The sequence below is a fragment of the Eulemur rufifrons genome, chromosome 18 (assembly GCF_041146395.1).
Source record: "Eulemur rufifrons isolate Redbay chromosome 18, OSU_ERuf_1, whole genome shotgun sequence".
In the NCBI taxonomy this organism is placed as follows: Eukaryota; Metazoa; Chordata; class Mammalia; order Primates; family Lemuridae; genus Eulemur; species Eulemur rufifrons.
The window spans coordinates 12,973,161-13,117,339 of record NC_091000.1 but is presented as its reverse complement, the minus strand read 5'-3'; the positions used below and the strand labels follow the sequence as shown (position 1 = coordinate 13,117,339).

The 144,179-nt window shown below is 43.6% G+C and overlaps 1 protein-coding gene across 10 annotated transcripts; it reads left to right on the top strand.

The window, feature by feature from the left end:
* Positions 1–81,681: 81,681 nt before the first annotated feature.
* Positions 81,682–143,409, top strand: ACSL1 (acyl-CoA synthetase long chain family member 1). Of its 10 annotated transcripts, none has more exons than XM_069493016.1 (22): positions 81,682–81,807; positions 102,169–102,395; positions 114,187–114,301; positions 118,006–118,070; positions 120,960–121,061; positions 123,750–123,849; positions 124,073–124,251; positions 127,209–127,241; positions 127,412–127,463; positions 127,996–128,069; positions 130,828–130,905; positions 130,980–131,057; positions 132,931–133,065; positions 134,411–134,545; positions 135,079–135,174; positions 136,145–136,217; positions 137,800–137,888; positions 138,474–138,590; positions 140,279–140,422; positions 141,863–141,964; positions 142,081–142,152; positions 142,821–143,184. In XM_069493016.1, the coding sequence occupies exons 2-22, from the start codon at positions 102,201–102,203 to the stop codon at positions 142,959–142,961; spliced, it is 2,175 nt and encodes a 724-aa protein (XP_069349117.1). In that variant the 5' UTR covers positions 81,682–81,807; positions 102,169–102,200; the 3' UTR covers positions 142,962–143,184. The 10 variants fall into 10 exon arrangements, with proteins under 10 accessions (XP_069349117.1, XP_069349119.1, XP_069349118.1 ...); XM_069493025.1 differs by lacking the exons at positions 81,682–81,807; positions 130,980–131,057 and adding exons at positions 97,467–97,703; positions 114,405–114,540 and having other exon boundaries at positions 142,821–143,409; XM_069493018.1 differs by lacking the exon at positions 130,980–131,057 and having other exon boundaries at positions 142,821–143,409.
* Positions 143,410–144,179: the final 770 nt, after the last annotated feature.

Here is a 144,179-nt window from a genome sequence, read left to right as displayed (position 1 = left end):
TTAATGTTAAATTAAAATCTGACTCTCAACTATTTAGATACTCTCCAGGTCCTTCTACTGAGTTAAATCCATACACGCAACACGTTTAAAGTACAAGAAACCTTAGAGAGTTCAGTTAATCTAAGAGTTACCAGAATTTTGGATCTCACAAATTGATAAAATTTCAAAACAGGATTTGGAAAGCCTATATTGAGTTGCCAACTTTTTATTCACTCAAATAAAATAATTATTAATAAAAACACCTATTACCTACCATCATTACCATGATATAATCCACACCTAAAGTGAATTACTAAAAAATGGAACTTCTCAGTATTTTAATAGAAATACCTTTATGAAGAAATCATTACTTTTCTGTTGTGGTGATTTTCTTGTTTCTACATCAACTTGTAAAAAATGAAAACTTTTTCACAGTCCAGCACCAGTTCTTGCATGAGGATTTGAGAACTCCTGATTTAAATCATTCTCCTCCCCTTATTTTACAAGGGAGGAAACTGAGGACCCGAGTGACCACATGCATTGTTCATCAGAGGTCCCAGCTCACAGCTGGAGAACAGCCCTATTTAGGGCCAGGGCTTTGAACCCATGTTCAACGCACCTGTTTTCTGCCTTGCTTCCCCGAGTCCCTGCAGGGGCCTCCTTGTGTGTGATGGGCGACACTCTGTCCTTGAACAACGGAGGAGGATGGATGGGGGAGACAGAAAGAAAACAAGGACTGTTCCCTCTGCAGCCCCATATTCCCTGGGCTGGATTCTGAGATGGGCTCTTCCTCGTGTCTGGCCCTCCCTGATTTTCCGATTTGCTTTGGTTGGCCACATTGATTCTTTCAGACCATTGGGAAACATTTTGTGCATAACTATATAAGGTCATTCCTCTCCTTCCCTGCTCTCCATAAAGACTGGGCTCCAGGAGTTGTGAACTGCGTATGTTTTTAGAGAATTGAATATTACTTCAAAAGTATCCTAATATTTTCAATGCTTTGTTGCAAAATTAGGGTTTTATCTAAAATAAAATACAGGTTCTGTTGTATGCAGCGCTAATAGAATACATCATTTGAAAACGTTGATGTTGAGCAACAGAAAGAGACTCTGGTTTCTTTGAATGGGAAGCTTACTCTCTCCAGGAAGGCTGGGGAAATAGGCCTGGAGACTGTGCCACTAGAACAACCTCCAAGACCCACTGCTGCCTCTGTTGGACAAGTGGCTGCCAACAGCGCTGGCTGGCTGGAACTTCCAGAACCTCTGCTCAGCCGCCCATCATCAGCCTGGTGGCTGCTTCCTCACATCAGCCACTTTCAGTCTGAAACCTGGGCTGGGACCACCGGACTGGCAGGGCCTGGGCTGTCACCTGGGTGGCAAGGGGGCCTGGGAAGATGAGCCTCTGTGTTTTCGTTATCTACTGTGCAAGGCAAGCTTGGCCTCACCAAGCTGGGGGGTTCCTGAAACGGAGAAGTCGAGGTGCTGTGCAGACAACAAAATAACAGATATACAGCTTCCTTTCCAACTTCTCGAAAAGTTGGGGAGGCAGAAAATCTCGTTTACAGTAGTAAACAAACTCTGTGGACTTCGGCCTGGATTTGACAGTTGTTCAGATAGTTTTTCTTGCTTTAGAGAATCCTCTCTTAATAGATGCGCAGTACCGTAGGTGGCCACAGTGGGTAGTTCGCAGTGACTTGCTGGCATTCCCCTTTCCTTGGGTGAGTGTGTTGGACCCCAGAGCCCCCCAGGCCTGCTGAGATCTGACGGGGTGGTGTTTGTGATCTGGCGCTCACAGACCACACAGGGGTGTGCCGAGTAGACTCTTCCAGGGCAGGGTCTGTTCAGGGCTTGCGGACCATAATTGAGGAATTCTCGTGGGATTTCCTTGCGGCACATGAATTTGTTCTTTTTCCTTTCTCTGTTTTAAAGGCTGTGGTCAAAATCTTTACAAGTGGAGAATATTAAGCTGTTCAATGGTGTGTATTTCTCGGATTTCTGGGTGGGCCCTCCAGCTAGGAGAAGTTCAGCCTGGGCCTTTCCCACGTTAGACAACTCCAGCAGAAGTTGCCACTGGACCAGACAGACTCCCAGACTTTTCCTGAAGGCTGAGGGGGAGTGGGGAGCATGGCCCATTTCTTTGAACTCAAGTTTCACCTTTCAAATCCATGCCAACTCTGATATTGCCCCAAAGTCTATCTGTGTGTCACAAGCTGCTTGCAGAGCCTTGGGTATTTTATTTGCAGCTGGAATACCGCCATGTAAAAGTTGCCAGCAATTTCTTCACCAGGTAGAGGCTCTAAATGCCTTGAAAATATTCCTTTTGTTTTGAGAAATAGACCAGGAGGAGTCTTTTGATGACACAAGTGTGACGCTAGCACGTGCTCATCGTTCGCAGAGACCCTGCGGCCCAGCGCAGTTGTCAGTACCGGCCGAACTGCACCCCTGCAGAGTCAGAAGAAACATTTTGTTTTTCTCCCCAAATGTGGACTGAGCCCGAGCAGGAAGTTTCTGTTGTTCTTGGGGAACGTCTGTGTGTCTTCTAGTGCAGGCTCGCCCACAGGAGGCCTGCAGCCCGTGGGACCCGGGACCGGCCTCCCTCACCTCCCGCCCAGGCAGGCGGCCACGAGAGCCAGCCCGGACGCAGCACGGCGCAGCCTGGATTCATTCTTTATTTTTCTTTTTTTCTTTTTTTTTTTTTTTTGAGACAGAGTCTCACTCTGTTGCCCAGGCTAGAGTGAGTGCCGTGGCGTCAGCCTAGCTCACAGCAACCTCAAACTCCTGAGCTCAAGCAATCCTACTGCCTCAGCCTCCCGAGTAGCTGGGACTACAGGCATGCACCACCATGCCCGGCTAATTTTTTCTATATATATTTTTAGCTGTCCATATAATTTCTTTCTATTTTTAGTAGAGACGGGGTCTCGCTCTTGCTCAGGCTGGTCTCGAACTCCTGAGCTCAAACGATCCGCCCACCTCGGCCTCCCAGAGTGCTAGGATTACAGGCGTGAGCCACCGCGCCCGGCCATTCTTTATTTTTCAATTGTGATAAAATATACGTACCATAAAAGTCACCGTTTTAATCCATTTTTAAGTGTATGGTTCTGGGACATTAAGTACATTCACACTGTTGTACAACCAGCACCACAGTCCATCTCCGGAACTTTCCATCCTCCCTGCTAGAACTTTCTCTGCACCCGCTAAACACGGACTTCCCGTTCTCCGTCCCCCAATGCCCTGACAACCACCATCCTGCTTTCTGTCTCTAAGCGTCTGACTACTCTCGGGACCTCACAGAGGCGGAATCAGGCAGCGTCTGTCCTCCAGGACTGATTCTAGATGGCACCCGGGACGGGTGGGCTGGACTTGGTGAAACGCATCATCCATTACTCCACTGACTGGTGAGGCCGGCAGCGACCTGGCCCTGAGGGCAGAGCGCATGTTTCCCTCCAGCAAAGGGTGTTTCCGCTGTGGAAAAGAGTTTACTCCCAGAGTAGGAAAAGAAGGCGACCGAGACTGGGGGAAGCAGGACTGTCTTCCCTGGGGTTTATGTGGCCTTCGTTCCAAGGTACGGAGCCACCGGGGGATGCTCCCTGGGGGGAGTGGATGGTGCTGGTACCCGCACCCTTGGAAGGAAGCCACCGTGGGCAGTCGGCGATGGCGAGGGCACCTAAGCTGTCCTGGTCCGCACCCTCTGTGTGGCCTTTCTTGTCCCCAGTCCTAGCGACACCTGGTTTACAGTCAGCACTGCGTCTCAGTTGAGCTGCGGGACAGAGAGAAGAATGTCCTTCCCAGGAGGCTGGGCGTGGGAGGCGGTGGCAGTGAGCAGCCAGGTCTGCACCCTAAGGTGCAGAGCTCAGTGGGCCATCGTGGCGGTGACACAGAGGACAGCAAAACCAAGGCACGATGTCCCAGAGCACTGCAGGTCATGCTCACAGAGATTCTTAGAAATTCCAGCAAACAGCCTGGTGTGAGCCCATGACATCCTAATTTCGATCTTAACAGAGAATTATAATGTACTTTTCTCTCTTTTTAAAAAATTTTAATAGATTTAGGGGGTACAAGTTGAATTCTGTTATGTGCATATATTGCTTGGTGGTATAATTTAGTTTTTAGACACAGGCTTGTGTCTAAAGAGACCAGAGACACTGAATTAAACATGTTTGACTTATGCTAACCTTTGAAGAGCTAAGGTGGTGCTCAAGGAAGACGTGCCACACGGGGCACCTCCGCTCACCCGCCCCTGGTGCCCTGCTGCAGACTCAGAGCCCTGGGCTAATTACAAAATTAAAATAAAATTGTGCTCAAAATTAGAAAGTTACATTTTAAAGTGTGCAATATTTTCGGTCTAAATTTATGTAGCTTACATCAGAGCAGATGTCTTGGGGGCCCTATTCAACTTTGTGCCTAAGCAACGCCCAGTAGTAAGTCAGGAGCCTCATGGAAGGAGATACAGGGGTTTGAGCATGTATGAATGTTAAAATCAGGCAGTAGAAAATAAAACCATGAAAACTGGGTTTTAGTGTCTACAAAATCTGGTGGGTTTGAAGGTAAAGTGCTCACAGAGAATTCATAGCTTTAAGGCTCTTCACGGTATACTTATACAGAGATTTCTAATCGTGAGCTGCAAAATCATAAAGTTAATACTTAATAATAGCCTTATTCCTGTTAGCCATTATTATCCCAGCCACCTTCCCAGGTTTTATCCCCTTTCTCCCCTTATACTATCTTGTAGGAGACGTTGATATAAATTATTATCCCTCCTTTATAGGTGAAGACATTAAAGCACAGAGAGATTAATTGACGTACCCAAGCCTCTCAAATTAATATCTGGCAGAGGCAAGGTGAGAGCCTGTGTCTCCTGTTTTCCCCCATGGTTATGCTTCTTCTATCGGTAGCTCTAGGCACCAAAGCTCTGCAGGTTTGAACGTCCTTGCCAACCTCATAAACAGCCACAAGTCTTGATAAAAGCCCGCTGGTCTGCACATAAGCCTGTTCCTATCTCAAATGAATACATCTTCAGAGCGCTGTCCCAGGCCACTTCTTCGCAGAAGCTTCCTTAACCACATCAGCCCGAGCTGATCTCTACCTGCGGTAAACTTCCCCACACTTGGGGTCAGCACCACACCACGGAGCCCTTAACTGTACACTTTCTTGAATTATTTGCTCATTTCTTGCCAATTGTAGGGCGAGCTTTCTGGGAAGCAGGCATCCAGCTGCATCCCATAATTCTTCTTTGGTGTTTTTTATAGCTTCCTAAAGCAAGTTGGGCCAGCACAGGTGCCTAATAGAACTCGATGCGTGACGTGTTGGACGCAGTAGTTGGTGAGAGCCGGGCGAGAGCGACTGTCCTTGAAGGCTGCGCTGCATGTTCCAGTCCCCTCTGTCCTCACGCTTCGTTTTACTTTTCACACAGTAGTTACTGCTACCACTGTGCTATTTATTTGTCTGTTTACATGTTTATGGCTGTCTCTCCCACTAGGGTGTTGTCAACTGTAGGAAAGCAGATCCTAGGACGCATAGTAGGTGCTCAGTAAGTGTTTGTTGAGTGAATGAATGAAGGTCTAAATCAGGAATCCACTTGGTGAGGTCACCAGCCCATGTGCATCAGAATCACATAAGATGCTTGTTTAAAACACAGCTTCTTGGGCCTCATTTCAAAACCAGCAATTAGAATCTCTGCAGGTGGGACCCAGGACATGGCCATGGTGACTTTGAGGCACGTTAATATAGAGAAGTGGTGCTAAGTTTATAGATAAGAAGAATGAGCCTTGGAGATATAAAGGGGACTTGCTCAAGGTCGCCAGATGGGTTAGAGCCAAATTGTTATCAGAACCCAGATTTCAAATTATCTGTCCAGAGCTCTATTACACCAAGCTGCCTAATCTATGTAATCTATAACATTTTCAGAAGGATGCAGCCTATAGTTTATATGAGGTCATTTGATTTTCAGAACAACTCAGTGCTGTAGATACTATTATTATCTACAGCTTAAAGATCAGAACTGAGGACAGCGAATGGCAATGCGATGTGACCACCCAGTCTCCTGATGGGGTGCCGCTCCCGCCCAGCTCTTGCAAATACAAACCCCTTGCTCCGGCCATAGCACTGCCCTTTCTTTCAGTGGTGGAGTTTTCTTTTTAAGATTAAAAACAACTGAAAAATAGCTTGGGTATATAAGCTATATATAATGTTCAAATTCCGTATATACAAAGGAATAGATGTTTTCAGTTGGGTGCATCTTAAGTGTACATAACTATACAAGAAAAGATATTTAATTAAAAAGATTTAGACTCCACGACATTATTCTCCAGTTACCTATCAGTTATTCCAAGGGAATCCCTCCCTTCCTTTGGAAAAAGGATCAGAATACAAAAGACAGGGCAGGGCGTCTTTGCAGCAGGAAGTGCATGTGACTCAAGCTCAGAGGAGAGGGGAGTGGGTGCATGCCCAGGGCAAGGTTGGGCTCCCTGGAAATGGCGGCAGGTGGCTGGAACCAGTTATTGGTGAACCCACCCAATGGCTCCTCTTCTTGCCCTCCTCCTTCCACACACACGTTGTCCATTTGTGGTTTGAGCATTTGTGGAAAGGTTTTTCTGGGTGTATTCAAAGAGGAAGCCAGAGAGCATGCTCCAAACCCACGTCCTGGGGTGGCCTTTCCATCTCAGGGCTGTTTCTAGGCAGGGCAGCTCACTGGTCTTCCTGTCTGAGGGCCATGGAAAGAAGGATTTTCCATGCAACCCGCCAATCTGTTGACACGAGCCACTCCTGTGCCTCTGGAAACAAGAACCAGGAGAAAGGAGTCCATTGGTGTGGGTGACTCGATTCCTGGGCACATAGGTGGCTTCTCAGCCTCCTCTAGAAGGATGTTTCCCCTGGGGACCAGTCCTGGTGTAGAGGGGAGAGATGCTTTCCCCAAGTGCCTACTTGGGCTTCCAGAAAATAGCCTTTTTTCCAGAAGAGAAAGATCTCCCCAACCTGGGACATTGTTTTGGGCTGAACTGTGTTGTCCCCAAATTTATATGTTGAAGTTCTCACCCCAGTACCTCATATTGTGGTTATATTTGGAGACAGGGCCTCTTAAGAGGTGATTAAGTTGAAATGAGGCCATTAGAGTCGTCCTTAATCCAATGTGACTGGTGTCCTTCTAAGAAGAGGAAATTTGGACTCACAGAGACACTAGAAACCTGCCGACACCTCGATTTTGAACTTTGAGCCTCCAGAACAGGGAGAAAACAAATTTCTGTCATTTAAGCTACCCAGTCTGTGGCAGCATGAGCAGATTAGTAAAAACACCTATCCAGGAGTCCTGATGTTTGTAAGTCTGTTTTATCTTTTCACAAGTGTGGGACCTTCACGCTGCAGGCATATTTCTCCAGGGATCTTTCCTGGGTCTTCTCTCTTGAGACAATCCCAATCTCAATCCTCCCTCCATGCTGAGGATGCTTTGACTTACCTGGGCCTGTATCTCAAGCCTTCCTCAGACGACCATCGGCACCCAGTACGTTCAAATAGGGACCCATCAAACTTCCAAACCCACCGCTCCTCCCTAGGAATGGCGCCCCCGGTTGTCTCCTGCGGGCTTGAGAAGGTGGGTGTCTCAGGCTGCTTCCTTCTCCCCTTCCCCTCCTCATCTCCCACTGAACACCACACAGTTGTACAGCTTCAGGTCCCCAAAAGTGATTCTTGGTCCTTTAGAAGCTGAAAGAGAAACTGCTTGTTGACTGCCTCTGCTCAAGCCCCTCTGGCAGGGAACAGCGAAGGCCAAAGAGCTCATGTTTTTTTATATCACAGATTAAATGTGCAGCAGATCTAGCAGCTGGGGTTTTCCCTAGCCATATGGCTCTCTTGTCGCTAAGGGCTTCAATGACCACAGCTCTCCAAAATGTCTGGGAGTTGGAATCCTGCCTTAGTTCTAGGATGTCTGCAAGTTCAGGGGAAACTGAGGCTGCAGATGTGCTATCAGAGGAGCTGTGGGTTAGCTCTACCTTCTGCACAAGAGGTGGGAAGGTGACTCAGCAGAAACAGAGCCTCTGCCCCAGAGCCACTGCCTTTCTGGAAATCATGGAATGACGTCCAAACTGTCAGTTGAAGATTTTTTTTTTAGAGACAAGATCTTACTCTGTTGCCCAGGCTGGACTACAGTGGTGCGATCATAGCTCACTATACCCTTGAGCTCCTGGGCTCAAGGAATCCTCCTGCCTCAGCCTCCTGAACAGCTGGGACTCACCACCACCCTGCCTGGCTAATTTTTTTTTATATTTTATAGAGACAGGGTCTTGCTGTGTTACCCAGGCTGGTCTCGAACTCCTTCCCTCAAGCAATCCTCCTGCCTCAGTCTCCCAAAGTGCTCAGATACTTGAATCCCTCCACCCCAGGCCAGGTTCCTCATTCCAGCCTTTGAGCCACCACTCTGCGTCACAGTAACACTTAGCATTTTATGTTACAGTTTTTTTGTCTTCCCGTCTGCCTCCTTGCAAGAATGCAAATTCTTCAAGGGCAGAGATTATCTCTTGATCATATTTGTACACTAGAATACAGCACAGAAATTGAAACTCAGTAAGCACCTAATAAATGTGTTTTGAAGAAAGGACAGAAGGAAAAATATTTTCTGATTGGCTCGTTAGTTGTATTTTCCTAGCTTGACTATAAGCCCATCGTGGTCAACAACAGTGTCTTCTTGTCTTGCAATGCCTGCCACATGTGTAGTTTCTTCCTCTGCCAACCTTCTGAGGAAAGGAGCCTAGACTTGCTCCAAAAGCTGTCATGGCCAATGTCACACGTGTGCTGTGAGACAAAGCTGCCTGGTTGGACCAGGGATTGGTGCCTAACCCAGAGGTACCCATGCAATGAGGTGGACCCAGGAAAGCGTGGCTGCCTCCAGATGACGCAAGCCATTCTGTGCTTCACATGGAAAGGTGGAGACTTTACCCAAAAAAAGTTCACTTCTGAGTAATACAAATGACACAAAGATCAAGCAAACCACTGGGGCTGAAATTTCAATCCCAAATGATGCTAAACTAAGAAAATATTATTAGCAGCCAACATCTGCTGTGCACTTACTATGTGCTGCTTTGCTAAGCACTTTGTATTTGTGATGATAAAGTCTCACACTTCCCATTTTAACAATAAAGGCGTTGATGTTCAGAGAGGTTAAAAGTCTGGCCCATACCTAGGAAAGGGCCAGGGTCCTCAGCTCTTTGCTACACTGGAGCTCTGCACAGCTTGGTGCCTGGCCCGTGCTTGGAAACCCTGCCACCTACAGTAACTGTGAACTTACCCCACAGTCTTGAAGATCCTGGCCACACACCTTCATCCCCCAAAGGGGATCATGATCCATAAACCCGCCCAACCCAATGCTCTTCCCAGGAACAGCCTTACATGCAGATGGACCAGGTAGCTACCCACCTGGTCTTTTTTGAGGGCCCCTGGAAAGGCCCACAAGCAAAATATTTCTTCATCAGCCTTCCACAAGTGCCTGCTTTGCCGCTGGGATTTTGTTTCTTTGAGTTAAGGATGGAGGAGCAAGGATCACAGCATTTGGAGATGATCTTAATGAGTGTTTCAGCCTCATACTCACTACCTTTCTTCTCTGCCCCCTCCTCTACACAGGGATTTCCCATCAAATTCTCTCTTCCTCATTCTGTGACCTATTTCCTCACTCCTGGAACTTTGAATAGTAAAAATAGATAGTTTGCTGCTCTGTAGTATTATCTGATCACAGGCTAATCCAGGGTCCCACGAAATGTGTTAAGCTGCCTCCAATAGCAGAGATCCTTCGATTTCTGTTCTAACATCACAAATGATGAAAAGGGCACCCATTTCAGGGATCTCTAGTAACTGCAAATAGCCCCAGGAGGAGTGACCCATTCAAATGCTAGCATTCAAGTGTAAATGTGTTCATTGGGCCCTTTCCGGAAGACCCTGATGCAGAAGCATGAGTTCAGAATAAGTTAGGATGAGAGACCCAAGAGGAAAGCTAATGTTTGAGGAAAGCCTAACCTTATGCACGACGCAGCATCATTTTGATACAGTAATTGAATCTGCGTCTGACCCCGTGGGGATCATGGAGGAAGGAAGGGAGTTTGACAGAGAGTGGGTGGGAAGTTGGGAGGGGAGGGGGATGAAAGGAGAGGTGGGGGCAGCAGAGTCAGGGGTAGAACCCGGGCTGGGTGCAAGGGCTTTGAGACATCTGGGATGACATAAAGAGACTGAACTTACTAATTTTTGGTATTTCTCAGGGGAAGAGAGACCAACGACTTTAGAAAACCTATTTTAAGAAATTATCAATGAAAACTTCCCAGGACTAGCAAGAAAATTGGACATTCAGATATAGGAGGCCCAACGACCCCCAGGCAAATACATTGCAAAAACCACTTCATGGCTTATTATAATCAGAATGACTACAGTGGAAGTGAAAGAAAGAATTTTAAAATTAGCAAGAGAAAAGCATCTAGTCATCTATAAAGGAAACCCCATCAGACTAACAGTGGATTTCTCAGCAGAAACCTTACAGGCCAGAAGAGACTGGGGTGGCATTTTCAAAGTGCTGAAAGAAAAAACTATCAGACAAGACTTTTATATCCTGCCAGAGTAAGCTTCATAAATGAAGGAGAAATAAAGTCTTTTGCAGACAAGCAAATGCAGAGAGAAATCATCACCACTAGACCAGTTCTACAGGAAATACACAAAAGTATCTTAAACATGGAAATGAAAGGTCAATATTCATCATCACAGAAACACATGAAAATATAAAACTTAAAGGTCTAATAAAACAATCACACAATGGAGGAAGAGAAAGGGGTTAATTGGCAACATGACGAAAGTGCAGCAAACCACAAAGACAAAAGACCTTAAGTGCACATCAACTGCTGAGTGGAGGATCACTTGAAGCCAGGAGCTCAGGACCAGCCTAATCAACATGGCAAGACCCTGTTTCTACCAAAAGTAGAAAAATTAGCAAGGTGTGGTGGCATGTGCCTGTAGTCCCAGCCACTCGGGAGGCTGAGGCAGAAGGATCGCTTGAGCCAGGAGTTTGAGGTTGCAGTGAGCTGTGATTGCACCTGTGAATAGCCATTGCACTCCAGCCTGAGTGACAGAGTAAGATCCTGTCTCTTAAATAAATAAATGCATAAAATTTAAAAAAATAAAAGAAAACTTTATATGTAGTGCTAGAAAGTAGATCAATGGTCGCCTGAGGATGAGAGAGATGGGTAGGAGAAAGGATCAACTTTTGGGAATGATAGATATGTTTATTATCTTGATTTTAGTTATGGTTATACCAGTATAAACATATATTCCAAACTTATAAATTATACACTTTAAATATGTACAGTTGATGGTGTGTCAATTATATCCCCAAGGCACTGTTTTAAAAAATGCACTTACGAGCCATGTGACAATCGTACGTATGCCACGACAGCGGGTCAGTTTTGCATTACTGTGAGCCATGCTGTTCTAAAGAGACAACTGGTAGCAGAGGGAGGCCGTTACTTCACTCTCCTTGATGTGACCTTCTCCACTCTGCCTCCTCCAAAACCTGCTCTCAATCCTACTAACCCCATTAAACCAGCACCTTAATTTTATTCTCGCCTATACCTCCAACTTCTTGAAAGAACATTTTCTATCTCTTGTTAATCTGCTCAGCTCGCTAACCCCTGACGAAATCAGTTTACAGAGTTCCAGTGACTTCCTCACTGTCAAATGCAAAGCCTTTCCCTCTACTCTGATGCTCCTCAGCTGTCCTGAGACGTAAGGAATTTCTGGAAGGATTCCTATCTTCAGGTTTTTCCCAAGGCCTTGTCTTGGATCTGCATAGTGCCCTCTGCCATCTACCATTCTGTGTCAGTGCAGGAGAATGTGGACAAAGTACCCTCGTTTTCCGTCAGAGGGGAGGTTGGTGATTGTTTAAGGACAGATCTTTGTTACAGCAGACCCTGGACCTTTGAGTTTTTAACATTTGTGTTTCTCACTGTTTAAGAAGAATGCCAACGTTTTATAAATGTAGTGACTTAGCTGACAAATTTGAACGGGGGGCATTATGAGATCCATGTATGGGAATGAGTCATGTAACCCATGGGTGAGGTTAAACTACCACCCAGGTCCCACCTCTCGACATGACTCTGTCTGGGTCCCTCTGCATCTGTCTTAAGGGAAAACACACTTTACCAACAGATAATTTTCTTCCAAATATCAACATTCTAGTCTTAGGCAAAGAATTCATATTCTTTCTATTAATACAGCTTTGACTCTACTCCTTGCAAAATAAAACTGCTGGCATTATGGTGCCAAGGAAGCAGTTGCCTCCTGCCTTGGACTAATTTCATGACAAATGGTTCCAGCATTGGCCAAGAACGCCTGTGCCCGAGCCACGCAGTCTGGGTGGGCGCTGAGAAGAGGTGCAGCTCATTCCAGCAGACCCATAAGACTTACTATTTCTTATATTTGGGAGGCCCTTGGCTGCCAAATGTAACTGGCCCCAGAGCAAAGGGAACTAAGGAGGTGAGGTGGAAGTTAAGGGCCCTGGTCTAAGTTTAAGGGAAGGTACCCTTGAGCATTCTGCATTGCCCAGGTCAGATTACCAAGATGGAAAAGCCCAAGTGGTGTGGAGGGAGCAGCGAGTGAACAGAGGAAAGGAGTAACTTAACATTGGGGAGAACTGTAAGGAAAAACCTCAACAGCTCTAACAAATACGGTAAAGGTAATAAGCTACATAGTGTTAGGTAGCGATGAGGGTGTGCAGGTGGCAGGGCAGGCAATAAGCGGATGTGGTCAAGGGCCGAGGGTCGGGACCAATCACAACAGGGGAAAGAAACCACAACAGCAGGGACTTGAGGTTAGGGACTTTTCCTGACTGGGAACATGCACAGAAGTTAGAGCCTTTGGCCACAGATAACCTTTCCTTCATTAACATACATTAACATGGTAAAAATCACACACGCCCACTCCCAGCGCCGTAACAGTTCTGGAGCCAGCCATGCAAGGACGGAAAGTGGGAGGGTATCGATTCTAAGAATTCTCCACCCCTTTCTCAGAAAATCATGAATATTCCACCCCCAGCTTAACGTAGAATTAGGGAACCAACATAAAAAGGGGAAATCTTGTTAAACTCAGCAGCTTCTATACTCACAGAGACAGACCCATTCCTCTTTCCAGAACATACTCTCACTTTACTTTCACTTTGTAAAGCTTTCTGTTTCCTGTGATAGACCTGCTTGTGTGGAACTGCTCTGTGTCTGTCATCACTCTGTCGCACCTGCCCGGCTTGTGATTCTTCCAAGCAGGAGCCAAAGAACCAGGACAGCTCTCCCCAAAGCCAAACCTACAGTACCAAGATGCTTCATTCTCTATTTTAATTGCTGTCTTGGATTTGGTCCTCAGCTGCAAAGAAAGTTTCACTGATTCAAGTTCAGAAGATTTTTCTTTACAGCTTTTAAAGTTTTTAATAGGATTCAGTTTACATTCCAACATAAGCAGAACTTTTTTTTTTTTTTTTTTTTTTTTTTTTGCATCAGGGCTCTGTATTACTTTATTTCCGTGTTATTTCTTTTCTTAAGCAACTAACGTTAGTTGCATGGCTGCAGGCAAACCCTATAACCTGAAAGGATATCCGCTGTCTCATCTATGCAATGCAGGCAACAGGAAAGGGTGTAATGGGAAGGCCAAGGATGAGAAGTTCTCATGTTAGCTCTGCCATTAGTTTAGCTGCGTGATTTTGGGTTGTGAATGCTTTTAGGGCAAAGCAAATTGTCTTTGAGTTCCTCCTAGGAATAGACTTCCAGCATGTCATGACCATACTCTGGGTCTTCATTTCTTCTTTGTACTATCAGAGGGCAGAAGTAGACAATTTTGAAATTTTCCTCAGCTGTTTAATCAGCTCGTGCACAATTTTCCTATACACTTGCCCTAGGTAAGCACGGCTTCCATGAACACACACGCACAGGCAAGAACACAGGCACGCATTCACACCCTCACTGCCCACAGCACCAGGGAAAGCAGGCAGGTACCTGGAGAAGCAGGGTCCCATGTCCCACTTGGTGAGCTTTCAGACCCTACCTGCTGGCATCATTATAGTGTTAGGTGGTGCATTCGAGAAACAGCTCTGACCTTGACTGGTAGCACCATGCCTGGGGGAGGCCGGGGCTGGGGGAAGGGGCTTCACGTGGTCGCTGGGTCACGTACTGTTGAAAATACATGGTGACTTCCAGGTAAGGACAGCAGGTTGCACATACCCCTAATAGCCCTCTCTCCTGAAATCTTTCTAAAACTACAGTAAGGGAGATTTTTAGTGGCATGGGGGAATGGGAGGAATGGAAGAGGAGAAAATGGCAACAAACTTTTGGAACCTAGAAAGCAAATAAATGAGTGCCAACTGACTTAGCAGACATAAGGAAGCTGAATCCTACATCAGCAGCGAGGAGAGCTGGTTTGTAGCACAGATGCCCTAAAGGGCCGTGAATGGGTGGCACCAAGTACCTCTGGAAATGGAGGTCCAGGTTGCTGGGGTTGTTGAAAGCTTTTAAGAAGCAATTTGATCCTCAGATCACCTTGCCCGATTTGTGCAGTCAGGAAGTTGCGCCTCTCCCACACTCACAGAATATTAGAAGATTATTCTCTGTAGAGGGGAAAATAGAAGGTCTCTGGATTGGAGGACAGGAGGCATATATGGAGGGGGTGCTAGCCCAGAAATAGGGAGAGTAAATAAGTCCACTCTTACTGGATTCTGAGACCGCCCCCCGACAGTCCTCTCCACCCGCCTCAGCTCCCGGAACACTGGCAGCCCAGCCGGGCCATTGTCCTCCAGGTAGGAGACCAGAAAGGTCCTCTGGGAATCTGATCAGCCCAAGAAGATTCTTTTTTTTTTTTTTTAATTTCAGAATATTATGGGGGTACAAACATTTTGGTTACACAGTAGTAATATTCTTTGGGGGTTGGGGGGTTGGGGATGGGCAAACTCACAACCAAGAAGATTCTTAAAGATACGGATTATGAGTTTTCTCATGAAACAGCTCCTCCAGATCACCCTTAGTGAAGTTTACTGTTGACAAACCCCAGCCACATATTCAGAGTTTCCTTTCATTCTTGTGAGCACACGATCAAGGTTATCAGACATGTGAGGAAAACCCTAAGGGGACAGAGCCAGACCAAGACAAACCAATACTAATAAAAGCAACATGGAGCAGGGCATGGTGGTATGCACCTGTAGTCCCAGTTGCTTAGGAGGCTGAGGTGGGAGGACTGCTTGTGGCCAGGAGTTCAGGACTGTAGTGTACTATGGCTGTGCCTGTGAATAGCCACTGCCTGCCAGCCTGGGCTACATAGCCAGACCCCATCTCTAAAAAGAAAGAAGAAAGGAAGAAAGGAAGAGAGAGAGAGAGAAAGAAAGAAAAGAAAGGAACGAAAGGAAAGAAAGAAAGAGAGGGAGGGAGGGAGGGAAAGGAAAGAAGGAAGAAAGAAAGAAGAAGCAACATGCATAAAGCAGATATTCAAAGAAAAATAGCTCTTTAAAAAGCCTATCAGTTGTGTTCTCAGAGATATATGAAAAGAAACAGAAAAATATAGAAGTGGCACTTTTGAACAAAAAGGAGCTTTAAACCTTTAGAAACATGATAGAAAAATTTTAAAGCTTAGCAAATTGGAAGATAAAATCAAAGAACTCTTCCCCCAAAGTAGAGCAAAAAACCAAAAAAACATGTAAAAGAGAACAAATAAAAAATTAGAAGACTAGTCCAGGAAGTCCAATATGTAAATAACACAGGAGATTCAGAAAGAAAGAAGAGAAAAAGCCTGGGAGGGAAGAAATCATTAACAAAATAATGTGAACAATGTCCAGGCAAGAGTGATGTAAGTTTTCAGTCTGACACATATTGGAAAAAAACAGACACAAATCAACACATGTCATTGTGAAAGTTCACAACTGCTGAAAAGGATCTGAGAAGATTAAAGGACACGAAGTATCAAATTAGATAGAATTAGATAGAGAAATTAGACAGAGAAGCTTGTCACCAGGCTTCTCTCAGCAGTAATAGGGAGGCTGGAAGACAATACACAACACCTTCAAAACCGTGAAGGAAAGTGATTCCTATCTTAGAATTTTATATGTAGTCAAAATACCACTTGAGTGTGAGGATTGAATAAAGACATTTAGAAAGGCAATGTTTCAAAAATTGCATTTCCCATGTGCTTTCATCAGGAAGCTACTAAAAGATATGTTTCCCCAAGACAAGGGCGTAAACCAAGAGAGAAGGCAGAAGATGCAGGAGACAGGAGCTCAGCACATGAGCGAAGCGCAAGGAGCCCCAGCAAGATGGCGAAGGGGAGTCCCCAGGTGACCGTTCTGCCCCAGTCCTCGAGAACACAGTCCAGGCTGAAGCAGGTGAGACTCTGGGAGAGATTTCTTCAAGAAGATCAAATTGACAAAATATGTGATGCTCTGAATGTCTTGAGAGGATGTTTATCTAATTAAATGAGTTTGTGTTTGAATTAGTGATAAGCATCAATAATAATAATAATAAATTATTATCCAGGGAAACAAAATGCTGTTCAGGACAGGGAAAGTCACTGTAGTTTGCTACACGGTTTAGTTCAGAGTAGCATTTTACATGGTCATAATAATATAAATACTGAATGGAGATCTAACAAAAATTATGATGGAACCTCATTGGAAAGGTAATCGGAAGGGAAGGGTGAGTGTGTTTCATGAGGGTAAGGGGAAGTGAAAGCCGAATTCTGATCTTGCAGAGTGGTTAAGTCAATAGAGAATGCCTAAATATGAAAAATCAAGGAAAGCAATAGAAGCATTTTATTTAGGGACGCAGAGGTCAATCCCAAAAGCATTAGCATAGATGCTTGAAAGTGGTTTTCCTGGAGAAGAGGCAGGGATCGGGGAACTACTGTTTGTCTTAACAAGCATTGCAGAATGGTTTGACTCTTTAAAATTTGTGCGTGCATTGTTTCAATAAAAGTTAAAGTTAAAAAGTATAAATAAAGAGCAAAAAGCCCACATGGCATGCCTCTCTGAACTAGTAAATAAAACTAAATAATATCTGTTTTACTTCATGTGATTCTAATTAGCATCATTTGAAGTACTTTGAGTGCAGAGTTAGAAAGTGCAGTTTTTGCCCTGGAAGCAAAGCCTCGCACTAGTGCTGTGATAGGAACAGAAAGGAAGTGGGAGAAGGAACAAACCGGATGGATATAAGGGTCTGTCTGTATTCATGATTAGATGCCAGATGTAACCTGAAATTTCACTTTTTTTTTTTTTTTTTTTTTTTTTTTTTTGAGACAGAGTCTCGCTCTGTTGCCCGGGCTAGAGTGAGTGCCGTGGCGTCAGGCTAGCTCACAGCAACCTCAAACTCCTGAGCTCAAGCGATCCTCCTGTCTCAGCCTCCAGAGTAGCTGGGACTACAGGCATGTGCCACCATGCCCGGCTAATTTTTTCTATATATATTTTTAGTTGGCCAGATAATTTCTTTCTATTTTTAGTAGAGACAGGGTCTCGCTCTTGCTCAGGCTGGTCTCGAACTCCTGAGCTCCAGCGATCCGCCTGCCTCGGCCTCCCAGAGTGCTAGGATTACAGGCGTGAGCCACCGCGCCCGGCCTGAAATTTCACTTTTAAATGTTTATATGTAATGATGCTGAGGATAAAATTTTGCCTTATAAAGTTGCTTATCTTGAGAACAAAGAGTACTATAAAAAGATGATCAAACGATTAAATGGATGTCTAAAGATGAACTGATTTTTCTTGAAAACAGTATATTTACAACTTCAGAGTTTAAACTTTCTGATGTGGAACCAAGCCAAAAATAACATAAAGAAAATATTGAGCATGAGAGTGGTGAGTTGGCACATTCAGAGTTGTCCACCTGTTAGTCACCTGTCCCCATCGATTCCAGCCTATGATTGGGCAGATTCTAGTCTTATCCTATTTTTGGTAAACTCTGGTGAGAAAGCATTCAGTAGAGGTAAGGACTGAATAAATAAACCTGCTGGAAGGGACTCATGGGAGTGCGGTCGGGTGGAGAACAAACATCTTATTAATATATTCCAAAACTCCAAATGCGTCCAAAGAATCAACTGCTAAATAAGGCGAGTACACCTGAGCCCTGGGAGAGCAAACTCAAAACATTTCCAAGGAAACGAGGAATGAATCCAAGGAATGCAATTAATTCTGAAGCTTTTGTTTTTCCCCCCCAAACCCTATTTTGGTTTCAAGCTAGCTTTCCCATACTCTGTTCAGACTTTAGTTCCATGGTATAATCGGTCCAGCTTTGGTAACCACCCAGCTGTAATTTGGTCAATAAACCAAACACCATCAAAGCTTCTCATTTGTATTGCTAAAATCTAAAACACTGAGGGGATTTAAATGTAAATATAATCCTTCACTTGATCACATAATCTCAGGGAACTTTTTTTTTTTTCCTTTTGGATAGTGTCGTGCTGGGCGTTCAAATTGTAAAGACAAAAGTAATCACAGCAGTTTCTTGCAATAGAAGTGAGCTGTTTTGTGTGTTACTGACAATCTACTTTTTAAAGTTTATTTTTAAATTTATGTATAGCAAATTTCACTCTTTTTGGTATACAGTTCCATGAGTTTTAGCACACGTGTGGATTCACGTCACTACCACCACAATCAGGATACAGGCGGTCCATCATCCCAATTCCCTGATGCTGCCCACCTAGAATCCCTGGAGACCCCTGATTTGTCCTCCATCCCTAGTCTCGCCTTTTCCAGAATGCTATAAAAATGAAATAATTCAGAATGTAGCCTCACGTGTCACGCTTCTTTTAGTTAGCATAATATTAAATTATTTGAGATTCACTCATGTTATGTATATCATTTATGTGTGTTCATGCATGTGTGTATATAATGTTATTATGTATGTGATGTCATATATTATACATAAACCTCTAATTTTGAAATAATTACAGAGTCACATAAAGTTGCAAACATAGTACCAAGTGGTCCCCTGTACCTTTCAGCCAGTTTCCTCCAATGGTTACATCCTACATAATTATAGCATGATATTGGAAGCAGGAAATGGACATTAGTATAGTAGGAACAAAGGGAAATCTTCCCCTTCCACCTCTGAACGCATTCGCTGAAAGTTAACTGACAAGGCAGATTGATAGTAGAAAAAGGATACAATTTATTTGATTATAGTTTTCTGTTACCTGGGAGCCCTCAGAATGAAGACCCAAAGATACAGGGGTCCATTGTTATGCCTAGGTTCAATAAAGTATGAACCGCCATGTAGAAATGTGATGGGACAAAAAGGGTATGATCTGATGCTAATAGACTGAGTGGGGAAACCCAGCAAGGCCTGTCCGTCTGGACTCTTCTTGGCCTCTCTGAGCAGCATCCTTCCTTCTGGGCATGGGGCAAGCCCTCTCTGGAATGGGGGTCTTATGACCCACGGTCAAACAAGGTAGGCCAGAGAATTTCTTTACGGCAGTTCCTACATAGAAAGGTCCTCTGGGGAAGAGGAGGTCTAGTTTCGCTGGCTAGTCTCAGGGAAGAATGAGGAGCCAGAGACAGGAGGGCAGGAGGAGGTCAGAGGGAGCTGCTTCCAGGGCCTTCATTTTGGGGTATTGTTTTCCGAGCCCCAACAGTATCACGTCTGTCATTCTATCACATGAGCAGATTCCTGTAACCCCCACCTCAACCAGTACGCAGAGCCACGCCACCACCACCGGATCCGCCTGTGCGGTCACCCGACTCCTTCCCTCCCAGCACTCCTAGCCCATGTCAACGGCTAATTTGTTCTCCGGGTCTATAATTTTATCATTTCAAAACTGTGATGTAAGTGGAATCACACAGTATGTGACCTTTGAAATTCATTTTTTTTTCCGGTCAACATAATGCTCTTGAGAGGTTGTTATGTGTACACATAGTCCGTCCCTCCTTATCACTGCACAGCGTTCTATTGTGTGTATTCTCCAGTTTGTTTATACATTCACCTGTTGATAGACAGCTGGATTGTTTCCAGTGTTTGGCAATTATGAATGCAGCTCCCATAAATATTTGCATACACATTATTATGTGAACATAACTTTTCATTTCTCTTGGGTAACACCTGGGAGAGGAATGGCTTAGATATGTGCATGTGTATCTTTAAAAGAAACTGCTAAACCGTTTTCCAAAGTGGCTGTGCTCTCTGTATTCACATCAGCAATGTATGCGGGCTTGACTTAGTTGCTCCTCATCCTTGTCAGCACTTAGTAATGTCAGTTATTTTATTTATTTGTTTTAAGCATTCTAATAGGTATGAAGTGGTATCTCATTGTTTTAATTTGCATTTATCAGGATACATTTGAAATAAGAAAAAAGAAAACTCAGTTTGAAGAACTATGACTTTGATGTCCCTACTTATTGTATTATCACTTATCAATGAATCTAGAAAAGGTCACAGAGAGTCCCCAGTCCCAACTCCCTGCCTCAGGAGCCCGAGTGTGCGATCACCCAGACAAAGCCGTCTGCTGCTTTAAATGACTCATAATCACTGTTATCAACTGGTCTGTAGGCTGAGTGAAAATAAAAGCCAATCTAGTCCATAATAATGACTTTCAATAAAAAAGCAAGTTTTCTTCTTACTTCATGCAAAAAGTATATTCCAGAAGCATTGTGTGAGCACAATCTGTATTCCTTGAATTTGATTTCAAGAGCACTGGGAAGGCTCAATGCTTTGAGGCATTTCCAGAGGAATCCATTTGTTAAGAAGGAATCGACAGGGTTAAGTGGCAAGAGTGCTGGGTCGGGGATCTGGAATCCAGCTCTGGACACAGCTCTGTCTGGCACTAGCTGTGTGACCTTGAGCAAGCCTCTTCTGCCTCATTAGGCCTGTGTCTCCTCCTCTGCAAAATTAAAGCTTGGACTTGCTTCGGCCACATTTCCTGGAGTCTATTCCACAGAACACCTGCTCTATAGGATTAGCAGGTGTCAAAGAGAAGGGGTCTGTGTTTGAATTAGCTCGGGAAACATGGAGTTAAAGTTTAAGAGGCTTCTTTGAGGGTGGATTTTCCAGAACCTTTAATTTGTTGACATATATTGTTAATCCCCGTAAGAGGACCATCGTATGTGGTATTTTCCAGATTTATTTGGCCACAGAGTCTTTTTCATTGAATAATACAGGAGACGTGTGTTCCCTCATTGGAACTCACTTTGGAAAATGCTAAACAGAAGTATTTTTAATGTCCCTTCCAAATCCAACTTTTGAGGGTTTCTAGTCTTTTTGTAATGAACTCAAACACTTCCTAGTATAATTGTTTGGAAACTTTGCATTCCCCATGGCAAGTTTTGTGCCAAGTGGCTCCGTGGTACCAAAAGTGATATGACTGTGGCCAAAAAAGCAACAAGCCTACTTCTCAGGCTTATGGATTTGAAGTCGGGCTGTTTTAAACCTGTGTAGGGATCAACCAGGTCTCAGGAACTTGGCAGGGCAGGGTGAGCTGAGGCAGACAGGGACGCAGGTGAGGAACAGGCCCGAGGTCAGGCGCGAATGTCCAGAGTCTGGGTGGAGGTGTGCAGAGGGTCAGAGCGGCCAGAGAGCCACAGGCATTGTTCTGCTGGGCAGCCTGGAGTTCAGGCAACACATAGCCAGGTTAATGCAAAGTCATAGATCACATGTCAGACAAGGAATGAAGAACTAAATAAAGAATTTATGGAAACCCAAGGGCATCCAGGAAACAGATGTGAGACATCATTAAGAAGGAGCCCTTAATACTGAACTAATCTCACCCAGGTATGAGTCCTTCACTTCCTGGTGGGGCCCAGGGGGCTCCCAGGCCTGCAGCTGGCGGGCGGTGGGTGTGGGGTGCTGCAGGGTGGTGGCCAGGCTCAGAGATAACGACTGCAGAAGGGTGGGAAGAAACCCCACCTCGCCTCTGTCCCATCAATTAGAAGGTTTCTCCCTGCTGTCATGCTGGAGTGCTTTGAGCCTGCAGAGTTTAGGGTGAAGAGATTTGCTGACTAGAAATGAAGGCCTAGAGACAGCTTGATGCCCGGGAAAGAGTGTGGATTAACAGTCAAGAGGTCAAGTTCAGCTCTTAGATCTGAGCCGTGGGCTTTGGTTTCCTCATTCGTAAGTCAAAGGTTTCCTCCAGCTCAAAGGTACCAGGATCCTCGTCACTTCTTCTGAATCTCACCCCCAGGTCAGGGTGGCCCTCCCTGCCTCACCCCATGTGGGAGCTGTACCCACGTTGAGACGTTTGCAGGAGCCTGGCAGAGCAGACAGTGCGGCAGAGGAGGAACCTCCGGCCGGGAGAGCTGAGAGGCCAGGGCCCGAGAGCAGCCTGCGGTCGGGGCCCCACCTCCCGCAGGCAGGACAAACCGGCTGCCCTTGGAAACTGGGAAATGAGGCCTGGGGGCCAGGGAGACGCCAGACACAAAAAGCAAGTTCTGTGTGGGGGATAAACAGACAATTTGGCCTCATGGCTCAGAGGCATTCTCCAATAACTGGAAGGAGGGGAGCATATTTTGAAATTAAAATGGGCAGAGTAAGTCACAGTCCTTATGTAAGAAATCTTATTCTTTGGTTTTCAGAAGAAGGTAGTATTCATGGTAATTTGAATCTACTCTCATTACCAAAATGAGCCCTGGCTGTGGAGTTGGCTGGACTCCACAGGAAGGCGTGGGAGACAGGGGCTCCACTGGCATTAGGGAAGGGGCTGGGTTTTCCCAGAGAAGGCTCTAGCAGCTGGACTGGACGGGATGTACCTGTGGGGACACAGAGCAGGGTGGCGCTGCAGGTAGAGATTTCTTTAGAAGAGGGTAGAGTTCCTTAAAAATGCTGCTATTGAACACTATGGTGGTTCCCCCCTCCCACCTCCCGGGCAGCAGAGACTGAAATAGTCCAGCCTTTGTCGTAGAAGGTGAAGGGGGTAGAGTACACTGGAGCAATCACATGCGGACCCTGGTTTTCCTGCCCCAATTCTAGGTGACTTCATGCATCGGTGTTTTTCCTGAGTTCAAAAGCACCCAGCACTTCAAGACCTCATTTAAACACTGAGTTGTCCATGTACCCCTGCCAGCATTCCCTCGCGGGTCCCTTCGTCTTCCTCTGTAGAGGTTGTTAGCTCTATTATTTAACGTGTAGTAAGTGCAGGCTTGTAACAAAATAACTTTCCTGCAAATGATGGCGAATTCTGATTTCCTCATCAGGGAGCCAAAACAGTGGGCAGATCAGAGCCTCCGGGTTTATCCTTTCTGACTTTCAGACAATGCCTCAGGGAAGGAGTCATCCTCTAAGCTGTCTCCACATTCATCCTCTTTCATCCAAGCTCAGGAAAAGAGATGCTCCACCCAGCAGAGGTCTCCGCCAAGGCGCCTCAGAAATGCCCTGCCCAGGCTCTCTGGTTCCCAGCAGTCCTGTTGGAGGCCAGCGGCTTGCAGCAAATCTCGCTGCTGTTTGTTAACAACGGCAATACCCACATTGAGACCCCCACCCCACCACCCCCCACACGCGTCCCCATCTGGATTAGCACCCTGGGGGGACGTAAGTTCCAGGGCAGTACGCTGGGTGGCCGGGGACCAGAGATCCCACCGCAACTCCCTGTCTCTTCTTTCTCCTCCAATTTCCCAAGGAGCCCCCAGCTCACTCACAGTAAGAGTCGGTGTTCCAAGAAGCCCTGTCTTCAAGATGGACAGGAGCTGGCTCTTTATTAAGGAACTGAGATGTGTCATTTAGTCAAAAGAAGATGATACAAATGACCCTTCTGTGGCAACATGATTAAGAATAAGCAGTTACGGAGAACTTTTCAACTCTAGAGAGATGAATGAATGTAGAACTAAAAGACGATAAAAATAGACCTACCTTCTCCCATCTTCACACTGGTGACGTGTGTGGGCAGACTTGGCTACTTCTTGCCACCTCCATAGACAGCCGATAGGAGCCTGTCTGGATTAACTTTTCCCCCACAGTGAGGTTGTTGCACCTTTGTACTGTGTAGCTGCCTCTTCTGGTTTGGTGGCTGGATTTTTGTGGGAGCAGTTGGGGGTAGCTGAATTGTCCCTTCAGCATGCCCCTCTAGATCAGGAGTCCACACACTTTTTTTGTAAAGAACCAGATAGGAAATATTTTAGGTTTTGTGGACCATAGTCAGACACTCAACTCTGCTGTTGTAGTGGATGTCAAAGTAGCCACAGGCAATTTGCAAACAAATGGGCTTGGCTATGGTTACAATAAAGCTTTACTTACAAAACGGGGTAGAAGTCTGGATTTTGGCTATAGTTTTCCCACCTCTGCTCTGGAGTCAAAGAGATGAGAAAATTCACCCCTTTTCAGTATTTTTGGATGATACCTGATAATTATGTGTTCATTGGTGCATTCATTCAACAAATACTTATTGAGCAGTCTACTACTATGCCAAGCTCCATTATATAAGTTTGAGATATGACAGAGAGCAAAACATACAAATATCCCCGCTTCATGGAATTTACAACGTAGCAAGGACAGACATGTTCAAGAAATAGCAAGGAGACCAGTGTGACTAGAGGGAAGGACATGAGGAGGGACAGGGAAGAATTGCCAAAAAGATATTCTTTAGCAGGAGTGACAGATAGGATTTGGTATATAAAAGGAGGTGTTAGCTTTAGACGGCTTTAATAGTTACTTAGAGGAGGGTTATTTCTGTGCATGAAGGAGTAATTGGTACTGAACTTACCCTCTTGCCATAACTAGAAAACTGGGAAATAATGTAACACCTGAAAGAATGGAAATAAATGAGTGAACTCTACAATCAACCAGAGTTTCTATCTGGAGTCACAGTCTGTGTGTGAAAGTCACATTCTGTTGTTGAGGAAAGCTCAAACAGAGCAAGGCAGTCTTGTTGAGTTGAGGAGATGGAGATCAGAGTTTGAAGAGGCCAAGGCATCTGGCATCTGCAGGATGGAGTATCAGAGAGGGGGACACTATGAGGATAAAGGACTTTATAAATCTGCATTGGGGTCCCCTTGAATCTCTGGCTGAACATTAGACTGTGGATGCCCAGAATCAACCTCTACAATACTGGAGGAAGAATAACCACAACAGAGCTATCAACTGAACAATTTTCAGACCTCACGCAGAGTTGGGAGACGTTTGAGTTCTAACCAGTTAGAGTGGAAAGACCTCACTGAACTCTCAAAGCACTCAGTAGAGACCTTAGAAGGATCACACCTCAACCCTCAGTTCCTAACTAGTCTAAAGTAAAGGGTACTCTAGACTTGCCCTAGCAAATGTTAAATGCATGATGCAAAAGGATCAAGAAAGTGACTTAACTACCCGTTGAAATAAACTTGAACACTCTTTAAAGAAAGACAACAAAAATCTAGGCTTTCAACAAAAATAGCACCTAATAAAAAATTACTAGACAAGTGAAGAAGCAGGAAAATGTGACCAGTATCAGGAGAAAAATCAATCGATATAATCATACCCAGAAATAACAGAAATGATGGTGTTAGCAGACAAAGACATTAAAAGAACTCTTATAACAACTTAAGGATTAAAGAAAATCATGAATATGATGAGGAGAGAAATAGAAGGTATATTTAAAAAGGAACCTAATATAACTGGTACAGTAAAAGAGTATAATATTTGAAATAATTCACTAGATGGGCTTAACAGCAGATTAGATTGTATACAAAAGAGATTTGTTAATATGAAGACATAGCAATAGAAACTATCCAAACAAGAGCACAGAGAGAAAAATAAATGTTGGGGGCGGGGGCTGGGCAGGAAAATTAACAGAGCCTCAGTGACCCGTGTGACAATATCAAGCAGTCTAATGTATTTGTAATTAAAGTCCCAGAGAGGAGGGGAGGTGAAAAATATTTGAAGAAATAGTGGCAGAAATGTTTCCAAATTTAATACAAACTCTAAACCCACAGATTTAAGGAGCTCAACTAACCCCAAGCAGGATAAATACAAAGAACATCAGGCTGAGGTACATTATAATCAAATGTCGAAAACACATGGTACAGAGAAAAGTATAAAAATACAGAAAAAGACACATTTCATGCAGGAGAATAGACATAATTACCACCGTATTTCTCATCAGAAACAACACAAATCAGAAGACAATGGAATGGCATCTTTAAGGTGTTGAAAGAAAAAAATCTTGTCAACCCTGAATTTTATATCCAGAGAAAACATAATACTATTAAAAAATGAGGCAAAATTAAAACATTTTCAGACCAAAAAAAGCTGAGATAATTTGTTGACAGAAGACTTGTATTGCAAGAAATATTAAAAGATGTTTTTCAGCCTAAACGAAAATGATGCCAGATGAAAACTTGGATCTACAGAAAGAAAAAATAATGCTAGAAGCAGTAAAGATATTGGTAATCATAAAAGACTTTCTTCTAGCTTTCAAAATCTTATTAAAATATAACTGCTTAAAACAAAAATAACAATGCATTGTTAGACTTATAGCATACATAGGAATAAAATGTATAACAGTGATAATCCAAAGGACAGGAAGGGCAAAATGGAAGTACATTATTGTAAGTTTCTTACATTACCCAGGAAGTGATATAATATTATTGTAAACATTAGAACAAACACTTAAAGAAAACCCAAAGATGTGTAAGAAATAACCAAAAGAGGACACAAAGTACTAAAAAAATAGTAAGTTAATTCAGAAGAAGGAAAAAAGAAAAAACAGAGAACAGATGGAACAAACAGAAAGCGAGTATTAAGATGTCAGATTATCCCATTTGAGAGCCCTGAGCATAAAGAGGAAAGATGAAAATTAGCGTTTCTCACCCTGCATCACAGAACCCTTGATAACAACAGATATCTGTAAAATAAAAATGCGGCTTTCTCTTACTGCCCACTTTCTCCAGTACTGCCTTGCTAAGTAAAAAACAAAATGCGGTCCCTTTCAGACAAATTTTGATTTTTTTTTTTTAAAGGCAATAGTTTACACTGTTGAATATTTTACAATTTGCAGAGGACATTTCATGCATATTATCTCCTGTAATCTTCACAGAATCCTTTGGCTGGGAGAGGCTGAATTAACATTTATTGAATGTGTCCTAAATGAGCCAGTGTGGTGCACTGGGGACAGGAGCTTGGAGCCTCCTCCCCTCCCAGGGTTGGGTTCTTGGGGGCATTTCTCCAGTCCTGGATACTTGGAGCATGCGAGGGCCTTCACAATCCCCAGGATGCATATGTCCTTGCATGAAGGAGCTTGTCTAAATGGCAAACAAAAACATCCAGACAGGTGAAGACAGCAACTACGGAAGGAGAAAGCTTTTTTCCTGCTTTTTAGAAAAGGGGCCCTGCATTTTTTATATATTTTATTGGGCTGGGAAAAATATGTAGTCAGCTCTGACCTCACAAATGCTGTCTCCTTTATCCATGCCTCAATCGAAGCTATTTTACAAATATAAGAGGATCTAAAGCTCTAAAAAGTTAAGTGCTTTTCCAGAGTACACACAACTGATCACGGCTGGAACTAAAACTTGGACTCAGGTCTTCCAAGTTCAAATGATCTTCTCACCTCACCTCTCCTGCTAAGAAAAGTATACACCAGAACATTGCATAATAAGTGGATTTAATTAAGAAACATTTTTTAACTTAATTTTTGTTCTATATTCAAGGGACAGAAATATGATCCTTCTGACTTAAGGAAGTATTTGTATTTCTTAAGAGGATTCAAGTGGGCTGATTTTATTTATATTATTATGAAGTTTTTTTAAAATTAAAAAAATAGTTTGCTTGAAACCTTCCAGACCACGTCACAGATCCACCTGACTCAAAGTAAACTGACTTATGGGGTTGTTTGCCCAGCATACTTGGAACACACGCCTTGATTCTCTCTGTTTGTGCCATGTATCCATTGTCTAAAGGCTCACGACGGTGGTTTACTTATTGCACGATAAAGTCTCAGCCAGCGCCTGCGTTGCCCCACACAATAGCTAAACCAAAGACATTGCTAATTCTTATGAATCAATCTCTGTTTTTAAGTTTTTTAGAGACAAAAATGATGATTCTGATATTAAGAGGTTGGTAGGTTATTCAAGACCTACCAGAGAATCACAACCATCCTGTTCTTTTGAAGGCTTAAGTGGTAAAAACAGCTTTTGGGGTTTTGTTTTGTTTTGTTTTTTACTTAGAAAATTTGAATAATACTTTCCTTAAAATGAACAATCATAAAGATTAAAAAATGCCTATAGAATGCATCAAAGATTGCAAAGGACTTTAAAAGCAACCGTGTGATTCCTAATTTATTGATGGGTCTGAGGTTCAGGTGAGAATGTCACATGGCAAGGGCAGGCCAGGACTCATTCTTAGCACGATGCTCGTATCACAACGATACACCTTCTTCCAGAGGTACCAAGACAGGCAGAGATCACCGTCTTTCTGCTCCATTCATCTGCTTTACCAGAACCCAAGTTAATCTTCTAACAAAACAAGTATAAAATATAATCTACTCTCTCCTTCAGTTATAAACCCCTGTTGTTTCCTCCTTCCTAGAGGATAAAGTCCAAGCTCCTTATGGAAGACCTTCCCCCATCTAACCCTACACTACTGCTCTGTCCCCATCCTCCGCCACAGCCTGGGTCCCTCCCAGTCCTGCACATGTGCGTGGCCGTCTGGGCAGGACAGGTTTGCACCGTCCCTCACATCGGCCTGGAACACGCTACCCAGAGTCCTCAGACCTTTGGACTTCAAAGGCCAGTACATTTTTTTTAAATGTGGGAAATATGTGTTGTTTTTGTTAGGCCAAGTAAAAGAGAATATAAATGATAATAATACCATCTATTTTTACCTTGGTTTCATAAGAGAAAGAAAAACAGCAACACCCCAAAAGTAGAAAGTACATCTTCTCAAACCAAAGTTTCTTTAAGCTGGATAAATTTGGCTTTCGGAAAGACTTATTGCCTTGCCCTTGTTTTCCTCATTTCCTCTCGGGCCAGTGAAAGTTTAACTACCAGCATCTGCTCTGGGCTTGCTTTTGAGACCCACTAACTGACAAATCTTTTCCTTTCTAGAAAATTCTCATCCATCCCTCAAGATCAAGTTTGAGTGCTGCTTCTTGAGTGGAGTCCTCCCTGACTCCCCAAGGCAGAGGTAGTTCCCATTCCCTTGTTTATATCCTCATTACAGTATCATGTATGGGGATTTTTGATGAGGTTTCTTGGGCACATGGAAGAAGGCATCAAAGCCCCTTAAAAATCTTCTTAAACACTCTCTTCTCTCAAATTTCCATTCCCTGTGGGAGCTGCTCTCCCTCACTCTCTCTTTAAAAACTTCTTCAGCCTTTCTGGGCACACGTCTACATCCCTGTTATAAAAAAGTGCATTGGAGCAGTAAAAGCTACATTGTCCTCAGCCTGACCGGCACACCACTGTGCCTCAAGCAGGTCCTTAGTGCAGTGTGACATTGACCCACCTACTCAAAGGACTCAAGGTCTGGAGCACCAAGTGAACTGCGAGGTACTTGGGGCAGAAAGATCACACGTACACACACACACATACACGCACAGAAACACACATTGGTTTTTTATTGTCGTTGTTTTTGAGACAGAGTCTTGCTCTGTCGCACGGGGCTTGAGTGCAGAGGTGTGTGATCACAGCTCACTGCAACCTCCAACTCCTGGGCTCAAGTGATTCTCCTGCCTCAGCCTCCCAAGTAGCTGGGACTACAGGTGTGCATCACCCCTTATTTTTGGTAAAGACGGGGTCTCGCTCTTGCTCAGGCTGGTCTTGAACTCCTGACCTCAAGCGATCCTCCCACCTCGGCCTCCCAGAGTGCTAGGATTACAGGCATGAGCCACGACCCTAAGCCTCACTTTAAGGTTTTTCTGGGGTCCCCCTGACCACGTTGTTTTTTTTAATGAAACAATGAATAAATGAGTGAATAAAAGTTCTACAGCCAGTGATGACACAGTCCATGAGATGCCACTGTTCAGTTCTTGGGGAACATTCCTGGTACTTTCCCTGATTTGATACTTTTCCTGTTACTATAAGCAAGTCTCCACGTTCTCTAGAATGAAGAATAAAACATTTTGAAGACATCTGGGCAACTTCATCAGCGTTTTCAGCCCAGACATGACAGGAGCTGCAATGTTGAGGTGTGGGGGGCTCGTGCTTTCTCTAAGCCCAAATAAGAGGCAGGGGTCTTGATGGAGGAACAGAGTGGGCCCTGATGTGCTTGCCAAATGGGCTTGGTGTGCACAGGCTACATCTAGTGCTTTTGGTGCGTGTCCTGTGACCTGTCTGGCCAGACACCCTGGCTGTCAGCCTAAGTTGAGAGGTCAGAGAGGAGCAGGAAGGTGACTGCAGGGACTATGTTGGTTTTGGCCTGGGGACCTGACAAGTCACACCACCTGTACTGTGGAGTTCCGAGAAGCTGCCTATTGCTCAGCCAGCCTGCTTGGGATCTCGTGCCTGCTACACAGACCAAGGAAGCCATGGCTTAGCTAGTGAGCAGTGGAATACTGGGAAATGTCAGGCCTTCTGTGTTCTTTCCTCTTTGCAAACCACGGGCACAGTGCGTTCTCTGGAGGTTCCTTCACTGTGTCCAACCTGCTCTCTGACTGGGAAAGAGCTACCAAGCCATGGCTCATGGCATGGACGTAAGACCAAACCGTCACAGAGTGTGCACAGCCTGCTTTAAGGCTGTTCCTGGGTTGCTCCTGTGTGTCTCACGACTTCTTGGGAATTTTACAGGATGTTCACAGAATCCAGTCTGTCCTCCAGATGCTTGAGATGAGAAATAGACCTCCTCTCCTTTAAAAATTCATTATTTCTCCCCTTGGGCTGTTTGTGTAGGAGCAGAAATATCACATTCTATTCCCAAAGAAGTGACACGGTAACCTGATGATGAAAATGTAAGAGACACACTGTGTTGGGCTGAGATTCTGCAGGTGGCATTCAGATAGGGATCGGGCTGATGGAAATGATCGGGGGAGACCGAGGCCTGTCTCCTTGCAGGACGGGATAGATCTTCCTGCCTTATTGCTATTATGGTCTGGTTTTAGCTTTGGTTTTGTTTGTTGGATAGGTGAAAAGGCCGGTTGGAGGAAGAGCAGGATGGTTGGTCTTTATCAAGCATTACCTGTTCGAAATGTAGCCACTGAAAGAAGCAATATTTTTTTGCCAGCTTCTTGGAGGACAAGACAGTGTGTGGGTGATGGACACAGCCCAAACACGGGCCTTTCACAAATAATCTGGCTGCTTCTCTGCTGCTCTGGTCATTCTGCAGCCCTCTGCTATCCCCCTGGAGGCCAGCTATCCCCTGTACACTGAGCTGCTCACCTAGGCCAGCCACCCGTGACTTCTGATGGCCTTTGAGGTGTCTGTTCTCTCCCTTCCTGCTCCATCCACCTGGCTTCCAGGTATCTCCAGCCTGTACACAAACTCCTTTCACTACTCTGGTCCAGCCCTTAGACTCCCAGGCAGATGGTTCTTGTTTAATTCCTTACAAGTATTCTCCTTCCTGGGGTGCTTGGGCCTCACCATGGGGGTGAGTCAGGGCACGTTACCCACAGCTTCCCAGAGACTCATCCTGCATGTGTGTGGCTCCTTCAACCTCCTTCCTTCCTCGCCTGTGGGAGTTAGACTTTTGGGGACCTTGTGCCCAATCCCTGAATGTAATGGAAATTTCAGTAGAATGAAAACAGGACTGAGTAGGGAAGTCTGGGGTCTTGTAACCCTGTGGTATCCCACCCCCACCCTGGCCCCAACCATACCAGTCTGTGGCCTGTTAGGAACCTGGCTGCACAGCAAGAGGTGAGCTGTAGGGAGCAAGCGAAGCTTCATCTGTATTTACAGCTACTCCCCATCGTTGGAATCACTATATGAGCTCCGCCTCCTGTCAGATGAGCAGGGGCATTAGATTGTCGCAGGGGCAGGAATCCTACTGTAAACTGCGCATGCAAGGGATCTAGGTTGCGCGCTCCTCGTGAGACTCTAATGCCTGATGATCCGAGGTGCAGCTGAGGCGGTGATGCTAGCGCTGGGGAGTGGCTGCAAATACAGATTATCATTAACAGGGAGGTTTGACTGCATAATAAATGTAATGCACTTGAATCATCCCCAAACCATGCCCCCACCTCCTTGGTCTGTGCAAAAATTGTCTTGAATGAAACTGGTCCTTGGTCCCAAAAAGGCTGGGGACTGCTGTTGTAGCCCAACTCTTCCACACATAGTTGGCAGAGTTCAATTTCGTTGCCTGTACAATGAAGTCAGTGGCTCCCAAATGAAATTTGGAATAATGTCAAATTAGCTAGCATTAGACCATTTATCTTTATGTTCCCCACATGATCTGCACAAACCAGATCTGGGAACCATGAAGCTGGGTGATCTTATCCCATGAGTCTATCTTTTTAACATAGAAACATAAACTTACTTTGCTAACTGAAGACTGTAGAACTTAGAACTGGAAACAGACATAAAATTTAATAATCCATCTCTATGGAGGGAAAAAAATGAAACACCTTTCTCTAGTCCAAAGATGAAATGGAAAAATAAACATGTCTTAAAATGGTTTGGTAGAGGAAATATTTTCTTTGACAGGATATTAGAGAATTTGTCAAGAGTTATTAAACAGGGGAGTCAAAGGTTCCATTGCAGGAACTCAATAAATATTTGCTGATTAACTGATTAATGTGCTAATTCAAGCAGAGAAGGAATTTTATCTCTGTTTTAAAGTCAGGATTTCTAATTGCCCATTCAGGATAAAAATATGCTCGGTGTTCAGCTAAGCAACCTGAACTGTCTATTCCATTATTCCAACAAACACCGAAAAGGATTTAATGTATCCTTTGGCAACCAAAGATAAAACTCCCACGTCCAGCTTCTTTCAGGCAGATATTAATGGTTACTTTTAGTTATTAAGAAATATTACATAATTCATGTGCTGTGCTTAGGGACAAAGTAGGTTTAAATTCCAGACTCCCAGGAATTTCGGGCAGATTTCCTTTCTCTTTGAGGGTGGCTTTGTTCCCCACCCCGGGTGTTTATTATGCCTCTGAGTGAAACCCAAACGATGACAATGGCAGAGCTTTTGAAAATAAAAAGGACCCAAGGTCCTTTCAAAAGTGCAGCAATCAGAACTATTGATTCCAAAATTGAGCAATTTCCAGTGGTACCAAAAAATTGGCATGTTATAGTAATTAGAATATGTCTTCTATTCAACACATTCCAAATTACTTTCTATTCAAACATATTCAAAATGCATTTTTGTTCAACATATTCAAAATGTTCACCCTTCAAAAAGTGCTTCCCAATTACCCGGCACCCCTGCCCCACTCACCTTTATTCCGCCAACGTGAGGGTCCTTTGAATGCTATTCGCTCTGGTAAGGTGCTGTCATTGGAACAATACACTCACATTTCATGTAAATTTGAATTATGCAAATTTTAAATAACACTATATGAAACAGTAATAAAATATCACTGAATGGCAACATTTGAAATAGTACAAATTCCTCCAAATTTGTATGAGTTTTCCAGACTAGCATACCAAAGCCAGAGCACCGGCTGAGTGAAATTTATACCACGTTTAGTCCCTTGTCTGGAGCGGTAAACAGAAACCCCTGTAGGCCTTGGTCAGATTCCTGGGGAACCACACTGTGAATTGGAAGCAGAGGCTTTTGTGAGTGTATAGTGCTGCTGTTTTTTTTTTTTTTAAACATTCATTGCTGTAATAATTTAATGTCTTTTGTATCCTATGATAATATCATCTAAGCTTTTATAAAGTGGTAGCACTGAAAATGTGCCATAAATTACAGTTGTCCTTTGGTATCTGCACGGATTGGTTGCAGGACCCTGTGGATACCAAAATCCACGGGTGCTCAACCTACGCACATCCTCCCATGTATTTTAAATCATCTCTAGGTTACTTATAATACCTAATACAGTGTAAACGCTATGGAAATAGTTGTTACACTATTTAGTTTAGAGAATAATGAAAAAAATGTCTGTGCATGTTCAGCACAGATGCAACCACCCTTTTTTTTTTTTTTTTTTTTGGAATACTTTCCATCCATGGTTGTTGAATCTGAGAATGTGGAGCCCCTGGATATGGAGGGCTGCCTGCTCTATGCAATGACGTTAGATGTGAGAGACAAGGCATGACGCTGGCCATGATCCACAGCGCAGTTCATTCAGGAGAAAGATTCTGCAAAATAAAAGGGATAGCGCTAGGGCATTTTTAAAAAGCATCATTAAAGCAAAAATATGCTACCGTGAGAATAGATGTATGCACTCTGAGAACATATCCTCCCCATTTTGTGATCCTATCTATAGGAAAATTAGACTTGAATTAGGTGAATTCTGAATGATGTAGTTTTTGAGGAATGCAGTTGCCTTTAAAACATCCTCATGTGACTATAGTACTACGTATCTGTCCTAGATTGTGATCTCTTTAGGAGGAAGTGGAAGCCATATGTTGTTGTTATATGCCACACTCCAATTACCTAATGATAATAATGGGGACATTGTGATAGGACTTTTCTATTTACAAAGTGTTTTTGACCCAATTCGCCTTCATGACAACCTGCAAAGTGAGTTTTCTGATTATCCCCATTTGACAGGCCAGGCCCCAGAAGTGCAGAGAGGTTCACTGATCGCTCAGGTCACCCAGCAAGGAGTAGTGGGTAAGAAAACTGTCTGTTGCCCCTAGAATGGGAACCTCCAGGCATCAGAATGGACGTCTCACATTTGCCTCACCTTGAAGCTGGAAGTCTGAGTCCTTCCTCTGCACATGAGCATGTGCTGGCAACACGGGGAATGAAATCCTCTCTCCCTACCTCCCTCCTGCATTATCTGTGTCTGTGGTCCCATGCCTAGTTCCCTGGAGAATCACTTTGTTAAGGCAACACTTTCATCTGAGGCTGGCTGATGATCAAGAAGGGTCCCTGGTGTGCACTGGTGTTCAATGCATGGAAATGTGTCCCTTAGGGATGGAGAGGAGAGGAAGGGTACAATCCCATGTCAGAACAGAACTGTCATAGCTACAGGTCCCAGACGGTGCAGCAGAAAAAGTCAGGGGACCCCTTTCTGTTTCCAACCATAACGAGTCATGAGATTTTAGACAAGTCCTTTAACCTCTCTGGGCCTTAATTTCCTCATTTGCAAAATAAAAACACCGCTTGTTCAAACTACCTCATAAGACTGTTATGGAATGATGAGAGTGTTGTCTTCCTGACACATGCCACGCTAGAGCAGGACAGACCCAGGACCTACCCTGAGCCTGCAGAAAGGACGCCTCCCCACCTCATGCCAACACCTCCACCCCATGCAGCCCTCTACACTCCCTGGCAGGGATGCCCAGGACTTTGTTGTTGATTTTAAAAAATAAACTCAGGTTTTTGAATTCGGAGAACAAATAAAAAATATGCTAGCTAATCGAAGGAACTGAAATACATATTCATAGGCAAACCTATTTTGTTGGCTTTTACAGATAGAAAATTATGTCCCGTTTTGGTCTCTAAAGTCTATAAAATTATCCCAGTGTGACAGTGAAATCAGTTTTAAAAAATTTATTTTGGAGATGCCCACAATGGGCAATTTAGATGTATTCATAGGGAACCTCCCCTCCTTGCCCTAAATGTGCCTCGGGTGTAGCTTTACCAAACCAAAGGAGGTTGGTTTATCAAGGAATGTGTTCTTGTCCTCCAAAAAGCAGGGCGTGGCTCTGCGAGCAACTCAGGGGAGGAGGAGGTCGGCTCCGCCACACCTACAACCCTGGGAGGGGCCAGGCAAACGGGAAGAACACCCCCTGCTCTCCTCCCCAGGCCCCCGCCAGGCAGCGCCATCGCCCCTAAGCTGCCTCTAGTGTGCATCTGATTTCACAGGAGTTGATGTCTTTGTGGGCAATGGTTCTGCACAGTGGGGTGCGCTCTGGAGAAGGGGAACAATGAGTTTTATGTTGTGAGTGTTTGATTCTGGCTGCCTGGAGGGCCTGGAGCACCGCATCGAAAATGAGTCTCAGCTGAGACCTGGCCCAGGGGAGGAGAATAATGAGCACCCATCCCACATAGCTGCATCCCCTTCTCTGGGGCTTGAAATTCCCTGTGGAAGGTCTTGGCTAGCAGCCTACCGCCACCAAGCTTCTTAGTTTTGTGCTAAACACACCAGAATTGTGCACCAGGCAATAATGTGCAAGTGAGTGTGTTGAGAAAAAGGTCCTTTCACCTCATCCATTATGAAAATGTGGAATTTACAGAATCCTCATATTGCAGATGCTCTAGATCCATCTCCCACCCCCACGTAGCCCCTTGAGTACACATGCCCATTCTGAGGTTGAGCAAGGAGGCCCAGGGAGGCTCCGTGGCTTGCGCTAGGCCACTCAGCCAATTGGCAGAAGAGCCAGGCCTAGGCCCACTTCTCTACACCCTCCTGTCTTGGGACATGGCTGACATGCCTGTTACCCTCCAGGTGGGCCAGGCTATGAAGGGCGGAGCAGGTGCACCTACTCAAATGAGACAGGCACCTGGAGAACACACGGAGAGGGCTTTGCCAGAAGCAGTACAGTCTGGGAAACAGAGTGAAGTCTTTAAAGGTTGTGGCTGCAGAAAGAAGTGATGTTGGAACCCGAGGGGAGAAGCTGGGAGCAGGTGATGTTGGAGGTCGTGAAGACAGGTGGTGTTTGGTGCCCAGGCCCCAGGCACTGGGCCCCATTTTTGGGAACAGGCCTCTTGTCCCTGGGAGGGTGTTTGGCACTAGAAAGTCAGAAACTGAGCCCTACAAGGACTGAAGTGGTTATCAAGAGACAAAAATGGATGTTCAAGTTTAAGAAATAGGGGTAGAACCCAATGATCAGGTCGAAGATGGGATTCATTTTGGGGAGCAAAGCAACAAAGCAGAGGCCAGGAAAGGATGCCAGACGGCTGGGTTAAACCCTCTAGGACTACAGACAGGACTGGCCCAGAGGCCAGACTGGGACTGGGATGTTTAAGACGGTTGGCGCAGGGACGGAGGTGAAGGCTGCTGACCAGGCAGAATTTTGTACTGACTTTTAGCCCAGTGCTCTTTTCTATTAAATATTTGCCTGTTAGTTGTTCTGCAAAACCGAGACTTTTCACCCTTGAACCTTTCTCTCACAGCCTGGCCCCAATCCATCAGAAAAGAAGGGCAACTGTACCTGCCCTGTGTGCCCAGGTTCCGCAACGCCTCTGCTCAGCCAGGAGGGGTCCAGGGTCACTCCTCCTGCCAAGGTCACCACTGTGGCCCCGGCTGAGCTCCCTGCTTCCACCTTGTGCCCTGGAGTCTGTTCTCGGTGCAGCAGCCAAAGGCCTTCATTCTGTCTTGAATGCAGGTCAGAGCATATCCCCCTGTCTTAGTCCGTTTTGTGTTGCTGTAAAGGAATTCCAGGGACTGGGTAATTAATAAAGACAAGAGGCTTATTTTGCTTACAGTCCTGCGGCCTGCACAAGAAGCGCGGTGCCAGCCTCTGCTGCTGGGAGGGCCTTCCACTGGTGGCAGAAGGCGACGGGGAAGCAGCACGTGCAGTGTTCACATGGGGTGGCGGGAGGGCCAGGCTCTTTCAAACAGCCAGCCCTTGAGGGAAGTGACAGAGCAAGGACTCGCGCATGACCAGGATGGCACCAAGCCACTCCTGCGCCATCAAATTCCAGCATGGGACTTGGTGAGGCCAAACAGACCACATCCACAGCTTGGCACACCTCCTTACTCAAAACGCATCCCTGGCTGCCATCTCTCCGAGTGAAAGGCCACATGTCCTTCTCATTAGTAAGTGGGAGCTAAATGATGGGCACACACAGGCACAAAGAGCTGTAACAGAGCTCAGTGTAGAACAAGTTAAGTTCAAGACGCTTGTTCGACACCCACATGGAGATGCCAGGGTGCTTGTACGAAGTAAGTGTCTGTAGGACAAAACAGTGCTCCTCAGCCCCTCACGGCCCCTCCAATCCCAGCCAACTGCCCAGTGTCATCCCCTACTCCTTCCTGTATCAGAACGCATCACTGGCGACCATCACTCTGGGAGTGGAAGGCCAACTTCCTTCTGATGTCTTATCTGTGCGCCGGCCCAGCCTCACCTCCTCCTGCCCCTCCCCGCTCGCTCCCCTGCCCCCATCACAGGCCTCCTTGCTGGCCCCAGCTGCTCCGGGCATGCTCCAACCTCAGGGCCCTCTAACTGCACTTCCCAGATACCAGCTCGGCCTCCTCACCCCTCCTCTGGGTCTGTGCTCCAACACCATCTCCTCGGTCAGCTCCCCTCACCTCCTTGTCCAAAACTAGTTTACTCTTCTCCCTGGGCGTCTTACACTCCCTTGCTTCTTTTTTCTTCCTAACATTTATCATCACACATAATTACATATTTGATTTATGTCTGTCTCCTGCACCTAGGACATAAGCTCCATGGGGGTCAGATTTTTTGTCTGTTTTGTTTATTGATGTCCCAGAGCAGTGCCTAGCATCCAGTAGGAATTCAATAAATCTACGCTGAATGAATGAATGATAGAAAACTTGGTCAGGGAGAACGTTGAAGGTAAATAAGTAAAACAACAATAATAATAATACTACTTGTCAATTTAAGCTATTATCTGCTCATTTGTTTAAACTTCACCTTGGTTTAGAAAGTCTCCCCTTAGCTGTGCTTCATTACCTGTCTTCGCCCTGTTCTCCAGGTGGCAGTTTAGCAGTTCAGTCGACGGTAAAAGGGTTTTAGATGATGTTATGGGCTGAATTGTGTTCCCCCCAAAAAGATACGCAGTCCTAGCTTCCAGTGAGTGTCTCAGAATGTGACCTTATCTGGAAATAGGCTCTTTATAGAACTCATCCAGGTGAGGCATTAGGGTGGACCCTACTTCAATATGACAGGTGTCCCTATAAAAAGGGGCAATTTGGCACAGAGGAAGGCAAGGGGAAGACACACACAGGGAGGAGACAGCCGTGTGAGGACGGAGGCGGAGAGACTGGAGTTATTCTGCTACAGCCAAGGAATTCTTGGGCCCACTGGAAACTGGAAGATGCCCGGAATAGATTCTCCCTCACTGCCCTCAGGAGGAACCAGCCCTGCCGACATTTGATCTCTCCTGGACTCCTGGCCCACAGGACTGTGGCACAAAACATTTCTGTTGTTTAAGCCCCGCAGTTCATGGTCCTGCTACAGCGGCCCTAGGAAGCGAACACAGCTGGAAGCTTCCTCTCCACCAGGCAGTTAGCCTGATTTGGGCAGAAAATAGAAGAAGACCCAGCCCTCATCTTGCCCCGATGCTGCGAGGTGCGATGCGGAGATGAGCTCGCTGGCGGACAGCGAGCAGCTGAGGACGGACGGGGCAGGGCAGACAAGGCTTTGCTTGGCTCCCCGCTTGGCCACGGCCGTGCCGGGTGCGTGGCACGTCACTCCACCATTTAGACTCTCTGTCATCACCTGCAAACTGAGCATTTGGAGTGGGTCTTGTCCACAGCTCCAGCTCGCACGCAGGTCCCACAGTTCTGTGACATCCTCAGAGGTCTGGATGTGAGCAGAAGGCAGGAGGAGAGAACATTTGGTGAAACAGTGACCACGGACACATTTTCAAAATAACTATTAATTGGCAGAGCCCAGTTCGACAATTTAAAAACTTGGTGTGCTCCCCTTGGCTGGTTCCTCGGCATTTATTTCTAGCCTGGGCTGACGTCATTGATAAACTGATTGGGAAGACAAGTCGGTACTTGAATAGGGTGAGAGGCCCTAGGTGACAACCACCCGGTTAAGCTAACTGTCGCCTCGTAAGTTCAATTGAAAAGCAGAAGAGGAAAAAAAAAAAAAAAATCACAGAAAGAAAGAGGCCCAGAGGAGGAAACTTTTGGTCTGTTAGAGAATAGATTTGTGCAGAAGGGCCCCAAATAATACATAATTGGCCAGCTTCTTGTCAGCTCTGCCACTTCGGTCCCAGTGGAATTATATGTCAGTTGTACAAAGTGCTATAAATAATTATTGGTTTTGCAAAAATTTTAACCAGACAGAAATGCTTATAACACAATGCTTATAGAAATGCTTAACAGAAATGGTTCTAGTGTCCCATGGGAGCTACATCTCTGAAATATCCAAATTTGGAAACAATTAACTGCCTCCAAAATCTGCCCCCACAGTCTGCAATTGCCTAAGTGTTGCAGCAGCCAAGGGCAAGCGCTCCCCTCCCGCCAGATGGGCAGGGTGGGGGCATGGGGTAGGGGGGCGGATTGTGCCAGAGTAGTTTGGGCAAGACACGGCTATTACTTAGGCCAGAAACAGAGACCTCGAGGTTATCTATGGAAACTTCCACTCCATTCAAGAAATTAGAATATGACCCAATAGAAGGATTTTTCATCAGTTCATTCAATAAATCCTTATGGGAACTTTCTAGCTCGCAGGTGGTGGACACTGGACATGCAAGACAGACACTGTTCCTGCTTCACTGAGCTAATAATTTCAGGTAAAATATGAGAAATTACAATAAGAATTGTGAAGGAGACAGAAAATAACAAGGGTACTTAATTCTGACAGAGTGATCAGGCCTCTTTGGTTTTTCTCCGTGTGTGTGTGTGTGTGTGTGTGTGTGTGTTTTAGAGATGGGGTCTCGCTATGTTGCCCAGGCTGGTCTTTGACTCCTGGCCTCAAGTGATCCTCCCACCTTGGCTTCCCAAAGTGCTGGGATTACAGGCATGAGCCACTGTGCCTGGCCCAAGAAGGCCTCTTTGAAAAGACAAAATTAAGACCCACAAGGTAAAGAGGAACTGGCCATGTAAAGACCAAGAGCAAGGCCAACCCAGGCAGAGGGACAGCATGTGCCAAGGTCCCAAAACGGGAAATCAAATGTCTGCTGTTCACATGGAGGGGAATATAGAGAAAAAATTCATAAATAGGACAGAGAATTAGGAGTCTAGAAGAACTCGAAGACAGCAATTTGCCAAACGCCATTAGTTATATTTTCTAAAGTTTAGAGAGGCTCATTGCCTCCCCCAAAGTCTCACAGCCAGTCCATGAAAGAGGGAAACCGGAACCCAGAACTCTGGACTACTTTATATTTCCAAACTCTCTCTCGCTCTCCCTCTCTCTCTCTCTTTCTCCCTCTATTTCTATCCCTATCTCTCTCTCTCTCTCTTACCATATTGTACAATAAAACTCTTGAACTTACTTCTTCTGTTTAACTGAAATTTTGTATTGTCAAGGCATTTTCTTAAATGGTATTACTGTTGTTAATAGGAATTCTGCTGTTGGAATAATTTTTTCCCCTACTTATAAGCTATGAAGACTTTTTAAAACATACAAGTTCATTTTCTTTCTGTTAGGCTCCAACTGTCTTCTTTATGCTGTGCATGCCACACACACATACACACTTTCTCTTAGAGAAAAAGTGCTCATTATATGTAAAAATGGCAAACCAAACCCTCTCCTTAACCAAGCAGAACTGTCTGAGTTGACCTCATTCCCGTTCTTCCAAAGTATTGAAACTGTGTGTGTCATACAAGTGAACTGCAGATTTGGAAGGGATGTAAGAGGTCCCTTTGTCTTGTTGCATTCATTCATTTGTTTGCTTACTTAGTCAACTGGTCAGTGATCTCAGCCCATGCTCCCACAGCAGGGCTACCTGTCTAGTGACTGCACTCTGCCACGCTGTTCTGACATCCTGTGTACTCGTCTGTCCCCTCTGCTGGACCAAGGGCTCCATGGGGAGGGTGGGTGTGGATCTGTCCTGAGCACCAGAGAGCCCCCAGTGCTAGCACAGCGCCCAATGCATCGAAAGTGCCCAATGAATATTTGCTCAAAGTTGAAGGAATGACAATGGATGGATGAATACATGAAGGTTGACTGTCCTCCGCTCTTAATTAGAAAATTCACCCGTGAGAAAGTGGTTCTGTATTCATGCATTCTCCAGTCTTGCCTTCAAACACTGTTACTAGTGAGTTCAGGTACCATTAAATGCTTATCCACCATTAAAGACCATTAAAATCCAGCAACAAATCTTACAATGACCATGGTACTTCCAAAATTTTCTAAATTGTATTTCTTATGGTTTTCAATAGCTAACACATGTGCATGATTCCAAAGTCAAAGCGATATAACAAGGTGCACTTTCGGAAGTCTCACTCCCATCTGTCCCCAGATACTCTAGTCCCCAAACCCCACTGGCCATCCCCTCTATAGTGATCATGGGGACTGCTTGTCTGAAACAGTTCCGAGCTGTGCCTATTGTCTTGGTATAAATATTAACAGTGACCCTTTCACTACTCAAAGTATCCCATTTAGGCAAAATATGTATATATATATATATATATATATATAGTTACTCTCTGTAGTTAACCACTTTCACTACTTCCTTCAAGCTTTTCCTTGTGCAGATTCAAGCAAGTAGGAACATAGATTCCTATTTCCCTCTTCCTTGTGTGCTCTTTTCAGTGCCTGCTTTTCTTCTTAACAGCAGGGAGCCCTTCTCATGGAGATGTCCTCATCTATTCTTTCTTTCTTTTTTTTTTCTTGCAGCTGCGTGGCACCGTTGTGTAGATGAGTGTGGCTTATTAACCAGTCTGCTATTGATGGGCGATTGGGTTATTGTCAAGTGTTTGTTATTAAAATCAATGTGTCTATGCTGTTCATTTGCACGTGTGGAGTTGTGTCTCTAGGAACATACTCAGAAGCGGGGGTTGGTGGATCACATACAAATGCATCTGTAATTCTGATAGATGTAGCCAAACTTCCCTCCACTGGGGTTGGGACATTCTGCAATTCTAAAACATGGTAGGAAAGATCACTGCTTTCCTATAATCTTGCTCTTAAATGCCTCGCAGACTACATGACTTGATCCAAAATTAGAAACTATGACCCAAAAGAGAATACTCTTCACTTATCCCTTTCCCAGAACCAGACCTGGGTCCCTAGACCTGCCAAAGAAATGCTAGCACCTTAATGGTGTGTTCCAGTAGTGATCTAATCAGACAATTTTTTTTCAAAAATGTTCCTGTTCTTCATAGCAAATGCTTTCATCAACACAAAGAACTTTCAGTATTTTCCTAGCTTTTCAATGACTAACAGTTTTTTATTAAATCTCCTAATAACTCGGTTGCTAACCAGTGGTGCTTCTTTAGTCTGATGCATAAAGAAGATTAATAAGAACTATGGAAGACTGTCCTGTCAACAAATATGTTGCAATTACAGCAAGTACGTATGTAGCAGTTGGTAAACACTTACCTATGTCATACTATTCAAACCCTTCAGGCCAATGAACAAGTTGGATCAGTTGCCCACATCTTGCTGTTAGAGAGGCCTTGCTAGAATACAGGAAATGAGTCCAATTAGAAGCTAAAAATGAGGCTATGTTATTTAACTTTGTAGCAAAGAGTCTGTCAAACTGTGGTCCTTGGGCCACCTATATTTGAGTCATCTGAAGGGCACGTTAAAAGGGTAGATTCCTGGACTGCCCCTTACATCTACTCACTCCCTCTGTGCCAGCATCTTCACATGCCATTGTTTGGAGCATCATCGTGGTTAACCATAGTGATGGACAAAATGTACTGGATAACAGGCCAATGTTCTGTAGGAACCTCCTAGCTCCCGTTACCCTGACTTTTAGAGAACATTTTTTTTATTTATTTTTACTGTCTCATGATTTTTTAAAAAATGTTTTATTACGAAAAATTTCAAACATAGGTGAAAGTAGAAAGAATAGTATAATAACCTCCATGTGTCATCCATCATCAACTTTAATTAGCAACACATGACCAATTTTGTTTCATCTATAGCCCCAACAATGTCCCCCTACTCCCTGGAAATCCCAGGCATTGTATTTTCCATGTGGAAATATATTGTGGTCTGTATCTAGAATCCCTCCTGCTCTCATAGAGGAGCAGGTGAGAGGAGGGGGGATGAGGCCCCAGAGCAGGTGGAGGGAGGTTATCTTGGAGGAAGGACAGCCCTCCTGGGTGTCTGGTGCATGTCCTCTGGGCTGTGCTATCCTGCCATGTGGGGTTTATGCCAGGCATAGTCTGAGGTTCTTCCTGGCTCTAAGAGACAGGTTCTTCCCTGTCTCTTGGAGCGGCTGTCCCTGCTCGGTTGTTACAGCTTGAATATTTTGCCTGACATTTTCCACCCTTTAATACGCTTGGTTTCTGAAATTCGCCAGCATTTTACTCTCATTTCCCATATAAGCACTTAAATTCTAAAAAGCGCTTACTCCTCTGCAATCCTCAACATCCTGCCTGAATTGAAAGTAGATCTTTTTCTTGCTTTTTAAAGAAACAGATGGCCACGTGCAGTGTAATAATTTCTATTCTTATGGAGAAAACCCAAGCACTTCATTAACCATGTTACAAAATGCTATTTTATGGTTTTATAGCCGTGATAAGCTATCATTTATAATCCTCTAAAATCCTAAAAGCCTTCTGACCTAGCCAAGTCTTGGGATAAAATAGATAACGGATGAACCCAAGGTACTTTGTCTGAACAGTTGCTCACATCATTTTACATCAGTAAGGGAGATAGCAAGATTAAACTACACACCCAAACTACAGACACTCCCAAGTGAACCTTTTAATCATTTTGGAGTTACAGTGTTGTCTACTAAATCGTCAGAGGGGATATTGAAAAATTAGGGTCTTGACTGCTCTTTGACCCATACATCAAAGGGCTTATTGCTGTTGGAAATGCTTTTCATGAAATTGACAGTTTCACATTCTGATTTCGACAGATTCTCTTTACTCCAATAAATTTCTATTAGCCAATATCTTGTATTACTAGGTAAACTCTGTCTAAAGAGATCTATTTCTTCAGCTTTAAGGCACCACTGATGTCTTGTGAAAGACCATGGTTTTAGTGCAAGACAGATTGGGACACAAAGCTTGTATTTCTCAGCCTGGCCAGTGCCTCGCTGTGTGACTCTCCAGACACTTGGGTATTCAGACCACTTGGTGGAAGCCTGTTGAATGAAATCAATCATTTTATCAGGTACCCTGGAAAAAACAAGATGCACCAGGTTCCATTTTTCTTGTTGCAACTTTAACAGCTTGATCAGACTAAAGTTCAAAACTATCTACAAACAATGTTTATAATAGCTAAAAATTAAATGTCCAAGAATATAGACTGAATTGTTACAAAGTCATAAAATAGAAATCTCTAAAGTCGTAAAAAATTATGAGGTAGTGCTCCATTTATTGGTGTAAAAATAGTCCACCATGCATTTTATTTTCTGTTGCATATATTTCTTGTCTGTTTTTTTCTTCCGTTTGTAATGATGAGCTAACATCAGTAAACAGTCAGGTACTCTGTGCCACTGTGATCTAAATAGAGATCAGAATTCTGAGAGTGCAATAAAACAGTACAAGGAAAACTACCAGTTCCTTTAACGACATCAAACTCAGGGGTCATCTTGGAGATCAAGTCTCCATTAGGGAAAAAGTAGCTGGACTGTGTTGTTGCAACTCTCATTCTTGGATAGTCACTGTCATCTTTGGAGAATTCTATGGAGGGACTATTTCCTTATTTAATGTTTTTCACAAAAAAAGTCTTGATAGAAAAGTGAAATTAGTGCAGCTGGAGAATTAGATGATAAAATGCTGATTAAATATTGACCATTGAATCTAAAGGCATGCTTCTAGGCATTGCTTGCAAAGGGAGCAGAAGAAAGAGCGAACACCTGAGGTGGGTTCCAGACGTACAAACAAGGTGCACCCCCAGGCTGAAGGAGATGGGATCCGAAGGAGGGTGAGACTTGAATGCGGCTGTCAAGAGGGGTGAGGGAGAGTGGCCTGTTTGAAGACAGCGGGCTGTTTGTTTTAGCTGGAGGCCAGGAGAAGGCCAGTGAAGGCAAGAGTGGCCCAGGAGACTAGAGGGGAAGGGAAGGATTGGTTTGTAAGGCCAAGGAGTTTAGACTTTACCATATAGGAATTAGAGAGCCAGCAGAGTTATTTTCAGCAGTGTTTACTGTTATTCTCCATAACAATATAGTTTCTGCCAGTAATATCAATCTTTGGACCAAGGCATTGTCCTGCCTATACCAGGAGTTAGAAACTTCTCAGAGGGACTAAGGCAAGCCTTCATTTATTTTCTTCTGAGAGTAGAGTCGGAGAACAGGATGTGGCCATTCCAAGAAGTCACTGATTTGACCAATGGCATTGGTATAATTAGTTAGGGGTATCCTAAGCCTCAGTAGCATAAGGCTAGATTTATTATTCATTCATTTCTTCAAAATAGTATTTGTTGACACTCATCCTGTGTCAGTAATGGTTCTACGGCTTGGGGATACAACAGGTCTGATCCCTACCCTTTCTCAGCTTCAAATCTAATGAGAGGAATAAACAAATAGCACAAATAATAGAAATATAGTGGGATAATGTTGCTGTCTAATCAGCCTTTCTTCTCAACTCAGCATGAACTTTTCCCCACAGCCCTGGAGTGAAACCATTCTTAAACAAATGTAGGCCAAGGAGCTCACTATCAAAACACTAACCCTGACTCCTACTATCCCAGAAGAGTTGTTTTACTGCTTTGAGTTCCAAAAGGTGTTTGGTTTTCAAACGTTCCCTGATTGTTGTGATAGACACCAAATGGAAGCAAAACATTTGGTGAGTTATAGTTTTATGGCTAAATAGGTAATAACTAGTCCTGTTTTTCAATATAGATAAAAACCATTATGATTAATGAAATACAAGTTCATTTGAAAATGTTACTGAATTCATAGCAACTTTTGATTATTTTGCATTTTTTAAAATCACCAACTACCAAGAACATAAGTACTAACAGGTGGGGGAAATTCTCAAGGTTGGTTTCATCTTAAGCAGCAGCCTTCATTCATTTAAATGCTGTGAATTACAGATATGAAGAATAAAGTCTTAGTGAAGTAGGGAGGGGTATTAGGTTTCCCCAGAGAAACAGAAATGATTGCATCTACCTATTTACCTATCTATATTTATATAGAGAGAGATTTATTATGAGAGATTCTATCACCTGATTATGCAGGCTGAGAAGGTTTGCCATCTGCAGTCTGCACCCTGGAGGCCCAGGAAGGCCAGTAATGTAGTTTCAGTCCGAACCTGAATGCCTGAGAACCAGGATTGCCCATGTCCAAGGACTGGAGAAGACAGGTGTTTCGCCTTAAGCAGAAAGCAAATTCACCTTTCCTCCACCTTTTTGTTCTATTCAGGCCCTCAGTGGATTGCGTGATGCCACCCACATTGACCATGTTGGATCTCCTTTACTCAGTCTACCGATTCAATGATTAATTTCTTGCAGAAACACTCTGACAGACGCACCCAGGAAAACAAAATGTTTTATCATCTATCTGGGCATCTCTCAGCCCAGTCAAGTTTACACATAAAATTAACCATTGCAGGGATAGAAAAGGGAGAAGGAAATGTATAGGAAAGCAGGACCCCTGGAAAGGAGGAACCAGGCATTGAGTTGTCACCAAAGCTTGTGTATTTAATATATTTATGTCATACTGTCCTGGATTTGCTAGATGGGCTAGAATGTGCTTTAGATGTGTTCTAGGTGGGCAAGCTCCATTCTACATAAACTGTGAGGACTCATTCAATCAGATTTTTCACTACACTGATTAAACTAATTTTACCATTTGCTTCAGTGTCATGTATTAATGGATCTAATCTGGCCTCCAAAACATTGGAGTGCCCTGGGGGCAAAGATCAGGCTGACTTACTGCCTGTTGTAATTCAGGTTCCCTAAACTCAGAGTTCCCCACCTGTAATGCAATTCACTGCTTGTCCAGGTGTCACCTGCCTCTCTTCGTGCCACCATGTGGGGCTCCGGGAACTGGCACAAGAAAATGGTACTCAACCAACTGCTTTTGCTGCAAGTAAAAGTCCTTGGTCTCTGACATGTCTTCATACATGTCATAGCTTCTTCCAGCATTCATGAAACTGCAGCAAGCTAATGTATTAGCTTGTAAGTAGAGTAAAATCTCGGTCTTCACAGCTCTTGACTCTATTCCACCGGACTTAGCCAAAGACAAAGGCCCAACCATTTAGGTCTTGGACATGGCCCCAATATACCAATAAACCACAATACTGATGGGGATGTAGAAACGTTATTTCAGTCTATAAAATGTTCATGCATGTTGAAAATAAAGCTGGGTACATTACTGTGGAATTTGTCTCTAAGAGCAGATAAATTAAGAGCATTTGCCACAAAGTCCTCTTGACCGGCAGCTGGCAGGTTTCACTGGAATAATTCTGAACCATCTTCTTTCAGTGGTGATAAAAGGACTTTTGTTAAGTCTGTGTGCTACACTTTGCACAATGCAACATAATCAGTCTCCCCTCTTTCTTATAGTGGGATCTGTCTGTTGCTATTTTTCCTCTTTTAAAAAAGAAAAAACAAAATTGACGTGGAGAACTTGCAAATCTCCATGCTGAGGATGCTACGGGAATCAGAGTAAACAGTAACGCAGCTGTCCCCCCTTGTTCGCCATTTCACTTTCCGTGGTTTCAGTTACCCACCTGAAACCATCAACCACCGGCCAAAAATATTACAGTATTTTGAGTGGTGGGGAGAAACCACATTCACATAATCTCAATTATAGCATATTATAATAATTTTTCTATTTTATTATTGTTGTTAATCTCTTACTGTGCCTAATTTATAAATTAAACTTTATCATAGGCGTGTATGTATGGGATAAAACATAGTATATATAGGGCTTGGTATTATCCATGGTTTCAAGCAACCACTGGGAGGCTTCGAAGATATCCCCATGGATAAGGGGGCTGCTCTACATGTACTCATGCATCTGCTTTGGGAACAGAGGTCAAAATATTTTCTCTAGACATCCTTTTGTGGATCCATGTATTCATTATTGCCTTTGAAGACTCCCTTGGACCATGAACTCTTTGTGTGACTTTCCAGTCCCTGAATTCTGTCTTCATGCCGAGATAAGTTCCATTCGCTCGTTTTGTCATTAACCCGATGCTTAGCTCCCGCGGGTCCAGGCCAGTCTGCCCTGCACCCCACATCACAAGTGCCACAGACCTTACATCGGTTCGTCCTGATCACCATGACAACCTGACAAACTGATATGTAAGTGTTCTTTGCTTTAATTTCTAATTTAGCTCATATATTTTAATTTTATATTCTACAATGTAAATGGCTTTAATGAAAAGGACAAGAGTTTACAAATAGGAAAACTACTTTAAAAAAAAATTCAATGCTCAGTATGTCCTCACAAACTAATGTTAACCTCGGAAAATATAATTGAGACCTGAAGATTAAAATTAAATAAATAACTGAGCAGTACTTAACCTTTTAATAATACCGAGTTAGACATGCAGATTCTATTAGAATCAATCAGGGTCAAGTCAGGAGATACAAACCACAGCAGCTATTTTAACAGAGAGAAGTTGATATAAAGTATTAGTAACTGGCAGTTTCCTATTGCTGCTATAACAAAATTGTCACCAATTTAATGACTTATGACAACACAGATTTATAACCACACAGTCCTAGAGGTTAGATACCTGAAATCAGTTTCACTGGGCAGAACTGCATTCCCTCTGGAGGCTCCAGGGGACAAGCTGTGCCCTTGCCTTTTCCAGCTTCCCGGGGCCACCTGCATTTCTTGTCTCACGGCCCCCACTCCTCCAGCCCATGCTTCCATCGTCCCATCTCCTTCTCTGACTCGGACCCTCTTGCCTCCCTGTCTTGAGATCTTTGTGATTACATTGGGCCCATGCAGAAAATCCAGGGTAACCTTCCCATCTCAAAATCTTTAGCTTAATCCCTCCTGAAAAGTCCCTTTCGTCATGTAAGTTAACCTATGCACAGGTTTTGGGGATTGGGATGTAGGCATCTTGGGAGGACAATTATTCTACCTGTTAGAGTAACTGACAGGCAAAAGTAGGACGATATCATATTTTATAGACTGAATCAGCAACTTCAGGAGGCTGCAATCTCCCCCAGGATTGGAGTAATGAAGGGAAGGAGTTGGAATGTTTAAAACCTGGAAGCGTCAAAATGGAGCTTGTAGAGCAGAAACCCAGCTCTTCAAGGACAGGGTGCCAGTGGCTAGTACTGGTGTCCCCAAAGGGGCACAATGAGGCATGTTCTCTGAAGGTTAGGGAACTGCAAACTCTTGCACCTGGAACCAAGTGCGGCTGCGGGGGAGAAGCAGCAAGGCTTCCAATGCTGACCCGACAGGAAACAGACAGGAATCTCACAAGAAACTGCAAAAAGAGGTCCCTCTCCCTTCCTCCCACCTGCCAGTTTTCCTCTAGTGGCCCTTGTTGGCAGGGTCTCAGAGGGAGCAAGCAGGCAAAGGGAAAATGTGTGTAGAGTCCCAGCCCCAGCATCGCAGAGCAGGGCACAGAAGGTTAAGTTTGAACTTGAGACACAACAGCTTTACAAGTATGGCAGAAGTCAGCTTGATGAAAAGCAAAAAGCATAAACCAACCGATTGTTCTTGAGGAGGATTTCTGGAGCAATGTCGTAGGTGTTTTCATTGAATCGTTTCATAATAATAAGTGAAAAGAAACCCAGACAGGCGCCACCCTGAGTCAGAAGGTCAGGTTAAGAAAACTCCAGCCCATTTGAGAAAGGAGTCTACGCATCTTCACTCATATTTTGGCCTCGTTTTAATGGCTTGTGTTAATGCAGTCTTTCTAGACTCAATTTTATGTTTTTATATGCCAGGTTTATTTTCTACACTACCACATATTTTCTTTACTCCAAATTATCAAGCTATTTTTTAAATTATAAGAACAAGACTAAAAGATACAGCATTTGTGAGTCTTTCTAGCATTTTATGCTCTATGTTGACTTCTAGAACGCACCAGCTTAAGCACTTGCAGTGCTGTACTTGGTACACTCTTCATTGCCAAGTATAGACCAATTATGATACTCTCGAGTCAGCCCCGGTTGGCTACCATTGCTTTCACCTTCATTCAGTATACTTCCTTGTCGTGATTACCCAGGGGTGACTCAAGCTAAAATACTCATTCAAGTGCTTCTAACACCACATCCTCACGCATTCTGTTTCTTTTCCTCTCCCCCATATATAAATGCATCTTTTGATTTAGTGCTATGGTACTAAATTGCTGCAACTCTGCAAACTGTACCATTATTTCAAAAATCACTGATTGACCACTTCATTAGAACACTTTTGTAAGTGGATTTTTTAATGAAAAAGAATCCAATACAAGGAAAACAAAAATTATATCAGGAATTTATTCCAAAAACATTGTTCAGGATAAATTGGGTCTTTATAGATTCATCCCGTTCACATACATACATATTTTACATTTCCATCCATTCAATAAAGATTATGGTTCAAAGCGATAATCCTAAGTAACTGATTATAAAGTCCCAAAATTATAAAGTCCCAAACTCTTGAAATATGTGACAGGCAATGGAACCATGGAGACAGGAAATAATAGATTAGCTTATATAAAACTGACTTTTCAACAAGCATTTATTTTAAAAGAGTTTTCTGTTTAAGAACTTTACTTTCCTTAATTTCTATTTTACTGCTACTTCATTTACTATTATTTTTGTTGGTGATAGTTTCTTTCAAGACTTCTTTCTTTCTTTTTTAAAATGCTACTGTGCTTTTGTTTTGGTAGTACTACTCTGCTCTTAGTTTGGATTTATCTCCCTCATGGCAACCATACATTTACCCAAATATTTATATTTTTTACTGTTCTCATATATTTTTATAGGATAATTAATTTTTGAATGACAATTTTTGTCCCCTAATAATTGACCAACTGCATCTTAATTTTCTTGTTTTATTACCTAAGTAACTGCAGTGTGTATAATTTCCTTTTTCCCCTCTAAATATCTTATATGCTCTCACTAATACCTTAGAAGTTTGGGGATATATAACAAATTTCCTTACTTTCCCAAATAAATGTATAAAAACAAGGAGATTAGTTATAAGATAGTGTGTGTGTATCAATATCGCTTATAATCAAAGGTAAAAGGGATATTGTGGGTCATTAAGAGACTATAGCTATATTTCACTTCTGTTCACTTTATGCTCTCATATGAAATAGAAACATTTTATGCTCATGTACACATGATTTCTAATATTTTCTTTTGTAGCTTGCCTCTTTCTTTACTCTAATTCTCTTCATTCATACCTAAACATTTCCTTTCCTGGGGGTTCCACTTCTGGTTGTGGTAGTCTAAGTAATTCAGATTATTCCTCTTGCTGAGAACTAGAAAAACTAACAATTACTTTTTAAAATGTTTGAAGGTATTGGGGAGGAAGCTAAGAAGTTAGTGCAGAATCAAGGAGCCAAGATGTTGGAACTGAAGGAAACACAGACAGATAAGCACGGCATTGGGATTTCTCCAACTTTCCTGAGAGGCAGGTGAGCTCCACAGAGACCAACAAATTCGTGGAGCTTGGGAAAAAAACCTGGAGTTCCTGTGCTGCCAAAGGAGATCCCAGTAACCCCTAAGCTCTGGAAAAGCTACAAGGCTACACTCCAGGACTGAGAGTAAACTATAAATGGGCTGACCTTCACAGGGACTAAAGCAAGTTCAAATAATCTCAATTTCTGATGACACTAAGGTTATCTGGCATTGCTAGGACCCTTTGTTACTAATGAGAAGAAAATATTTTCCTCTTTATGGAAAGATAAAATCATCTTAGATTTTAATTTATCTCTACAATTTTGATATACAATATCTGGCACTCATTAAAAAATAACCAGGCACATGAACAAACAAGTTAATGTGGAAGATAACCAAGGGGGAAAATTTACAATAAAAAATGACTTATAAGTATCCAGATAATCAGACACAGACCTTAAAATAACCGTGCTTAATATGTTTACAGAAAGAAAAGATTCAGAATTTATGTAGAAAACTGAAAATAATTTTTTAAATGAAATTTCTAGAACGGAAAAATTCCATAGTGGGTTTTACGGCTGAAAAGAGAATTAATGAACTGAAAGATCAGTAATAAATATGAACAGCACAGGGAGATTAAAGCAGAAATGAGGCTAAGAAACAGGGGATACAGTGAAAAGTTTTAAAATATGAGTCATTTTGTGTCCAGAGGAGAAGAAAGAATTAGACAGAAATATTACTTGCCAAGTTAACAGCTGAGAATTTTCCAAAATGGATGAATGATATCAAATTACGGATTCAGGAAGCACCACAAAATCAAGAAAGTAAATATAAAGAAAATCACACCTAAGCATGCCACAGTACAACTGCTGGAAACCAAAGGCAAAATTGTCTTAGAAGTAGCTCACAAAGAAGATAAATAAGCTTCAAAGTAGCGACAATAAGACTGACAGTTTTCCTTCCAATAGAAACAATAAGGCCAGGAGACAATGGAATGATATCTTCAAAATACTGAAAGGAAATGACTGCAATCTATATTTCAATACCATCAAAAATGTCCTTACAAATATGGCTGAATAAATATATCTTCAGACAAACAAAAATGGAGAGAATTCAGCAGCAGCAGACCAGCACTAATGAAAATATTAAAAGATCTTCAGGCAGAAATAAAGTGATCCCAGATGGCAGCTCAGAGATGCAGAAAAGAATGAAGAAAGGAAAGATAATCACAAAGGGAAGTATAAATGAATATTGATGATTTAAGTCATAATACTAAAGTCTCATGAGGTTTTAAATCTATAAAAATCAAAATACTTGGCAACATCACTTTGGAAAACAATTGGGTAGTTTCTTAAAAAGCTAAACATACATTACCATGTGACCCAGCAATTCCAATATCCATGCAATGATGAATAGATAAACAAATTGTGGAATATCAGCACCATAGAATATCACTCAGCTATATATAATAATGAACTACCAATATGTGCGACGACAGGAATGAATCTCAAAACATGCTGTTCCAAAGAAGCCAAACACAGAGGAGTACAGAAACAAGCTTACAGTAACAGAGAGCACATCAGTGGTTGCTTAGAGGTGAAGGAAATGACATGCGAGAACTTTATTGGTTAAGTGGATGTTATATATCTCGATGATTACATGGGTGTACACATTTGTCAAACTTTATCAAACTTTGCGCTTAAAATGGGTGCATTCTGTTAAATGTCACCTACACCTCACAAGTTAAGTAAATTTACAAAATCTATGAAAAAATATCATCCAAGTTGGCCAAAGTGCTGCAAGGTCCTGGCACTGTCCAGGAAAATATAAAAGTGTTTGATGTTGAGATATAAAGGGTGCATGTAGTAGTATCTAGAAATATCCACTAAAAGAAGGATGAAGTAACATATAAATACCAAACTAATAATTAGAAAAATGGAATTGTTTTCTTAAAAAAGACAATCAATTTGAAAGAAGATAAGAAAAGAAATATAGAACAGGTGGGCCAACAGGAAGCAAATGGTAAGATAGTTGATCTGGATTAAGAAAACAACTATATGCTGCTTGCAGGAGACACACAAGAACAATACAGAAGTATTGAAAGTAAGGGGATAGAAGAAATAAATCATGTAAAACACTAAAAAAAAAAAAAGCCAGGGTTATTATATAATATCATAGAAAGTAGACTTTAAGGCATAAATGCTTGCTAGAGGTATAAAGGAATATTTTATAACAAATTGTTTAATTTACCAAAAAGGTAGTAATTCTAAAAATGGATGCACTTAATAACAGCCTCAAAATGTGTGAGGCAAAGATTAACCTAACTACAAGAAGAAATCAATAAATCTACAATCATAGTGTGAGATTTTAACATAACTCTCTCATTAAGGAGACAAAAAAAAGATAGATTTGAACCTTACAATTAACAAACTTGTCTTAATTGGCATTTAAAGAATATTTCACCTAATGTTGCAGAATTCATTCTTTTTAAAGTCCATGTATAATAGTTATAAAAACTACCACATGCTGAGTCTAAATCAAATCTTAACAAATGTGAAAGGCTTGCAATATATAATATTTGTTGGCTGGTAATAGTGGAATTACATTAGAAATAAATTATAAAAAGAAAATTTGGCTGGATGTGATGGCTCACGCCTGTAATCCTAGCACTCTGGGAGGCTGAGGTGGGCTGAGGTCGTTTGAGCTCAGGAGTTCAAGACCAACCTGAGCAAGAGTGAGACCTCGTCTCTACTAAAAAAATAGGAAGAAATTAGCTAGACAACTAAATATATATATGTAGAAAAAATTAGCCTGGCATGGTGGCGCATGCCTTGTAGTCCCAGCTACTCGGGAGACTGAGGCAGGAGGATTGCTTCAGCCCAGGAGTTTGAGGTTGCTGTGAGCTAAGCTGACACCACGGCACTCTAGCCTGGGCAACAGAGCAAGACTCTGTCTCACAAAAAAAAAAAAAAAAAAAGATAATTTGAAGATCCCTCCATGTGTGGAAACTAAGAATTATCCTTTAAATAATCTATAAATCAAAGAAGAAATAGCAATGGAAATTAGGAAATATTTTTAATAAAAGGAAAATGAAAATCCATGTTGCTTGTGGCTAAAGCCACAAAGGAAAATTTGTAGCCTCACTATGCATATAGTAGAAAAAGAGGAAGACTGAAAAAACAGTGATCTAAGTATCTCTGAGAGTGGGAAAACACACACTCAACGTGCTCTTTTTCCTATTCTCTCACTCTGAAACAATAATCAACACAGAAGACTTCTGGGATCAAATGTGGGGTTTCTCCCCACACGTCACACAAGCGATCAGTTTTGCAGCGGGACCAGCTGGCTGTCCTCCGATTCAATTCAATTCTGATGCTCGTTACCTGGAGATAGCCTCAGATCCCACAGCTAAGGGCTCAGTCCCCGAGATGGCATCCCCCGCTTCAGGCACCTGGCACAAGTCTGGGTCTCCGGAACTTCTGACCCACCAGCTTCAAGTTGGGGTTCCCACAACCTCCTCTTTGGGTTCGATTAATTTGAATGGCTCACAGAACTCAGGGAAATACTTGTGTTTGCTGGTTTATTACAAAGGACACAGATGAAGGGATGCATAGCGTGAGGTATGCAGGAAGGGGCGTGGAGCTTCCATGCCCTCCCTGGGTATGCCACCCTCCAGGAACACCCACGTGTTCAGCTATCCCAGAAGCTCTCCATACCCCATCCTCTTGGGCCTTTTATGGAGACTTCATTGGATAGACATGATTGACCACCATGTAGACATGTGATTGAACAAAAAGGATATGATCTAATACTAATAGACGAGTGGGGAAACCCAGCAAGGTCTGTCTGTTCGGATTCTTCTTGGACTCTCTAGGCAGCATTCCTTCCTCCAGGGTGTGGAGCAGGACCCCTTTTGGAATGAGGGTCTTCTGACCCACAATCAGAAAGGTAGGGGAAGATTAGAGTCCTGCCTTGGGCAAATAAAAGGAGGTCAGAAAGAACATCAGAGAGAGAGATTCTGTTTTCTGAGACCTGCTTCTGAGGCCTCAAGTGCCCCAACACTATAATAAAATACTGGAACAAACACTATGGGAGTTATGAGCCAGGAACTGTGGATGAAAACCAATATACATAGATACGTCCGTAGAGATATAGGTACAGATAATATAATATCACAGGACCTATCTCAAAAAGTTAGAAAAATATCAAATTAAACTCAAGGAAAGTGAAAGAGAGGAAATAAAACAGATAAGAGGAGAACAAACGGAATATAAACAAATATACAACAGAGAAGCTCAACAAAGAAAGAAGTTGGTTCTTTGAAAAGATTAATAAAGCCATAAGTCCCTGGCGGGATGGATCACGAAAAAAGAGATAAAGTAAAAAATAACCAAATCAAGAATGAAAGAGGGAGCATGGCTTCAGATCCAACAAATATTTAAGATATTATAAGAGGATAAGAGGATAGATACTACAATCAATGTTATACAAATAACTAAAATTTTACCAAATGGATAATTTCCTAGAAAAGCACAATTTATCTAAAGTGACACAAAAAAATCTGTACAGTTCTATAACAATGAAAGAAATGGAATGCATAATTTCAAACATCCCAAAAAGAAAACTCCAGATCCAGATGGCTTCACTGGTGAATTTTGCCGAATACCTAGGAAAGAGGGCCGGGTGCACACCAGTCATCCTAGCACTTTGGGAGGCCAAGGTGGGAGGATTGCTTGAGGCTGGGAGTTCCAGACTGGTATATACAAAAAATGAAGTCCCAGCTATTCCGGAGGCTGCAGTGGGGGAGTCCCTTGAGCCCAGAAGTTCGAGGCCATGATCGCGCCACTGCATTCTAGCCCAGGCGACAAGAGCAAGATCCTGTCTCAAAAAAGAAAGAAAAAAAGAAAGCTAATTGTACACAAATTTTTTCAGAGAACAGAAAAAGTGGGAATGCTTCTCATGTTGCCTTCTGATGCCAGTGTTACCTTGATACAAAAACCTGACAAGAACATTATAAGAAAGGAAAATTAGAAAATTACAGGTTAATATTACATAATATTTTACATTAATTTTTTTTTTTAAAAAAACTTCCAACCAACTTTTATAAAATTTTGGGTATTTTTTTGTTCTTGCAAAACAAATACAGCAATGTCTAAAAAAGTAAATATGTTGTGACCAAATTTGCCTATTTCAAGAATGCAAGAATGTTTAAACATTTGAAAAACAGTAAAATCATCTCATTGACAGAACAAACAGGAAATACTACCTTATTTCAGATAAATGCCGAACGAGAATTTCATAAAATTCAATATGCATTTATGATGAGGACTTTTAGCCAATATAAATAGAACTGCTTTATAGATATAGAATAGTAATAAATGCATTGGTTCCCTTTCTCCTAAATTGTCCCCAGTTTGTTTCCTTTTGCCAACTGCCATCTCACTATGAATCTTTAACGATTTTTATTGGCTACCTAGTTCATGCCAGGTACTTTAGTAGATTCAGCTCCATCTATGGTCACATTTAATCTTCACAACAGCTCTGTGAATAAATAAGGACGTTATTATCGGAGGGTTTAAGTGAACTGCCCAAAGTCGAACAGCTTTGCCTAGCAAACAGCAAGCAGCAGAGCCAGGATCAGATCCTGGGGTTTGCTGCATTCCACCATCCTTTCAAAATCAAATGGTTATAAATAGAAAATTCCAACATTTACCAATTCGTGTGGGCAAGTCACGATCTATAAAAAAAGACGCTGCAAAAAACATGCACCCAAGTAAAATGAAAGAAATCAGTATTCTTTTCTACACACCCAACACAAACTAACAGTACGTTGCAAGTATGTAAAAGTATGCAAGTATGTCCACTTTTCTACAAAGTGGACATAGTGGAAAAGACATAGATTTACAGTCAGCCTCAAACTGCCGCTTGGTCATTTACCACTTGAGTTTCCTTGGAAAGTTCCTTAACCTGTTTGAGCTTTGATTTTCTCATCTGCAAAAACCAGATAGTAACACCTATTGGTGGCAAGCCAAGGGAGCATTATAGAAATCACTGAGGACTCCAGATGAGCTGCAGCCAGCCTGCAAGCCCTAGAGACTGCGAGAGTCCGTCTGTGGTGAGAGAGCTGGCAGCGGAGGCCTCGGCTTAGTGGGTGCTCAGTGAGTTGTAAACACAGGTGGACTCTAACTTATCAGATCTCGGGCATAATCATAGGGCAGCTCATCCCCATCTGTACCTTTCACCTGCCTGGCAGCTTTCACCCTGCCCTCCCCTTCGCAGGTTCCTCTGCTGCCGCTGTTATGAAAGCTGTGGTGAAGAAACTCGTAGGTATTAGTGAATACCTTGGAGAGAGGTCAAGAAACCAATTTAACGCAAACTGAATCGACCAGACCCCATTTTTCAATGATCAAATTAGCAAAGACATTTTCTTTTTGTTTCTTTTTTTTTTTCAGGACCAAGAGTTTCTGGAAAGCAAAGACATGTTAAATGATAACACTCAAGGTTGGCAAGAGTGTAATAAACTAACTTTCTTTTGCACAACTGGAAGAGTGGGAACAGGTACAACCCTTCTGGAAAGCCAATGGACAAACAAATTGTAAAGAAGACATGGAGATGTTTAGACTGTCATGTGCTCTGCCACAGTGATTCACCTTCTAGGAATTTGTCTGTAGCAAATAATATTGATCACACATTTGGCCAAAGTTTTATGTCTGAGGGTGCTACAGCCTCAGTTCCCATGGTGAAGGTTTGAAATAACCTAAATATTCATGCACAGGAGAATGATTAGATTACCAAATATACGGCCATAGTGAGACTGTGACTCATTCAGATGAAATGTTTCCTGAAGACAAGTTAATGAAATGGAGAAATGCTCACGATACATTATAAAGTGAAAAGTGGAGATGCAAAACTATATACACTGGAAACAGCCCAAATGCCTATCAACAAACAGATGGATAAACAAAATGTAGCATATATGTACAATGGAATATTATTCAGGCTTAAAAAGGAAGGCAATTGTGCTATATGCTACAGCATGAATGAACTTTGAAAACATTATGAAAAGTGAAATAAACCAACACAAAAAGGCAAATGCTGCATGATTCCACTTATGTGAGGTACCTAGAATAGGCAAATTCACAGATACAGAGAGTAGAATTGAGGTTATTCTACTACAAAGGCTGTGGGGAGGAAGGAATGGGGAATTATTTTTAGTGGATATAGAGTTTCAGTTTGGGATGATGAAAAAAGGTTCTGGAAAAGGATAGTGGTGATAGTTGCACAATATTGTGAATATACTTACTGCCACTGAATTATGGTTAAAATAGTAACTTTTATGGTATATATATTTTACCACAATAAAAAGTGCATTAAAATGCTGTTACGAAAGTTTATTTAAAAATGCATGCTTTGTTTAGCTGGGTGTGGTGGCACACGCCTGTAGTCCCAGCTACTCAGGAGGCTGAGGCAGGAAAATCACTTGAGCCCAGGAGTTGGAGCTTGCAGTGAGCTATGGTGATGCCACTGCACTCTAGCCCAGGCAACAGAGCGAGACCTTGTCTCAAAAAAAAAAAAAAAAAGCCATGCTTTGAAACACAGAACAATGTATAATTACATGTTAAGATGTAATCTTGGGCTATTGGTTGATTCATTCAAAAGAGAATTATGTTGAGCACCTACCTGTGCCAGGTACTCTCTGGTTCTGGGGACAGAGCTTGGTAAACAAGACCAATGGCCCCTTGCTCAAAGGAAGGGGTAATAGATATTGAGGTTATAAGAAAATTCTTTCTTTTTTGTCCCTTTCTGTATTTTCCAAGTTCTTTTCAATGAGTATTCTGTGATATTTTTATGTTTGGGAAAAAATGCAAGTGGAAGAAGGGAGACAGTTACAAAAAGCAATGTTGGCTTGAGTTGGTTGTTCATCCTCCTGCTCTCGAGCTCTCTCCCTTGGTGCTCACACCATCCACATGCCCCATTGCGCACGGAGAGGCCCAGGCCTGATGATGGGGAGGGAGTGCAGGGGGATCAGAACTTAGGGAGCAAGGGACACCTGTGGTGCTTGTTCAGTCACCTCTCCCTGGTCTGTGTTAGGCTTTCTGGCTTCCAGAGCCGTCTGCCCTGTGGTGAGGCTGTCAGCCCCACACCCTGTGTGCAATGATAGTGTACACCAGTGTTCAAAAGATTAATTCCTTCACTTTTCTGGTGCCAGGATTTTTATTCTTTTAACAAGAGTCCTGCAATAACCCTTGAACAATTGCTTTGACCACCCCCTCTACTTATACAACAGGCCATCAGACTTCTAGAGACCCACAAAGCTGATCTGAAAATAACCAGGCAGGGGTTCATAAACGCACTGGCTCAGCACCTTTCCTCCAAGAAATCGTTGCTAATTTGGGACTCCTCTTACAACATAGTAAAACTGAAAATAATTTCAGGGGTTTGCAATGCAAAAAGTATCCAGTGGCCTCATTTCCGCATCCTCTCTCCACCCTCCCAAAATAATTGACCATAAATTCTTGTTCATTCTTGTCCGATCTTGGCTGGGGTTAGGGAGGGAGCCTGCCCTAGATGAATGGAACTCTGCTTTCTCCAGCGTGGGGTGCAGAGAGCCCCCCACCTGCTCTGTGCAGAGGCAGGAGGAGCAGTTCAGATCCTGGGGCTTCCTCTCATCTCGCACAACATTGGGCCTCACGCTGGCAGAGATGAAAGAGATCTGCAAGCTGAGATCCCGGCGTCTTTGGCTAGAACGCTCCTGTTATCCTGCTGTACCCTTTGGCCCAGGGATCTATTTTAGGCAGTAACTTCCACTCCCTCTCTGTCAGAAACCTCTCTCGACATTGAACCAGGTTTTGGAGGTGTAGGAACATCTGGTTTTTGGACTGTGAGTCCCCTGAAGGCTGATCGCATGTTTAATTTTAGCTGTTCAATGAATGTTTAATTTATGAGTATATGATGAATGAATAAAACCAGCTTTGATGGCTTCATTTTAATCTTATTCCCAAGACAAATTTTAATCTCTATATTTCCCCCACAAAAACTGACTTTTCTTCTTCTCCATTTCAATTCTTTTCATGTCCCCATTCCCAAAATCTCCAATGATCTGCTCTTCCCATTGAGAGTTCATGATCTAGTAGCTTTCCCTGAGGAAGACTGTGGTTGGTGGTTATGAAGCGCAGGCTGCCTGAGTTCACATCCTCAGTGCTCCCCTGGCTGGTTGGCACCTCTGTGAACCTCAGCAGCCTCATTTGTACATTGGGGCTAATAATAGAAACTGTGTTGTAGGGTTGTTGGGGAAGGGTGACAAGCTCCTGTCATAGGGGTAAAGCTTCTGTCATAGAACCTGGCAATTGAAGAAAAATCCCATAATGTTCCCTGTTAGTAACATCTACATAGGCAATCCTTGCTTAATGGCCTTTGTCCAACCCTAGCCTTCATTGCGAGAGGAGAAAATGTATGATTGACCTTTGAGGAAAAATCTGGAAGAATGGGTTGCGTGTTCCAGAGCAGAGGTGACTGAGAAGTGTAACAGCTGCCCTTGCCAGCACCTTCCACCCTGAACGCTGTCTCACGTGCCTCAGTGCCTTTGAACATCTGGCAGCTCGACCTTCTGCTCTCAAAGAGTGAACTTAGCAAAGCACAGGCTCGCTGAGATGCAGCACCCCTACTTAGCACCTGTATGCTACCTCGTGAACAGAAGGAAGCTACACCCTTGGGAGTACAAACGATCTGCCCAGCGTCAATCAGTAAGTGGCAAAGTGAAGATGCGATTCCAGGTTTTGGCAAAGTAGAGATGCAATTCCAGGTCTTCACAGGACCAATCTGGGACCAATCTGGGACACAGAGTCACCGGGTTGTTCTTCATTTCCACTTAACCCACCACAATTGCACTAAATCTACCCTGCTTCTGACACCCCAGCCTGAGCCAGTCCTAGACTCCACAGGTGCAAAGCATGAGTCTTCCCACTCCTCACATACCTGGTGGGGCCTAAGGGCAGCCCAGGGGCCCTGCCACAGCCTGGCCACCACTGCTGGGCTTAGGTGACTCCCTGAGGGCCCTCGGGTCTTTGGCCTTGGCCCCCAGCCTGTGTCAGGCCTGCCGCGAACAGATTTCAGGGAACACTTCCTCTTCCTCTGGGCCTGAACACTCGAAGGCTGCCTGCCTCCCTCACTGCCGGGCCTTGCAGCCTGCTACAGACTCCTCCGTCACCTGCAGCTTCAGAAACTAGGATCCTCTTTTTTCTTACCTCCCACCACTCATTTTGTCAAGAAGCTATAATATTTTGTATCCAAGTAGCCTCGGTTTCAACAAACCATAGGCTTGCTAGCGTCTCTTTACGGGGTGGAATTGGACTGTCTACTCCAACTGTGACTTTGGGCAAATCACTTCACCACTCTGAGGCTTTATTTCCTCTTAGTTAAAATGGGCATTAAATTATATGACCTTTTAATACGCTATAAAACTGTAAATTTAGAGTTGACCATCTCTATTACCTGAGGATGCTGAGAAGAAAAACGTGGTTACGGGGCTAATGTCATTTTAGTCTTTATGTAGGTCTGGCTGTCTTCCAGGGGGAGATTCTGAAAATTTTCTCCATCATAAGCATTTCTAGTCTTTATTTTCACCACATATTCTCATGCTATTGTTTGTTTGAGAATCACCTTTTCCATCTATGTAAGCTACATCATACTGATCCTTTTTTTTTTTTTTCACTTTAAAATCCACCTTTGACACTTTGTAAACTCCCATCAGCTTTGTATATTAAGCTACTGGTGTGACAACCATGAAAATGGTTTGGAGACATAAAACAATAAAAATGACCTTTAAAATGCAACATCGCCCTGATGCTACTAGGGAGCACTGAAGTGACTGGATTTCAGCTATTTCAATGCTCTGTACTTTTGGTCTCTCAATATGTGGGGTAACTGTTGGCTAAATGATTAATTTTCATAGTTCCCTTCTCATTTCTGCTTCTTAGCTTTTTAAAAAATTTCTTTGTTTCTTGGTGAGCAAAATTATTTCTACCACATGACCATGAGTCATGACCTTATACTCCTCTTCCAGAGCAGGAGGAAGCTTCACTACTTCAGTAATGCAGTCATTGAACACATGAATTTCCACAATCCTCATTGACTCATATACTTTTACAAAAAAAAAAAAGAGAGAGACTCATATAGGCTTTTGGGGTCTTTACAACCCAAAACATCTATTTGAAACTAAAAATTAAATCATTCCATGTTTATAGGCATGTTGATTGGTAGAAAAGTATGAATCATTATGTGGATTTTTTTTTTTTTTTTTTTTTTTGGCCCAACTCAATTCTATATTTTCCTCTAGAGAAGCTGACTCACTGAGCCTACTTCCTTTTCCTGGAAACACAATCAAATGAATTTCCCAGTCCCCGTTGCTTCTAGGTGGGGCAGCACGCGTAGTTCTGGTGAGTGGAGACGATACTGCTGCTCAGGGCGAAGGAAGCTGTCTCCCTCTTCCCCCACTGCTGACTTGACCACACTGAGACGACCTCGAAACCACGTGTTGAAGACAGCAGAACCGCATCGCATGGAAGGAGCTGTGTACCTGAGTTATCATGTCGAAGGCCACCTGTCCAACACCTGCTTGGACTGTGGGGTAATTCGCTGGGGCTCTGGCACAGTTTGATAGAGCAGTTAGCAGGCCCTTCAGGTTGAACAAATTGGAGGCCGGAGCTACAGAGTAGCCTTGCTACGTACATGGCGTGGTCAAAGACGGTGCTTCCCAAGTGGTTTGCAACACTCCTGCTACTTACTCTGCCTTCACTTCAAGCAACATAATTTACACCTCCTCAGCAGCATCGGGGGCCAGAGAAAAGGGGTTCAAAGTCAGAAATACATTCTCTCCTTTCGATTCACCTTTGCTGCCCACCCGTGCTGGCCAGTCCCACAGTCAGAACTCGTAAGCCTGTCAAGATCTCTCCCTATATCGGCATTTTGTGAATACAGAAAAATGGGCTCCATGGTGTGACTCGATCTCAGAAACCAAAGCAAAGTATCCAGACATAGCCCTTTTTGCTTCTTTCAGAATCATTCAATACACATAATCTTTTTTTTTTTTTTTTTTTTTTAGAAATGACATGGTCGTCTAATTTCCTTCATCATTAGCAGCCAGTGAAGCAACGCCTCTGGCTTCCTATGACCTGACTCACCAGCTCTCTGGGCTCATTTTGGACTTTTCCTTTCACTCTTGTGACAGCCACATTCTCACTTTTTTAGTGTAACCTCTGGTTTTTCTTTTTAAATGTGCTTCCTCTTTCCTCTACGTGGTTTCCAGATGTGAACGGGTCTTCACAGCTCTACAAATCTCTTTATCTTCGATAGTCTCCGTAACTGTTCAGTGAAAATTTATCTCAAACCATTTCCTCTTGGGTCTATCTCTTCTTTAAGAGAAAGAATTTTAAAGTGAAAGCTCAGTAATTCAGAGATCTGTTTCTCTTCTATCCCACAGTTGCTGCCTACGGTTTCCTGGACCTCCCTCCAGTTGACCGCTTACAGGATGACTTGAACACAAGCCACCAATTGTCAGCTCAAATCAAACAAGATAATGTCCAATGTGCACTTTTTTCCCTCTCACACTTGTCTTAACGTTTAAATTTCTCCATCCATCGATGAGCAAATCGCTTTGGTACACTTTATCAGGAGCTTTGGAATGAGAACAGAAAGAAGATGAGAACAGACGAAATACAAGCAAGCTCACACGTAACTTGTGAGACTCATGTGAAACCGTCCGAGAATAAGAGGGGAAGTAGGACTAGTCATCTGGTGTATACGCAAGGTGCACTCTGACAGGTAGAGGGAGAGACCCATGTGTGCCAGAGCCAAGGGAAAGTTTAACAAAGATGGGACTTAGCCCTTGAGGACTGTTAGGCTAGAGCAGCAGGAAGTACAAGCATTTCGTATGTGGGAAAATCATGAACAAAGGTACAGAAGTAGAAATACTAGTCACAATCACAGTGGGTCCTATTTATTATGCACCTATTATGTGCCTTGCACCATGCTAGACCCTTCACATTCATTATATCTGACCCTCATAGCAACACTGGGGTTATGAAGTGGATATTTTACAAATAAGAGAACTCAGTTTTAGAGAAGCACTAAATGGCAGGATCAGGATTCAAGGTCTGTACTTCACCCGCCACATATGAAGGTGGGGGCGGTTATGAAGGTGCCGCTCTGGGGAGCAGAAAGCAGTCGACTAGGCAGATCGGTGAAGCTGGACCGTAGAGATGCTGGATGTTGGACAGAGATGCTGGGCTCGACGTGGCAAATGACAAACTTTGGAGTTAGACAAGATCTAACATATTCCATGTTAACTGTGTGACTCTGAGAACCATAGTTAAACTTGCTGAGATTCAGTTTTCTCCTTTGAAAAATGTGTTCAACAGTAGTATCAATTTATAAAGTTGAAAGGCTTAAATGAGATAACGTGTTTAAAACTTCTACTAAAGTACCTGAGATGTAGTAACCATTTAATATATGATGGATGTTTTTGTTGTTGTTACTGCTACTGCTACTATTGCCACTACAATAGTGTTTAAGGAAGATAATCTAGAGAAAAACAGCTGACAGATATTTTCCGGAGAGATGCGATGAGGTGGCGTGGGGTTCCCAGGATAGGGAGAGACAGGTAGGAGTGAATTTGTAATCATGGCAAAGGGAAGTCCATGACACTTGGTGACTGATATAAGGGACAAAGGAAAAGGAAAGCCCAAAGATTACAAATTTAGGAGAATTTGAGAAGTGTTGATATAATAATACAATCAGAAATTAGGAGGTGAGGAAGGGAGTTAGTTTTGGGGTATGGATGGTGAATTGAGTTTGAAATTATGATAATACACCAAGGAGTATATACTAGAAGCCTTGGCCAAATACTTGATTCTGGAAATGTAGATTTTGGGATCATTATAACAAGTGTATTTATTGAAAAATAAAAATGAGCTAGAACCTGGTATAACAGGAGAAGATCGGGGATGGGGACTGACACCTGGGGGTACCCACAGCTGGGGAATGTGATACCAGAGAGGAGTCAGTGAAAGACACAGGAAGGAACCGAGGAAGAGGTAAGATGAAATGCAGACCACAGCAGTCACAAAACAGGAAAGGGATGCTCCAAAAGGCAAGGGAGGTCAACTGTGCCCGGGGCTGCCAAGGGGAGAAAAGACTGGGGGCTGGGAAAAGGCTTCTGCATGGCGCCCAGACTGGAGGGAATCAGGTGGGAATGAAAGACAGTAGGCTCTTCCCATTCATTTGAGATGTAAATTTCAGAGAGAACTAGGTTGTTGCTAGAAGTAGTAGCAAGTTCTTGAAGAGGTCAATACCACCGATAATCCTCAGCGTGAGCTCAGTTCATCTCTACCCCTTACACGGCCCATCTTCAAGGACTGATTCCCAAATCTACACCCTTTTCCCATTGCTACTGTTATGGTCTTAGCCTGACCTCTGTTGACTCTTGTCTTCTTCTTTAGGTCTCACTGTTGCTACACACCTATCAACCTGATCCATTTCTGTGGTCACCAACCCCCACGCTGCAGACTGGTACCAGTCTGTGGCCTCTTAGGAACCAGGCTGCACAGCAGGAGGTGAGTGTTGGGTGACCAGGCAAAGCTTCACCTGTATTTACAGCCATTTCCCATCACTCATATCACCACATAAGCTCCACCTCCTGTCAGATCAGCAGAGACATTAGATTCTCATAGAATCGAGAACCCTACTGTAAACTGTGCATGTGAGGGATCTAGGTTGCGTGCTCCTTATGAGAATCTATGCCTGATGATCTGAGGCAGTGATGCTAGTGCTGGGGAGCAGCTGCAAATACAAATTATCATTAGCAGAGAGGTTTGGCTACACAAAAAATATAATGCACTTGAATCATTCCAAAGCCATCTCCTCACCCCCACCCCCTGGTCTGTGGAAAAATTGTCTCCCATGAACCCAGTCCCTGATGCCAAAAAGGTTGGAGATCACTGCATTTGACCCCAACCCCATCATTTCTGACAATGTCATGGGTCTAATGACCTCTAACAAATTCATCTAAGCTTGTCTATTTCTCTTTCAAAGATGTCCTCAGAAAGGAAGATTATGTTACCTATTTTCTTCTTATTTGACACAGGTGTCTAAAAAAAGGATAGCAATCATTATTATCGTTGTGGGTTTCATATTACTCCTTTCAAACACATTCAAAGTTCTTTCACCTCTATACCATAATTCCATTGTGAATTGTACTCAACTTTACCCAACTCTTTTTTTGGAGTATGTGCCAGGAATAACCTCACTGGTCCAAGTGTAAGCAGTTCTTAGAAGCACACTGCCTCCATAAAGCTTATCCAGTCGGATTTCTCTAATTCCTGCCCTGATTAACCATAGACTTCCATGATTACATCCCATATATTAATACCTCTCTCCCAAACATGCTTACTGCATTTTGTCTCGAGTTACAAACATCGTGTGCCAATGAACAATGTATTAATAGATACAGTTACTGCATTGTATAAGTCATTTCTTATTTTCCTTCTGTTGTTAGTTTTGCCCAATAAGCTAACCTGATTAGCTTCATTTTTTTAATATATCACTTTCTTTCATGCAGGTCAGAAACTGTGTCTAATTCAGTTTGTCTAACTGGAGGTCACTCTCTAGACTATAGTTTTCCTGCACAATGTCATGTTAAAAATGGCACCTTACAAATGCTTTTTTTGTTGATGAGTTAATAATGATCGTGATCCCAATCATATTTTCTACAGGTTTTTCTTTTATAGTGGCAACTAGACAGCCTCACTTTTCTTCTAATGTCTGCAAATCCACTGCAATCATGGTTAACTTTCTTAATTGTCAGTGGCTCTAAGTTCCAGTCTTCCTTCCAGAGAGTTTTAGTAAAGACCCTTTTTCTCAATACCTGTATCATAATGTTTGCCTGCTTTCCTTACATTTTATTTTGCCTTTGGGCAGGTACAACAATTATTTTCTGCTCTTCTGGCTTTTCAGCACTGACTTCAGAGCACACTTGCTCATCGCACTGGGAGAATCTCTGCGATCAAGCAGAGAGATCTGCGTAAAGTCCAGCCTCTACCAGAGCGTGTCACATGGACATAATTGTAGTGGCTCTTGGTGACTATTCCCTGTGGTGCACACTCTCCACTCTACCACTGAAAAGATCTCTAGTTCCCCAAAAGAAATGGTGGACTCAAGTATTATATCAAAAAAGATGGAGTCTTTCTGAGAGATGTTAACACAAATGAGCAGAAGGGGATAGAAGAGGTTTATTATAATACGAAATTATAAGCTCTTAAGCTTTCCAAAGGGGGGATGAGTCCCAACTTTTCCACAGTGAGATATTGATTGAGCTTAAAATTCTATTAATAATTTGAATTGTAAATCTCTGAAAAAAGAGGGTGAAAGAAAGCTAATGGGATAAAATTTAACAAGGTGAGTCCTGAGTGTATATTTGAACAAATTCCACAAGTACAAGAAGGCAGACAGTACTCGCTGCCACATTTAGTTGACCGCTGGTCGGTATGAGATAGCAGTGGGATGTGGCCATGTAAAAGCCAGAGCAAGTTTATGCTATGTTTAATAATAGCAGCAGTCTGGGCCGGGCGCGGTGGCTCACGCCTGTAATCCTAGCACTCTGGGAGGCCGAGGCGGGTGGATTGCTCAAGGTCAGGAGTTCGAGACCAGCCTGAGCGAGACCCCGTCTCTACTAAAAATAGAAAGACATTATATGGACACCTAAAAAAATCTATATAGAAAAAATTAGCCGGGCATAGTGGCGCATGCCTGTAGTCCCAGCTACTCGGGAGGCTGAGGCAGTAGGATCGCTTAAGCCCAGGAGTTTGAGGTTGCTGTGAGCTAAGCTGACGCCACGGCACTCACTCTAGCCTGGGCAACAAAGTGAGACTCTGTCTCAACAAAAAAAAAAAAAAAAAAAAAAAAAAAAAAATAATAATAGCAGCAGTCATTTAAAGGATGTTTTAGTTAAGAATACATCCTCGGCCAGGCGCGGTGGCTCACGCCTGTAATCCTAGCACTCTGGGAGGCCAAGGTGGGTGGATCATTTGAGCTCAGGAGTCGAGACCAGCCTGAGCAAGAGCGAGACCCCGTCTCTACTAAAAATAGAAAGAAATTAGCTGGACAACTAAAAATATATAGAAAAAATTAGCCTGGCATGGTGGCGCATGTCTGTAGCCCCAGCTACTCGGGAGGCTGCTAGGCAGAAGGATTGCTTGAGCCCAGGAGTTTGAGGTTGCTGTGAGCTAGGCTGATGCCATGGCACTCTACTACCCCGGGCAACAGAGTGAGACTCTGTCTCAGAAAAATAAAAAAAGAATGCATCCTAATCAGAAAGTCATTTACACCAGCTTAACAGTCAAAGTAAGAAACATGGAGACAGGTGGTTGTTATTTTTGATTTGGCAACTCGACAATGTCTCAGGGATTCTCTTAGCCTTTCCCTCATGCTTGCTATCTCGCAGTCACAGGATGGCCACTGCAACCCAGGCTGGTGCCCGAACTCAAGGCAGAAAATGGCGGCAACAGCCATGTTTGTCTTTTCCCTGGCATTCCCCGCGGATTTCTCATTGTCTGGAAAAATGGATGCCAGTGAACTTTGCCGTAAGATGAATTTTATCTGTACTTAACAAATGTGCTTCAGTAGAACACACAAACTGTGTGATGGAAACAGTCATCTAAATATACACCTGCCTTCAGGCAAGTCTTCACTCAGTCTGGTCCAGACAGAAATCCACCCTCGCCACAGATGTGGGGTCCAGAGACAGGCAAGCCCAGCCTTTGACCGTGTCGTTTATTAGCTGCGTAGCCTTCCCCAGGGGTGGGCACTGTGGCCACAGCAGGCATCACTTTCCACTGCCGTGGTCTTCCTGCTGCCTTTGGGGACTTCACCAAGGGTGTTCTCCAGCTCAGAAGCCTCACCCCTGCTCAGAACATACGCAACATAAAAGCCAGCCTGCATATGCAAGACCACAGAAAAATGACGGAGAAATCAGAAGCACTATTTTCTTTAAGCCATTCTCCTCAATAAGAATCTGCTCCCTATAGCATACTCATTCAATATTTAAAGTCCATCCACCCAACACATATTATGCGAGACCATATGCTAGGCGCTGGGATAACGATAAACAAAACAGTCTAGCACCAACTGCATAGTCTGAACGAACCCCATTCCCGTCGCTATGATTTTTAATACCTCGCCAGCTCTCAAACAGACCTTTGCTTTCATCATTTCCCCAACGCGAAGTTCCTCCCCGCTTATTTTCATCCTCTGGATTTTGCTCATCATGAAAGGACCACTCACAGACTACTTCTCGATACTCTCTGAATTCACACCATTCACCCTCTGTACAACTTTCATTTGGTTTCTATCCTCCAGCATCTTATTTTTTTCAATGCAGTTATCTTTTCATTTGTGTGAGTCTTAACCCCACACTCAGATATAAATAGAAACACCTTGGGGGTTCTCCCACAGGATCTAATGGGTATAGTGCTTTGCAATACTTTTTGATGAATTGATTGATCTCTACAGAAATTTACTATTTGGGGGAACTACTCTATTATGTCAGTGAAAGTCATTTAGGAGGAAATTAGACCATTACATTATTGTTGTCATTGTACCAGATTGTCCAATGGCATTTCTATTATTTGAACTTTAGTTTTGATCTTTAATAAACAGATATTTGATATCTATTCTCTACACTAAAAAATTGTTTACAAACTCTATTTGTAAAACAGGACCTTAAAGTCAAAATGTTATATTTCACTTTTTGTTATTACCCTTGGTGCTTAATATGGTTTTGAACAAACAGTAAGCGCCTGATTTGAAAAAAATGATTGATTGTAATGTTTCCCTATATATCAATGGTTGGTTTTCTCGTCTTTGTCACTGCCTTCTGATTTACTCAAAAGCAGGGTTCTGTTTTGTCCACGGCCACATCAACAGTGCTAGGACAGGCCTTCTACCTATTAGAGGGAGACAAGATCAGTGACTGTGATGGATGGGTGGATGGATGGATGGATGGAATGATGGCTAATTGGATAGATGGACAAATGGATGGATGAGCAACATACAGCAACAGAGGTTTCTTCCAACCTGGGTAATGAGATGTTTCCTTAAGAAACTGGTATTTGAGCTGTACCTTAAAGGCTAAGGAAGATGTAGATGTGTGAGATGATAACAAGAGCAAACCCTGGCGAAGCAAACATCCAGAGCAAAAGCTTAATGGGCCAAAAGAGTTTGACTAGAGTTATGTTGGCAAGACATGAAGTGATGGAAAATGAGACTGATGGCTCAAGACATGTTTACTGTCCTGCTCAGTCCATTAGAAGGGTTTTAAACTCCTTGAAGACATGGCCAGTTTGTGGTTGCATTCCCAGATCCTAGCACAGTGCCTACCACACTGAAAGAATGAAACAATAAACAATCCACGGAGGAGGAAGGTTGGCCACTTCTCTGAAGTTATTTACTACCACTCTTTTTCTGGCTCATTCCATTGTATCATATTGATGTTATTGTCTTTTCTTAAGCGTGACTCAGAGCCTTAGTGTTTGCTCTTCCCTGCACCTGGCACTTCTCTTGCTGTGTTCCGCCCTCACTGACCCACATCCTGTCCCTTACACATACCACCTTGAGACCTTTGCACTTGTCATTTATTTGATACTTCTGTTTGGAATATTCTTCCTACCTATCTTCATGAAACTTGACCCCCCCCCCCCCACTTAAATCTCTGCTCAAAATCTCTTTCACTTCCTTGAGAGGAGGTCCTTGCCAGCCTACTTAAAAGGTGCCTCTCTCCTCTGACACTCTTAGTTCCCCTACCCTGCTTTCTTTAGCTTTACAGCACATATCACCACCTTATATTATTAGTTAATTGCTTTTTTTTGAGACAGGGTCTTGTTCTGTCACCTGGGCTGAAGTATAGTGACATCATCATAGCTCACTACAGCCCCAAACTCCTAGGCTCGAGTGATCCTCTTGCCTCAGCCTCCCAAGTAGCTGGGACTACAGGTGCACGCCACCACACCCAGCTAATTTTTCTATTTTTGATAGAGACAAGGTCTCTCTATGTTGCACAGGCTGGTCTTGAATTCTTGGCCTCAAGTGATCCTCCCGCCTTGGCCTCCTAATGTGCTAGGATTACAGATTACAGACGTGAACCACTGTGCTGGCCAAATAGTTGCTTCTTTATTGTTGGCTGAATCTTCCTCCCTAGAACATAGTTTTCTTTCTAAAGAAAGCTATAGTGGTAAGGTGGTAAGTCACATAGTGGTAAGGAATCTTTTGTGTACTACTATTGCGCTGGAACCTAGAAAAGTGCTTGACACATATATAACACTCAATAAATATTTATTGAATAGATAAATAAGTGGTTAGAATACCTTATGCTGGGATTTTTTTTATAGTCATACTCCGATCTGCCTTTAGTGTAACAAAGTTCCAGAACCTTAAGGGTAGAATGGACCACATTAGAATTGTCTTATCCAACCAAATTGTTTTAAAAGATGAGAATAATGAGGCCTAGACAGGTAAAGATCAAATTGGAGGCCAGATCACACAGCTAATTGGGGAAAAAGCCAGAATGAGAAATTTGTTCTCCCCAGGCCTACTCCAGGCTTACCCCTTCCACACGAGTTCCGGACATAGAGGGATAAAAGTGAGCTTTCTAACAAGCAGACATCACCTGCCTCTGCCTAAAACTGTTCCCTGCCTCTGCCTAAAACTGTTCCATGCCTCTCCATCCCCTAGTTAAGTCACCTACCAGTTCTGCCTGATCTTCTCTCTCTATGCCTCCAACCTCGTGCTCTATATGGGCCCCTCTACCTGCTATTTATGCCTGGACTTGATACTGCCTGCATGGTGATTCTTACCAATTTCTGCTTCAAAACTTCTAAGAGTCTACTCCAGTGTGAGGCCTACCATTATTCCACAATATACTATTATTATTAATTCTCCTCCTCTAAACTAAGTCTAATTCTAATACTTGCCTTCTCATTGAAAACAGAATGTGGTAGGCATTTGCCATTTTTTACTCTCCAGTATTTAACCCCTTCCTGCTTTGGGGTCACATCACCCTGTCTGCAACTACAGCTGACAATGCAGAGGGGTCCTCTTTCTCTCTACCCCTGGTGGCCAGGGGATAGGCATGGGGCCAAAGACTGGCAACCAGGGGCTCTTGTCCAGGATTTTGACTCCTGACTGCGTGTACCAGAGATAAAGGGAAGGTTGGAATTTTCTCGTGGCAGTGGCCACGGTGTCCAGTGGCATCCATCATGGTGGCAGTCATTGCAGTGCTAGCAGCAGCCTTCTGACCAGACTGTTCTTGTGAACAGACAGCTGTGGTTCTTCCTGCTTCTTGGCCCATGGACCAGGTCAGGTCTTTCAGACTCTGAAAGTCTCCAGTTTCCTTCCAGTGAATTCTGCATGGACTTCAAACACTAATAGTGGATTTCTGTTGCTTAAGTCAAGAAGCCAACTGTCGTATACTCACAACAGTTCCTGGCCCAGTACCGTTCAAAACAGCAGGTGCTAGTAAGTGTGGGTTGATGGTAGAGACGAGAATATTTGAAAAGGAGACACATTAAAGTAGACCAGTTAACCTAAAGTTTGAACTAGACCACTGTGCCTTTCTTTTCCCATTCAACATACAAATTATGGAAACTTAATAGCACACATAACCTCAATAGGAATGATACCAAGGAGGCAGAGATTTCAGAAAATTACAATTATCTAAGCCTTCAGAAATCTCTCCAGATTATTACCAAAAAGCCAGGTTCTTGGCAAGGCTGGAGCTTAGTGCATTCTGGCAGTACCTTCTTCATTGGGTTGAAGAGGAGACCATGAGAGCAGAGGCATCCAAGCATTTTCAATAGTGAGTCCAAATGACCAGGACGCCGTGAGCTGCCTGCATTTTAAATTGAGAACTATGTTGAAGAATAGCCTGACAAGTATAAAAAATATGGATTTTTAGCCATGACAAAATCAATCCCCTAAAACACATTTTAATAACCTTTACCTGTGCAGAGTGCCATATTGTAATCAATTTTATTCAGTCTGTGAGAACATTGATATTTGCCATATCAAAATTATTTCAAAAGCTGTGTATTTCATATAGTCAGGCCAAAGATGTCTCACTCAATTTTGACTACACAAGAATATCCATAATGGACACTCTTGACTTTAATTTAGCAGAGTCAAGGAAGACAATGTATTTTTGCAGAAATATGTAGGTGCCAAAAAAGGCTATGATCCCATAGCCAAAATGCTAGAGGTATCAAAAACACCATGTCTTTTTAGTGGATTAATTAGGTGAGACACTTTGTGCTAAACATTTAGGAGAGATTGCATTCTAGGAACGATAGGCACTGGGTCATAATTCTGTGAGCCCTCTGAGGTCCTACATTATATTTAATTCCTTACACTTCTCATGACCAGGTGTGTATACACACAATCACACATACCCCCACATACTCCCGCACCTACCACGGTGGCTGGCACACAGCAAATGCTCAGTAAATGGTTTTAAGTAAATGCATGAAGACCTGAACTTAGAATTAAACTCTCACCGATTACTGACTACATGCGCCAAACTGTGAGCACCAGGCACTTGCAAATGGTTACAACATATCTGGGAGGCTGGGGTGGGGAAGCCAGAACCAAGCCTTATTGCGTGGCAGACCCCTTACAACCTGCAGTGCTAGCTATTGTTATACTTATTGTCAGATGTAATAGAAATTGAGGCTCAGAGGTCAATCACATAACTAGTAAGAGGTAGAATCAGGCCTTGAACTTAGATCTTTGCAAATCTAGTACTCTTTCTATTCTAGCTGGGTTCTTAACTACGGACCCTAGGAAACCCATAGAAAGCATGTGGGAAATGTTTATGAGGTGAGGATCCATGTCTTTCATTTGATCCTCAAGGTGGTCCATGGCCTTCAAAAGGCTAAGAGGTGGGCTTATGGCCACATGCAGATGGCAGGCTGGCATTTGCCTGGAGCAATGGAGAAGAAGGAGATGTTGAGAGCAGAAGCGGAGGAAGGTTGTATGTTGCTGTACTCAACCAGTTTCAACATCCCTCTGAGCTGATACGCCAACTCTAAGGGAGTACTGGTGTCCTGCCTCCAGCAGCATAAGGTGACAAGTAACATGATCCAGTCCCACCCACTCTTCATATATTTATATACACATTCCACTCACTCGGAGAAACTTAGAACTCTGGTGTGTGTGTGTGTGTGTGTGTGTGTGTGTGTGTGTTGGGGGTGGGGCATCAGAGAGGCCACAGGGACAGAGACTGGGCCTGCAATTATTTATTCTCTCAAGCCCTTGGTGATCTAGCTGTGTCGTGATCTAAAGAGGAGAGAAAAACCAGCGGAGCTCAGATCCTAGGAATGGAGTAAGAAGCAACTATTGATGAATTAAATATTAAATCTAATTTACTCTGGACTTTGAGGCTATAGGCCTTCCTGGGGATAAGAGAGAGATTGAAAATTCTGTTTCTATGTATTTAACAGGTATTTGTAGAGTACTCACTGCTCCCACCAGGCATACTGCTAGAGAGCTCTGTGTAATATGAAGTTGAATAAGGTGCATTCTATATGTGTGCATGTTACACAAATAAGTCATCCCAACTCAGTGTCACAAGACTATATCAGAAACATGATAAAGAGCTGTGGGAGCTCCCCCAGAGGAAAGAAAGATTACACCTAAGGGAACGAGAGCAGTTCTATTGGAGTTGACACGTCACTTCAATTAAATAAACATGTATCAAGTGCCAGACACTGTATTGGCTTGGGGATAGAAGGTGTCTAGATGCAAAATATCTGCTGTGAAAGAGCCCAAAGCCAAGCCCACAGGCCTAGGAGCACAGAAATGACAATCTTCTACAACAAAGGCAATGTGTCTAAAGTGCAGGGTGGCACAGCTCTGGGAGCAACAAACTATGTATGCGGTGTGTCCTGGGGAAGAACTGACCAGGTTTCAAGTATAAGGAAGCCTAGATACAAAGGCTTTCCAAAGAGAAGCAAAAATAGTAGTAACAGTATTTACAGAGCACTCACCAGGTGTTAAGCACTGTACTAAGTGCATTTATAGTATTTTACCTCACAGAGCAACCCTTTGAGGTAAGCACTATTCATTCTGTGTATTCTTGGGTGCATATTTTTTCAGACTTTAACATCTATGGAATCAAGAGGTATGGTGGATTGTTTGCAAAATGGCCAACATAATTCCCCTCCTTGTATTCATGTGGATGGGTAGTTCTTTCCCAAACTAATTCTTGACTTGGTCATGTGGCTTGCTTTGGCCAATGGAATAGCAGTAACCTTGATGTAAGCAGAAGTTTGAAAAGCAATTCTATAGTAAGTCTTGCGCCCTTGGCTGTGCTTGGAGCCTTGAAATCATCGTCTTGAGCTAGCTTGCTGGAGTGGCCATGTGGAACACTGAGAGACCTGAGCACAAAGCCTGCCAACCAATCAAAAATATGAGTGAGGCCATCCCAGAGACTCTGGTCCCAGCGGATCCACCAGCTTAGGGCACCTGCAGGAGACAGCTCAGGAGAGAGCAGCAAACAAACCACCCAGCTGAACCTAGCCCAAGCACCAACCCACAAAGTGATAGGCTAATAAATGACTGTTGTGTTAAGCCACTAATTTTGGTGTAATTTTTTATACAACAAAAGCTAATTGATATAGGGTGCATCTTCCAATTGATGATTTCTTGCAATTAAAAAGAGTCACACTATTTTTCTCAGGGATATATAAAATAATTGTGCATCTTACAATTGCTTGTGATTTAGATTTGATGCAATACCGTATTACACTCATTTGGCAGATAAGAAAGGTAGGGATTTGAGGGTTACTTGCCCTAGGTCTATAACTATTAAGTAATGCCATTTGAATCCAAGCAGTCTGACTCTAGACCTTTGGCTTTGAACCTGCAAATAGCTGGTGAGGAGAACAACAAATGAACTGGTTGGTGAGGAAAGTGGTGACAGGTATCTCAGAACACTTATAAAGAGTTTGAATTTTATTGGTTGAGCCTAAGAAGCCAGTTGAGTTGGAAAGATGAAGTACTTATAATTTCTTTTTGACATTGACTAAATAAAATCTTCATATCACTTTAAGAAACAGCAAGTGGAGTGCTGTGGGGGTGCAGGGTGGGGTCCAGAAGCCCTGGACTGGTCAACTCTGTGTTGGGGCAGAGCTGCAGTGTGAGGAGAGGGCATGGACAGTGATCCAGGGGGCTAGTGGCCTCTGACCCAGAGGAGGAGGAGAAAACCCAGGGAAGCACATGTGGACTGCTCTCCCCCATAGAGTTGATGAAGCCAATATAAAATCGGTGTGGGGAAAGGGAGGACTGTGGCTTCATTAGGGCACTGAAGACCATGTGATAGTTATCAGTTGTTATAGAACAGTGTCAGTCTGATGGAAATGCCCCTTCTTATTTACTGCTGGAAGCCCAAGAAAGTTGTACCAGCAAACCTGAACAGTAGCATAAGAATGGTGCAAAAAGCATTGCCAGTGTAGATTTACCGTGAAGCCAATACAGCTTAATTCTCAGGGCTGTTCACTTACAGAAGCCCCCTGTGAGACCTTGGGAGGGGCTTTGGCAAAAAGTTCACATAGTTACATGTTTCTGCAAAACTGGCAAAAGTAAGACAATGTAGCTGCAATCAGTTGATACAGTCGTCACTCTCTATTCTAAGTCTCTTCTGTTACCACTCCTTCCCATGGCAGTGCTGAAGTGGCCCAGGCCATTTTTGGAACCCAACTAGAGGTGACTGGAGCTGAACATACATTTCTTTGGGTTTGGGGAACATATATTTATGGAGTTTGCAGTGACTTGCATGCATATCTCTAGCCTTCCCTGCATAGAGATGCCTTCGGGCTACTTCTCCACCCTCTACCAACTCAGCTGGCATCCTGGCAGGAGGCTCAAGGCCAAGGGTCAGGTCTCACTATCAACCTGCCCTAGGGCATCTTTAGGTACAGGCACAGGGGAAAAGAAACAGGGAGTGAGATGGACGTAGCCTAAAGTAGGTATACCACCGAAAATTCTTCCAATCAGCACTCGTTTAAAATGGAAAGCATCGGTCTCTAGTTTAGGAGTGTTAAACATTTTTTTTGTAAATATTAAAATGGAAAGTAATAGATTTGGTTTTCATCACCATCTAATCAAAACTACCAATTTAAGAAAACTCCATCAATCATGTTAGAGGAAAGACTGAATTTTCTTTCTATCTGTAGAAAGTTATATTATAAAAATGTCATATGTGGCCTTCCTCCCCCAAATCCATAACCCCGGTTTAATCATGAGAAAAACATCAGACAAATCCCAAGAGACGGATATTTTACAAAATACCTGATCAGTATTCCTCAAAACTGTCAAGGTCCTAAAAGACAAGTGTGGTCTGAGAAACTGTCACAGCCAAGAGGGACCTACGGAGACATGACAACTAGACGTAATGTGATTTGTTGGTTGAGATCCTGGAACAGAAAAAGGACATTAGGTAAAACATTAAGGAAATCTGAACAACAGATAGACTTTATGTATAAAATATATTGATACTGAATCACTAAGTGTAACAAATGTATCATACTAACGTAAGATGTTAATCAGTGCAGAAATTAGGTGAAAGGCTTATGGGAACTCTGCAATTTTCCTGTAAATCAAAACCTGTCCTAAAAAGTGAGGTTTATTAAAAATGTCACATGAAGAAACAATTCATGAGTATGCAGCCCAAAACATAGGGCAAAACTTATTAGAGAGTAGGAAAACAGAATTAATACAATTTTTAGGGTATTTTGTGAAATGTGTGGTACAATTATAAGGGAAAACATTTTTTTCCTTTCTTACTGCCGAAGGCCCAAGAGAGCCCAAGCTTTTAAGATTTATGTTTTGCTGTGATTTCAGTTCTCATCATAAAAACACGCACTTTTGTATCCAACTTTGTATTTGTAATTTTCATAAGGAGAGCCCCTAAATTATATAAGCTTCAGGCTCCACAAAACCTGGATCCACCCTTGGTTGCCATTAATCACATGTGAATAGTTGGAAACGCCGAATACCTACTATCTATGAATACAATGCTAGGGCTTGCAGGGGAGTGGGAAGGGCAGGGCTGGTTTACAAGGATTCCCGGGATGCAATGCCTCCTTCCATGCCCTTACAGTTTCATGGGGACATGGACATATGCCTAAAATAGATGCAGCTCCCAAAAGGGATCGAGCAACAAGCACCTGGTCCCTGATACCAATTCTTCCTTTAACCAGCCAATTACCAAGGTCTGGAATTAAAAGCATACTGGCCATTATTAATTGCTGTGACTGTACATCAGATAACTATGTGCAAAAGCAATAGATATAGAAGATCAGTACTAATCCCAACTTCACAGGTGGCAATCACAAGTGGGAACTTTTGAATTTGTATGTTCAAGTATCTTAGAATAAGATATGCAATAAGAATGTGGCCTTACTTGGATATAAAGTCTCTACAGAGGTAAACGGGTGAAAATGAGGTCATTAGGGTAGGTCCTAATCCAATATGACTGGTGTCCTTACAAAAAGGGGACATTTGGACACACACACTAGGAAGGGAAGATGATGTGAAGAGAAACAGGGAGAAGACAGCCATCTGCAAGCCAGACAGAGGTCTGGGGCGGGTCCTTCCCTCACGGTCCTCAGAAGGAAGCTTGACGACACCTTGATTTCATACTCCTGGTCTCCAGAACCGTGAGACAATAAATTTCTGTTGTTGAAGCTGCCTAGTTTGTGGTACTTTACAGCAGCCCTTGAAAACTAATACACCACAGAACTTGGGAAGTACCTGAGGGCATGCTGGTGCGGAGAGAGTGGTTGGAGAAGCAGGAGGAGAGAGGAGAGGCTAAGATGATGAAATCATGGGTGGGGAAAGAGGCCTGGACAGAGAAACCAGGTGTCAGCCAAGAGGAAACCAGTAAAAATAAACCTGGATATTATTTTTTTTCTTTGAAATGGGAGGGTCTAGATCTGGAAGATACAGCTCTAGCAGGGGATCTGGGAGAAGTGAGCAGTGACAGAGACTGTTGGTGTGAGCTGCCCTCACTACCGCTGTCCCACTGTGTCCTGTACACTGTGGGAGGGAACAAATACTGCTGCCACCTTTGAGTGTTTCAGAAAAGTGAGAGACACCCAAGGAAAGTCCTGAAGATAACTATTTTCTGGAGTAAGGCTGAGTATGCTTCAGGCCTACGGTTGAACATGTGCTGTTTCACGGGAGTGTGAGCCCAAGTATGGGCCATGGTTGTTACGCACACGCTCTGGGGGCAGGCTGAATTCCAAGTATAGTATTGCCCTCACTAGCATTTTTTAACCTTCCTGCTTAAGTTTCTTCTTCTGTAAAAGGGGAGTAATGATAGCACCTACCTCATAGGGTTATGGTGAAGATTAAATAGAATAATGTGTGTGAAGAGTTTACAGCAGTGTTCAGGACCAAGCACTCAGTAAATAGTGCCTGTTATTACCAAAGGCGTTTATTACAATAATCATTCTTCTCATCCTTCACATTCAAAGCAGTACTAGATAGCAGCCCTGCACCCAAACGCCACTGTAACTGGGACCACTGTTATTAGAGGTTCAGGACGCTGGCAGGCCTCGGGTGCTGAAAGAAGAGTAGCATTTGGATCTGATTCTGCAAACAATTACATTGGCCCCTGAAAGCCCCCAAATGGGCATCGCACGGATGCGGAGCCCCTCAAAACCTCATAGCCAAAGCTGAGCAGGGCACACAGGCCCCGAGCACTTGGCAGGTGAATATTGCCCTTGGGCAATGTCTAGTCTGCTTTCTGCTCTAACTGTACCCTGTACCCAGGGTTGCTTCATGTCCAGTTCATTGCAGAAGCCCAGAGAAGAGTCTTTCAGGCCAGGGACTACCAGGGACTGTGGCGAAACCCCGTAGGGGCACTGTGATGAAATCGAGTTGAAAGGGGTCATGCACATCGAAGCCAAAGAAAAACGGAAAGGAAAATTCTTTGGCCATCAACGTCCCTCCCAGGGGAACCCCAGCTCCCTCCCCAGAAGACAGCGCAGCACGTGGTGCAGGGTGGAGTACGCGAAAGGGCGCCTCCCGTCCCCCAAGGCACTGCAGGCCCCCGGGTTCGCCGGGCTTCTGAGTTGAGGCACTACAATTTGCCCTTTGTCATTACGAAATGCGAGGGCAGCTCGGACGCCTGCCGCCGCGTTCGCTGGCCGTCTCCTCTAGCCCGTCCGCCGGCCACCCGCCAGCCACACGCGCGCCCACACGGGAAGGCGGTTGGGCGCACGGCGGGGCGGGGACAGAGGGGCGGGGCAGGGCAGGCGGGGCAGAAGGGGCGGGAGGGGCGGGAAGGGCAGGAGGGGCGGGGCAGGAAGGACAGGAGGGGCCGGATGGGCCCGAGGGGCGGGGCGGGGCGGGGCAGCGAGCGCACCAGCAGCAGCCTGGCTCAGCCACGGCGGCGGCGGGGGCGCAACCAGCGGGTAGCGGTGGCAGGGCCTTAAATAGCATCCGGAGCCGGCGCGCGGCAAGGAGTGGGCTGCAGTGACAGCCGGCGGCGGAGCGGCCGGGCCAGCTGCGGAGGTGAGTGCGCCTGCTGTGCGGCGCCGCCTGTCCCCGCTGCGGTGCCCTGGGCTCGGCCGACGCACGGGGCTCAGGCTGCCCGGCAGGGCCGAGCCGGGAGGCGGCGGCCGCGGCGGAGGCAGGCGAACCGCCGCTGGCTCGGAGAGACATGCCGCCTTTCCGGCCTCGGGTCTGCGGCCGGGCTTCCTTCGGCAGCTGGAGGCCTCCAGGCCGCTGCGGCTTCCTGTGCCGGAGCCGGGATGCGGCTGCCGCTTCCCGCGGGCGCGGGGCTGGTGCGCGGCGGGGGCCCGATGACGTGCGCCGCGGGACCGGCCCCTTGTTTGTGTGGCGGCGGGGACCGGCCTGGCCGAGCGCCGGACGCCGAGCTTCAGATGCGAAGAGGTCCCGCGGGGCCAGTGGCGGTGGCCTCTCGGGCTCAGGCATCCCTCCTGCCCGGGGGTTTGCGGGGCGCGCTCGGACCGGGGCTGGGTCACGCCTCGCCGTGCTGGTGGCCCTGCGCAAAGCGCTGGCAGGAGGGTCACAGGCAGCACCAAAGCCGCCACCGTAAGGAGACATTCTCGCGGTGTCTTGGGAGGAGAGCCCACGGCCTCTGCACGCAGCGGAGGAAGCAGTCATTGATTAAGGAGCGCTGGCATTTTTTGAAATTGAGAAGCAAAGATGATGTCTGTCACCTTGCGATGTAGACAGAGAGTGGTGGTAGACGACTTGAATGAACACGTGGATTAGGATCTAGAGACAGAAGCTCCCCCTAATCAGCGTGTATGTCAGGGCTTGCAAACCCCCTCCCCACTCCGCCCAATTTCAAGGTTATGGAGCTTAATTAAGAATGACCATTATAGAAGTGCCCTCTAGTGCCCTGGTTAAGACTTTTAAGCTTCTTCCTGGTGCAGGTGTATCTGAAGTACCCTCACCGTCACTACTCTTCCTTGTATTTATTGACCTGTGATGAGCATGGGAGAAACTGGTGAAATCGCGCAGTTTCTGACTCACATTTCACAATTTAACCTGTGATTATCCCAGAGAAAACAATTATTGGCTTAACGCAAGCAAAAAATTCAACCAAAAACTTCTGGTTGGTTCTGGTTTTTTTTTTTTTTTTTTTTTTCAAGTGGATGTGGCAGGTTAGATTGGCTAAAACTTAAAAGTTCGAACTGAAGGTCTGCACTGGGTAGGCTTGCAAAGGTGAAGCTTTTTAAGAACAGTTGCTCACCATCCGTTTGGAGCCAGACGGTGCAGTGTGGGACAATGGAAAACAAACAGGACCAGGTCTTGGGAGACATTCTTTCTTGTTCTGGCTCAGCTTGGAAAATACTTTCCTAGTCTAAGACTGCCTTCTTATTTGTGAAAAGACTGCATTAGACTAAAATCTTTCATGAGCTGAAATTCTGTGCCTAGAAAAAGAAAATCATTAACAACAGCACATCTTATACCTCTCCTCCCCCCCTTAAAATAATATAGACATATTAAAGACTCTGAATTTACTGTAAATAGAGAATGCCTTTTTATAAAAACAATTACCCTTCCCCCATGATTATAAGCATTTTGACATATTTCCTTCCTGTCTCTGTTGTTCCTATTTTGGCAATATTTTTTTTATTATTATTGCAGGCAGCAATAATAAAAAGAAGTCTGGGATTTTTAATTTTTGACACTTAAGAGGTAGATACAGGTGACAAGTGCAGGTAGGGACAGGTATCTGTACAATCAGGGTAGAGTTTTCATGGCTGCCTCTACTTTTGGGTGAGGTTGAGGATAAGTAAAAGTGCGCCAGCATGCCACAGTATCATGCTTAATATCTAGGTCTTACTTTATCTTGTGGAAAATGATTGTATGTTTGGGCTTGAGAAAAGGTCAGGTTGTCTTGTTGTTATAAGTGGGTATTTTTCCTTCTCTGTTTCACTTTTACTTTTCTGGAAAGAACAAGACTATAGGAATACTAGTCATTTCTTGGTGTTTATACTCGATAACCTTAGAGGAATGTTTAGTTTTTAAGGTCAGTTGAATTTATTGTGCAAGTTTACCATTTAAAACAGATGTCCATTATTCCTTTGCATTTGTTGTCTCTTATAACCAAACTCTGTTATGTTAGAACCCATAAATAATATTTTATGGACAATCTTGTTTGGATGATGCAGTGTGTGTAATCCTGTGCTACAAAATAGAAAAGAATTTCCTTCAAGACAGCTCAAAGCTGTTGTTATCCTAAAGCCTTTTTGAGCTTTACTGTCTGACAGGCAGTAGTCAGTCAGGAGATAGATTAAGGTGCCAGAGTTTTTGCTGAAGGTTGTCAGTCCAACTTGGTAGCAGACAAACACGCGAGGGTCACAAAGTGCCTATGACACTCTTTCCTGGAGAAGAATTCTCAGTGAACAGAGCTGATCTGAAGCTGCCAGTGATTGAGTTTGAGTTTCAATGTGCTGGTACTTCAAGGGGCTTATGAGAGCTTTTAAAGAAGCACAAGCCTTGGAGGAGTAGCTGGACTGTATGAACTAGAAGGCAGAGGCGGTTTTACCAGTGTTTGTGGCAGCAACTCTGAGATTGTCATTTTATTATACATAAATGCTGAATGTCAACTCATAAGAAATTTTAGTTTGTGTAAGCCTGGGGTGATACAGAATAGTGACAAGAAGAACTATCAAATAATCTGAGTTATGTTAATTTTTCTGCTTTTTACATCCTAACATTTTCAAGTTCCTGACTGTGTTGGAAACAGCACAGTATCTGTTCATTTGTAACCTTCAAGGAATCAAGAGAGGAGGGTCAGATGCGCTGGAGCCCTCCTTGAAGTTTGGCTGGCTTGGAGGGTGTCACTTTTGGACAAAAACTCAAGTGGAGGTGAGTGAGGGCCCTGCTCCTCTGTGCTGCCTGCCTCAGAAGGATACATTTCTCTGGAGGCAAGTGTCCTGTCCCCTAAATCCGAAACTTCAAAACTGGTGGCTCCACGTAGGTGCCTGGACTAATTCTCTTCATGAATTCTTTGCTGGTCTTCAAGTGTTAAATAAAATTTGAAAGCTGTCCAGTATCTAAATCAAAACCATTTGCCCTAGAAAAGCTATATTTATTTATTTATTCACATTATAATAGTAAGATAGGCTTATTGTAGAAAATTTGGGAAATATAAAAATTGACATTTTCCAGAGATCAAATACTATTGACATTTTGGCATATTTCCTTCTAGTCTTTTCTTTCTAAAATTAAAAAGAAACTTAAGCATACATTTACATTGAAGATAAAGATTTGAAAATTTAATTTTAATCACCTAAGTTATATTGTGAACTTTTTTCCATGTTGTTACATATTCTTCAAAAAACAAGTTTTGGGCTGGACGTGGTAGCTCAAGCCTGTAATCCTACCACTCTGGGAGGCTGCGGCAGGAGGATCGCCTGAGCCCAGGAGTCTGAGGTTGCTGTGAGCTAGGCTGACGCCACGGCACTCGAGCCCAGGCAACAGAGGGAGACTCTGTCTCAAAAAAAAAAAAAAAAAACAAGTTTTGAAGATGACTGCATTATATGTTAACGGATGTGCTGCAGTTTAGTTACTTCTCCTCTGTTGCTGGATATTTAGGAACAAATATTTCAGAACAGTTTACCAAACTTTGTTATCTATTTCAATATATCTTTTTAAATAAGAAATTAGGGCATGTTCTGCTTTAAATCTCTTGAAATTGCCAATGACTTGAAAATTATTTTTATTAATGAAAGGGTTTTAATGAACTCTTGTGTTCATGTCGTCTAGTCAAGCTGTTGAAATAGGGATTTCATGGTTTGAAAAGCTAAATTGAAAGACGTGAGGCATCAAAGGAGGAGATGTGGCTTGACTTTTGGACATTTCCTCATTTTGGGAGGGACTTCTGGTAAATGTATGATGTATCCATTAGCACAGTTTTGGCTGCTGTAGAAATTGGCACTTTCTTAGGTTTGTTGCGGGAGAGATATTTCAGCATAAATAAGGCTGAAATACCCTGAACACTATCTATTCCTTCACTAAGCAGAGTCCAGAGAAAGTTGCTGCAGAAACTAGCCTCTCCCTCAAGGCTCAGGTGTCAGCCGTGAAGCAGGGCCGTGGTAGCTGACAGAGTTGGTGGCTACAGCCTGGGCACAGCCAGGTTCAGGGACAGGACAGTGATGGCAGTAGCTAACAGAGCCAGGCACTCACTGTTGTCAGTGCTGCCCATGTGTTAAATCATTAATTCCCCCAACAACACCAAGAGGTAGGTCCTGCTACTACTGGTATTGTACTAAAGATAGAAGAACAGGTGCGGAGATTAAGCTGCTCACACCAGGATTTGAACCTAGACAGTCTGGCTTTGGGGCCTGTGAGGCTAACTGCTTGGCTCTACCCCCTCTCCAGAGCTAGAAGGACTCTCAGTCCAGGAGGGCCTGGGAAGTTCCCGGTTGTCTAGCTGGCAGCAAGACAGGCCGAGCCGGGCCCCTTCTGTGTCATACCTGCTTGGTGTTTCCCCACTTCGTTTACATTCTGCCTCACATTGTCTCTTTGTTCCGCTAGAGTGCTGGAAGAGACAACAAATTTTGATTCAGCTTGGTTCAGGGAGTGAGAAGGTCACCTGCTGTACAGCTATGACTTTCTAGAGAATTAAAAAATAAAAGGCTTTCCCTGCTCTGGAAGTTTGTCTTACAAGACTAGAGAACAATCCAGACACATGATTAACTCATCAAGTGTGGGAGGAAGAGAGCTCATTCCGGTGGGAACAGGGACCCAGGCTCAGCAGAGATGGTGGAGCGGCGCTCACGTATGTAGTTTAATGGCCTCACTGTGGCACATAGCTTTGCTTTCTGTCATGTATCTTGGGGTATTTTTTATCAGAAACAGACCTTCTCGGGATATTCTAGATCACGTTGAAAACTTTTAATAGACCAGAGAATAGAATTGTGAATTTTCAGTGTTTGAATGCACAGTAGCATTGCCTGTCGGCTGTTTTCCCAGTGACGTTTTAGGCAGGAGCCCAAGATAGGAACTGCGTAAAAGCAGGGCTGCTGTGGTCAAAGTGCTTTCTCTCTCCCTTGTTGCCTCTGAGGGGCTTCGGAACAAACCCTGGGCTCCCCGGAACACAGAAATGAGCTTGCTCACTTTACCAACGTAGTGATGATGGTGCAGGGAGAGGAGTGACTTAGCGGAGGTTGCACAACCTGTCTTGCCCTCTGGCCACAGACACACGTGGAGTTTGTTCCTGGGCCCTGTTCCTGTTCAGGGAATGGCTGGACCGCAGTGTTGTCCTTGATTTCTGCCCTGAAATCCACGCAGTCCGTAGGTTCTGCTTATTCTAACCTACTCTCTGTCCAGTATGGCCCAACATACACCGATTTCTTCCTTACATTCAAAGTATCACCACCCTGATCCAGAGTCTGTCACCTCCAGTGTAGACCGAGAATGCCTGTCGGGAGCTTCTACAGCCTGGTTCCAAACCTGCTGTCTCCCTCGCCTTTTCCAAACCACCACACGCTGGGGCTTCTGGAGAGTAAGCTCTGGTGGCACAGGAGGAGCGGGCCTGTGCACCACTGCTCTGTACCTGAGCTCTCTCGTCTGCCCGCCTGACCTCTCTGTGTCCTGGAGGGGCCTCCCAGCCCCCGCATGCCCACCTCTGCCTGCCTATCTGGAATGCCGTTCGTTACCCCAGAGAGCGCCGCTCCTCAGAAGCACCTGTCTGGAGTGACTCTCGCCTTTCTCAGACTCCACATCACCTATTGGAACTCTGGGCTCACTGTCACTCAGCTGGATGCACCAGCAACCATACTGGTGGTTAAGATATTGAAATACTCCCATACTGGTTAGAAAATAGCTGCTACCCCAAGTGCCCGCCCCTAAACCAGAAACTGAAGGGTTAATGCCTGCCCAGCAGAGGCTCTTCTGAACCCTGTTCCCCGGAGCTTGGCCTGTGTCTCTTCTGACTGGTCAGTGCCTGGCCATACTGCTTGTTAAATATTTTGACTAGCATCCCTGCCTTTGTCACACATGTGTCTTTTCATGTGCACGTATCTTGCTTTCTCAGACACTTCAGGTACACTCTAAGCTCTGACACGTAGGAGACCTAGTCATTGTCATTTCTGTATTTTCAGCAGCATGTAACATAGGGCCTTACTGCTGTAAGCACATAGGATTATCTGATGATTGAGAGCAGGAGACACCCAGATGGCCAGATGGCCTGTAGAAGGGGTCCCTGACAAGAGTGTACGTTGTAATGTTCCCAGTTTGTCTATTTTGATAGTGTGCAAAGCTTAGGTCTTATAGCTAAGATCAAGGCATTGAAAATCTCTAGACCAAAACCTGTGCTTTCATTGGGGCAAACTCTGTTTGGGAGTACATTTGAGGTATTTCTTTCAGTGTAGTTTCAGTTATGTTTGAGAAGCAGGTGGCTGTGAGCTTTGCAGGATGTGGGAGGGAAGGAGATTAGTCTCAAGTCCCAGATAATCTTACATAACTGTATTATAGGCTTCGTTTACCTGATATTCCTACTTGAAAATCATCTCTTGTTTCTGTGCCACTAGTAAAATGGTCAAATAGCTCTTTGTTACTTCTGTAGGACAATTGGTCACTCACATTGTGCCTTGGACAAGATTGTGAGGTATCCTAGAACATGGAGCTGGCAGGGACCTTGTCTATCAAGCAGTCCCCCCGGGCACCTCACAGTGGACAGAACCGAGTTCCAGAGAGTCTGTTTTCCTCTCCTGACATGAGTCAGAGATAAACTCCACTGATGCCAGGACCTTGCTAGAGTTCAGGCAAGGTCAAGAGCCTTGGCCCCTGGGGTTGAGGCTGAAGCTGCAGATGTCTAGGACAGACCTCCATGTGCCTGGTGTGGCCCCCTTGATTCTCTTTCCTCCAGAAAAGTGGTCCAGTCCACTTGGCCTCTTACATAGGGCCAGGTGATGGTCACCAGCAGCGTCTTGTCCTCTCTGACATGCTGCTTTCTGTCACCGGATGATGCTGAATATCTTTGTCCCCCTCCTTGGTGACAATCTCTTTTGCAGGCTTTGGCAGACACTGTCACTCTGCCTCCTAGGTGTGGGGTGTGGCACACTTCGCAGGGTGCTTCAGTTAGCAGTTTCGTTTACTGTTGCCCACAGGAGGGAACTGGTTGAAACTCTAGCCAAGCAGGCCACCAGAGAGCTGCAGATGCTGCTCAGGAGAGGGAGGGGTAGTCTCCAAGATGGGATACCTGTGCCCTGGATAGGGGACGGCTAGACTATCCATTAGGGTGCAGAATTGAAATATTAGAATATCTATAGATATTTTTTTTTTCCTTCTTGCAGAATGCACTGTATGGGGGAGGGACACGCTTGTAGCCCTGGCTTGGGCGGGGCAAACAGCATTATATGTAACCAAAATGTTTGTAGCCCCATAATATCCCGAATAAATTAAAAAAAAGAAAATATTTGTGGAGTCTACATGTATATAGTTTACAAATAAAGCCATTTACGTATTAGGGATGCATTTATTACTGAGTGGGATGCATTACCAGGAGTTTAGAGAACCAGAAAGTCAATGCCTTCTCTACCACCAGTATGGCCAGACATCTCTGAATGCCATTTTTAAGAAGGAGAGAACTCAGTTTGGCAATTAAAGGGGCATAGAAGCTGATTGTTCTCTGAAACTAGGTTGTGATTTCCAGAGAGTCAGGTTAAATCTAGGGTATGTTTTGCCTTTGGTCCCCAAACCTGACAGTGTGGAAGCCTCATTAGGATACGTATCTTATTTACTTTTTTGTTCACTTTCGTGTCCCCTGAGGCTAGAGCTGTGCTTGGTATGTAGTGGGTCTCAATGAATGTTTGCAAACTGAATGTATGGAACTTCATAATTTTTTCTTTTCTCTCCTTCCTTTTTTTTTTTTTTGAGACAGAGTCTCACTCTGTTGCCTGGGCTGGAGTACAGTGATGTCATCATAGCTCACTGCCACCTCAAACTCCTGGGCTCAAGTGATCCTCCTGCCTCAGCCTCCCATGTAGCTGGGACTATAGGTGCATGCCACCATACCTGGCTAAGTTTTAAAAAATTTCTGTAGAGACAAGGTCTCAATATGTTGCTCAAGCTGGTCTTGAACTCCTGGCCTCCAGCAGTCCTACTGCCTTGGCCTGTCAAAGTGTTGGGATTACGGACATGACCATGGACCTTGTCCTTGCATGACAAATATTATGCTGAGTTTGATGCTTCAAGTCAGTATTTAAGTTGGCTTCTTCTTTATAAACCTTTGGGCAGTTGGCAGGATGCAGTGTATGTGCTAGGTAGTTTTACTATCCTGCAAATGCCTTCCAAAACTGTAGAATCATAGAGCTATTGGGGCCTCAGAAATGTCATCTGAATGATAGGGTGTTTGGAATGTGCTTTAAAATCATTTTTAAAAAATGGGTCTAATGAAACAATTATAGCAAACTGTTGATCATTATTGCAGCTGATGCTGGGATAATGAGTACCTGGTAATTTTATTATACTGCTCTGTCTACTTTTGAATAGATCTGGAAATTTTCATAATAAAAATTTAAACAAAACATACAGGCATTATAGAGACCCAAAACTAATGTCACCTATCCCAAGTAGGTAATGGCCAGACTGGATGGTCTCTTTTTCTTTCTTTTTCTCCTTTAAACATTGGGTCATTATTCTATAATCTTCTGCAACTTGTTAGATTTGTTTTGATTTTAGCTTCTCCAGGGCTAATCACCTCCTCTTATAGTTACCTGAATTCCTTGTGTAATTTTAGCTTGTGCCCTGTGGTTGTCACCAATACCTCGTTACTCACTCCACGTGCAATCAGCTAAATCCTGGTTCACCTTTTCTCTATTTCACATGTTGCTTCCTCCACACCACATAACTGGCACGATGTAGAGGTTAGAACAGGGTCCATGTTCTGTACAGGCTCTGTTCAGTCCTGAGTGACCTCACAGCTTACAAATACCTTGTAGATTCCATTCATCTCTGCTTTTTAAAGTAACAGCAGGTACCCGCTGACATCTGTAAAAACTGAACTCAGAAGTGGATTTCTCTAGACTTGTGAGAGGCTGGCCTTCCTCTGCCTGGGTAGAGGTCTTTGTGTTCTGTCTTCTACTTACCCCTGCTCTACTAAAGTACCTCTCTGGTTTATCAGTCACTCTGAAACCTCGATCTATTTTAAGAGGTGTAAGTAACTCTACCCAACCTGTGTCCTCTTTAGCCTTCTTATCCAGGTCACTGATATTTGATAGCTGTGACCTCTGTGAGCTGCGGGGTGGTATGGACTTCTTGAGGACAAGGACTGGGTCTTGCTCTTCCTGGTCTCCTGCTCTGGGTCTGGGCCCTGGCCGGGACTGGAGGGCTGCATGAACTGGACATGGGCCGGAGGCAGGGGTGAGGGGGTGAGGGGGTGAGGGTGTGCCTCCTGCGGCCAGCTGTTTCTCAGCCTGTTGTCAGGAATGCTGTCGTGGGAGAGAGCAGTCTTTCTGGCGGCTGCTTCATGACACTGCTTACTCCCCAACCCACCTGCTGCTCCTGCTCGACCCCCTCCCTGTCTCCAAGCTCCAAGCGCTGTCTGGCTTTTGCCGGTGTTTCCCCACCCCCACCTGTCTCTGCCTGTTCAGCCTTGGCCTGGTGCCACCCTCAGCTGTCTGGACAGCTTTACCTCGGTCTCCAGCCCATGCGTAGTGTTTCCTCCCTCCTCTGGAGGCCTGGAGCACCAGGCCCCTGCCACTTACTTTTCCTGTGGTTATCACGGCCTGTCTGCTGTAGTTTGGTTAGCTCCTGCAGCTGTATTTGTCTGGGATGCTCTCCTAAACTTGCTGGGGGTGGGCAAAACATTTGCGAGGGACTAAGGAGAGATTTTTATGCCCCTGTGATTGTCAGAGTATTGCTTGTGTATTTGCAGTGGGACCTTTTTCAAAGGGACGCTCATGTGGAAGTTGCTCACATAGTTGGTCGGTGGCCAATCCCCGGCCCAACCCAGGCACACGGTAAGGGCTTAGGTGTGTATTTTCTGGGAGGGGTTTATATCCCATCTGTCACTGTGTTGTAAGGACAGATTGCCGCTCTAAATCCTTTGTGGAGCAGGTGGGGAATACATAAATACAAGAGGAAATTTGCTGGCCCAACCCAGCTATATAGTCTTTATCTTCATAAATTTAAAAAAGAATACTGCTCTGGCAAATTTTATGTTACATGAATTTTACTACAATAAAAAAATTTGGCAAAAAATATAGCAAAGTTTAAAGAATAATAAAATAATACTAGTAAACAGCCATAGGCTCACCACACAGAATTGATGGCTTTTAACATTGGTTACTTTCTTCATGTGTTTCTGTTACCTGGAGTCTGTGGGTGTAGGTGGAATCCTGATTATCTAGTCCTGGGTTCCAGAATTACCTGACCCTCTTTGGCCTTCTCTCACGTCGTGTTGGTGTTCACCATGAAGGGGGCATAGCTCTCTTCTGTTCCCAGTCTCTCTCTGTCCCCTCGGAAGCCCACACCGCCAGATTTTGCATCACAGGCACAGGCAGTACCTGGAATGTGATCATTTTTGCACCTGAGTCTAGGATTCTTTCCATGTTTCTGTCCTGTTTATTTCCATAGTCACCATGGGTAGGTGAAACATACTGGCTTTGTACAAAGCACCTGAGAGGACCCCAGGACTTAAGTACCTTCTCTGTGTGCAGTTTCCTGAACAAACAGACCCTACTGCCCACCCGGAGGCCCACTGTTAAGAAGAGCTCTGCCTAGCTTGGGTCCAGCTCTGGCTGTTGTGGCAGGACATCGGGCCTCCGGCTTCAGGGCTTGCTTTGTGATTCATCCCAGTCCAGGAAGGTGGGGAGTCTCTTCTGGATTATTGTAGTGGCAAAAATCTTTTTTTTTTTTTTCCTTCTTTAGCTATTACTTGCCTAATACCCTTAGAACATCGTGTTGTGTTCTTCAACATGCAGCCCTGTGGACGTAATTAGGACTCTTCGTGTGCCAAATGTCACTGAAATAATATGCCTTTTTGGGAAGCTTCATCTGCAGAACCTCTTCTGTCTTTCTCCTCGCAGAAGGGTTGGGTCAGCCTAACCGGTCTTGTCTCCATCAGCCACAGCTGTCAACTGAGGCCACCTTTCAGTCTAAGCATGCTGCCTTGTCTAGCTCTCACCAGTAAACTCCCTGCCATGTCACGACATGTCTGCAGAAATGGCTTAGCAGTAGTCAATCACTGTTAGAAGACAAATGGAATAATCTTGCTTCTCTCAGGAATTTTTTGGTTGGAAACTTTCCCTCTGAAATATCTATCGCTGAAATTTAACCTTGCTCTCCCACCCGGAGGCTCTGACATGACCCGCATATCTGCATCAAGCGTCCTTAACTATAATCATCATTCTCCGAGGTAGACGTACACGAGAGGTCTTTATGTGTGAAGAGGGAAGGGAGGAGCTCTGTGTGTGTGTGTACGCGTGTGCGCACGTGTGCATGGGCACACAGTCTCTGCAGGGTGCCGGGCAGGTCCCGTTGCCAGCATTCCTCACATCGCAGATGGCCGCCCACCCAGCTCTCTCGGTGTTTCTGTGAGCGTTCCCCTCACTAGAGTCCTCACATGGTACTTTAGCTCTTGTGCTGGAAGACGCCTGGTCTGTTTCTCTAGTTTGGAGGATTCTCTTTCTTGTCATAGAAAACTCACAGAGGTTGGTGGCCAGCCCTGGTGGGGGGGCTTTGGGCTTGAGTCCTGGCATCTGCTGATCTACCAAAGAAAGGTACTTGATTGATCCCTTCCCCTCTCCCTGGGTGGCTTGATTGGTTTTAAACTAATCAACAGTCACATGTCTCAATGTGTATCTGAATCTCTTCTGAGGGAAAGAGAGAACCCTTGCCCTTAGAGTTGACTGGGTTCTCGGGGTGACATCATACGTAAGGGGAACAATTTGAGAAATATGAAACATCGTGGGAATAAAGGCAAGATGATATTCATATATAGCCTTTTAAATCGGTGGCTTGCAACCTTTTCTTTTTTTTCCCCAAATCACCTGGGAGATGCTCTTTACTCGCTCCTGGTACACTGACTCAGAGCAGCTCCATGGGGGGCAGGAGAAGGAAAATATTGAAGTTTGAAAATGCTTTGAATACCCTGTTCCTTTTTGGAGAGTCACTGTTCTATAAATACGTCCTCCGGGGGCTTGCGGCAGGGAAATGGTTAGCATCACAGAGGGTCATTCGTGACTCTGCGGGTATCTGTGAAGCACCTGCTCTGGGCTAGGCAATGACTTAGGCACCGAGGGCACATACAGATGGATGGGAAGCGTCCCTGGCCCCAGAGGGAGAGAAGCATCTACGCAGGTGCTAAGTCCCCCCGACTGTAAGTATAACATAGGAGGTGCTGAGTACCCCGGGGCGCAAATGAAGTGCTCCTGGAATTCAGAGGACAGACTGATTACTTCTCACTGAGGGGATTGTGTAAAAATTTATTGGGAAAGTAACCTCTGGCCTATTTGGGTAGAATTTAGCCTCGGAAGAGCTTGGTAGGCGAAGGGGACAGTGAGGGGATGCAGCACAGGCTCGGGTCATAGGGAAGACTTTCTCGAGGACAGTGGGTGTGGGGCTGGCTGGGCTGAGTGCCCAGTGAATCAGGGAATCAAGGTAGCCTGTGCCGGGACGCCTGCCTCTGTGTGTGCCGAGGCAGGGGGCCGGCAGGGTAGCCTGCCCAGAAAAGTGCCAGGTGGGGTGGCCATGGAACCTTCTCGAACATGAACCCTCTCCAGGTCTGGAGGACCCTGGAGAGTTGGGCTGGCAGCTCCCAAACCACCTTCCTGGCTCACCCTCCCTGTACATTATCTTCACTGTTCATTCACTCAGGCTCACAATTACTTCTCTTTTTTTTCATTTGTATCTACTTAGTTATCAATTTCTGGCTTTTAAAAAAGGATTAAAAATGTTTCTTATTATGATAAAATATACATAACATAAAATCTATCATTTTAACCATGCATAAGTAAGTGTATAGTTGCACAACGGCGTTAAGTACATTCACAATGTTGTATAATCATTGCCACAATCTACGTCCAGAATTTTTCATCATCCCAAACTGACACTCTGTACCTCTTAAGCAATAGCTCTCACTCCTCCCTGCTCCCCAGCCCCAGCCCCTGGTCACCTCTGTTCTGCTTTCCATCTCTATGAATTTGCTGATTCTGGGTGCCTCACATAAGTGAGAGCATATGATATTTGTCCTTTTATGTGTGGCTTATTGCACTTGTGATAATGTTTTTAAGGTTCATCCATGTCATGGCATGTATCCAAATTTCCTTCTTTTTAAAGGTTGAATAATATTCTGTTATTTGCATATAGCACATCTGGTTTATCCCATCATCTGCCTGGTGTACCATGGTTTTTGTCATTATCAGCATCACCTACCACGTCTGTCTAGGTTTGAATCGCCCACTGCATGCTGGGTTGCAGCACTCTTCCCTCGAGGTCCATAGGCATTGGCTTCAGAGCTGGCTCTAGCCCTGTTCTGGTGCAGAGCAAGGGTAGGACATTTTGTCCTATGCACAGTTTCCTAATGTTTGCATGGAAGGCAGTAACAACCCCGCGCGGTAAGGACTGTTATGAAGACTACGTTTAGTCATGTCTGCAATTGCTTTACACAGTGCCTGACACATGGTGAGTGCTTAACACACAGTGGCTCTTAAAGCAAAAATAGCTGATTTCTCAGAACGTCTTCCTTCCCCTCTCCTATCTGGTTAGACTCTGTCATTTGTTCTAGATTAATTTGCCAAAAATGTGAGCGCTGGAGCCAGGGGCTGCTACTAGTAGTCTAGTTTCTGTCCCTCCAGCCTGAAGTATAGTTTGTCTGGTAGATGATACTTGTCGTTTGAGGACCAGCTCAGCTGTGCCTTCTCCCTGAGATTGTTATGTTTCCTTTCCTTTCATAATTTCTTTTGCACTTATTGCCTCCTTTTGTGTATATATTTGTGCTACATATTTTACTTCCAAGCCTCATGAATGGGGTCTGCAAATTTTTCTCAGCTTGTACCCTCCCACCTGAATATGCAACAATTCATATTCCCCATGAGGGGAGGGTTTCCGCAAAACCCTCCTTCAGTCTCCCTATTAAAGCCTTACCAAGGCTCTCATATTATGGGGCAGCCTCTCGGCCACTGTATTTGGAACAACATCAGGTAGAAAAGGCACCTTGTCCTGAAGCCATCTCTGCCAATCCCAGTGTTCGTTCTCTGTAAAGGTCAACTAAGTGAATTTGACTTTTTCTAAGGCAATGAAATTTAATACTAGCTGGGTAATTATTTTAGTTTTAACCTTACAAAGGCAAGCATTGGTTACTATTGTAAAAAGCTTTAAAAAAATCAGTTTAAAAAGCAGTAAAGTATGAGGTGTAGTTATATGAATGTGGACCTGTAGGACAACATTTTTTACTGACCTAATATTCAAATGTGTTCTTGTGACTTAAGAGAATGTTTTCACTAGGAGTACAGATGTGATTTCAAAAAATGCTTCAACTTAAACAACTTAATGGAAGAGAAAAATGTGAAGATACGCCACAGAAAACTGTTAGATGCCTCAAAAAGTGGCTTTAGAAATGCCTAAGATCCTGTTTGAAGATACATGTTCAAAGAATTTGAATAAAATATTAATGAAATGTGAATTTAAAACAGTATTTTTAAAGTAATTTAATTTGTCATACAACATAAAAATATGTGTGTGTGTGTGTGTGTATATATATAGAGAGAGAGAGAGAGAGAGTTTAATGAATGGAGAAACTGCTTGCTGTAAGTATAATAGACATTTAACCATTTCATCTATATCCCTAAAAATTTATCTGTTCAATTGGACACATTATGTTTGGGATCTCTTTATTTTGGGGGGGGAGGGTACATATATGATAGTTGTGACCTGTGGCTAGCGTGAATGGGTGAAGTATGCCCCTAATCTTAGTGAATAAAAATTAGTGTAGCTTTATACTTGTTTTTAAAAGTTTTATGTCTTACTCTTTCTCTGATAACTTTACAGAGGAGGGGCAGGGGGTGGTTTAAATTTAGACGCATTCAAGCTGAGTGTTTAATAAATGAAGCTTATAAAACTGAGGCATCTCTGCTTTGTTTCCCCTTTTTAAATCCTCTTGGAAATTGAATGGGTAACCCATAAGATCACTCTAATGAAAGTTAAGTGAGCTTAAGGTTTATTATACTTAGGTGGGATAGAAAAGCCCCAAGGCCGTGGACGGTAATAATTAATTCCCTGTGGACCCACCTGCTTATTTGTGCATGAGATCCCAAAGTTGCCCACATGGTCTTTGTCCTTCTCATGCTCAGACGGAAGAGATGGGCCAAGGACAGCGACCACAGACAGGGATTCCGTGGGGTGGGGTTTGGACAGCGACCTCTGCTTTCCTCTCTAGGAGATTCGGGCATCTCTTTGGAGCTTCTGTACCTCCCTCTCTCTAGGGACAGCCCAACTGCTCTTTTGGTTCAAGAGGCGATGGCTTAAGCAAATCTAGCCTTAGGTAATTTGCCAGCAGGGTTAAGGAGCATGAATCCAATGGTTTTGGAGTGGTGAACTGAAAGAACAGCAAATGGTCTGTCTGTTGCTCTCTTGTTCCTCCCCAAGGCCTGCGCTCTGCCCAGCTAGTACAGGACAAAGAGGGAGCTTTCAGCCTTCTGTAAATAGCCTATTGTACAAGGGGAGGAGATGGGGCATGGGATGGCAGCATCTTGCCAGCTTGGCTCACTGCATTGAGGAAAGATGTCAGGATTTCTTAATTTGCTGCTGCCAGGGTAAGGGTGCTATTTATGTGGGTTTGTTTGAGGGCTGCATTCCTGGTGAAGTATTCCATCAAACTGTTGTTATTCATCTTGATGAAAGCTTGAGGAACTTCAGGAGACAAACATCCGGGTCACCTGCTTTTTGATTTATAGACGGCATGAAGAGAACGAAATGCTAATGTAAGTAAAAGTTTGCAGAAATGTAAGAGGTGTGTGTGTCCTTAGAGAATGATGCCCTTATGAGTCACTTTTGGCCCTGAACTACTTTTTTCACAGTGCAAACAAAATTGGAAAGGTGACTTTGCATACAGTAGGCCTTGAACCCACATGTTCAGAGGCCAGGGAAATAGGATAAATGCTATCGTTTATGTAAGATACTGAGAGTTTAGGTGGGTTTCAGATGCAGAGCTCTCGTAGTACCTTGGAGTGTTAGCACAGGAAGGACCCTTAGAAACCTGGCCTCGTGTTTCCTAACTTGGGTTAAGGGGACTTGTGAGCCCTTTGCGTAGATGACGATGTGTATTCTCAGGGGGGGAGGCCAGTGGCTTAGCACAATTAAGAATCTTTTGTGTAGATTGGATCTAGAGTCAGGTTGGTGTCCCGTTCATGACAAACATGGGGACACCTTCGTTGGGGAAGCCTTCTAAGTCTCTGGTCTTGGTTTCCTTATCCTCATTTTGCTATTGAGGTGTTCAGATGAGACACAGGATGTGAAAGCCTTCCCAAAATACTAAGTAAATGCTAATCGCGTTTTTAGCTATTCTGTCCAAAGACTGGGTAGACAGGTACCAGGATTTCTGTTTTCTGACAGTCATGCAGTCCAGCTTCTACTACACTGCCCTGCTCCCTCTGTTTCTACCCAGTTCTATTTAAAGGCATCCTCTGCGCTGGTTCTTTACAATGGGCTTGTGCCAGGTTTCTCTGGCCGTTGTTACATCCCTTGTCATTCTGTGGTTTTAGACTCCAGCTTTATAGGGAATTCCAAAAACCCAGCTGAGCAAGCCCACTTTTTGGAAGTGTGAAGAGGAAGGGTGCACTGGAATAGCTGTAGAGGAAGGAGAAGCCAGATGTTGGTAGCCTGGTGTGTTCCCCACTGAGAAACACTGGCTTCTTGAGCTTTTCAGCTAATTGAATCACATTCTTAGCAAACAGCAGCATGATTTATGTGCTCATGCTATAAACTTCCTTAGATGATGATGTGGAAATTAGATTTTGAAAGAATAAAAAAAAATTCCAACTAGAATGGTATTGGAATAAGAATAAAATCTGTCTCTGAGTTTTAACCATTTGTTAGCAAATACGTGAGTCTTAATACTTCTTAGAGACCTGCTAGGATTGAATCTTAAAGCATGCTGTTTTTATGTTCACATATAGCATTGAAAGACTATTTATTGCATCTGGTTTTCTTTTAATGTAGGTTTGCCTCCATTTTTAAATACTTTAAGTACCTTTTCCCTAGTAGCAGTTAAATAGAAGGGAAAAGATTGATAGTGCTATCAGTTTCATGTTTAAGAGATGTTCTTTACATGGATCTAAATGAGATGTTGTCTTAGTTCTTTATGCATAGACTGCGGTTTTCCTATGTATGGCATTAACCAATTTGCTAAGAGAAGTTGCTTTTCAGCTTGTTACCTGGCTGCCAGCTAAGAGATATGAATTAAACCACTATAGCTCGTCATTATCACCCACTATATATAGGAATTTGGCTAGATTTAAATCCTTAGCATTACAGATTAGTATTCTAATAAAATACTCTTGCATTTATGCTACTAAATCTATAATTTTCTGAAGTTTTTTTAAAAAAATTCTTTCCTTGACTTTTTAAACTTTCTTAGTATAATGCAATCTATAACTTGGCTACTCCTGACATTTAAAATAGATAAATTCATCACCTGTATATGACTGTGTTTTTATAGAGGAATTATGTCATGTTCTTACTCAGGGATGTGATTCTGTTGAATAACCCCTGTAAATTCACATGGTCTAGGTTTTATGGCAACTACTTCAGGGACCTTGGGAAGAGAAGGGAGAAGGGCATGTGTGTGGAAGGGGTGGGTAATTCCTGTTTAGCCTTGAGTGCTGTAGGGGAATGAAGACAACTAGGTGGGAGGATGTGAGGGCAAGTTTACACATTTTGTTGGTAAGGTTGCTTTGCATTTGTAGAGTTGCGATACTGTCTGTGAAATTTTACCTCTCAGTGCCAATTGAACGTGGACGTGATCTGTCCACATATCCTGCTCTGAAAGGACTTCCCCGATGCCTCTCAGATGTTGCTTGTTCAATTTGGTCTCTCCCCACTAGATGCTTAGCCTGCTGAAAGCCTGGACCGGGCCATCAGCACTGTCTTCCCAGCCCCCAGCACAGTGCCTGGCATGCACTAGGTGCTCACATACATGGACTTAGGGGAGTAGCTCGATTCCTTTGAACCTGTCTAGAGTAAACCTGCTGCTGCTCTTGGCAATCTGTTTCTTTCTTGGTATGTCTTGGGTTGGTTAGACATATCACCCAACATCCGATCCTTCATGTCATTGGTTTAAAAAAAAATGCCCATTGTCTCTTCTTTTTGGGAAGCTGAGCAGAAAGAAAACAGTGTCTGTTTTCAGAACTGGCCCAGGCAGCGACACTCACTGATGCCTCTCCCTGCCCGTGGGTGGTGCGGTGGGGTGACTCTGCTCCCGGCGTGCCATTGGCCCATCCTCCACCTCTGCTCTCCTGAGAAGTCAAGTATGGATTGTGTCTGCTGGTTACCTTTAGCCCAGTGGGCAGCAGCGTAGGACTCGGCATGTGACTCATGCCCTGAGAGACCTTGGCAGGCCGGGTAAGCATCGGCTGAGCCCTTCCAACCCCTCCCCGCCTCCACCCTCACCGCCTTTTCTGTGTTTGCAGTGGTATGTCACCCCACAGTCAGCTGTTAGTGGCACAGATGGTGAGTGGTTTTCAAGTGCTGGTGCTTTCTCTCCATAATTATGGCCTGAAGAAGTTTGCTTATCTGTTCTTTCTTTGCTGTCATGTTAAACCCTGAAGTTTCTTGAGTGTGTGTGTGTGTGTGTGTGTGTGTGTATACACATGAATTTACACAAAGCCATTGTAGCAGAGACTGAATGCGCTAAGCAAATACATTACTTTGGTTCCTGTACTGTTGGTGACCAATAAAACAGCTTGATCTTCTGCTACTTTGTGAAAAACTATTTAACAGTATAGATTTAAATTTAAACAGGGGATTTCTATATTTGAAAAAAAAATTATTTTCAGTTATGTGACCTAGACATTAAGAAGACTATTATAGTAAATAGCTCACAAATACCATCTGACCTTATATTAAAATGTTAATATTTGTTGCATTGCCAGGGAACTTTTGAGAAAAGGCTTTCATATCATTTACTGTTATTATTTCCTTCCCTTTTCTGCCAAACTTTAGAGCAGTTATTCATTAATAATTTTCTAATTAGAATTATTCTTATTGATCATGTGTACTGCACATTTATTGTTTATACTGATCTATATGTGAATTGTAACATTCTATTTGGATCTTTGATATATGTGTATCAGGTTATTCATATAATTTTTTCTGTGTTTTTGCTTCTTAATTTTGTTTGCAAACTGCTTGTAGGCAAGCATCATTATTTATTACCTGGGTTACCTCACTGTTCTGTACTCAGAGCTAATCACAGAGCATTGATAGAGGAAATAATAATGTCTAAGATTTTTTGAGCACTTTCTGGTGTGTGGCACCAACATAACCTCTTTATTTGAATCACATAGCAGTCATAGAAGCCCCAGTCATCTCCACTTATAGATGAGGCAACTGAGGCACAGAAAGGTGCAGTAATTTGTCTTAAATCATACAGCTAATAAGCTAGGGAGGTAGAATTTGGCTCCGGAGTCTAATACTGTTCTATACTTTCTTTCACATACTTGTGCTATAATCTCTCTCTAGACATCTGGTGGTTGGTTTAAAGTCTATGCAAACCGATTTATTTATTTGTTTCTTTTAGCTATAACATCTTAGGCAATGTGAAAGAAACTGATCTTATCAAAATAGCCAACTACAGGTTTCCCAGCATTTATATTGCCACTTTTCTGATGTGGAGCGTACAGGAAGGTGAAATTTAGATCGGTCTGTTTAACCAGTTTGGGAACTTGTTCTAAAATCTGTTGGAAGAAATAGACACTGATGGCTCTCAGGTGATTTGGGCTTGTTGATCCTCTTCACTCGTCTCTTCATTGGCCTTGATAATGAGAGTTGAATGTATTTGATTAGGGGGAAGAGAACAGAGATACAATATCAGAGAGGAAAATAGAAACTTACACCTACTTATTTGAGCATTTTCTTTTTTTTTTCTTTTTTTTCCACTCTTAAAATCACCATGACTTATTTGAGCATTTTATGGGAAGAATTCTTTGTGGGTAAAATCTTTTTAATGTGGTTAATGAAAGGAAGATAATGTTTTTTTTTTAACACAAGATAATAGAGAAATTAAATGAAAATGAATTCCTAAAATGTTTTTTAAAAAATGACATTTGACAGCCAGGAATAGGCCTGGAGCATTAGACTGTGGGTTTAATGCCTAGAGTGGTCAGCCTCCAGGAATTCTGGAGAGGAATCCTGCCTCCCTGGAATGAACACATTTTTCTCTTCTGACAGAATTCAGCTTAGAAAACTACCAACACAGGACAATGCAAGTCCACGAGTTGTTCCGGTATTTTCGAATGCCAGAGCTGGTTGACTTCCGACAATACGTGCGCACTCTTCCAACCAACACGCTTATGGGCTTCGGAGCTTTTGCAGCACTCACCACTTTCTGGTACGCCACGAGACCCAAAGCCCTGAAGCCGCCATGTGACCTCTCCATGCAGTCGGTGGAAGTGGCGGTAAGTGAAGGCCCCGCCTGCCCCCTGGGTTTCCCTGCATCCCCCGGGTTAGTTAAGCCCCACTGGATATGGTATTGATCACAGTCACAATCACAATAAAGTACCTGGTTTGTGAGGGTACTTTACAAACAGCAGTGTGCTAAAAAAACAGCAGTTGTTGACAGTAAGCAGAGGTGTAGGCCAAAACTTAGGGCACAGGGACAGATGAGGTGGTACTGGCTGAGTGGCTACCCACGGTCACACAGAAGATCATTCCAGAAACCACACCGAGCTCCTACCCTGTGCCAGGTTCTGTGGTGGGCCCAGGGGATTCCACGAGGGGAAAAAGACAGCACAGAGCCCCTCTTCTCACCAGGGTTATATTCCAGCAGAGATGAGAGATGTTGAACAAATGCTATAGAAGGAAGGATTTCACTGGTAGCATATCTGGAACTTAGAACACATCCTCAAGCTGCTGGAAGGGACTTGGATTTCAAACACAATAAGGCTAGAGTAGAAACTTGCCAGAATAACGTGGCTGCAGAATTTAGGACGGGACGTGCAGAAACAAGAACATTCGAGAGGGGCCTCTGATTGACTTGCTGTGTGCCGAGGCCGTGTGTGACTGACCGGAACTCAGGGAGTGAGGGCTTGTTGAGTTGGCCGGCACAGGGAAGCCTGAAGACCCTTTTAGGAAGATTCTTTCTTATTGCTCCTGCCCTCCCTTCTTTCCCTTCTTAATCTCTTTTCAAGGTTAGTGAAAAAGGTGAGGTGTTGAAAGGATGAAGCCACTTGCTCACTGACGCTTTGACACATCACCTGCATTTCGCTCTTGCTTTGCGGTTGCCTGCGTTCCCTACCTAAGTCAGAATTACTTTTCAGTATTGATTATTCAGCAGATACACAGAAGAACGTTGTGAAGCCCGGAATTCCCTCTGTTACTGCTTTAGCAGTAGAGATGAAAGACCTTTCCCACTTCCCGGGATGGCCACCGGGAGGAGAATGTGTGTCCTTTCAAATAAAGCCCTGGCTGGAGCCAGAGCATTTTTGTTATTTGTGGAGTTTTAGTTCTTTGTTTTATTTTAGACAAGTTCTTGGATTCGTTAATGTGAAACTCTTAAAACATATAAAAGGTGTGTCATAATTCATGCCAGAATATAAATATAGAATGACTGAACCACTGCTGAGAAAATCTACTTTATTTAGAAGGTCAAGGTACCTAAATATTTCACCTCAGCTAATCATACACCAATGGGTAGAATTTATCTTTTCCTGGTAGATTCGTGTGGTGTTTTTGGCTTTCCTTCCCTTCTGGTGGAAGACCTGCAGTAGCATTGCCATTGCTGGGGAAGAGTCACTGGCAAGTGCAGGGTTAAAACATTTTTAATTTGACAGTAACTGTAAGAAATACCTGACTCGTATTATATGAGAAATTCTGGGGGCACTTACAATGTAGTTTTTAAGTTCCAACTTAACATAAAGTTATTGTACGTGTTCTCTGTAGAACAATTTAAAACTACAGATAAGCAGAAAGAAAATCCTACTACCTGGTATATAGGCTTCCCGATTTTTCTCTTTGCTTATAGAAGAAGATTTAGCTCCAAAAGATTTTTGGAATTCATGGGTCTTAGGAATAGATACTAAACTTGCTTTGCCTTTTTTAAAAAGAACTTAAAATTTTGAATTTAAAAGTAGCCCTGGAATTGTCGTGCGTAGTAATCACAGATGCTTTGATACAGCTAGCATCCTCATACAGACATCGACGGCAGGGAAAGAGGAACTTAACTCGTTTCGTAAAGTGTTGGTGAAGAGCCCGTGTTTCCGGCACGGTTGCAGGGACTGACCGCCAGAATGAAACACTTTGTTCCTAGTTTGAAAACGAGTTAGCACCTTTTGCCAGTTCCCACGTTCCCCCTTCCCCTCATCTCACATACGCAGCTTTTGTTACCCTTCTCTTCCCATAAACTTTCCATGGATATTAAGATGAGAGGAGTCTACTTTGTGGGGTTTGGTCATATCTCATCACAAGCCACACCGGCTGATTCCCAGCTATCGTTTTTTAAAGGAGCAGCACAGAGGTACTTTACAAGTTACACCTCCTAGAATTTTCTTTAAAAAATCAAGGTTGGAAAGAGGAGGTTAGTGCTCATGCTGTCAGACCGTAGTGAAGACCCACACTAGAGAATGGGACGGAGAGGTAGGGTTAGGAACAGAATCCAAAAAGTCTTTCCCAAATGTTGGAGCATGGCCTGAGAGGGACCCTGTCTGGAGAGCCACGTCCCTGTGGCTGCAGTGGCTGCTCACCAACTGCAACAGCGACCTGAAGGCTGGCTTCAGGTCCCTGCATGCCAAAGAAGAACTTCCATCTTCTAAAGATTTTTACCGCTGCTGCTCTGTAACTTTGGGCAGAGAATGGAAGCAAGTTTTGTGGTTTGTGTGTGTGTGTGTGTTTATGTCACTTTCGCAAGGGATGTGCAAGACTTCTGGTTTTCAATTGTTGTAGCCTGTCCTCTGAGGTTGAGAGCCCCCTGGCCCTTTCGTGAAGACAACCCCCATTGGAGTGACTTGGTCAGAGCCCAGACCCTGGTGATTGCAGTTAAGGGAAGTACAAGAACAAGGTGGGGCCAGAAGGGACCAGGGAGAAGAGAGATGGGACCTAGGCAGGACCAGCAGCTGTGGGCAAGTTCACAAGCGTTTCTGACCTTCACATTCCTCATCTGGAAAACAGAAGTGACTGAGGTGCTTCGCTCCTTCAGCATTACTGAGAGGACTGCGTAGTTACGCAGTGGCTGCCTGGTCCACAATAAATATTCAGTAAATGTTAGTTTTCTTCTTCCTTGAAGGTCTCTTCTTTTAACCCTCACATTTTATACCTGAGAAAACTGAGTTTAAAGAGATGAAATTCTATTATACAGTTAGTGGAAGATCTAGAACTCTGTTACGCTGCCTTCATTATTGTAGTCGAAAGTTGTGTACTGGAAGGAAAGTTTAGATCTGTCCAGGGCAATTTGAAGAGTCAGTGGCTACAGCCTCTGCACCCACGAGCAGGCTCTTCTGAAAAAGGACGTGCGGGCTCAGGAGGCTGAAGGTAGTGATGGAAATGGAAGGAGCAAAAGGGAAGCAGAGTCTAGATTCCATGCACAGGCTGGATGTCGAATCAGAAACTGCCAAGAATTGGGTGGGGCGGGGCACAGGGCTGTGGAAACCTGAGCAGTTCTGCTCCTCTCGCATCCTCTGCACTGGAACCTGGTCGCACAAAGAAGGGGTCAGAGCAGAACTTGGTGCTGATGGGCTTTAGGCCCACCTATCAAGTTTGAGGGATTTAGGTCCCGAACCATCATGAAGTATAGATGAGAACCATTGTTATTGCTGAAGGAGCTGGTAGGAAGAATGTGTGAGTTCCTCACATCAAGGAGAGAGGTGGTATGGCATTGAGATGACTTGTTGAATTTGTTCAGAAAGATTTTTGACAACTACAACTAGATTATAAGGTACTTGAATGAAAACCCATGTTGTTATTTGGTTTTAAATATTAGACAAAGGAGTAAATTGTAGCAAGTAAAAATTTCTTTATACCTACAAGTCCTTAGCTTCTCTAAGACTTAATTTTAAGAATATCAGAACTTGGATTGAAATTTACTTAATGGTGACTAACCCAGTTAGTCTATCAGATTCACTGTTTAGACTTGTTACCAGACCTTTGGTGTAGCGTGGATTTATATCTTTTAGTATGAAGAAGCTTGGTCGTCACCATCTTCTTTCCAAGTTGGATGACTGAATTCCACACCAAGTAATCTCATGACATTCAGATCCCATGCTGACTGGTGACCCTTTTGCATGAAAGGTTGAAAGTTTCACATCCACATGTTGGGATATATATGGTTAGTGACTTGCTTTAGTATTTTAATTCTGTCCTTCAGAAAGTCTATATGGAGGATGTGATGCTTTGGGTTTGCCTCTCCACAAGTCATGGAGAATAATTATCAGGTGTGTATTCATTCAGTAAGGACTCGAGTTTCTGCCGTACGATGTGCACGATACCAGGGCATAGCAGTCCAGCGGGAAGTACTGCTCAGGGCTCCTCCTGTCCTTGGCAGAGGGTGAGAGCCATCCCCAAACTAGGAGCAATGCAAGCGACTTGTCTTCCTGCCATAAAACTGCAGCTGTGGGTTCACTGAAAGAAGCAAACCAAATGGAGCATATCCAGCCTATGGAAGCAATAAACAGCATGGTTTTAAAATCCAAAAGTCATGGTCTACCCCAGGCTGGCATGAGCAAACCAGACCTCTAGCTCACATGCACACAGCAGATAGCATTCTCTGTCCCCATTTAGAGAGTGTGTATGGAGCGTAGTAGTGAGTAGGGTTTTCCTATGTGGCTGGTGGATTTCCTCCTTTCCCCACAGTCATGCTTCACGTAAGTATGTGTGTAAAGGCCCACTTGCAAACTGTCATAAGCAATTTCTGCAGAAGAGGAGAGTGGGCCATTGATTCATAAGATTTTATGAAGATTCACCCCGGGCTTGGGGAGGTAAAGCAAGTGTGTGCCCATTGGGGGCTGATGCTGGTGGAAACAGGGTGGTGATGCTCTTCCGCACTGGAAGGGCGGGGCCAGCTCTGAGCAGGGAGCTGCTGTTGTGTTGGGCAGGATCAAACGCTGCCCAACATAGAGAGAGTGTACTTAGAAGGGGTGTTTTCATTTAGAAATGTTATTCTGATGGTGTGCAAACATCAGCATTTTCATACCTTTAGGTAACTTTAGCACATTTTCTAAAACTCAGGGGGCTTCTTACTAACAAAATATGAAAAACCTTGCTAGATTACTTTTTCTTACTAAACTCACATTATAGGAACAACTGAGTTGCTCTTTAAGATGCTGTACGACCTGTCTGCTGACTTAGAAACACTTCCCACGTGGCTGAATGAGGTGGTAATAGTATCAGCAGCAGTAATGAGAGGCAGTGGTTGGGCGGTGCTCTGCAGGCTGTTGGGTGGGTGCTCTGCAGGCTGTTGGGCGGTGCTCTGCAGGCTGGGGCGCGGGTATTACAGAGTGCTGAAGGCGGAGTTTCTGATCTTTGTGCAAGACCAGGCCGCAGAATTATTAAGTAGCTGCCTTAGGAAGTCAAGGAAAGAGAGAGATGGATTGTTATTTTTTAAAAAACTATTTGTTTCTGGGTTCCCTTTCCCGAGGAAGAAAAAGCCATAAAGTTCACTACAGGTATATAGGAATATAATAAAGCAGGTCTGAAGACACAATTTGATTTTGTACAAATGATGCCACTTCTCACAGGCTTCGTTGAACAAAGAACATGTGTTCACATAAATGACAGAAACACGTGCTGTACTATTTATTTAAGTTTAAAAATAGCCTCCCCCAAATGTAGCCAACTGGTGCCAAATGAAAAACGGCAAAGGTAGGCCAGGCTGTCTGCGTTTCTTGGCAAAATCCCTCCTGCGTGCTGTTGTCCAAAAGGCCAACAAAGGCTGATAAGCAGAAATGTGGTTGCCTTTGGTCAAGGCAGCAGTGAGGCAGAACGCTTCATATATTCTAAGTGACTGGCGTGTGAAAACTCTACAGGCAGTCTTATTTTGCTGGAACAACGTGTGTGTACGTGTGGGGGGATTTGGGTGTTGTGACTTCCCTTTCATTGAGGTGGGAGGTGTTATTTTCCTTCCTGCGGTTGACTAGTTTTGTTCTGGTGATGAGATATTCTCCCAAGTGCCATGTCAGCCTTCCACCCCACCCCTCTTAAACAAGTCCTCTGATTGCAATAGATTACAGCTCCGGAAGTTGGCAACTGGAGATGGTCTAGGGATCTGAGGATTAGAGGAAAGCGTTGAAGAATCAAAAAACCCAGCTGGACTCTGGTGATCCGGACCCTGCCTCCTCAAGATGAACAATGTGTGGGCAAGTTTGGAACCTGCTTGGGAACCGCAGAGCAAATCTTAGCATACCTGAATGACCCACTGAGCTGGGTTTGAAGCTCACCACATTGTAGACGTGGGACTGAGAGGGGGATGCGTCCCCCCAAGTCTGAGTTTCCTCTTCTGGAGAGTGGCTGGCCTTTAGCAGGTGCTCGGTAAATAGTCATTTACCTTCCATCTTTCCTGTGTGCGGATGTCAACACCCAGCACTGACTGTTAGGATGGTGCTGCCCTTTCGGGGCTCACCTGGGAGGAGAGGATCTCTGGAAGTCAGCTAGTTAAGTGGTGAGCGTGAATAGCAAGCCTGCAGCTCCATGGTTACCCTGTGACATTTACAGTTTGGTGTATTGGGGGAGTCTGGGTATTTTTAAATAGCCTGTCCATTATGTTCAGAAATTATCATAGAGGGGAGGGTTGCCTATAGGTTGGCCTTTAAAAGACCTAGTTTAATATATCAAGGACGTAGTGTTGCAGGATATGGGAACTGATGGCTAGAGATCCTCTCTGAAAGGTCAGTGGTTGGAAAAGTCATTTTGTGTCTATTTATAAAAAGAAGCAAATGACGGTGGCCTGGGCAGGCTAAGATGCATGTAAAATGTAAATGCCAGGAAGAATACTGTTGGCCCTCTGTGACTTCCACATCCGTGGATTGAAAATATTTGGGGGGGAAAGAAATGGGTGGTTGCATCTATACTGAGCATGTACAGACCTTTTTGTCTTGTTATCATTCCCTAAACAGTATAGTGTAACAACCACTTATATGGCATTTACATTGTATTAGGTATTATAAGTAATCTCAAGATGATGTAAAGTACAAGGGAGGGTGGGGAGGATGTGTGTAGGTTACATGCAAATACTACACCATTTTATAACAGGGACTTGAGCTTCCGTGGATTTGGGTCTCCTGGGGCGTGGGGAACCTGGAGCCACTCCCCCGCAGATACCAAGGGTGACTGTACACTCCATGTGGAAGGGCATTTCACTGCTATGGCCTGTAGATACCCATTTATAGATCGAGATGGGTCAGACCACAATTTATGAAGCTTAGGCCTTTCTACCACCTAAGAAATCCTCAAGGACATAACTTGTTTTTGCATTTAAATAGGAGAGTGGAACAATATAACTGGCCATCAAGTGTTCCTATTTGTTAAATACTGAAAAGCATTCTGGCCTTGGGAGCCTTTGATACGTGCTGATGTTCACAGTTTCCCTGCTCTTCCTGCCCCCCAGGGGAACTTGAACTTTTGTTTCCTGATTCAGCCTGTGTGGGGAGACTGACCTCAGGGGGAACCTTAGCTTGCATAGATGTTACAGAGTGTACTCGTGACCGTGACCGCTGATTTGACTGTGGTGTGTTTGAGTCACCATCTTTTTTTTTTTTTAAAACTGGGAAAACCATATAACCACATTAAAGAGGTCTATAGCAGAAGAAATAAAAGACCCACAACCCCTCCTGACTCATAGTCTTAATAATGTCCTACACACTCGATTGGGGCTGTCTGCTTAGCTTGCCCTGTTTCCTGAGCACAATTGAAACCTCCACCTCCACTCACAATCCATAGGTGATGTCAGAAAGCCCAAATTTAAGGCATTTTTCATTTAAGTAGACATTCCTAAAAATAGCCACATGTACTTGAATGACCCAATATTGTAATCAAATCCCCTGCAGTTTTGTGACATGTATAGACATTTCGGGTTCCAGTTTTGATAGCTGTGCCTCCCAGCACTCACAGTGCAACTCCCTGAGTTTGTAGATATAACCTAGGCTGCTAACACCCAGTGTTTAAGTATGGCACTTTTGTGTAAGAAGAATGGTAGCACTTATGCACATCAAAAATGATGATTCTTGGCCAGGCATGGTGGCCCACACCTGTAATCCCAGCACTTTGGGAGGCTGAGGTGGGAGGATCACTTGAGCCTAGGAGTTCAAGACCAGCCTGGGCAACATAGTGAGACCTCATCTCTGCAAAAGTTTAAAAATTAGCCAGGCGTGGTGGTGCGTGCCTGTAGTCCCAGCTACTTGGGAGGCTGAAACAGGCAGATCACTTGAGCCCAGGAGTTCTAGGTTACTGTGAGCCATGATGACACCACTGCACTCCAGCCCCAGGCAAGAGAGTGAGACTCTGTCTCAAAAAAAAAAAAAAAAGAAAGGATTCTTTAGGTGACTCATAGAGCAACACATTTCAAAGCACAAATCTTTTTGCTTTGTGCCATTTCCCTATTCTATTCAACCTGCTCTCTTGAAATTAGTTAAGTCTTACAACTAAGTGACAATCTGACCTTTTACTCAGGTTCATTGTGCCTTCAATTAGCTTCTCTTTTTGGTATGTCTCATTGACTGCTTCATTTTCAAATTTTTGCTAATGATTCTAATTGTTAATTAAAATAATAATAAGTGTCTTGTCCTCAGGTTACATTTTCGAGGTGATGGCTTTATTGGGGATATAATTACCTTCTTTCACTTTGATTTGGCTGTTTTGCTGCCGTGTTTCTCAAAGTCCTGAAGTTTATATGCCACCAAAAGCTTAAACCTAAAGAATTATTTAGCTAAAAGTTTGTTATAAAATGATCTTAGAGCAGTGATTCTCAAAATAAGAATTGGGAAGTTGACCAAGAGAGTTGACCTATCTTGAAGGGATATGGCGGGCACATATTCAAAGCTAAACTTAATCTCTTTCTTCAAGCCTATATCCAGTGCCCGGTCTTCTATTTGGTAAAATGGACCTGCTGTCTTCTCAGCCCTCCTTTTCTGCTACATGTGGTACCTGCGAGGTCCCGTTCATTATCGCTATAGTGCTCCCAGCATCACAGTCCTTCTCTGCTCCCTTGGCTCAGGCTGGGAGGAACTGGCTTCTTCCTAGCCTCTCCCCACCTCCTATTCTGCTTCTGCATGCCGCTTACACTTCTGGTAGATTTCCTTCTAAAACATTACCCCATCTTCACCACTGCCCTGCTGGAGACCTTGATGTCTCCAGGATGGTGCTTCTTGAACTTGAGTGTCCTCTGAAGGGATTCTGGAAGCACAGATTGCTGGACTATACCCCGCCCCAAGTTTCTGATTCAGCAGGTCTGATATAGGGCCCAATAATTTGCTTTCCTAACAAGTGCCAGGTGTTTCCCAGACCACACTTTAAGGAACTTGGCTCTAGGATGAGCCCTGCCCCTTAGATTCCAGGCTTGCTTCTGTCTGTTCATTCTGACCTTCCCTGCACACTTGTGCTCGGCCAGTACTCTCTGGAGTCCCTCTGGTCACTTAAGGACAAGGCTTGGGCCCCGCCAGAGCAAGCTTGTGTCTTATCCATCCACCCTGCTTGCAGCTCTGAGAACTCCTCAGCAGAGTGCAGAAAGCAGTGTGACTTTGTAGGGAAAGCAGTGTGACACACCAGGCACGAGTAGAGAAGGCACCATCTTAAGCAGAGTGAGCTGAAGACCTCCCTGTGGACCACCAGGCCGAGCTGAGCCAGGCAGAGGTGGGTGGGGCCTGTGGCTAGAGGGCAGGTATTTATGGCAGTCAGCCCTTCCTCACCTTGCACACCTCTTACTTTAATTATTTCTTTTCACCCTTTCTTATTTTCCTTATTCTGTGTCATGCTGTGCCTCCTCTTCCTCTTCCTACCTTAGCCTTGGTGCCATGGGTCTTTTCATTGGCTTCATGAGTTGAAGAGGCCTCTGATACTTACTAAAAAGCTACAAAATTGCTTCTGAATTTTAGGCTATTTGTTGGAGTAAAGATATAGGTTATAGAGGACTTGTATTATTCCTTAGGGCATGTTATTGGGTGCATGAATAATATTCTATGTGTTCATATTTTACAGGTAAGTTCTTGTTTAACTAAAAATAACCCTGGAAGTAGACTCATGGTATTAAATATCTCCATTTTACAGAAAAGAAAACAGACTCAGAGATTAAGTAATGGTAATGCATGATGCTAAAGTGAAGAGATTTTTCCATCCTTATGCACACAAAGAATAACTTCTTCGTTTTATAAAGTGGCATGTTGTAGTTAATAATCATGTTTGGAATCATGGCTATAGGTATTAGAAAGTTTCTGCCAAGATAGAGAAGATGATGTTGTAATTAGAAGGTATGATTGGGAGATACTTACTCCAGAAAACTACAGTTTTGGATCAAAAGTTAAACACACATATGTAGCATATTGCAAGAATGTATATAAATGTAGAAGCACAGAATAAAAGTCTGGGAGGAACTTACCAAACTGTTGGTAATAGTCACTCTTCTTTTCTTTGACATATTTCTGTACCACTTAAATGTTTTTAAAACAGTATATAAAGTATAACTTAAGGGGTTGGGGAGACAAAAAGCAAAAGAGCTTGCAGGAAGAGGAGTGGATAATCCTAATAAAAATAAAAGAGTCCATGGAAACAGATCTGGCATTGCCTTAGAAGGGGTCTCCACGTCTGTTCTTCCCCATCTGTTCCCCACTAGCGCTGCCTGCTCAGACTGTCAGCTCCTTGAGACCTAGCTCCTTCACCCCTCTTCTTGGAGTTTCCTGTTTTATCTCATCACCCCTCTAGGCAGAAATGATTTCTTCCACTTTGGGACAGTCCCTTTCTTGTGGTACCAGAAGTTCTCATATCACAGTCTGCTATCCCCAAGAGTTTCCTGACCATTGCAAAGTAAAAGACCCTCTCTGAAATTAAAAACAAAAACAAAAAAAGATTGTAGGTTCTAACATCATCGTGATTGAGCTTTTATTTATCAGCCTCTAAAGAATATTTTTGGGGTTCCTATGAATGTCTGGGCCCGTTGCAGTGTCTCTGTGGCCCCAGAGGGTTCAGCAGCTCTCAGTGGAGAACTGTCACCTCTTAAGAATACCACTGCTACCACACAAGGCTTGGAACTGTCATCTAATCCATGGTTACGGGTCCTTGTACAGAGCATACTTATGAGCCAACAGATGAAGACAACTCGGAGAAGGGTGCACAACGACATCAAAGGTGCATACCTAAAAAAGTTGCAAATAAAACTGATAAAGGCCTATCTCTGCACATCCATATGTTTTATAGCTGATGGTTTTAGCTATTGGATGCTATATGAGAAACTGAAGTTCCTAACAGATAATAGTACAGTTGGTAGGGAGATAAAACAGTGGAAATCATCTCAAAGAGAATATAGATAACACTACAGAAGTAAAATCAGGTGGTGTGTCATGTCCACCAGAGCTGAGCAGGCTCATTTCTCTGTGCTACGGATGGCAGCGGTCTGAGAAGTGCCTGCCTGTGTCTGGCGGAGCAGTTTGCTGTCCTCCTCTTGCCCTCCTCGGGCTGGTCTGGCAGGACCAGTGCATGTCGGTCTGTGAACCTCTTTTCTTTTTTTCTTCAATTGTTTCCTTTTCCCAGGGATCCTTTTGCCGGCCACATTGTCTTAGTGTTGTTTCTCTGAAGCCTCCACTTGCCTCCCAGTGAATGACTGATTTATATCAGCACGTCAGCAAATCCTGGGCTGCATTCATTGAGCAAGCACTCATGCTCGGAGCAGCTGCTCTGCAGGGCGCCCCCTGGAGGAGTGCTGGGGGTGCCACAGGGGCACGTTAGGCTTTTTATTTTAAAATTTTTATTTATTTGTAATGGACAAATACAAATTGTGTGTATTCATGGTATACACTAGGAGGAGTAAGTTCGGGAGATCTATTGTTCCTAACAGTGGTGACTCTGTATTGACTATAGTTGGTGACGGGAGTTAATAATCTGCAGGAGTAGATGTTAAGTGTTCTCCCCACAGCTAAACCACAAGCATGGGAGGGAGTGGATATGGAAATAGCTGGCGTTAGCCATTCAGCAGCAGGCACGTGTATAAAAGCATCATGCTGCAGCCTTTTTATTTTTCACACTTTCTTCTGACACACTCCCGTCTGTCTTTTGCGATAGGGTGGTGAAGGTGCTCGAAGATCCGCGCTACTGGACAGTGACAAGCCCCTGGAGTGCTTCTATGACGACGTCACAACGTTATACGAAAGTTTCCAGAGGGGTATACAGGTGTCAAGTAAGCATTTTACCGCATTTGTGTGGGTAACACTTACTGTTTTTCACTAAGGGCAGCCTTTCTTTTGGAAAGGCATATTTGCTCTTGTGTTTTGCCTACTTAGTGTTGCTCTAACCTCTCTGCCTCCACCCAGAACTTTCCCAGAGTCAGCCCCAAAGCTCGCTGCACCCTCTAGATGTTCCCTGTGGCCAAGGAGGCTCCATGGCCAGACATGTTTTCAGCATGTCCTGTACTTCATGGCAGGCCACATGTACATTAGCTCATGGTGGGCTCTGATGTTTCCTGCAGTAAAAAGACCTGTTTAATGGGCCCTCATCCAGCATTTTTCAAGCTTGCCTGACCATAAAACCCAAATTTTGAGAAAGAAACATTGACACCCAAGGTCAGTGTTCTGTCCAAGACACTTTGGAAATGTTGGCTCGTGGAATTACCCTTAATTATTAACTATGGGATAAGAGACCTCAGGATATCTGGTACCTGCATTCTTTTCAGCCTCTGTCCCTTCCAGGCCTCCTGTATATGCTCCTCAAGTCACAGTGAACTTCCCAAAAAGCCATGACCACCTCTGCTCTCTCCCACCCCCAAGCCTTTGTGCACTTTTTCTGCCCCGATCATAAAGCCTCTTCTTCCCACCCTTAGGCTAGGTGCTGGATGTATTCTTACTAATTTTTTAAAATTCATCGCATTTCACCTTTTCTCTAAAACTTTCCTGGTCTGTCATTTTCATGCCCTCGCTTCCAGTGAGGCATTTCTCCCTTTTCCCCTCCCAGCACCGTGGACCACCTGCTGCATAGCCCTCGATGGTACAGAGGTGTTCACCTGGCATCCGGCCCCAGTACCCCGAGCTCCCTGAGAACTGGCTGGCCGTCAGCCATCCCTTCTCATGGCACTGACACAGTGGCACACACAGTAGGTGCTCCATTAATGCATCCTCAGCGAAGGAGGGAGTACCTTCCGGTTCCCTCATCCCTCTTTTTGTTCTAGCCACTTCATTTTTGCTTATACCAGGTTCTTGTCTAGAAATGGTCTTTGGAATCCATGCTTCATCATTGAAATCTTTTGGTGGTAGCTTTTATTTTTGCCATGGCTGGCCAGATTGTGATTTCTTCACAGCTGGGGACCATGTGGCACTGCTTTCTCTGTCCCCCACGACATACTGAATGTAATGTGTGCTCAAGAAGTACCCATCGTCTTTTCTACTTGATGCTGGTAAAATTGGATATCTCAGTGTGTTTGCACCAATATCCCCATAGCGGGCTCATTAAGCCCCACTACAAAGAGAAGGCAGACTTAATTTATTAACTTCTGAAAGTTGGTATCAAGGTCAGGGTTAGTCTGTGATAAATATCCATAAGTTAAAGCAGCCTAATAGAAGGCCACCTGGGAGAGTGTGTGTGTGTGTGTGTGTGTGTGTCTGTTTACCACTACCACAAAGCGTGTATATATACTGACCTTGAACAATGTGCCAACCCCCCACACTGTCAAAACTCACATGTAAATTTTGACTCCCCCAAAACTTAACTATTAATAGCCTACTGTTGACCGGAAGCCTTACCAATAACATAAGGAGTCAATGAACACATATTGTGTATGTTATATGTATTTATATGCTATATTCTTACCATTAAAGTAAGCTAGAGAAATGATATTAAGAAATGATAAGGAAGAGAAAATATGTTTACTGTCCATTAAGTGGGAATGGGTCATCATAAAGGTCCTCGTCTCACACTGAGCAGGCCAAGGAGGAAGTCGGGGGTTGGTCTTGCTGTCTCGAGGGTAGCAGAGGTGGAAGAAAATCTGCCTATAAGTGAATCTGTATGATTCAAACCCACGCTGTGCAAGGGTCAACTGTATATAAACGAATACACATTTTCCATTGTTAGCAATGGGTGCGATTCTAGGAGTATGGTGATTTACGTTATATGCGTCTAACTCTCTCCTGATCTTAAGACAACGTGTAACATTTTTTTTTGATCATTTGCTCTACTTGGAAAGTGAAGGTTCTTCTATGAATGCTTCAGAGAAGGTGAAGGAAAATAAATTCAGTCTTCTTAATTTACACTGATTAAAGGGAGCTGCTTTGAAGGTCACTGTTTTCTTTTCTTTTTTTTTTTTTCCAGAGGAGCTTTTTATTCTCTTTGATTTTTTTTAGACTGCCATAGAGTTGAACTTTTATAGAAGAGCAAAACTCAGCATTTGGATAAGGTGGTCAGAAGTTTGTTGAATGATGGCAGAAACCATCCTAGAGTTTTTAAACCTAGTATTTTAAAACTACACCTAGGAATCCATTTAGTAAGATTGGCTCTCGTCCCTGGCTGTGCTTTAGTACCACCTGGGGAACTTTTAAAAAATACTGAGGCCCAGGCCCCATCCCCATCTAATTGAGTCAGAAATGTCATTAGTACAGAGACTGGGTATAGTACATTTTTTAAGTTCCCCAGGTCAGCCTGGGGCTTAACTACCACTGTTCTAGAGCTGGAGTCAGCATACTTTTTCTGTAAAAGGCCAGATAGTAAATATTTTAGGCTTTTGGGGCCATATGATCTTGGTTGCAATTACTCAACTGCAGCCTTAGACAATACATATCTTTACACCTGCTTCTAAAAAAAAAAAGACAATGCATAAATTAATGAGTGTGGCTGTTTTCTAATAACACTGTATATTTACAAAAACAGGCAGTGGGCCTTGATTGGTCCCTTGGCTATAGTTTGCCAGTCTCTGTTTTTGTGCAATAAAATAGCATCATTTCATATGGTTAGTGTATTGTTTTTCCATCTGAAAGCAACATCCGATTGGACTTGCTTGTACGGCCCGGGCTTTGTTACAGCCTGTGTATATTGCAGAGGGTCTGAGAATAAGGCTCTTTCTGTTTTCATCAGGACTGTTCCTAGGGATAGCAACGGAGTCAGTGTGTCCAGCCTGCGTCCACCCCAACCTCAAGACTTGTTCTTGCATCTGCACGTGCATCACACTTCTGTCCTCTGGGGCACTGTCTGTGTGACGGGCCCAGGCTTGTCACAGCTTCCTTCCTCCTTGCCACGTCCTCACACCACATCAGAACACCGTGAACACTCAGCCCTGCACTGGTGAACCAGACGTATTACGGTCTCTTTCTGCTTCCTTAGCACCTAAATTGAAATCAGGACACATCCTGTTATTTCTTAACTTGCTTTCACAAATGCCCCCTCCTTTCCCCTCATTTTATGTCTTTTCTTTGCTTTTGTTTCTCTGCCATCACGAGTTCACCCATGTAACTAGGATTCCAGGGCACGTAAAGGATTATACTTTCCTTTTCATATTCTGAGTTAGAATGCTTTAAACATTCTTTAGGGATGTTGAGGAATACCTCTTTGTGAAAGCCTACAGCAGCTCCTTACCTCTCAGCTGCTGACGCCTGGTCTGCACCAACAGGGTGTTACAGAGGGATGCACAAATGAGATGTCGCCCTTAGAAGTCGTATTAGCATTTTCTTCTCTCTCTATCCTCCTTTCCTGCCCCATTGAAGAAACAAAACAAGGATAAATAAGCAAACAAAAAATCAGACCAAAATCCAGGGAGAAAACATTTCGAATCTAAACTCGTCATTTCTAAGCTGAGGAAGAAAGTAGAGTCTACCTGATACTTTTAGAATAAGGTGGGATGGAAATTAAAATCTAGGGATATTTATGCACATTAAGCCCATTCTTATTTTTTTCTCTTTTTAGATAATGGCCCTTGTTTGGGCTCTCGGAAACCAGACCAGCCCTATGAATGGCTTTCATACAAGCAGGTGAGTTTTCTGGCCCCGTGGACTGCTGGAGCAAGCAGGCGCGCTTGCGCATGTTAGTTCTGGGAGCTCTCGAAGGTTGGGCTGGAAGGTTTCTACAGAGTGTATGTGCTGGACTAGCTCAGAGCATCACCACAGACGTGGAGCATCCACATGGAGAAACTTGATGCAAAAATTTGGAGAGAACGAGTTAGGTAATTTAACTGGCAGTTCAAAGTACTTTATTTTAAAACTGATGTGGATACATTATAGAGTCAAGTGTAATTTTTAAAATAAAATTCTAGAAACTGCTTGAAGCTGGTGACTCCTCTCCCTGGGGAGGTGGGGGTAGGATTATGCCTATCTGCCTGAGTTTTCACTAGAAAAACTTAGAAGCAGGAATATCGAGCATCTCTCTTATTTTGTAGATGAGGAAATCATTTTGTAGGGAGGGAGGTGACCCGCCCAAGGTCACAGCTGGTTAGTGGCAGAGCCAGGACCTACAGCCTCTTGCATAGGGCTCCTCTATTGTGCCCTGCAGATCCTCAAAACTGTCCTGGCTGACTCACCACCTGTGTGACATTTAACCCCAGGGCAGCCGTAGGGAAGAGCACAGATATTCCAGGAAGGCACTGCCATGCTTGCTGTATAAACACAAGGGGAGCTGGGATCTGGGTGTTTTGACGTTTGTCACTCTCTGGTCTCCACCCATCAATGTCTGCACCGATTTAAATAGCAGTTTGCGAATAGTAGGTAGCAGAGCAGGAAGACGTTGATTTTCATCTTTATTTTTATCATGATGACAACAAATCTGGATGCCATTGCTTTTCCCCAGGCCAAGTGGCACCCTGAGGGCAGGCAGGCACAGCTGGCCCTGTCAGTTTGCTTTGCTGCCCCTTGTATCCAGTGCAGCTGTCCAGAAAAGGCTCCCTGTCCCTCCAGGGGCAGTAATCCCATGGCATTCGTGAATACAAACAACCTCCTCCTTCCGTGTTTTGTATGAAAGGTGCTTTTAGTAGCTGGTGTATTTGGGGGGGTGTGTCTGTGAAGGGAATTGTCATTTGGAGCCACATAGCCACACTTGTGGAATAGGGCTTCTTGGTTCTTAGACTGAAACACATGATTTCTTCCCTTCTGTCCTCTGAGGGTTGACAGAATGCAAAAGTCTTTGCCTGAGTAGTGCAAGAGCGTTAAAAAGGTAAAGTGACTTTATCATACCTTGCCTGTAGAAGGAGTAGTGAGCTGCGGCTCAGATGACTGTGAGGATTTCCCTTTTTTTAGTTTGCCCCACCAAAGCCAAATCATCACTTCCTATCCAAATGGTAGTTTCCAAGATCCCTCATTTTCACATGTGGTGTAAAAACAGTTTGTACATGTTGGGCGCATAACATTGCATGATGATCCTAAGGCCTCATGGAATCATCCAGTGCTTTCCGCATTACTTGTGGTGTTTATTGGCTGGAAGAGAGAAGATGCATCCATTGCAGATTGGAGTTTTCAAGGCAGATTGAAACTCACTGGGGTTTCTGAAGGTGTGAACCTATGATCTGTACGTTTCGGGCAGAGGCTGGCAGAGATATAAAACTAGACTTAACTGAAGCCAACTTTGGATTTGCACATTTGGATCTTTTTTTTTTTTTTTTTTTTTTTTTGGTTTTTTTACTTGCCAGTGAACGTGACCTTTTGGGTGCTAGGAATCCCTTTGAGGCTTTTTCTGAAAAAATATGAACTGTCTTTCTAGAGCTATAAATGTATACATGTTATCTGATAAGCTCTGCAAACAGTTGCAGGCATTTCTCAGGTTCTGATCCCTTAAATGCAACTGAGAGTCGTGAACTCGTCCATGGAGTAAGGCGATATGCCTGTTGATGTCATCCTGCTGTCACCTCACCAGGGTCAGTCTGGTCCCCCTAGGCAGGGCCAGGAGGGCATCCAGAGCCAGACCAGTAGGGTTCCAGGCCAGGGATAGGGGTGGCTTACTGTCTGTGGGTGCAGGTGTGCTTTAAGACTACTCTTGAGAATTCACCAACAGAGAATAAAGAAAAGAACTCCAAAGTTTAATAGTTTTTTAAAATTTCAGTTAATTTGGGGTAGGAGTGGGGAGAGGACAGTGATGAGTGTATAGCCCTGCCTAATTTTGTGAATCTACCTATTTTTACTTAGTTATTATAATCATATGCATTTTTGTATTTGTGTTACTTATTATTAATATTATCCTGTATGATGTGGTTTTCATCACTGCAATATTGATCAACCATATAACATTTTCTCAGAGGTTTACCATCATTTACTCAACCATCCAGCCACTGGTCTTTTTTCCCCTAGAGATTTTTGACTTTAGATAATTTTAAAATATACATATATCTCTGCACATAGACTTTTAAAAGCCTCTTTCTGAGATTGAATTGTTTCCTAAGAATAATTTCTCAAGAATGGAATTGTGGAGCCTAATCAGAGCTTGCTCTTATTTTGTGAAAGGTTCTCTCAAAAAACTTGCTGTTTCTGTGTTTATACAAAATGTCAGGTTTGGGCTGCTTTGCTGCTCTTTATAAATACAAAAAAAAAAAAAAATCTATGTCTCTGTATTACTTTTATAATTTTAGAAAACTAAGATAGAAAAAAGAAATGTGTAAGAAGCGGTGACCTATAATCATCTGTGACCTGCAGCTGCTGGGATGAGATTAATTTGCTTTGTGGAAGGAGCCCTCCAATCAGTCCTCTTAATACTGAGTTCCGGCGAATAAAGCCGTGTATTTTACAAAACTGTATAAATAAAGGAATATCCGCTTGTTCCTTCTCCCCTTCTCTGTGCAGCACCACTTGCTGGCTAAGACACTAGCTTGTCATCTGGTAAGTGTTGTGCCTTGAGATGGGGCCTGATCTTCTTTCTGATTTTTTTCCTCCCCATTTTAGGTTGAAGACTTGGCAGAGTGCATAGGCTCAGCGCTGCTCCAGAAGGGCTTCGAGATTGCCCCGGATCAGTTCGTTGGCATCTTTGCTCAAAATAGACCTGAGGTATTAACCGTTAGTTCCTTGCTGTATGTAGTTTTGAGAGTTCCCGGATATAAGAGCCAACCAGAGTGCACTCCTAACTTCTGCTGGAGACCAGATTTTGTGGTCTGATTTCTGCTGGGAATATGGCTTCGTGTTACACCTTAGAAAGTTATACGTATGAAATCTGAACCAGGGCCTTCTTAGCCTTTAAGAGAAAAAAATAAATCACTTTTTTTTTATGTTGTTAGTTTTAGTTTTTTTAAACGAAGTTTCCAAACAAAATCTTTAGAGCAAGTAACTAACACAGAAGTCATTTCACTTTGAGTGCTACCTCTATGATTAGAAAACTAGCATAAATGAATTACAGGGAAACTTAGATACATTTTTGTTAACAGTAGGCTCTCCTCTTTCTGAAAGATGTGAAGCTTTCCCTCCGGTTGGATTACAAAGTTTAAAATACCTTGGGCAATGGGGAAGGTACCTCACCATGAGGCAGCCTTCGTCTAGACAGTCTGTTCTTGGGCTTTCTAAGCCCACCGTGGTGCTTCTGGAAACCAGTGTACGAAAGTGCATGGGAACGAGGAGCTCTTTCGGAGGTATTGCTTAGCGTGTTCGTCAGCAGGTTTGTCGTATAATTGGCTTGGAAAAATTCAGGCATATGTCTGGAAGAAATCAGATTTATTCTTATACCTACTTGTGTCCAAAAGACATGTTGGCTCAATCCTTGTGCTACTGACTGTTTGATAAATTAGAGCGGCTTCTTAGAGTTTTATGTTCTGCTAAGGGGAAAAGAGCATTTTCCACAGCTAGACTATGACTGGGCTTGTGGAATTTAGTTTCTTTCATTACAAATGAACACATCCAAAATTTTTATCTATAACAGTCACACACTTTCCTTACATCAAGTAGATGTTTTCCTATATTTATGAGTTAGCACAACAGTTGGTTGAGCACCTACTATATGCCAGGCACTGTGCAAGGCACCAAAGCTCACAGTGACTTGGACTCTCTTTCTAAGGTACCATGTAAGGGAAGACAGACCCCAAATCTTATACTTTCTCTGTAAAGTGGTCAGTGTGGGTGGAGGACAGAAGGATTATGGGAACTCAGTCAAGGAGGGCTTCCTGGAGACAGCACCTAAGTATAATCTCAGAGGAAACGGGTGGGGGGCCCAAGAGAATGCCAAGAGCAACCACATGCTCACATCAAACAGCACGTCTGTGTCTGGAAATAAAGTGTTTAATGTGGTAGAGCATGGAGTGGCAGGAAAGAGAGGGCCTTACTGTACTTACCCTGCTGAGGAGCCTGGGCCTGACCTCCAGGCCGAGTGGGTGAGTGGGTTGTGCTCCCTTCCTTTAGCTGTGCCGGGTGCCAGAGTTCTGCAGGCAGGCTGGTTTGAAACGTGCAGTGGGAGCCAATGAGGTGCCCCTGAGGGATCATAAGCTTAAGAGTGACCTTGCCACGTTTGTCTTGTATGTAGGTCAGTGGCTGTGCAGCCAGTAGGTTCAGACACATCTTACCACATCTCGCTATGTGGCAAGATAACCAGTTGCTGGATCCCTTCTTTCCTTCATCACTTCTCTGGGAAGATCTTGCCAAAACAACTTTCCTAGTAGACGGATCTTCCCCTCCTCCCTGTTCCCAGGCCAGAGAGCACCCTGCCGCAGGCTGCTCCTCACACCCCTGCCGCAGGCTGCTCCTCACACCCCTGCCGCAGGCTGCTCCACACACCCCTGCCGCAGGCTGCTCCACACACCCCTGCCGCAGGCTGCTCCTCACACCCCTGCCGCAGGCTGCTCCACACACCCCTGCCGCAGGCTGCTCCACACACCCCTGCCTCAGGCTGCTCCACACACCCCTGCCGCAGGCTGCTCCACACACCCCTGCCGCAGGCTGGTCCTCACACCCCTGCCGCAGGCTGGTCCTCACACCCCTGCCGCAGGCTGCTCCTCACACCCCTGCCGCAGGCTGCTCCACACACCCCTGCCGCAGGCTGCTCCACACACCCCTGCCGCAGGCTGCTCCACACACCCCTGCCGCAGGCTGCTCCACACACCCCTGCCGCAGGCTGCTCCTCACACCCCTGCCGCAGGCTGCTCCACACACCCCTGCCGCAGGCTGCTCCTCACACCCCTGCCGCAGGCTGCTCCACACACCCCTGCTGCAGGCTGCTCCTCACACCTCGCAGCCACTGCCTTGCCTGGAAACCCGCAGTGGCTGTTCCCCGCTGCCCCGCCAGAGCCCTGGGTGCCGGCCAGGTCGCTCACTGACCTCCCCTCCTCTGCTGGGTCCCGCAGTCCCCTCTGCTGGCATCTCCTTGCCTTTGTCTCTCTCTCTTTCTGTCCAGATTGTACTTCTCTTGCAAAAGGGGCAAGCTCAGTTTCCTCCCCGCCAAAGGCATCGGCAGCCACCTTAGCCTGTGCTGGGCTCTCCCATCTCGGAACCAGTCACTGTCTTGTACTGTTAATTATCTTTTCACGGATTTACCTCAATTCTTTGGGCATATTTTCTTTTTAAGAAAGGGGCAAGTGTTTTGTTCTCGTTATGAGCCCCTCGTGGCACCTGAAACAGAGTAGTAGACATGCAAATGTTAATTTTGCTACGTCAAATGTTTTCCCTTTGCATCTCTCTTAGGGTATTGTTCTCCTCGTATTTCCATCATGACATCTCATTTTCTACCCCCCCCCCCAACCTCTTCTGTTTGTGCAGTGGGTGATTATTGAACAAGGATGCTTTGCCTACTCCATGGTGATTGTTCCTGTCTACGACACCCTGGGAGCCGAAGCCATCACGTACATAGTCAACAAAGGTATGTCTGTGACGCTCATGTGCACACTGGCCTCGCCATTGGTCAAGGTCAGTGACTTTACATTTGCTTATATTTGACTTGATGGGGGTTTGGGTTGAAATGTGTATCTCTCTACCTTTCTAGTCAAAGAATGTCGTACTTAAAATATCTTTGTGTCAGATATGATGGAGTCGAGCTTTTACTATCCCAGAGCTTATTCTTCATTGTGTCTCTTCACTTACAGCTGATCTCTCTCTGATTTTTGTTGACAAGCCAGAGAAGGCCAGGCTCTTATTGGAGGGTGTGGAAAATAAGTTAACACCAGGCCTTAAAATCATAGTTGTCATGGACACCTACGGTAGTGATCTGGTGGAACGAGGCAAGAAGTGTGGGGTGGAAATCATCAGCATGAAGGCGATGGAGGTGAGTCATCTGCCCTGCACGCTTCCCCGAAGGTTCCCCTGCGGTCGTTTTGGCTCAGATGTGATCTTCAGTGCCGCCAGCAATCCCAACTCTAGCATCTCGGGAAACCATAAAAGATATAAAGCAGAAATTCCCATCTTATTACTGGAAAGAATTCTACATGCATGCCACGTGTTAATATGTCACATCTGACAGAAGTACTTTCTGGTAAAGTGAGTCGCAGTGCTCACGTATTTATTCCAGAGTACTGACGAACCATGCCAGTAAGCGTCAGAAATACGAATTTCAGCTTCAGGCAGGTGGAAATTTAAGTTCCTATGTCCTCTTTAGGCCTTAATATCTTTTACTTACTGATTTGTCTCTGAAACTGAGCCAGGTAGAGAAATCTGCCTCCTCATCCTTTTTTCTCAGGTTGCTTTTGTAGAGTCCTGATGAATTTCCAGAGTACATGTTTGTTTTGCTTTCTTTTCATATTAAATTTCTTAACATTCACATTAATCCCATTATTGTTTCCTAGAAGGTAACCCTTCTAGGAAAATGAGTGTGTTCCATATTTAAATTGGTTTTTTGATGTCAGACGATATAAGAAGCTGATACCCCCGGGTAGACCTGGGTTAGAGTTCAATCCAAGGAAGCTACCAGGAGGAGAAACTTTCCACGTACACGTCGTAGGAAGGACTAGGCTAAGTAGAGTAGTAAGTCGTTCTCTTTCTGAAGATGTCGTGAATACTTCTCTGAAACTTTTTTATAAGCAGCGTTTTAAATTTTATTTATAGTTCTCCTCCTATAAGGAATTTAAGACTACAAGTAGGGATCTGTAGACCCTTTCCTGAGGAACCTAGTAGTCATAGGGAAACCGTCATTTGTTCTAACAAAACCTTTTGTCATGCATTCACACACAGCAACATAGACCATGATTTCCTAAGTGCAAATGGGTGTGCATCATTGTTAAATTAGTATTTTAGCTAGCTTGTTACCTAGCATTTCCCCACTTTTCTTTTTTTATTCATAATCCCCTTTCACTATAATGTAATCTCTTTCCCCACTTTCCTTCTTCTCCCCTCCCCTCCACAAAAACTGAGGAGTATTTTGTCTTTTTGACTGCTATATGATATACTATATTATATTTAATTTTAAAATTAAAAAATTATTCAGATGAATGACTGAAGATTGTAATATAAAATTTGTTAAAATCTTTATTTATAAAAGACATTGTTTTACTCATACCTGCTTAATAGGATTCATACTTAGTTTTTTAACAATTTTGTGAGCAAAAGATGAAGGCTTAAAGAAATGAGTTTAAAATTAGCAATGTGGTTGATTTTGTGATCAAGTTTATATTAATGTATATTTTTATAGGATCAAAAATAGAAACATTGGTATTTGGAACATTTGCATTTTAAAAAATATTTTAGTTATGAAAGTTTTCAAAAATACAAACAGCTAAAAGAATTGTATGATAGATGGCTGTATACCCACCACCAAGAGTCTAATGTTTAAATATATAAATATATTTGCTTTATCACATATTAATCCATCACTCTGTCCCTCCATTCTTCAATCCATCTTATTGCTGTGATACATTTTCCGTAAATTGAAGATTTTGCAATAAATAACACGTTAGTGTGTTTATCGTTAACTAGAATTCAGTTTTTGTTCACAAATTTTTTTTCTTTTTTGTTTTTTTGGAACAAAGATGGCAACTTGTTTTTTTAAAATAATTGCTGTATTTTTTCCTAAATGATGAGATAAGACAGATTGAAGGCTGTGAAAATTTCGTGGCAAACAGTGTACTGATTTACATAATGTTTGTTCCCAGTAAATTAAAAGCCAAATTGTGTGTAAGTATTGCTTTATTTTATTTAACACTAATTTTTGAAGAATTGGAGATCTCCAGAAGTTGTGCAAGAGTTTTGAACAGATGAGTAGAAATGTAGTGTTAATAAAGAGTATTTTGAAAAAAAATGTGCAGAACTATCATTGCTTTGGCCCTTGGTTGGCTTCTAATTGGACATCGGCATTCCTGCTTTTAATCAGTAGTTCTGTCATGTGTGATTTAAGTGTGAATAAGATTAAAAACTGTGTAAAACTATAGGCTAGGCAGAAATTCACTGAGCCCTGAACACACTCATCTCATTTCCGTTTCATTTCAAGCATGTTCATTCCATATGCTCACTCAAGCTTTTCAATGTTAGTAAGAAAAGAGTATAAATAGTTCATTTTTAAAAATGAATGCATATTAATGTGGTCACCGAGACTGCTCCAGTGCAGTAAAACTGAACCACATTAAGTCGAAGTCTGCTGCTGGCAAATGCTGCCCCTCGGCAATGAATCTGTCATTCTTAACCTTTAGGCCCACGTGGGAAGTGGCCTTAGGTCTTCTACTGTGGCTTGTTTTATTATATAATTGGAGGCTCCCAAGTCTTTTCTCCACTCTTTGTGGGCAGTGCAGGTGTTTGAGCCTCTCTAAAATGGCGCATTTAAATCTGGCAGAGATTGATTTTTCTCCTCAGGTGTGCAGAGCTGGTAGTCAGGGAGAGCCGCGCGCTGACTGGGGAGCTTGCAGAGTGTCTGCAGTGTCTGGCTGGGGTTAAGGGCAGGGCTTTGTTAAAGGCCCAAACTGCAAGTGCGAGTGGGGACCAGAAACACCTTGTGAAAGACTTTGATCGCTGCTTTTTTAATAAATCCTATTTCTCAGGCCAGTCCTAATACCATTTATGTAGTTTTAGACAGGAGGTAACTAGAAAATGGCTTCTGAGAACAATATGTATAACAATAAATAGTTTGGTTCTGGTTAATTAAAATTGCCGTAGTTCATTTAATTTGAAAATTATGCCAGCTGTGAGTGAGCCTCACAATAGAGTCAGCTTTACGTGATTTGACTTGACTTTATTCTTTACAGTTAGAATAATGTTTCCATTTAAGATTTTTTTCTCTCTTTCTCTCCTCTAATGAAGGACCTGGGAAGAGCCAACAGGCAGAAGCCCAAGGTAAGCACAAGGTGTCAGGCCCTGCTCCGCCAACCTCCTCGCAGTTTGCAACATCTGATCATATTGGATCAGAGAGTAGTACGAGTCTCGGGTGATGCTTTGTGGCTTACAGTCCTCTTTTCCTATTCTGATTTATATCAGCTTTTTTTTTTCTTTTTCATCTTCTTTAGCCTCCAGCACCTGAAGATCTTGCAGTAGTTTGTTTCACAAGTGGAACTACAGGTAAGTTTTGAAATAGAATTGCTTTTATGCGTGTTCTCTGGAAGTCTACCCCACTCCGCCCACTTTTTTGGCTGACTTACCAGCTAACTGTAGATGGACTGAAAGCAGAAGAGATGGAAGTGATTCAAGTGCTGTCTTGGTGCTCTGTAAGGTACTCTCGGAATCTAAGAGTGACATGTATGTCCTCATTCATTGAAGGTGACGTTAGAGTCACCCATCTTCCTAGGACAAACTATTGTCAGTGGTTCCCAGGAAGAAAATTCCAGGTTTTTCCCCTCTTATTGCTACATGCACCCTCTAAAATTTGGCTGTGTTAATAAAGATTGTTTAAGATAATTTTAAGATAAGTCATTGGACAATTGCAGGTTGCTTAGGAATCTAGTGTTACTCAACATTTGGCTTTCACGGGTGTATCTAACAGTAGAGTCTTTGTGGCCCTAATTATAGGGGTTTCCAGGATTCTTTCATTTATGCCTTTCTTTGATGGAGTCTCTGCACTCTAACTTTGTTCTGCTTCGTGTGTGCTCCACAGGCAACCCCAAAGGAGCACTGATCACTCATCGAAATGTAGTGAGCGATTCTTCAGCTTTTGTGAAAATTACAGAGGTAACTTTTTGGGGTATTGTCATCTTTCTGCCTATTGATTGGTTGACATTAGGCCTCGGGAATGAAAGTGGCAAGGTGACACTACTGTGTGAGGTCCATGTTGTATTTAAACACTATTTGAAATATAGAATGGAAGTTGGAGCTTTAACACAGCCTAAAGTCACCTTCGCTCAAATGGTTTTCATTGTGGACCTAATCCCCAACTCTTGTTTGTGACCATTAAGGTGAATTGACAGATGGAATTTACTACAGCTTTTATATCATAAAACATTATGTGGATACTCTCCTATAAATATGTCCAGGAAAGGACAGAGAAGAGATGGACTCTCTTGTGCTTTTATCCACTGTCCCCGTGTTGGGAAAATAATTTAAGTTGTCAATGAAATGTTAAAAGCTGCTGAAGGTTTTTGAATAATTATTACTTATTGTGGTCAATTGGACTTCCATCATATGAGAAGGATTAAAGCCTCAAAGTTAAATTAATTTGCTATAATTTTAAAGTTTGCTATCCCAGTGTCCTAGTTTTTTCAGATTGCCATAACAGAATGCCACAGACCGCTGGCTTAAACAACAGAGGTTTATTTTCTCACACTTCTGGAGGCTGGAAGTCCAGGATTGACTGCCAGCAAATTCGGTTTCTGGTGAGGGCTCTCTTTCTGGCTTGCAGACAGCCACCTTAGCTGTGTCTTCATATGGTCTTTCTTCTGTGCACATATGGAGAGAGTAAGCTCTGGTGTGTCTTCCTCTTCTTATAAGGACACCAGCCTTATCAGATCAGGACCCACCTCCAAATATGGTCACATCAAGGCCCCATCTCCGAATACCTTTGGAGTTAGGACTTCAACATATGAATTTGGAAGGGGGAAAGGGACATAATTCAGTCCATAGCACCAAAACTATATTCAAACTTGCCTTTTAAAAAAGTACTTGAGGCTGGGCACTGTGGCTCATGCCTGTAATCCCAGTCCTCTGGGAGACCAAGGCAGGAAGAGGGCTTAAGGTCAGGAGACCAGCCTGGGCAACATAGCGAGACCCTATCACTACAAAAAAAAATTGACTAGGCATGGTGGTGCATGCCTGTAATCCCAGCTACTGGGGAGGCTGAAGAGGGAGGATCACTTGAGCTCAGGAGTTTGAGGCTACAATGAGCTATGATTGTGCCGCTGCACTCCAGTCTTGGTGACAGAGCAAGACCATCTTTAAAAAAATTTTTTTTTAAATAAATAAAAAGGTACTTGGACAATATAATGCCTTTCTTTCATACTCTTCATGTTTAACATAATTTGGTTTTGCAATCTCTTGGGAGTATTCTGTAGCCCTAATTTTTGTGGCAGGTGCCTGTGCTTGATGATTTGGGAGAATGAACATCTTTGGTAGCTGCAAGGAGATTGATCTTTGGGGGATCTTGCCACTTATTTTACTCCACTCACATTTTCTTAGTTCCAAATAACTTTTTTAGAGGTGTATGCTTTATAAACAGAGTTCAGCATGTAGTACCTTACCAAAGCGAAATTTTAATTTCCTATTTGGCCTTCAAAGAAAACTTAAAATGCATTGGTGGCTCATTGAGGCAAATAATCACAGAACTTTATTTAAAATCAATTATATCAGTACAAAAAACAGGGACCTAAAAAAAATCAATTATAATATCAAGGGACATTCTTAACTTTGTAAAACTTCTAATCATAATAATGGATATAATTTTTGTACTAAATCAGAGAATTGAGAAGTATAGCTATATTAATCAAATCTGATTTCTTAACTATATAACAATTTCATACTGAGAAGTACTAGTTGGGATGCAGGTCACACTTGAACAAAATCAAGCTAAGATTGTAGCATGCTCAGCCTATGTCCAACACTTCCGGGGTTGCTGTGTTTGCAAAGGACTCGTGCTGTTATCCATCGTTACATTATTATTAAGGGTGACCCAGCTTTGGGGAGAGGGAGGGCATGGCTCAGAAATAAGTCCATCACCCCCTGGGTAACTTGACAATGCCCTCATTTCTTAGTGGACAGCGGACAGCTGCCATTGGACACCCTGTTTTGGCCAGAATTCTTTATGTTAGTAATACAAACAGTCCATGCAAATTCTCACTGTGCCTGCCACTAAGTAAGGCCCATTCTAGGGGCAACCAGATGTCCAAACTTAATCTGCCTGTGGACCCATCATGATTAGCATTTCATGGGAGAGCAAATTCCCTGGTGCTGGATCTGAGGTTGTGTTAAATAAAGTGTGATATTTTTTGTGGAGTAAAGTAAGCCTTTAAGGTAAAAGTGTTGATCAAACTCAAATATTCTGGATACATTTATACTACAAATAAAATTTATACTATAAATAGAAGGATCTAATTTATCTTCTCTCCTCCTTTCCCTTTGCAACATAATGTGCTAGCTTATGTTGGAATGGATTTTATATTTCTTATCTTAAGGTGGAATTGAACTTGTTGGGTAGCGGGGTACTATAATCTGAAATACTGTTCAGAGCACATAATCCCTTAACATTTTAATTTGAGCCAGATTTTCCTTGTTTTGATGAAAGTCCTGAAGTGGATTTACTTTGTCATTGGAAATGACTTCTACTCTATTTGAATAATTGAGGTGTTGCTTTTTATTTCATTCTTTGGCGAGAAAAAATTGCACACCATAAGCAAAAGCTGTTTCTCCTTAGTGTTGAGGTACTATGTGCTCTGAAATAAAATGGAAAGTTCCTGGGAATCTTAATGCCTTTCTGCTTTGCTGGTGTCTTTGCTTTCAGAATGCACTCAGAGTTTGCCCAGATGATACTTTGATATCTTTCTTACCTCTGGCCCATATGTTTGAGACAGTTGTAGAGGTAGGCATTTAGTTTTGTTTTCCTTGATTGCTTGCTTGTTTGTTTGTGTTCTGCTAAATTGTTGTCTTTTACAGAAAGCACTTGTCTTGAATGCCAGTGACACACACATTTCGTTTTTACCACTTGCACACATGTATGAGCAGCTCTTGGTGGTAAGTTGGATGTGTACACTGTCAGCCCCATAGGTAAAGTATTTGCTCAGCCCCATTTTAGAAATGGTACAAATTATTTGAAAGGTATACTTTCTTTTCCTGGGTCTGAACTAGGTACTTGAACTTTAATCATCTGCTTTAAAATTAGAATCTCAAACTTTTGAAGGATACTAATTATGGGCATGATTCTAGTAAGATTAACTGTGAAAGTAAAATTTTTATTAATTCAATCCTGCAAAACCTAGTGAGGCTTCTATTCTGTAAGAAGTTTCTATTTTTAAAAAATAAAAAGGAAAACAAAAACATTTTTTTTAAAGTCTCCATTTTTTGATTGTGCCTATTCATAGTGCACAAGTTGGCATAAGACTAATTTTTTATGCTAAGTGACCTTGGAAAAGGAGGATGATCTTTTAGTTGATCTTTAGTTGACCTTTCCCTGGGCTCCCTGTATACAACTGTGCGACTAATTTAAAAACTGACCAAGAACCACCTTTTTTCCTTCTTGGACAATTTTGGATTTTTTACGCAGGAAAAACAACGGACACCATTCATTGAGTTAGCAAATATTTGTTGAGCGCCGGCTATGTGCCAGGTGTTGTGCTGGGTATTGGAGACAGGTGACTGATAGTGAGCCCACACTGGGTAGCCACTGCCCTGTCGGGTTTACTTACCCCTAAAGGATCAAGGGTGGTTAGATCCCATCTTCCATTTGATGCTTCTGCTTCCCGCATAGCTTGGGATCTTTTGAATGTATAAAGCAATCTCAAATGAGTTGCTCATGGACCGTGTGTACCTGGCTAGTTTTAGAGGTATGCCTAGGAGGCAGCCCGCACCAAACAAAAGCCTCCTGAGCTTTAATTTTTAAAGAGTGATCCATGGTGTACCTTTCTTGTGGTTTCTGCTTTCAAGCCAGAGAACATTTGTACTTCAATCACATTATCTTTTGAATCTTCTTTTCTTTTTTAAATTGAAAATAGGCAAATTGGCTGGGTGTGGTGGCTCACACCTGTAATCCTAGCACTTTGGGAGGCTGAGGTAGGAGGATCGCTTGAGCTCAGGAGTTCAGGATCAGCTTGAGCAAGAGTAGGACCCTGTTTCTACAAAAAAGTAGAAAAATTAGCCAGGTGTGGTGGTGCATGCCTATAGTCCCAGCTACTCAGGAGGCTGAGGCAGGAGGATCACCTGAGTGTAGGAGTTTGAGGTTGCAGTGAGCTACGATGACGCCACTGCACTCTATCCAGGGTGACAGAGCAAGACTCTGTCTCCAAAAAAAAAAAAAAAAAAAAGGCAAACTGTCAAGTCCATATGCCTTAACAGAACAGTTAAAAAAACCACACAGTATATTACAGCTGAATGACCAGCCACTGTGGCATTAGATATTCTGGGGTCTCAACTTCATCATGTTCAATGGCTTTTCAGAAATTTTTAGTTAGATTCACATAAAAGAAAATGAGACTTTAATGAGCTGGGATGGTAACAAGGAGTTAAGTTTTTATTTTGAAAATAAATTAGAACTAAAGTTTCTCAGAGGCTAAAAATATTTGCAATATATAATACCATGTCATTCATTCTATAATTTTTATCATGAAGCTGAAATAATAGAGCCTCTGTGACCATCACTAAAAGCAGCATAGCCTAGTTTCATACTAACTCCTGTATCTTCAGGATGATCAAGAGAAATGCCACGTCTCCATGTGGTACAATGACCAGTAAATGCATGTGCATTTTTTAAAAAGCTACATACATTTAGGAACTCTTAAGATTTCTGGAAACTGGCCTGAAATGCTAAAACCAAAGTCTCGTGTGTTGCCTGCCTGTCTGCCGTGTGCCCCGTGCCGCAGTGATAAACTGTTGTTTCTCTTTGCCTCTGTAGTGTGTAATGCTGTGTCATGGAGCTAAAATAGGGTTTTTCCAAGGAGATATCAGGCTGCTTATGGATGACCTCAAGGTGCTTCAACCCACCATCTTTCCTGTGGTTCCGAGGCTGCTGAACCGCATGTTAGATCGAGTAAGTTCCAAGGGGCAAAATGTGGGGACAGACTGCGGACTCTGAGGCAGGGGCTCGGGTTTGCATTGGGCTTAGCGGTGTCCCACCCGTGTGACCCTGCACAAGCCGCTTGCTCCTGCGGAAGTTCAGTTCATGCGTCTGCACAGTGAGGATACCCTTACCTCACAGTCGTTGGGAAGGATCGCAAGCGAAAACTCATGAACACACCTCGTAAACTGAAGGCACGGTACAGGTGTAAGCTGGCAGGGCATTTTACTTTTGCAAGAAACCCTTTGAGCCTCTGCTTCTCATCTACAAGATGGGCTATCCCCTCTTGTCCCTGCTGCCTATCTCTTAAAGTCGCTAATTGGATCACGTAAGAATAACAACTGTGGAGTGGTCCTCTTGACTGTGAATCTCCATGCATATGTAAAACATAGTAAGCAATCCTTAGCCATGTTGACAGAGGCGGCTCAGCCATGGCAGGGCCCGAGAGAATGCCAGCGCCTCCACGGTGGTGCATCGTGGTGTGGGCTGCACGGCTGAGCCACGCCTGCCCATGGTCTGGGCAGTCTCCACATGAATTTCTGTGGGGCAGTATTAATACTCTTTATTTTCAGTCAGTGCTTCTGTTATGTCTGAGAACCTGCTTATTTTTTAACGGTTTTTTTAAAAAAATTTTTTAAACAACTTTATTGAAATGTAATTCACACTCTATACAATTCACCTAGTTAAAGTGTACAACTCAAAGTTTTTTAGTGCTTGTACAGTTCTGCGGCCACCACCACAGGCCATTTGAGAACATCTTCACCACCTCAAAAAGAAACCCTTTACCTGCTCTTCAGCTATCATCCCATTCCCCCAAGGCCCCTCCAGCCCCAAGCGACCACTAGTCTACATCCGGAATCTAGAGATTCCTCATTCTGGGCTTCCATGCGAATGGAATCATGCCACGTGTGTTGTTTGGTGACTGGCTGCTGTCAGGAACATATTTTAAAGGTTCATCCATGTAGTGTGTATCAGTACTTCACTCCTTTTAATAGCCAAGTAATGTTCCTCTGTGTGTATAGAACACATTTTATTTATCCATCCTTCATCAATGGCCATTTGGGTGGTTTCTAGCTGTTGGCTATTATTAATAATGCTTCAAGTTTGCCTGTGGACGTATGTTGTCGTTTCTCCGGGTGCAGCCCAGGAGCGGAGTCGCTGGCCCTGTGGCACCTGTGCTGAAGCGTCAGAAGAATGGCCGGGCCACCCCGTGCTACATCCCCGCATCTCCACTTCCTCACCAACACTGACGACTGTCTGACTTGGATCCTAGCCATCCTCGTAGGGGCGGAAACATTCTTGCTTCTTGCCTTACTAGATCTTTGGACAAGCCAACACCTCGCTGAAGCGATGGCTCCTGGACTTTGCCTCCAAGAGGAAAGTGGCAGAGCTTCGCAGTGGCATCATCAGAAACAACAGCCTGTGGGACAGACTGATCTTCCACAAAATACAGGTGACAGATAGACTCACAGCTACTAGTTCTCATGTAGACTAATTTAGGTTTCAGGGTTTCTACGAGGCTTTTTTTTTTTTCCCCTGAATAGAGATATGAAGGTAAGGAACAGAGTGCCACATTTGATTAATCCTGGCACATGTCTAAAGATAAAGGACAAAGCCATTAAGCAAACTTCGGTCTCCAAGATAATCCTGAACAATATTGTAGCTATTGCTAAAGGATTCAGGGTATTATAGGCTTTCTCATTCTCCATTTTGTTTAGCTTTTCTGGAACAAGTATGTCACTCTTGAGATAATTTTTTGAAGAATGAATGATAAGAATATATAATAATATGTCCCCCCCAAAATGTCCAAATTGTGGTAGTTGCCATAAACCCATTGTGGTCTTGTTCTAATTCCCTAAAATGCCTGTCTGCAGAGGAGCTGGTGGCCTAGGGCACGGGGGTCCCAAGCAGGTAGCTTTGCCTAAAGGGCCCACCGACTTCCAGCTGTGTAACGCTTGCTTCCTCCCACTCTCTCTGCCTTGCTAGTCAAGCCTGGGTGGCAAAGTCCGGCTGATGATCACAGGAGCCGCGCCCGTGTCTGCCTCTGTGCTGACGTTTCTGAGAGCAGCCATTGGCTGTCAGGTGAGGCAGGCCTCGCATCCCCTGATTCCCCAGACTTTAGGGTGCCAAGTCCCCTTAAAAAGCATTTTTATTCTCTTTGGGTGTCTTCTTTTTAATTGACAAAATTGTATACATTTATGGCATATAACGTGATGTTTTGATATAGGCATACACTGTGGAAGGCTAAATTGAGCAAATTGACATATGCTTTAACCTCACATGCTTTTCATTTTTTTGTAATGAGAACACTTCAAATCACCCTCAGCAACTTCCAAGTGTACAGTACATTGCTGTCAACTATAGTCACCAGCTTGTACAATAGATCACTGGACCTTATTCCTCCTAACGGAAATTTTGTGTCCTTTGACCAACATCACCCCCATGCTTCCCACCCCCGATTTTGTGCGTCTGTATCTTATTTTTATTTGGACGATATGTTATTACTAGGTTGCTTGGAGAAGAAAGCATATATATGCTGGCACCCTAGGCAGGGAAATGTGAGTTTGTGTCACCATTTACGTAGTTTTCTCTACGGTAAGACACAAGATGCGTTTTTAGAGTCGGGAGTGCAGGTGAATGGGCCACAGGTGATACACCTACCTGCAAACCACATTGAGAACCTATTTTCAAGTGGGCAGGGGGACTTGGTGGCAGACAGGACATGTGTGGGGTTCACCCCTGAACTGCCAAAGCAAGTACACTCCGGGTGGGTGGTGACCCGTCATGTAGGGGTTCTCCCTTGCTTGTCGGCAGGAGGTTATGTAGAAAGTGGATGTGGGTGTTTGGCGTGGGGGTGCAGATGTGTGGGTGCCGGCATAGCGCATGTCGGACCACTGAGTGAAATTACTGAACAGACCATTTGAGGCGAGATCGCACCAGAGGCAGCCATGAGTCAGAAGTCGTGGGGGGGGGGGGGGACTTATTAATTGTGCACTTCCAGCAAAGGTGTGACAGTGCCGTCCTTAGTAATGTGCATCTCTTGGTGCCCCAGTTTTATGAAGGCTACGGACAGACTGAGTGCGCTGCCGGGTGTTGCCTGACTCTCCCTGGAGACTGGACGGCAGGTATGAGTGGCGCGTGGGTCCTTCTCGGAGTCTTCGTAATTGAATTGGGTTATTGGGGTTACTGGAATTGAGTTAATCGTTGATTGGTTCATTAATCAACTGAAATAACGTAATAATTTAATAACATTAATAACTTAAATAACTTGTATCTCAGATAATTAGGCCTCGAGGCAAACAATTTTATAAATCAGGGCGCTGTAGGGCAAATGCCGTCTGTGGCTGAGGGTGGTAGAATTGGGGGTCTGACTGTAAAGCGTCGTGGCCGTAGAGATTTGCTAGACCCCAGTGGCGACATCTGGGAGAGGGTGCCATTTGTGCCAGATTGAGAATGTCTGGCCCAACAGAGCTTTCCCAGTGATTGCTTAGGGTCTCATTATTTGCTGGTAATCTTAATCCACAAATAGTTATTAAATTTATAGTGTGTGTTGTGCTAGGTGTTGGGACTATAGACAGGAATAGATACAAGTCCTTTTCCACAAAAGGACAAAGGGGAAGGACAAACACAAATAACTGATTGTACACTTGTCCTGTCTATGATGGGTGCTTACGATGTAATCCCAACAACATCCCTGCGAGGCAAGTCCTGGTACCTCTGAAAGGAAATTATAGATCGTTGCTTAAATAGCACGTAAATAATGTATAAGAATTTACACAGCATTATGCTTCAGAGCCAGGATGTCAACCCAGTCTGACTGCAAAACTTCTGTGCTTCCTCTATGTTAGTAGTACATTCTGTGCTGTGACTGATGACTTTCCCTGACTGCCTTGGTGTGTTACAAATATTAGCACCATCTAGTAACTTAGATGCTAGTATATAGCGTTATCTAGAAACATAACTCTACTGGGATTGACACAAATAGTCTATGAATCTTCTTCATTGTGTTTAGTTTTTAACTCCAGCTTCCTTAGCAGCCACAGAATTTGGGATGGGGATCGCTATAAGCTCAAATTATGAAAACATAGGAAGGATTACTTGTGACATTTAAAACATATCTAATATATTATTTTTGTTTTTGGAAAGGACAACCCAATCTTAATACCCTTTGGCAAGAGAGTTAAGCTAGCTGTGGAAATAAGCACTGTCCTATCTCACTAAGCTGAAATATAAAACATGCTCATTCATACTTAAGGAAATAAAGGTCATGTTGATCAGAGCCAGGTGGAGCGTGAGGTCCGCAGAGCTGCACGTGCTCTCTCCTTACGGAGGACAGGGACGTTGAGAAGCCTGTATCTGGGAGCAGTGGCAAGTAACGGGTGGGGCTGTCCGACCGCAGGAGCCGGGTAAAAGTTTTAGAAAGCTTGCTTCCAGGTGGTGACCCTTAAAATCAGAGGCCAAATTATTTACAAATAATTCAGAGCATCAGACTTGGGAGGTCCTAAAGAGACTTACATTTTTGTCTCTATTCTAGGAATAAACTCTCTTAAATTATTTTTATCAGGGAGAGAGTGGCTGTGATTGCAGAAACCAGAAGTTTATACCAGATGTTCTTAGCATGAGGAGATGTGTTTGTTATAAAAATAATCTGACCTGAGGTTACTAGTAGCCCCCTTAGGGATGATCATTTGCTCATTCGATACACAGGCCACGTTGGGGCCCCAATGCCTTGCAGCCTTATAAAGCTCATCGATGTGGAAGAAATGAATTACATGGCTGCCAAGGGCGAGGGTGAGGTGAGTAGAGACCCCATTAGTCCCTTACCCTCACTGCCATTTCCTGCGATAGCTGGCCTTTGCGAGCACTGTGCCACGTCCCAGCACAGCTCACCGGAGCCATCCAGGTGATCCTGGAGTCGGACAGGCTTCTTTCTGAAGGTCCGTTCACGTTCAGCGCTCGAGGTGTGGGGTGGAGGGACACTGATGCCTGCCTCTTTCTGCCTGGCAGGGGAGGGATGTGGTCCCAAGAGTATGTGAAGCTCTGGCAGCCTCAGTCCCCGGGGAGCCCTTTCTGGCTGCTAATTGCCCTGGAGAGCTATTAGGGAGCCACTGGCTACTGGATGGAGCCTCGTTACTTACAAGTGATTTTGTGCCCTGTGGGCTTTCTGGCAGCTTTGAGCCGGAACCCAAGGCAAACGTTAGCCCTACAATTTGACTGGAGCAGAGGTAATTAAGAAAGGGCTCTGGTAAGTCCTTCTGGATCATGGAATTCAGGCCTTCTAGCTAAAGGCTGGGACACACACACACACACACACACACACGCCAGTTTTCTTTGGCAAAACCCCAGTAAATGCCATTAACAGATGGTCTTCTTTTCTTTAGGTGTGTGTGAAAGGGCCAAATGTATTTCAGGGCTACTTGAAGGATCCAGTGAAAACAGCAGAAGCTTTGGATAAAGACGGCTGGTTACACACAGGGGACATTGGGAAATGGTTACCAGTAAGTTGTTGCCTCCCTGTTCACCAACGGTTTTGTTCCACTGCTGTAGGGAAGAAAATACCCATCTGCAGTACAGCTGCCACGTGGCAGCGGCTCCCCGAGTTTTCTCTTTCCCTTTCTCCTTGTGGAGTGGTGGGATGCAGGTGCTCCCACTTCCTGCCGGGGATAGGTTTACACCCTTTGCATACTTGCTTAGGGTTTTCACTTTCACTTTAGCAAATATGTTTTGTTTTGATGCTTAACATCAATTCTGGTTGGTGTTTCCCGTTTGGAATCCAAAGAGCTGAGGGCTCATTGCAATATCAATGCTGTGCCTTGATGTTGCGGTCTTTGTTAAACAAGTTGTGGTAGACTGCCAGGAATGTAGGGTGGGCAAGAATTCGGGAATAAATGTGTTTCTTGGGTCTGTCATCTCATTAAAAATACAGTGTTTCTTGGATTAGACCAACTCCTTGAATTTAGTCTTGGAATCACTTACTGTAGAGAGATTCCAGAGAGTCTATCTTGGGAGCAAGAGACTTGTGCAAGAAGGCTTGTCTGTCACACCCATAGGCTTGATCAACTTTGTTTGCTGTGGTAACAACCACTGCTTTTTCTAAATTAGTACTCTATTAAATTAGAAGCATTAAAAATGGCTACTATAATTTTTATTGTCTGATTCTTATAGATTTAATTCTATAAGAATGCTTAATTCTCTGGAATGTTTATTGATTAGAAAAATGCCTCTCAAAATTAATTCAAGTTTCATAATACCCAAGCTATTTAGAAATAAAAGCCAGGCACAGGGGCTCACACCTGCAATCCCAATACTTTGGGAGGCTGAGGCAGGAGTATTGCTTGAGGCTAAGAGTTCAAGACTAGCCTGGGCAATATAGCAAGACCCTGTCTCTACAAAGAAAAGAAAGAATGAATGAAAGAAATTAAATCCCTCTCTTCAAGTTCAAAAGGGTTGAAATATCAGTTCTAACTCTAGCTCTGGCTCTCATGAACACATCTCATAATCTCTCTGGGCCTCAGTCTGCTCCTTTTGAAAATGGAGATCTGGTGTGGAATGAGAAAACCCTAGAAACTTTCTGACAGATGACTTTTGGAGGCAAGAGAATGGCCCTGGGCTGGGGATGGGGTTTTGCTCACCGAGACACTTGGATGCTAGTGAGCACTCCCACAGTTACGGTGCGAGGCAGGTGATTGGCTCTTCCCAAAGGGCCAGGCGCATCCCTTCCAAACAATGCTACAGGAAACTTAAATTCTTCCTTTGTGTAGTGAACATTTCTTGAACCCTTACTCTGTGCAGAGCACTGTGGGAGGAAAAGTCTGTGTCCCTGCTCCCATGCCCTGAGCCAGATGTGTATGTGCCTGGTCCAGATAGGAGACTACACGAAGCAGGCTGAGATAAGGGAAGCAAAGCCCTGCTCTCTGGCTGACATGTCACTGGTGCCAAGTGGTGCAGCTGAATGAGCATGGGCTCTGGGGCTCTTTCTCCATCTTTGTACTTGGCTCAATGGCCTCAGACAAGTTACTCAGTCTCTCTAAGCCTTGGTTTCCCTCCCTGTAAAATGAGATAACCAGCCTCTGTGAGATGTTATTAAACGATAGCGCACATCGAATATCGTGTACTGTATTGTGACTGATCCTGGGTGGAGACCAGCCACAGACCCATTCATGGCCCCCTCCTCTCTGATAAACAGAATGGCACCTTGAAGATTATCGACAGGAAAAAGCACATATTTAAGCTGGCACAAGGGGAATACATAGCGCCTGAAAAGATTGAAAATATCTACATTCGAAGTGAACCTGTTGCTCAAGTGTTTGTCCATGGGGAAAGCTTGGAGGTATGTGCTTTCTGGGCTGTGAGAATCAGTTCCTAGGCATTGCCAGTGCCTTGGACTCCGGGGGCTTTAAACGCAACTGAAAGTTCGAGATGAGTATAAATTGGCTTTCGTGTCTGACATGCTGGAATGCCATTGTCCCACGTTGGTTTTCGCTGCTTGGGATTTCCTACATGGAAAAGTTCGTTCTCTTTAATTTCCATGTTTTTATTTTACCAAGAGTGGTCTGGTGCACCAAGGAAAGTTGAATAAAGATATTGGGGGTTGGCCGGGCGCGGTGGCTCACGCCTGTAATCCTAGCACTCTGGGAGGCCGAGGTGGGCGGATCGTTTGAGCTCAGGAGTTCGAGACCAGCCTGAGCAAGAGCGAGACCCCATCTCTACTAAAAATAGAAAGAAATTATATGGACAGCTAAAAAATATATATAGAAAAAATTAGCCGGGCATGGTGGTGCATGCCTGTAGTCCCAGCTGCTCGGGAGGCTGAGACAGGAGGATCGCTTGAGCTCAGGAGTTTGAGGTTGCTGTGAGCTAGGCTGACGCCACGGCACTCACTCTAGCCTGGGCAACAGAGTGAGACTCTGTCTCAAAAAAAAAAAAAAAAAAAAAAGATATTGGAGGTTGGGTGCGATGTATTTCTAATTTAATTATGAAGGAAAATATTGATATGCGGATTATAAGAATGTTGAAAATTCTAAACTTATTAAACCCAGCTTTTGTATGACGTGCTTCCTAATCATTTTTGAGCAAATTGTGGTTGTGAGCCAAGAATACTCAAAGTTGAAAATCAAAATCAATATTGCAGTGAAACGTACAGTATTTGCCAAAATGTTGGACAGATGGTGGCAAGGAAGAGAAGGGGTCTGGTTTCCTGAAAGTTAATCTTTTGACAGATCTTAAAATTTTAAAATTATTTTAGAAGGATATTATCTTACAGAGGAAGTGTACTTATTTTTCTTCGAGATTGTACCTATCTTTCTTTGATCTAGAATCTTACCACGCTTTTGATTTTTATTTAATTTTATTGTTACTAGATTATAAAGAGTGAGGTATTAGAGATTTAAAAGAATGAATCTGTATAAATTTTCTTTCCTTTTTTAAAGCAGTTATCTGATATCTATCACCTTGTTTATTTATCTGACCCTATTTTATAGAAATAAGTATACACAAAAGTAAATAAAAATTAGAGTTTTGTTAGATTTTGATTTCTAGTGGTTCTTTAAAAACATTAATTGTGAAATTCCTGATGCCATCTGTATTTTAGAGCCAGGAGTTCTTAACCTGGGTTCCGTGACCTCCTGGGCAAGGGGAGTAGTACGTTCTGAAGAAAGGGGCCGTAACTTTCATCGGATCCTCCCAGAGGTCCATACAAAAAAAAATAAAGAACCACTATTTTAGAGCACTTGGATCAAGCCATGTAATAACTCACTTGTCTGTGTTCAAGGCATTCCTTGTAGCAATTGTGGTACCAGATGCTGAGACATTATGTTTCTGGGCCCGAAAGAAAGGATTTGATGGGACTTTTGAGGACTTGTGCAGAAATAAGGTAAGGTTCTGAAGAGTCCAGTCCGTCTTCTGCATCTCAACTTTGCATTAAATGTCCCTAAGCTTGTGCAGGTACCCCCAACAGAGGAAGTATCTTCTTTTTTTTTATTTTATTAGGATGTCAAAAAAGCTATCCTAGAAGACATGGTGAGAGTTGGGAAGGATTCTGGTCTAAAACCATTTGAACAGGTATGATTTTGATCTAAATGCATGGATTCCTGTAAAACAAATTTCTGATTTGAAGATTTTTTTACAAGTAGATTCTATAAGCAGATGAGATGACCTAAAGAAATACACTCACTCCTGTAATCCTTGTACTCCGGGAGCCTAAAGCAGAAGGGTCGCTTGAGGTCAGGCGTTCCAGACTGGCCTGAGCAAGAGTGAGATCCCTGTCTCTATTAAACGTAGAAAAATTAGCTGGGCATGGTGGCACGTGTCTGTAGTTCCAGCTACTCGAGAGGCTGAGGCAGGAGGATCCCTTGAGTCCAGGAGTTTGAGGTTGCCGTGAGCTACAATGACCACTGCAGTCTACCTGGGGCAACAGAGCAAGACTCCGTCTGAAAAAAAAAAGAGAGAGAGAGACAACAAATACATGAGAAATGGAATGTTTTGATAAAGGAAAGGTTCTTTTAACCAAGGGTGTGAATTCTGTTTTCCTGTGGAGGTCAGGATACAATCCCGAATTCTGTCCTAAGAGTAGAATGCTTGTCCTTTGTGGAGAAAGTGTATCTTGGCTGAAGTGAGAGGATGGATTGGATGGCCCGTGAGGGTCTTGATCCTCCTTTCGGGCTTACATGCTTTTTAGACTGGATCACCTGTGTCCTCTGTCCTTTGCTAACAGCCTTGTTCATTTGCAGGTCAAAGGCATTGTGATACATCCTGAATTATTTTCTATTAGCAATGGCCTCCTGACTCCAACAATGAAGGCAAAAAGGCCAGAGCTACGGAACTATTTCAGGTCACAGATAGACGAACTTTATTCCACCATCAAGGTTTAACGTGAGAAAGGCCGCTCAAAAGAAACGGCACACCTCCACAGTCTCCTGTTCTACTGATGGCCTTCGTGTTGGTATTTTGACGACAGCAAGCATAGGGAAGGAAACGTGTGCGTTTCCCTTGTCTACTTGGGGTTCTTGTCATAGGAATATTAGAGGAAATGGAACACTGCCTTATAGTCACCTCGTGTTGTAGACCATGTTTATGGTGATATACGATTCCCAAAATGAGCCTTAAAAATTGTAAAGGAAAAACTATAAATGTGTTAAGTTATTTGAGACTTCCTCAGTTAAAAAGGCGGGTTTTAAAACTTCTGTCTCCCTGTTTTTCTAACCAAGGGATTAGGACTTTGCTATCTCTGAGCTGTCTGCTGCTTGCTGCAAATGCTGCAGTCCTCTGCTGCTCTAAAGAGTACAGTGCACTGGAGGGAAGCTGTCCCTTGAAAAACAAGGACAACTGTCCCGGCTGGAGAATGTCACAAGCGGACCAGAGATTTTTTTTTTAATCCCTGCCACCGACCCCTCCCCATCTCACAGGCACTCACGCAGCCCTTCCGACTCTTCTCCACAGTCCCCTCTTGTTCCTGTTGGAGCGTACAGTTTCCAGTAAACCTAAGGACAGATCCAATCAGAACAGTGCAGGCACGGAGTCTCCGGCCGATTCTCACTCGCAGCAGAATGCTCTCGGACTCTGTTCTCCAGACCTGAATCCCTCCATCCCTTCCCAGGGATTATTTAAAAATCTGCCTTAGGTTCAACAGTAAAGACAAGCATTTCAAGAAAGAAAGAATTACCTGGGTCAACCATGCTCAACTGTGATGGCTGAATAACTGTCTACTTTATCTTCACTGAACCACTCATTCTGTGTGTGTAACGGCCAATGGATTTTTAATACGGTTTTCATATCAAAAGATCGTGTTGCAAATAACTTGCTTCCCCCCGCCCCCCAAAATAAACTCTCAGGCAAAGCATGTCTTTAAAAATAAGGGAGTAGATATACTCGGGTACTTACTGAAATGGAGAGAAATAAGCAAATGTTCTTATAGCATAATGCTACCTGATTTCTATGAAATGTATTTGACAAGCCAAAATTCTAGGATGTAGAAATATGGAAAGATCGTTTCCTGGGATTAACTGCTCAAGGGATTTTTTTTATGTTAATTTGGGAAATTAACAGCATTTCACTTTATTTCGAGTCTTGGCCACATTTGACTGGATTGA

Coding starts and splice junctions, on each gene's coding strand:
- ACSL1 (XM_069493016.1), top strand. CDS start 102,201: ATGCAAGTCCACGAGTTGTTCCGGTATTTTCGAATGCCAGAGCTGGTT. Junction 128,070..130,827: donor CTTTTGTGAAAATTACAGAG/GTAACTTTTTGG, acceptor CTTTGCTTTCAG/AATGCACTCAGAGTTTGCCC. Junction 133,066..134,410: donor TGAACCGCATGTTAGATCGA/GTAAGTTCCAAG, acceptor TTGCCTTACTAG/ATCTTTGGACAAGCCAACAC.